General features: G+C 38.3%; 1 protein-coding gene across 1 annotated transcript; it reads left to right on the forward strand.

The window, feature by feature from the left end:
• The first annotated feature begins 1,466 nt into the window (after window positions 1–1,466).
• On the forward strand, window positions 1,467–61,247 carry SH2D4B (SH2 domain containing 4B). Its single transcript, XM_057416384.1, has 8 exons — window positions 1,467–1,681; window positions 13,696–13,855; window positions 14,972–15,119; window positions 20,300–20,444; window positions 27,666–27,873; window positions 29,361–29,488; window positions 57,241–57,461; window positions 60,778–61,247. Exons 1-8 carry the CDS (start codon window positions 1,498–1,500, stop codon window positions 60,868–60,870), a joined length of 1,287 nt encoding a protein of 428 aa, XP_057272367.1. The 5' UTR covers window positions 1,467–1,497; the 3' UTR covers window positions 60,871–61,247.
• Window positions 61,248–124,202: the final 62,955 nt, after the last annotated feature.

Raw genomic sequence — 124,202 nt, forward strand, 5'->3', positions numbered from 1 at the left:
ATAAAAATAAAAAATCATTTTATTATAGGAGACAAAATCTGTACATGAGAGAGATCCTGAATTGCAGAATAGCATGCATGTGAACTGAACTCTGTAAAGCCCAAACATATAATGGGTTATGAAATTCTATTTCAGCTGAAGGCATCACTCAAGTATAACCTTTGAATTCATACTTCTAGGTGATACAGTGTCTTCTTCTGAATTTTAGATCTGATGTAGTTTCTGCCTATATTAAGGTGATAGTCTTTTTCATACCTCAAAAAAATGTTACATGAATACATGCATTAACAGTTTAATTTTTTTGAATATGAGGATCATGGAAGTCACAAAAGAGTTCAACAGATACCCATCTATAAAGCAGGTTTCTTGTGAGGGAGTACAGATCTCCTTTTGCTCTATATTTTTGCATAACATCAAGCAGTGGGATGCAAATGTAAATGTGATCTGTGTTTTGTTATGACTTCAGTTTTTGGTGTGTTGTGGTTCGGTGTTTTCTGGCTTTATGGGATTTATTTGCGTGCGTGTGTGTGTGGTTTGCTTTTTCATAATGAAGTGTCTGTTCACCCTGGTGTCAAAATAGTATTATTTTACTGCTAGAATTTGCTTGAAGAGCAACATTGTAACTTTCTCCAGTCACACAGTTGAAAATGATTTAGCAGCAGGACTGTCATAGTCTGCATGAACTGCTGAGAACTTATTCTTGTTTAATTAATATTTATTTACCATTTATAATGTGATAACAAGATTCTTGTGGCTTTTGTTACATCTGCTTTTAATCTTAGAGACATTTTAATTAGTTTGCATGACAACATTTGTCAACACTAGGTAAATAGGACCTCTATTATGACCTACTCTGTTTAGACTAGTTACTAGGCTAGGCTGGGAAATAATATGCAAACCCGTTTCTCCTCTCTTATCAGATCAGTTCCCAAAGTGACATAGATATTGTTGGTGTAGGTGATACCTTTAACCATGACATCACTTTAAACCCCTGGGCGACACTTATACCCTTGGGAATGAATTGCTGCTGAAGGGAAGCATTTGAGCTGAAAGTGTGAGAGTTTCTCTACATTGGATTTACTTTTGCTCAAGGGAGCTCAGCTGATGGATTCAGTCAAGAATCCCTTATTTTCACCAGTCTGCAGTCAGGAGCACTGAAGTGACTTTTTTTTCCTCTCTGTCCTTTTCATTTTTACTTTCCTTATCTTTGTCTCTTACTCCCCCTTCCTTTCACTTGACACCTGTCTCTGCCTTTGGAGGATGCGGTAAGCAGAGAACTCCATCCCTCTAAGAGACGAGGAGCAGAATATGCCTGCACAAAGAGGGCCACAGCAAGAATCAAACCTCTCCTGGGCAGGCAGGTGTGGGAGAGCTCTATTGCTGCAGGCTGATTTCTGAAGTGCTGTCAGTGGGGTCTTGTCACTCTAGTGAGTGTATAATTGGAAGCAGGTTTCTCTTTTTTGCCCCTTTTTCTTTTTTTTTTTTTTTTGAGTCATCATGCTGCAGCAAATTTTGCGTGATATGTATATTGACCCTGAGCTCCTGGCAGAGTTGAATGAAGAGCAAAAGCAGATCTTGTTCTACAAAATGAGAGAAGAGCAGCTGAGGCGCTGGAAGGAAAGGGAAGAAAAAGCACGAATGGAGGAGGCCATCTTAAGAACGACAGCGAGGCGCAACCAGGGTAAGATTTGTCACTTCCTTCTATACTTAAGAGATGGGGATGGTGGGCATGCAACTGGTTATGATGCAGCATGCTTCTGGAAGAGATTACAAGGAAGAGTATCAGCTGTCCCCATAGGCAAAAAGACAGTCTGGTGCAGCAAAAGCACCACGTTCCTGCTCCTTGCTCCTCAAGGCTGGTTCTTTCTCCGGGGGAGTAGTTTAGCATGGGAGCAAGTGGAATTGTTCTGAAATGCCTCCTTCAGTCAGGAGTCAGTACTCCTATTGTCTTAATGATAGCAGACGTACTGTGACCATGTTTCTCCTTCAGTTCTAAGGCACTTTTCTTCACCTACCATTCCCACTCAACACCCTCAACCAGGCAAAAGGCAATCTTATCTGTGCTGTTGGGTTTTCTTGACTTGGCATTAAATGTAGCCAGGTGGCTAGAATAGGAGATAAATTCATAAATTTGAGTTTGTTATTAAAGGCTGTTTACGAATATGATGTGATGTCAGAACAGCCATACCATATGAGACTAAATTTCCAACTGTACTAGTGAACACTCTTCAAAAGATTATGTCTGGGGAATGGGATAATAGTGGGGCAAGCATGTAAAAACAAGCAAACAAAACAACAACCAAAAGAGAGAGAGAAAAAAAAACCACCAAAAAACAAAACAAAAAACCTCAAAAAAAAACAGAAAAGTGTTTTCATGCAATATGTAGTTAAACTATGGAGCTCCTTCCACAGGCTGCTATGGATGCAAAACACGTGTGTTGACTTAAAAAGGAAGTAAGCAAAACCATGGAAGAAAACACCAAAAAAGTACTTCTCCAGATGTCATTTCCAAGTGTCTGGTCTTGGGTACAAATGGTTTGTGATCAGTGGAAATACTATTTCCTTGCTCTCTTCTCACAACAAGTGTCTTCCGACCCTCTCCATTCAGAGGATTGTTAGTCTGACTCAAGATAGAAAACATTTTCATCTTAGAAATGTTTGTATAGTAATTCCTTACCCAACAAGGAAATGTCACAGCAGTATGTCAAACACTCCTTTCCCTGTGAAATGCCAAAGGTCTTATCCTGTCTTTAAGTCTATTAAAACTTGAATATTCAAAATTTCTAATCATTTTGGGCAGCTGATTTTAAGAAAACACTCTAGTAGCTCTGCAGTAAGTCTTTGAAGCATTGCTCATCTTAACACACCCATAGTAGAAAGCTTAGAGAACCTCAGTGCAAATAAATTATTAGATTCAGTTGTCAGACTTCTTCAAATATTGAGAGCCCTTGAACCCTACAAAGTGCCCATGAGATACTTATTAAATCAAAGGTTATTATTAAACGTGTCTCAAAGCAAATCTAGTTTCCAAGACTCCATTGAAGCATTTTGACCTTTATGAAATTACTCTAGCGTAAGATACAATGGTAGCCTTATAATAAAGGGGGAATGTTCAGACCACCCTGATCAACCCTAACAGGAGTTTAAAATGTCCACTCACAGATGGCAAGGTGTACATTGGAAAACCTTGTTCTGTTTAATTTCTATTTTCTTAATGTCAGTGTTCATACCATGTATGGTGCTCTCCTAAGAGGGATGGTGTCAAAATAACCTCTCTCCTACAGCACAAAACCTTTGTTTATTTTGATTGATTTGTAGCTGAGAGGAAATTAAAAATGCAGTTTGGCTCCACATACTAAAAAACATTATATCTTTGAGATAATCTGTATCATGCCCATTCTTTGAGGAACACAGATGCATAAAAATCTAACTGCAAAAATATTTGTGATGATTTTTCACAGTGTTGACACCTAGATTTCCATATATAAATTATACATTAGACATATTCAGCTTCCTACTACAGGAGACCATTTTCTGGGTAATTAATTTTCTGATTTATAAAGAACAAGAGAAAGGAGAACTGCAGACTAACCTATAGATTATATTTGCTCTGATGAAAGTATTCACAAATATACCTGGAGTTAAATTTCACAATATGCCATTTCCATTTTACTTTCTTAAATTGCCAATTTAAGGTATTGCTTAGTTTGGACTTTTGCCCACTTTTAGGAACTAATTCCTTCATAACTGTACTAAAGAACTGATCTTACTGATTTTTTTTTTGTAGAGAAGTATTTGATTCAGATTTGCAAGTTAGATATTTGGTTCTGTTGAAAATGTATTTTGACGTCCATGAACTGATGTGGGCCAGTTACAAAAGAAAACTTCCATCTTTTAGGCATGCTGGTCATTAACTATGCAGATTACAGATTTCTGCTTACAGTTCCATAGTATGCTCATAAACGGTCTCATAATGGAGCTAGTTTCTTCTTAAAAAGATAAGGCTTACTGTTCAATATTCTTGCCTATATGACTCAAAGGGTAAAAGTAGATGACTGTAGTAATCCTTTCTTTTCTTAAACGAGATTTTTTTTATTATTTTTTTTTTTTCCTTCCCTAAAAGGCTTTTGGCATCAACATTTCTTGGACTTTCAAGCTGCTTAGTTTTTAGTTTCCATTGATGTATAAGTGAATTTCCTTTCTGCCCCTGCTACACAGCATAGAATATAGAGGTTTTTATTACTGTTTAAAATTTAAGGTTTACCACGAATTTCAGGCTACTGCAATTACATGTTCTTTATTCCTTTGAAACTTGAATATTCGACCAGTTTCACCTGCAAGGTTTTGGTTTTGGCCCTCTACTGCATGGCACAGGTTTTATGTTTGGGCTATTTTGTCAAAGCCAAGTGTTACTCTGGCTTTATAGAGATCTTTATAGCCAGTCATATAGCAGAAAGGCGAGACTTTAATATCCCTCATGTTGTGCCAAGTTTTTGAAATTTTCTATCTGACAGAATATATACAAATATAGAGTTGTATATATTTATGAATACAACATAATACTTGTGTAAAATTTTTTTTTTACTAATTGAATCAGAATTATCTTCATAGGATTACCTTTCAAATCCTTCTAGTTTTGTCATAATTTGAATAGCTATGCATGAAAACTTTGCCCCACTCTTCGGGATGGGATAGGATGAGGCAGAACAAAAAGAATTAATGAAAATGAGCACTTCTGTAATTAAAAATGCTCCAAAAAGTGCCTGGGCTTGATCTGGATTCCCTTTCTGCAATAGGTACAATTTTCCATCACTTCAAAAGCTGACCTGCAATGGTACGTGTGAATCCAGCAGCACAGGAAAAATGGTGGGTTTTTCAAAAGAGCAAGGATTGGGAATCAAATTCTGATTTTCTACATTGACTTGAGAATATGGGATTCTTGTGCAAGGTTTAGATGTGTTGTCTTGCAGAAACCACAATTACAGAACTGGGGATGAAAAATCTATTAGAATTTGAGCATCATTTGGGTCTTCTGAAAACTGCAGTGTTTAGTGCTTATTCAAGATTTAAAAAGTGTTTTGTATCTTTAATTAAATCATGACTGCCGGCTTGTACTGAAGTAGCTTGACAAGTGAGTGGAATTCTTGGAGGTCTATCTTCATTTCATTTACAAATTACTCCTGGGCAGATCTTTCAGGAACATACTTTAATTGTAATAAAACAGGTTGCCTTTTCTTACTGTGCTAAAATCATTAAGGGAAGTCTCCTCAAAATTTAAAAATCCCTTCGGGATTTGCTGAAAGTTGACTGATGGGCAGCTTTGCAATTTACAAAGAAACATATCTATTTGATTAGGCAGGAGCCCTTTAAGCACTATAGTTGAGCTGGGAGTAAGCAAAGGACCCTGCCAGTTTGGATTTTGACTTGGATGCAATATCCAGACCTGTCAGCATACCCAAAATGAGATCTCAAAAACAACTGAGCATTAGGTAGCTGAAGGACAGACATGTGGGAGGGAAGACAATGCTAGGCTGCTGCTGCTTATTCTGACATTTATTTATTGTGAACTGCAGCTCATGATGTTCAGACATGAGCTATTTGTAAACACTCTTACTTACCTGTCCTTAACAAGAGTAGCTGGGAGAAAATTAAGTAGGCTTATCACAACGTGGCTAGAAAAGAATTTATTCATCTAAATCACATTTGTGCTAGAAAATCACTAGAGAATAGTTGAAGTTATTTGAAAGTATTTCACATACCACAGGCAGGTGATTGGAGAATACATCAGTGTCACATGTGAAGGCCTGTGAGTGCGTGTGTGTTTTGATGTGTGTATGAACAGTGAGAGGCTGTGCAAGCAGTGACATTTTTTCTGTTTTTGAATTCAGAAATGTGTTCCTTGTTTATACTAAGGCCTCTCCACACGCTGGTAGTGCTTAGCTATGATTTCATCTCTTATGGAGGTATGCTCCTGGCAGTATTCGTTCTCTTTCTCTGTATCATTGGATGTGAGTTTAACCAGAAACATCAGACTTGAGTATTTCAGAAATTTCTGGCTGAATGTGGTCTTGAATTCTGTAGAACTCTCTTTTGTTTCCAATTTAGATACAACTGAAAAAGTAACAGGAGAATGTTAGAATAATTTTTATTAGGGGACTAAACCAACTAATTTGAAGTAATTGGAAAAGTTTTTTAATATAACATTCACAACCTGTATAGCAGCTTGTGATATGATGCAGCTTTGTTAGTGCTGTATACCTTGGGTACAGAATTCAGCTGCTCAGAGCTCATGCTCAGTGTGGCTGTGCACTGAGATACGGTTAAACAGCAGCTTCTAAACTGTCTTTTCACTTCTCCAAACCTGGGGCTAGAAAGAGACCTCCAGCCACCATATGACCTAAATATGTACCAGATGGGACAAATCCAGAGAGACTTCTCTGCCTTCCTAGGATTCGGATCCATAAATCTGTGCTTCTTCCTCTTATATCCTGCAGCTGACTTCTCTGTTTTGCAGAAAGGTGACAGCAGAATTTTGTTGGCTACCTGGGCCTTATTATATTGGATTGATCCTCAACACTCCTGTTGTCTGAAGCATCTGGCATAGGCTGCTTTCTGAGAGAGGCTATTGGGTTAATTGAGCCACTGGCACGAAGAGCTTTCCTGTGTTACTCTGCAGCATTGTGTTCCTCAGCCTGTCTGGCCACAGTGGTGTTAGATGGGCTTTCTTGTACATACGAGTGCTCTGGTAATGATATGAGGTTGTGACTGTCTGCGAGTTCATGAATACTTGATATGGAAAAAGAGCAGTACTGTAGCCAAGGAGAGAATGGGATTCGCCCTAGCTAATTAAATATCTCCTTGCTGATTTCGCTAGCTTTTAGCATAAATGACTAAAATATTCAAGGACAAAAACACTAGGTTTTGATAGCAGGATTTGGAAGACATGGGAAAGTTCAATGGATTCAAGTCAGCAGTGGATTTAGCCAGACACTGGTGGTTGTTCAGTAACATTCAAGTGCACTTTTATGCTGTCGTGCTAGAAAATCTGGCTGTAGTGGTATAGTTCTCCCTGATTTTCTGGTCCTGTGTGCCTGATAAAAGGAGTCAGTGCAAACCTGCCATGCTGCATTAAGTAGTGGAATCTGGTGCAGAAAGCAGGTCTCTGTTCATTCTGTGGCAGAGAACACTTATCCTTCTGAGTTTCCAAGATATCCTGAAGTAGCCTGCAGACTTGGGTTTTGTTTATTCTCCATCAGTGAGAAAACCTGGATGATTTGTGATAGCACTGTGTGAGAAATTAAGCCCTGTACATGATTTTACAACCTCTGACTGATCGGATGTGTACCTGCATGTTTATACTATGAACAGTGAAAGGGTCATCAAAACGGACAGACAAGATACTGCATTTAGATTTTACCTGGAGTTAAACAATGTCTTGAAGAACAAATTCAGAATGTTATCTCCCAGTTGAAAGTGGGAAAATTACAAAATTACTTGTTACAGCGTGCCTTCGCCAGGGAGCCACAAAAATATCTGGCACGTACTAGATAGGGACTGCAGAAATGATATTTTATTTCTGTGTTGTTGTTTTTTTTTCTTCTTTTTATGTTTATAATATGCAAACCTGTATCTAGATCTTGCATACATACATACCATGTGCTAATGCAAACCCACATACCTTTGGGTGTTGCGTACAGTTGTTGCTTCATTTGTTAATTACCATAGTCTTGGGTAATTGTTTCCTCCCTTACTGTTTGCTCTCTTCAGTCACGCTTTCTTTATTTGATCCTGCAGGGGTATATTGCAGCATAATTATTTCCATGGTAACAGGCTGTAATTCCATAAACAGAAGATTGAGTTTGTTATATGATCAGGAAGCAGCTGGAGAGCCATGAAGGCTGATTTTTCAGCAATGCTGAGATCCTGCAGCCCTTATTGATATATTCATATAAATTGGCTGAATTTTTTTCTCCCTCTGCAAATCCTCCTGTAAATAAAAAGGCACACAACACAGTGCTAAAATTGGAGGGTTTGTGAACTGAAATGTTGGGGGGATGCTGTAGAAGTTCAGAATTTTTCTCTATTGTTTTAAGAATCAAAGTGACTGTTTTTTTTTAACATATTCTTGAAGAAGAGGTGTTCATGGTCCAATCAATATTAGCAGGGGCAGATTACAGAATTAATTCTAGCAGATCTTCAGTTTATTGTGGGATTATGTTATTTTCCTTACTTTCATCATCACTAGTTACTCTATATGGGTTTTTTAATGGATTTATGGCAGTTAATGTTTGGAATAGTGCATTCTGTCCTTTTAACAGTATCTCTGAAACATCCACAGTAACTTCCTAGGTTTTCTCCTCAGAAAAAAAGTGAAATTATATGTGTGTGTTTGTATAAAAAAAAATAAATTAAATAGATACTTGTACTGGGCAGGCTCAAGGAACTAAAAATAGCCTAAAACTCACATTCTCATTTTTGTTCTAATCAGTGTGTTTCTAACACATCCTGCAGCTAATGAAACTCTGAATGAAACCTTATCTACCCTGCAGGCTGTCAGAAGCCAGAAAAATAACTTTTTCAGAAAGCCAAGGGTAAAATCACATGTAAAACACGTTGCGCTGAGACCAAAGTATATCACATATCTAAACTCAAAAGAACAAAAAAAAAACCCATCCTTACAAACAAACCAAACTCAGCCATCTGTGGTTTACCTCTTAATGACAAAAGTAGATCGGACTGATTTCTTGATTTCAGCAGTGAATGATTTATGTAGCCTGTTTCAAATGCAGAATAACTTTCAGCAGCCTTTTTCCAGCGCAGTGAGAGAAAAAGAATATTGTCTACAGAGAGAGTCAAAGGATATTTGTTTGACTACAAAGCTTTCCAGCAGGTAAGGAAGGAGAGTCAATTTCTGTTGCAGAGATCTGTAGCTTCCAAGTAGGAAAACTATGGTGGGGAGCCCAACTTCAGAGAAACAAGGCTGTTCATGGAAACAGCAGACTCTTTTGAAAAAGTTCCAGCAGACTTTGAAGGCAATTCCGTATTTCTGCTGTTATAAATCATTGATCTTCTAATTTTTTGAATTTACACTTGACACAGCCTGTAATATTCCGTATGTTAGAAAGGCAGTCAGGGTTACTTGGTGTGCTCTGTCATTTTGCCAGACTAACTGGGCTGACTGGCTAAGTGACAGCACAGCTGGGAGACTTGACACCAAGCTTCTAATGCTCCTTGGAGTAGTTCACTTGTAAACACTGGAGATGCATCACAAGTGGGAATTGTCGGGGATGCTGTAACCATTAAAGCAATGCCAAACAAGCTTAGAGGAAGGAAGCTGACTCCAGCAGTATTCCATTTTCTCTGATTACTGTTATTTTTAAAGCACTTTTAATTAGAGGCATGCATGAAAATGAAGCCAGATATAACCCAAACCCACAAGAAACAGCCCAAAAAAACAAACCCTGTAAAACCCCCAAAGCCAGTCTGTGATTCTACTCTGTCCTGTTTAGCAGAGGCATTGTAAGGCCCAGCTCTCCTTTGTGTAATTATTTGTTTTAAGCCTTAGTCACAATGTAGAAGTCTGAGATGATTGGAATTGGAGCCTGAGTTAGCCTGAGCATTGCATGCAGCCAGGATTTCCCCTCCCATGCGTCTTCACGTGCTGTTTTTGTCTCTTTGCCAAGGTGGCTGGCAGTGTTTGTATTTTCTGCCAGCATTCAGCCATGGCAGAAGTGATACCCTGCTTAAACCAGGGACATCCTGAGGTTAGCACAAAGGGCAAGAGCATCTTGTGGTGCTGTATGCCACAACTCAAGGGTGCACTCCAGCATTGTGTGTGTGTGTATATGAGATTAGTAGTGCTGCTGGTACAGACTAGTAATTCTTACAGGCAAGAGCCTTGAGTTTACTATGGCTCTCCAGGGCATTGTTTTATACTTCCATTGCTGTTTTTTCATTGACTGCATAAATACAAACAAATAGAAAACATGATTTGGTCTTAGTTTTGATGGTGTGTGTTCATATGTGCAAATTTTTGTCACTGTTGGTTCAGGCTGTAGGTTTCCAAAGACAGTTTTTACTGTGATCCCTTTGTGCTGCAAATTGAGATACCTGATTTTGCATTTGTCTGGAGTAAGGAGCAATATACAGAAACCAACTTACTGGTCTCAAATCGGTATAGATGTAGGTTTAGGGGAACTCCATGGGAAATACTAATTCAGGGAGAAGCTACAGGTAAAAAGAATTGCAAGAATTAATATTGCCACCTTTGTGGTGCTACAGAGTTGTTATAGAGAAAAAAAAATCAACCTGTAGAATTCTGCAGCAAATAAATTGTTGGTCTGAACAGTAGAAATGGAAAAGACTTGGTAAATTATTCAGTATAGTTTCCTGATAAAATAGTGGGTTTTTTTGAAACATTTTCATTTCTACTCTCCAATCCAGACTAATTTTGATGTCCTAATGGTAATTATGTGCAGCCTGCCACAGTTTCTCCAGGAAAAGTACTTTTGTGGTCAAGGTCAAGACTGGGGCTCAAGGGATTTGATTTTTATTTCCTGACTCTGCATCAGGCCTTATGACTGGGCTCAGAACCCTGTTTCTAAACAAGAAACATGAGGTTTCCATGTCTCTTTCTCATCTAGATTTCAAATTTGCTTAGGCAGGACCTTTGACATGCATCTTAAATCAGGAATTATTTTTGTTAGAGTCAGACCTTAGCAGAGAACACTAGTTTTCAAAAAATATTAAGGAAAATAATTTACTGCACTTTCAGCCCAGATCTTGCAATTGGTTCTAGTTTAAACGTGCATGCCCAGAGTCATTAGATTAGAAAAGTTGACGCTGCCCGCTATGAATTTGATTCTGCAGGCTGCAAAGACTTCTTATAGGGCAGAAATTAGGTTTTTTACAGTGCCAGATTTTCTCCTTGTGCTGATTATTTTCCTTCACTCTCATTACGGAATGTTGTTCGGTGCTAAGAAACTTCCAAGTTTTATGATCAGATTGTACAGTAAAGCTCCTCTCCAACTTCATGAAAAGTGTAGGTTTAAGGGAAGATTTACATGGGAGCCATTTCTTGAAGTATAAAATAGGTTGGATATGAAAAAAATCTCCTAAAGAAAAACCTGAATAAAGGCATATGTGCTCAACTTGAATTGTTTTAAAATTGTACATGTGGAGATCTGTCTGTTTAATGCTGAAACTTCAAATTGCCAGATTGCTTGATACTGCTATAATCTTTCAACTTGATCTATGGGTACATGTACAGTAGTATACTGTAGTGTAGCATACTGTAGTGTAGCATACAGTAGTTTGTGCTGAACAAGCCATAAGTTATTATGATGTTTTCAAAAGAGTTTATACATCTACTGTCTATAGCTTTAGAAGAGAGATCCATTGTGATTAAAAAAAAAGTGTATATGGGGCTGTGTAGTAATGGATAAGTTGTGTCTCTGAGAAACATATTAATAACCCTTTGGCAAAGAAAACCTAGAAAGAAGCAAAGATAAAATTTGTCTGCTTACCTAAAAAGTTATTTTTTATCCTCTTTCCATCTCATAAGCTGATAAATGAGTAGAAGTTGTCCCAGAACACTAGAAGTATTTGGTATCTACCAGTTATAAGTTAACATGAGGCATGTTGTTTGCAATGTTCTATTTAAATTAATAAATAAGGTGGAGCATCTAAGATATTCAAATTCCTCCCAGGTAAGAAGACACGAGCCACTTTTAAAACAAAAGTTGCCATTGGTTATGTGAGATCAGTATAAAAAAAAATCATTTATAGTTCTCAGGATACTTTGCCATGAAGCGCAGTAGGTGAAAACCTTGCAGGCAAATACTGATATGTATGGCCAATCAGTTCTCAGCAGACACTGTTCAAATGTTATATTGAAAATGTTGTGCTGACAAGAACACAGACACATACAGAATAGTAACTGTAGTAGAATACATTCACATTTATAACCTGAGACATAATCTGATAGGCTGTGAAAAGAGCAAATGCTTTTGAGAGTTATTGAAGGAAAACATTATTAGCTTAGACTTCTACCCCCCCCCCCCCCATGAACTCACTACCATTAGGCCAACACTGGGAATTCTTATAAATCACATTTTTAAATTTATACAGAATATTACCTTTCATTGAGAGTTCTGATATTTTCATTGCCTTCAGTTCACACTGTCAACACTTTCGAGTGTGGGTTGGCATTGGCACTGCCTGCTGTCAACAGCCCCACTTCATCCCCTCCTGCAGTTTTCTCTCTTCAGTCTGGGATGTCAAAAACACATTATTGATTGTGCATCGGGAAACTTAATCTAGTTAAATGGATACTGTCCTATTACAGAACAACAGGTAGTTGAAAGTAAGAATAGCTAAGCTGATGCTAATAGAAGATGATGTAGAAAGAGAGAAAGCAGAGACTGGCCATACAAATAAGACCAGGTTTCTTTTAACTTTTATGGAAATATCAGAGAGAAACTACCTAGGAAAACAGCAGACTATCCACTTCTTCATGTTTTCAAATGAGACAATATTCCTTTTAGAACCTATGTGGTGACACACGATTTATTAACCTCAATATTTAGATACGAGGGGGAAATCTAGTGGACTGCAATATACAGGAAGCAAAATGAACTGCTGAAACTTTACGGCCTTTTAGTCAACATTCTTTAAGATAAATCCACTGTCCATGCCAATGGTCTTTATGGTGAAATCTTCTTTTGTGAAGAACAGTTTCAACTAATTTGCAAGAAATAAAACATAAAAATAGATGGATAAGAAGTGTTTCTACCAGTTCCTTATGATGAACATGTAAAGTGCATAAAATATCTATGAGGTATACATATAAAAGCAGAAAAAAAGTCCAAGCCATATTAAATCAGGTAATCTGTATGATGATTAAAATATATTCAAGTGGGATCTAACCTCGTGCACTCTGTAGTCACCAGAAATCATATAGTTGGTTCTCGGACATGAAGGTACACCAAATGTAGTCTATTTTGTAACAAGAACTCAGGTTTTTTTTGGGGGGGGGGGTTAAAATCACTCTCTACTGTCAACACAGTAACCGTAGATTTTTGCACCGCATCTTTTTATGAAAACTGAGCCAGAAACTTAATCCCTTTCAATTGCCTACCTGAACAGAAAAGCCTCTGCAGTATTGAGTGGTGTGCTCTGAGTATGAAGGCTTTCTGAAACTCCTCCTTCACTCGGTGGGATCAGGAAATTCCTGGCTTTTTTGCCGGAGTTCCAAGGAATTCTCTATATGCTCAACACTCAACATTCTCTGTGTCCTGAAGCATTACTAGTCACACAATGTCACTGGTTATTGTTGTATGTCTTTTTTCATTCTCTTCATTCATCTCTTACTGAATGAAGCAAGAAAATGTACTTATAACAATTAATAAGGGATTATAATACCTAAATTCTGGGAAATACATTTCAGAATTAATAATTTCTTTCTTTTGTGGGATAGCGAGTCCCTTAAGATTGTGATCTGGACTGGACAGGCCCTTTTGTTCCCTTAGCATCATAGATTGTTCAGATATGAAAATTTCATCCAAGTTCTGTTTTATTCAGAATTGTAAATTGCAAGCTTAATGTTTCTAAATTCCATATTTCCCATCTTCTATATCCACATAATATTTTGAGCCAGTATTTATGTTTTTTATTTGTTCTTGGTGGCTGTTGCAGGTAATGGCAAACATGTGCAGTGGCTCCGTGGGAAGGATGGTGAGGTCTGGGTCTGGGTTATGGGAGAAGCCCCAGGTGACAAGCCATATGAACAGATATCAGAGGAGCTAATAGCAGAACGAGCCAGGAAACAAGCACAGAAGGAGGCAGAAGAAATATGGTGAGGATTTAAGAATCTGAATTCGGGGTCCACTTGGCATATTGGGAGACATGGCCTTGTAGAAAGGCAGCAGGTAATGGTGGGTAAAACTGGTAAGTATGTTTTGTGAACATTTGCTTTCACTTATTGTGGCAAGTTTTTTGCAGCACATGAAAAATGTATTTTTATCAAATACTGAAAACCAACAAAACACTCTTTCACAAAAAAAAGTGAAACAAACGTTTTTCTTTTGGGGAATTTTCATAAACCATTGACCAGTTTGTAAATAAATAAAAATGAAACAACCTGTTTTTGAGATGATTAAATTAGAAATGTTTGCTTTATAACACATCTATGCCCACAACGGGGATTTGGTACAGAAAATCCTTTCTGAAAGTGGTTTTATTTGCATATTGCTTATATTAATTCTTATCCCAGCAGTTAAGAAACTGATTACATAAAGCGTTATGCTGTTTTTTCCAGCAGGGCCTCTTCCAGCTCTGCGAGAGATTCAGAAGTGTTTTGGTGCTTGATATTGTCAGGAAATAGGCCACCTGCCTCCTGCACTTCCTTTTGTAGTGCAACACTGAAAAGTGACAGTTTAAATATCAGATTATTCTATATTGTACTTTTAATGTGAGATTCTTCTTGCTTATAGTGATTGCATATTTAAGCAGGGATTAAAAGCTGCAACCTGTGCTCTGCATTCCTTTTACATTGTCAGTACTGATAAAAACCCTAGTGTAAGAATTTGGCAGACATTTGTATTGATATTTGAAGGACAATAAATTCCCAATCATGCTTTGATACACTGACAGAAAAAAAAACTGTTTTTCAGCCAGGGAAGGAAAAACAGAGTATGACTCAAAGATATCCAAGAAGTACTTCTTTAATTTAGAAGGTGCTATTTTAATTAGTCATTTATCAAAAATTGAAAATGTCTGCTTTCTTGATAGTTTCCTCAAATCTGATTTGTGCTGCGTCTCTTGTTAAATATATTTTAATTCTTTCCTTGCATGTTTTCATGAAGTCTTATGCTAAGTATTTGTTGCAGCCAGTTAGCAAATATATATCCTCAATTTAAAAAAAAATAACTGATGTCTTAAATGACTTTTATTTTCAAATCCTTTTCTGTAGGAGACAAAAGGAGGCCGAAATTACAAAGAAATTCCGGGATGCTATGGCTCAAGAAAAAGCCAAAATAGTGGCAGAAAAATGGAAAATAGAAATAGAAGATCGGAAGGCTGCCAAATTGGAGGAGGAAAAAATTCAGGAGGAACTGAAGGTTTGCATAGAGTAATTTAGCATTTTTAATAGTGTTTTTATATAGATTCCAAGTTCTTGTCACCTTCAGTGCATGTTTATTAATAACTTTAAAACCCAGAGTTGTAATTTTTCATCCTGGAATGTACAAATAGCTACATGGTGTTCACCGGAACAGCTGGGTGAGTTATGCGAAAAAATTACATATCTCATTCAAAAGTGTCAGGACAATCAAACTGGTTATTCAGCTCAGACATTAACAGAATTGTTCAGTCAGCTGTGTGGAATGAATCATACTGGGGAAAAATGTACAATTGTGAAATGTCACATTTTAAGTTAGTTTCTTTGGATGTATTTTGTGTATTTTGGCTGGGTTTGTTCACATATTTAACTTGAAAATTCTGTCACTACTTTCTTCAAGGGGTGGATCCTTCTCCTACTCAACATATGGGAAAAGTCCAGTTGGCTTTGCTGAAAGATGTTCATTTGCCTGATTTTTATTCACTTCATACTGAACTTTCTAAGAGCAAAGTTACAGAATTTTACTGTTTGAAATATCTGTTTTCACATTCTCTTGTTGAAAAGAAGATAGCTTCTGTCTCCCTTTTCATATTACTTTATAAAGATAAAAACTTGTTTAAAAAACCCTAAAATATAATTGGTTTGGAGTGCAGAGAAATTGTCAGCCTTCTGAGTCTTGGATATGTGCACTGGGACTGCACAAGATGGTGAAGCTGGGTTTCCATGGAGAAAGTCTGTAGCAAAATATGACTACTAGGAGATCTGCATCCAGTAACTTCCATCTACATGCTTCTCCCCTGCTGATGGCTTGCTATGCCATTTTTCTCTTCCTGGCATAGTGATTAAAAGTGTAGAAAGCGTAGATAGACTCCCACCCTGTCCTTCTGTGAAGGGAGGAATGCTGAAAAACTCAGTGTTAAATTTATGTGGTTTGATTACAGACTAGAGTCAGCATGTTACCTGTCATTCTGTGAACTGTGGGCTTGGAATTTGAGGGTTGTTATATTGATTATAGGGTAGTGCAAAACAAGGGTGGTTCCTGCACAAAGTTGCTGATTTACCTTTGCACAATTAATCTGAATTCATAAGAGAGAACAGGGCCTTTGAAATTTGATGTCAGTAAGTAATGAAACTATACCTTTCAAGTGCTTTATTAATGTATGAATAATGAACAGAGCAACTAATTAAATGCTCTTTTCTCTGCTTCCTGGAAAGTAAAGCCCTCTTGAACAAAGACTGATGTTCACTTAATATCTCTGTGGCTGATTTACAGTGCACAACCTATGGGTTGAGATAAGAACAGTTTAATAACTAAAAAATACAGTATACTATTACTACTAATAAAAATAACAAGGAGATATAAACCTAAAAGGGGGAAGGAAAACAAAAAAACTAAAGTAACAAACAGTGATGCACAATACAATTGCTCATCACTCGCTGACCAATACCCAGCCCGACCAGAGCAGTGATTGGTTCCTTTTGGATAACTCCCCCCAGTTTATACACTTGGCATGACATGCTGTGGTATGGAATACCCCTTTGGCTAGTTTGGGTCAGGTGTCCTGCCTGCTTCCTTCTGGCTTCTTGTGCCCCTCCTCACTGGCAGAGCAAGAGAGACTGAAAAGTCCTTGACCAGAGTAAGCATTACTTAGCAACAACTGAAACATGAATGTGTTATCAGCATTGTTCTCAGACTAAGACAAAATACAGCACGGTGCTAGGAAGAAAATGAATTCTGTCTCAGCTGAAACCAGAACACCAACATCTTTGGAAACAAGATATTATTCAGTGGTTATTTTTTAAATGCCCCTTTACTGAATGTGCTCCCAGCATTTGCTATATTAATACAACATAGTCTAATTACACTTCCAGCCCTGGGTCTTCATTTAGGTCTATAATTTGAGATCTTTTACGAGGGAATTGGACTAACACAGCAGAGATCCAAATACACACTTGATCCCTGGTACTATAGCACCACAACTTTGCTGCTCAAAAAAGCTGCTGATCTATTACTTGGTCTTGAAAGAGCAGGTTTTTGTACATAGGACTGTAGAAATTATTAAAAACAGCAAAGGCATTTCAAAGACAAGTGAACCTCACAAGCTAATATGGGGAACTTAACTTCTCTATCCACTGGCTTATTTAAACTCACTTGGCTTTCCTTCCCCTTCACATTTTACTCTTTTTATAACTATTCTTGTGCAGTGGAAGAAGTACATGAAATATTTACAAGCTGAATGAGTAGAAAGATACCTAAATAGGGAAATGGGAAGATATGTTTCTGGCATCTACTTCCAACTACAAAAATTGAATAGAACTAAGTTGTTGGGAAAAAGATGAATTAAATCTACTCATGTATGACTGCAATCATGGAAATCACAAAAAAAATGTACCTTTCATGAATGATTCAGGGTGTGGAATGAGATACAGATCAGTTAGCAAACCCACTTTAACAGGTTTAAAATATTTAACACACTGATAATCATCCTTCTGTGATGACAAACAGACCATATTTAAAGCAGTTTCAAAAATGAGGTATGAAAACTTCAGTTTCTGCTCATGTTTCATCCTCTTGAAGGATTTCGACTTGGGAGATCTGGGAGATTGAAACTGTCCTTTCTGCTGATGTATTTAATTTCTAAACATATTGTATCTCACACACTCCATTTAAAAGAGATTTTATTCCTCTTAACCTATTGTGGGACTTAGGGCTGTCTGCACTAGATAAATGATGTCTCACATATCAAAGTGAATGACGATACCTATTTCCTTTTCCAACACTATTAGAAAAGTATTACTTTCCTTGGTGTTTCTTAAGCAGAAATGCCTTTAATTTATGATGCTAGAATATAAATGTTGACTGCTCTATTTTTGCAGTTTAAGGACAGCTATTCTTTTGTGAATCTATTGCAAAAGACAAATAGGAGAGCCAATTACTATTGTTAATCTTTATCCTAATTTACAAAGGGTATGAGATCACAGACATAATTTCCTACTGTAATCAGTTGCTGTCACTAGGAATCCTGAACAATATGCAGAGCTAGGACAAATTCAAGGTACCAATGTCAGCCAGCAAGGCATGGGAAGTATCTTTCATCTACGTTTAGAAATACTTTCTCTCAGTTTGCTCTTCATGTGGTCTACATAAAGCAAGAGAATGTTAAAGTACTATCTGTATGACAAGATCAGACACCTGCCAAATTTAATAATATAATCATGGTTCACAGTAAAACTAGATTGCTTCTTAAAAATTCCTTGGGAGATGAAATATTTGTTAACTGAAACTTGCATATGTCAACTTTTATGGGTATTGTTTTTCTTCATGCATCAAAAAATATTTAGTAGGAATTTTAATGAGAGTGGGCACTTAAGAAGAAATAATCCTTATTCTGTTGATAGGCAACAACAGAATAACAGTGCATTATAATTTTCTCCCACAATTTAATTTTTTTTTAATGCAAGGTCGTAGGATATAATATGGTTTGTGTTGGAAGATCATCTAGTTCCAATGTCCCTGCCATGGGCAGGAACACATTCCACAGGACCAGGTTGCTCAAAGCCCAATCTAACCTGGCCTTGAACACTTCCAGGGATGGGGCAGCCACAGCTTCTTGAGACAACCTGTGCCAGTGTCTCACCACCCTCACAATAAAGAACTTCTTCCTTGTATCTAGTCTAAATCTACTCTTTTTCAGTTTAAAGCCATTTCCCCCTGTCTTGTCACTACATGCTCTTGTAAAAAGTCCTCTCCAGATTTCTTGTAGGCCCCTTTTAGGCACTGGAAGGCTGCTATAAAGTCTTGCTGGAGCTTTCTCTTCTCCGGGCTGAACAAGCTGAAATCTCTCAGCCTGTCTTCACAGGAGAGGTGCTCCAGCCCTCTGATCACATCTTTGTGGCTCTCCTCCAGACTTTCTTCACCAGCTCTACAACCTTCTTGTGTTGGGGTCCCCGATCTGAGTGCAGTACTCCAGGTGGGGTCTCACAAGAGCAGAGTCCCTTTACCAAGTCATGTTGGGCTTTTTGTCAACCAACACCCTCAAGTCCTTCTGCTCTGATCTGCTCTCAATCCAGTCTCAGCCTGCTGTGTCAACCTTGCCAAGAGCAGGCTGTCCTGGAACCCAGAACCCAGGATTTCCAGATTCCCTCTTTCAGAGCATGAAGTCTTAAGGACATAGATCTGAAGATGAGCTCTGCTCTCAGCCCTGTGGCAAGTAGCCTGCATGTCTGCCCTGGGTCAGGGGTGGTTCACGCATCAAACATTATTTAGAGCTGGCCATAGCAAAGCTATCAAACATTGTGAAGCAGACATTCACAGTAACAAGTAACAGGTCTGTGGTAAATGTTCAACTGCCAGAGGCTATATAGGATCATTTAGCATGTTCAAATTCTCCAGTGGAGTTAACACTAGAGAGGATTATTGCTGCCTATTGGACTTTCATAGTGATTTGTTGCAGCAGGTTGGTATTACTTGGCAATTTTTGACTATATACTGAATTGTCACCTTTCTAATTATTCTGGAAGAGCTGAAAGGGTCATGGCACAAAGTACAATCTCTCAACTGTCAGGCAGAAGGTGGTGTTTTTAGGTTATTGTTGCTTTTCACCCTCAGCTCTGATGTGCAGGATTGGGTTCACAGGGATAAGCAGAAAAACTGCTTGCCCTGTTCTTCCAATGGAGTAAGCGTGGCAAGTTCAGTTATTAATTTAAATCAAGCATATGGGGTTTACTCATACTTCACAAAAGGAAGTAACATGTTAACAAGAATTGTTTCTCCTCACACACACATTAAGGAGTTGTACAATATACTTACACATGTATCCATGCACTAATTTGAATAAATAGAATTTAATTTTTTCCTTTAATAAGGAGAATTATATGAAATTTTTTTGTGACTTCATAATCAAATGTCAGTGTTAAGTTTCCATGTAGACTTCAAGTCTCAAGTACTTACATGTTTCTTATTCCTGTTAATACCTGTGCATCTCAAACATATCTTTATCAGAAATTCCTAAAAGTTAGGAAACTTCTATTATGCCTGTTTCGATATGTGAGAAACCCAAAGTTAGAAGAGAGCGTGATTTGTCAAAGGGAATGTAGCTACCTGTGGGAGGAAGCAACTGAAGCAGTGTTCTAACTTTTGGCACATTCTTCCTCACTTCTATTTTACTTCATTTTGCCTAGAAAAGAGAAGAAGAGGAAAGACAAAAAGGTGAAGAACAAATAAAACAACAGGAAGAAATCCGAGCAAAAGAGTTGTATCTGAGCCTCATGCAAGCTCAGCAGCACAGTCAACACAGCGATGATGACCAGGAGTGGGAAGAACAGTGTGAGTAAAATTACCTTCACAGAATTAATGTATTTCGGAAGGCAAATAAAAGGAGACTGGTAGAATGGAAAATAGTCTTGCTGAAAGTCTCTTCTACATAGAGGAATGCAAAATGCTGTATTGTTTTTCAGGAAAATACCAGCCTGAGCTCACAAACAGAAGTTACAGTGAGTTTGCCAATTTTACATACCTTTCTGAATGAGAATCGATGTCAATGTCCTATAGACATTTTTTCATGTACAGTGACTGAGGTAATTAATATTTTGTCTAATGTCATTAATTAACAATTTTGGCTTAATAAGAATTCTGGACACAGTTATTTTGCAGCTTGTCCTCAGCTGTTTCTGAAGAGGTAAAATCTGCCTTAATCTGTATTTTAATTATTTCCATATGGCAATGGAGTCAAGCTATGATATGAGCACTGGCACTCACTTAATTGCAAAAAATTGCAGAACATAATATTTAGATTGTTGCCCTGAAAATAATCATGATGATGATCTCTCCACTAAAGGTGCTGTATCTATCACCATTGTGATTAATTTAAAAATAAGTTAGTGATTTTTGAAAGCCTTTAAGGAACAGAATAAATATATTCCTACATATATATGTATACATACATACATACTTTAGGTAAGTAAAGGTCCACATTATGAGTAAATAAGACTTAATAGGATAATATGAATAAAATGTACACCTATATCCATCTGGATGTCTGTTGTATAGGTGGCTTTAGAAGTAGGAAATCTGTTTGCAATGAGAATTATGTATTTTTGTTGGGGGAAGAATATTTTTTATTTCCCATATCTATACTGATTTAATTACTCTGCAGAAAAAAGGAAATGTAACGATTAGAAAGTTTTATCTAATGTGGGGTTATTATATTAGTTATATATAACACAAAGGTTCATTAACTAATACTAAATATGGAGATATATGGAGCTGATAGTATGTGTTGCATGAAATACCTCATGAAGTAGGAAAAAAATATTGCTGTAGTGTTACATATTTCCTGACAAAAGTAAAAGAAATGCCTAAAAAAATGCATTGAGTTTATTTTATGGTTCTAGTCATCACTTTAGGAGTTCCTGAGAACTGATTACTGGAGTCCTATTACCTGGAATTGATGTGATAGTGAATCATTTTGTACAACATGAATTTAATCTGTATAAGATGCACTGCTGCCATTTTCCAAGCTCATAACAGGCTATGCTCATTTTTGATCAAAAAAACCCTCTGTATATAACACTGGCAATAAAAAGAAGGTAATTATTTCCTCGAGAATTATCTAAACCCATGTGTATGTCTTTATTTGGAAATGAAAACTGTAGATTTCTGTATATTGGGTGTTTAAGAGCAGAATGAGTTGGGAATAAAATAGCCTCTTAGTTTTGTAGAAAACTAGCATCAGCTGGTAACATAGCACAGAGAATGATATTATGTGCTTTAGTATTTCTTTGATGGTATATAAGGAAAAAAAAAATTAGCAATCATGTTACTAAGAAAACCACCACCACCAAACACACACAAAGACCCCCAGCCTCCCTTTACACTGAAATTGGCAAGAAAACAAAATACCTTAAGCATTGCTATAACTATATACTGTAACTATAACTTATTTTCTTACTCTTGCACTACAGACGTAACTGAGGTTTTAAACTGTTGCCTCTGTTTTCTTAAGGAATGTTGGTTATATGAAGACAGAGATCAGAAGTACGTTAGAGGAATTATGGGAAAAGGCAGAGAGGAAAGGAATAAGGTCTGAAAGGTTTTGACCACGATTTCTGTAATGGCATTCTTGATCTGTCAAAACACTTTTGGCTGCATTATATGCTGATGAATATAATCTACCATCAGTATTTTGTCTTGTTTAACCTTTAGAGTATTTTGTATGCTCTGAAGGAATTCTATCACCGTCAGTCTGTGTGCCTCAGTACTTGCAGACCTGTCTGCTTGTGGTCAAAAGGGTGACTGACTGCAGTAATTTCAAGCTGTCTAGCTTGGTCACCAGTAATAGTGCTGCCATGGCAAAACAAAAGCTCAGCACCTTCTAGCTGGTGGCACCAAAGTTGGGTTTTGCAGCCTACTATAAATTCTGTGCTGCTAGAGTTTATGCTGTTATCAGTAATTGATTTAGCATTAAACTAAGTGCAGAATAATGACTAGAGTGTATCACATCCTGGTTTATCCTCTTATGTTTATCTTAGTGTCTCAATTTATCCCAGTTGTTTTGACAGCTTAGAACTGCGTTCCATTAGCAAATGGCTGTGACGACTTAAGATATGAAGATGCAGTGTTTAGTGCCTCATCTGAAACCAGTTCCTGGCTGGTTTAGACTATGCTATCAGACTGCATTGAGCTTCCTCGGGAATGTTAACATCTTCCATTTCCTTAACAGGAACTGGAAACCCCAGCAAACAGGCAATAACAAATATTAGGAAGTGGGAACATCTGAAATTGCTATGGAACTAGTCCTTCAGGTTCACCAGATTTTTTACTTCTGATTTCAGTTCCAGGTTTTTTTCCACCCTTTTAATGACGATCCTTTCATTTTGTCTTCAAATATTCCTTTGGGACACTGAGAGGAAATTTAGTGAAGTTAGGCAAAGCTGTCTACTTGTCATCTTTTCTGAGCAATAAACAAATGCATGAATGTATAAGAGAATTACAAGCAGATGTAACATTAACATCTTTTGTCTCTACACACCAGCAATGGAAACTATATTGCCCATTAGGAACAAGGCCAGGCTCCTTTGTGTCTTACCTCCTTGAAGTCAGCCCTTCATATTCAACAGGGCTGGGGGTCAGTACTGAAGAGGAAAAGTAGTGCTAGAGCAGCTATTGTGGAGAGCAAATGTAGCTATGATATTGATGACACTACTAATTTATTTAGTAGATGGAATTTAGAACGTGATGAGGATTCATCTCTCCTCATCACATTATCCCTCAGTTGTTTATTGCCAAGGCAATAAGCAAAGTGTTGGTAAAATTAGCTCCTGTTGCTTGGTTCAGTTTGCTTCTGCTTTTTCCCTGTTTATGCCAAATATCAATAAAAGCCCATAGAACCAACATGTTAATTGAAATATATAATTTTAGTGCTTTCTAATGTACTAAATGACAAACGTAGAATAACTTTAGAAATAGGTACTAAAAGGAAAAAAAAGTGTTGTAAGACCAATTATACACTTCAATTTCATATGATAGATATATGTTGTGCTGTTTTAGATGGCAATTATGAGTTAATATGTGAAGTCAAGTATATTGGCTGGCAAATGAGAAGATGAATAGTGGAAAAGACTGAATCAAAGTGTCCACTGTTCAAAGCTGTTCTTTTGGGTTTTTTTTTTGAAACTGAGAAGTGAGAACTAAGGCTAAGCTTGGATAGAGGAGTGCGTATATTCTGACTAGTTTTGGACCTTTCTACAGGCTGTTCTTTTTTGTAGGTTTCTAGAGTATTCAGTAAACAATACTGTATATCACAGACTCCAAGTGTGACAGCAAGCCCTTTGTGAAAGCAGAAAAGGAATCTGCGAAACATAATAGGAAAAACAGTAGTATAAATATTCATCTGATTGAATATTGCAAACGGCATTCTGTTAATACACTTAGAACCCCCTGCAAACTGCATCAAACAATGAAGTGCTCAGATACCATCTGACCAGCTTTACTCATCTCCAAACAAAAATTATTCCAGTAAAAAAGTAGACAGAGTTGACTGACTTTACCTATTCTTATGCTTTTCCCAAAGCACCCACTTTTGGTCTCTGTTGGAAGTAGGATTCCAGGCTGACTCATTATATCTTCTTTTATATTGTTACATTTTTATGTTCTTCTACAAACTATGTCCATGAATTTATTTTTGTCTTAATTTTAAAGGAATTCATGTTTGTTTGGTTCTTATTTTCCACATAAATGCAAATGAGTGAGTTTACTGGCAGGAGCATTTGATAAAGTGCTGAATTTTGAAGTGAGCAGTCCCCGGCTCAGCTATGCATTGACAAGAAAGTGCTCAACCTTAAGTATGTGCTCACTGAACTTCAGTAGGTCACAGAGTGTGTTGTTGAATAGGGCATGGGATTATTCACATGCTTTTAGATAAGCAGATTGCTGAATTGGAGCATATCGCAGAGTATTTTTGAGAAGTTATTTTCCAATTAGGAAAGGGGAAAACACCATGTGATTTGTATGCACACTCAGAAAATTTAAAGATTGAATTTTATCTATTAAGTACTCATTTGAATTGCTCATAAACAAGCTTTCAAGAATTATTAAGAAGGGTAAAGCTGATACAAAATAATTTAAAAATGAGAATGCATATTCATAGCACATGGGTTTCTTTCTGCTTTCATATAGCTGTGATTGTAACTCACAGTCTTCAAAAGCAAAAACATTGTACAAAATTGAGAGTTCCTAGTCTTTCACAAATTGTGTGATCAAGTTCAGCTGCAGCAAAGCAAATCCTCATCTGTATCAAAGATTTGGCATTAGAACTTTGCCAGGACTGCTAATAGGGATTTCACAATCCTAAGAGAAAAATATAAAAGGAAATCTTGCTTTTTCACTCAAAAGACAACTTAGGTTAGCACAGAAGAATAATAGATTCTCTTGAACTGTTCAAGGAAAACAAGGCAAACTCAGTGAGACCTATAGGATCGTGAAAGGTATTGCACACGCAAGCTGTGTGGTTTCTTTTTTGTTGTTAGAGTATGTTCTACATGACACTGCAGGTCATGTAAACATGTCTAAGCTGGCCTTAAACTATTTTTTCTAGCAATGATAGCCATGTAATCATGACAGCACAAACCTTAGTCTCAATATTTTTACCAATTTTCCAGGAGAGTTTGATAACTCATTTTTGGCCTGCTCTACTGCAGCCACAATCATATTGGCACCTAAAATTCTCTATAAACTATATAAAGGCATTGCTACATAATTACCCTGCCATCAAGGCAGAAGCATGCTTAATTTTGTAAGTGCTGAAAGAGGATGTACCTGTCTTTGGTATCACCAACACCTGAATTAAAAACTAGTAGTGGAGATGGAACAACAGGACTGGGCTGAACTGTAGATTTCCTGCAAACTTGACAAGTCAATCAAATTCTTCATTCCATATGATGTTGATATTTAAAAGTTGCAAACTATGCTACCTCTCCCCATTGTTTTGTCATAAGGAATACTAAAATTCAATAGTTTGGGAAAATGTAGTCCAGGTCACTAGCTTCTGATGGTACAGATTTTATTCGCTAGTAAAAATACAGTAAGAATGTCTCTTGAAAAGAGTGTCTGTTGCTGGGGAAAGTGGGGCATGAAGATACCTTGCCTTTTTTTTACTACCAGGCAGCCTGTACATCAGTAGAATAGAATCCCAGAAAGCTCCAGGCAGTTTGACCTTGATCTGTGACAACCAGTGGCTGGTTTCTAAATGTCTTACCAAGTTGCATTGCACTCATCTTCCTTGCTGTCTCATGTTGTTGCAAATACAAAGTCCACATTTAAAGCAGCCATTACTGAGTAGCTTAACAAATGATAAATCACAGAACTTTTTTTTTTTTTTTTGTAACTAGTATACTTGAGCCATTGAAGTAGCGTATTTAGGTGACATTATCTACACTTAAAAATAACAACCTGTAAGATAAATAGTGAAACCTGTTACTCAAATTTTCTGTGCTGTGCAGTTGTTTGGTATTGTGTTTAGCAAAAACTGCTCTGTATGTAGTTAAGTGAAACTGAAACCTTGCCAGTTATATACACATGAAGAATCTATGACATGTTTATGATGCTATGTTGCTAAGCTTTTAGTCCTGCATATCTTGCTACCTATGATAATATATAACTCTTAGCCTAAAAGTCTTTTTCCCTCATTTAAGGGTTTTATTTTGTGTCATTTTGTTTTGAGCACTTTTATTCCTTGATTCCATGAAGCCTTTTCATGATTTGGAAAAATCCATTTATACTTCTGCTTGCTTTAAATCAGGAGTGTAAACCAGTGGCATGCAAACAGTCTAATGGAATGCATCTATCTGGTTTTATATCATGCATTCCTAGTCACAGGTGCAATCACAGCAGAGTAAGAAATAGTCTGTTCACTTTATGAATTGGGTATGATCTAAGCCAGGATAGTCATGGCAGGATTGATAATTGCTACTGGAGGCAATAGGTTGCTGCTTTAATATGTGCTTCACTGGATGTTAAAGGTTTGTTTTGCACTGGAATAATTTGCTTGCCTGAAGTTATTTCTATCTCAAAAAAAAAAAAACAACACACAAAAAAAAACAATCAAAATGGGGCTTGAGGCACCAAGAAAGAGCTGATAGATAATGAATATTTGCAGTACAATTCTTGGTCCTTTTAAGACATACCCTTTTGAAGAGAGGATTTTTAGGATGTTAGTTTTAAAATGACGAAGGTTTAGTGAAAGATGCCTGACCTGTGAGGGCCAGAGCAGCAGTCTCATTTCAGGTTATGAAAATGTTTATCTCCCTTGTCAATGCCATTGATAGATGTGTATTAAATCTTCCAGTACAGATTCTGTTTCTTTATATGCAATTTGAGAGACTCAAATGTGAGACAACCCCATCCATAGCATCAGCATGCCCTTTCCAAAGACTATTAACTTCTCCATTGTTACCGAAAATATTTTTTGACTGCAATTTTCAAGACGGAGACTTCTGTGACTAAGTACTGTAACAAAGATAGCATAGGCCTTTCAGAAAGAAAGCAACAGTAACAACAAAAAGTGTGACCTACATGCTAGTTTTTATCTAACTGTAATTTTTGAGAATAGCTCCTACAATGCCAGTTATGTGCGTAGCTGCAAAGAATTTCATTAAACACTGACTTAAGTTTAATTGGTAGTTAACATTCTTTCTTGAAACATAAAACTTGCTTCACTGTCACTGGAAAAGATGTCCTGAAGCAGAATTTCTCTTATTACAGCCAAAGCAAGTGTCAGATGTAATTGCACTATGTAGAGGCTCAGTTATTGCCAGCAGTCATCAGATCATTGATAGCTCAAGTCTGGCGTGCTTTTTCTAATGATGGGCCTGTATCTGAAGCATCACAGAAGTCATCCAGTTACCCATCTCTTTGATAGTGCATTGTAATTTGAATGTTCTTAATATCACATTATATAAGGAATAAAAGTAGCTCTATTAGGAAAATGTTAAATGGTTGGTTGTATTTCTGAAGTCTCTCCTCCTCACTCTTTCCATTCATTCCACCCAGTGCGCCGCTCCAAAGCTGCAGATGAGGAAAGGAGCCACAAAGCACGCAGGGCTCGGGATGAATACCGACGACAATCCTTGCGTGCCATTCAGAAGGGAAGAGTGGCTGGCTTGAGTAATTTGTTCCAGGGGACAAGCCTGAATAACGATCAGGAGATAAAACTGAATAATAGTGCAAGTTGTTTGCAGCCTCTCTCTGCAGCATCCAGGTTGGTTTGTACACAAGTCACTTACCTACTTAGAAATAATTTTGTGTTGAATTGATCCTTCTCCAAGGTTCTCCAAAACCAAGCTTTTCTTCAGTTGTTGGAAATTCTCAGTATTGCTCTTTCACTACAACTAAAAAAAGAATGTTTAAAGAAAAATGAAAACAGAGGAATGCTTAATGTAAACTAAATGCCATTAATTTTTCAGACAGATTTCTTAGAGTTCACACAGAGAGATGGATCCTTCAAAAGCCAGTATTTGATTAGTGTGCAGAGCTGTGATATGGAGAAATCAAATAGACAAATTCTTAGGCAGGTCATAAGCCTAACACTGCCTGCTGAATCACAGCTTTTTGAAAAGTTTTACAGACAGCTGCCATACTCCTAAGTTTCAGGGAGTTCAAGTTTTTATTTCAGGAAAAGTCTTGTTTTTTTCTTTACCAGTTATTGTAGCACCAGTGAGAATTGTTTGGAAATGTGTTGTGCTTTAAGAAGTTCTTTGCTCTACTGTGCTGAGACAGAAACTCTCCTGTAACAGCAGCCAAAACTCCCAGTTTGAGGAGCAATCAGAATTTCAGTCTTGGAGAGACCAGGATTTTAAAGTTACCACCAAATCAACTTGTCAAAGGAATTGTCTTCTTATTTGTCCACACTACTTAAAGTCTTATTCAAATTGCAGTAGAAAAAAACACTATTAAAAGTGGCAGATTTTGAAAAGGCAGTCTGTAACTTTGACTTGAAGTTCTGAGCTTGTGAGGTGAGATTATTTACTATAGAGCTTGGTTGTGCTAGATGTGATCCTTTTCAAAAAGGGCATGAAAAAAAGCTGAAAAATATTTTGATCATTCTCCAGCTCATGTTCAGTACTACTTATTTGTTTCTAACCTGCACCTATACTACAAAAAACAGGCAATATTTCTTTTTGTTATCTCTTAAGGCTCCTCTTTGTCTGCCCATGGCTTGATTTGAAGGCATCAAGAAAAATAAAGGTTGCTTTAAACACATACTTTAATAGTGAATATACCTAAATGTCTATAATTCAATTTCTCACACCTAACACTGGTATGGCTGAGCAGGAATAGATGTGTATCTAAAATTTTACTTTGCCAGTGACCTGAGAGGTCAAGGAGGAGATGCACAATATGTTGTTATTTACCAGTAGTGTGGGACGGATTTTTTCCTCGGGGGAATGTGGGTTTGGTGTTATGTCTCTGAAGTTTTTCAGCATGAAGCATAGCCCCTTTAGTTTTTGCCTTGCCTTTTCTTTTAAGTCACTAGAAAATAGTATTCCTTTATGTTTATTTAAAATCTTTCTTTCTTATAATTTCTATACTTTAGAAAGCTTCCATTCACTTTTTTCTTACTTGTCTTACTTTGCTGAGTGTTTTCTAAATATGTAAAAAATACATTAATATTTCTATTGTCCCTTGGTTTTACATACTGCTAATTCTCTGTATGACTCTTCTGTAATTACTTGCCTTTCAATACAGTAATATCTGGGAGCGTCCTTCTAGACCCTTTTCCCAAGATGTCATCATTCGTTGGTTCAAAGAAGAGCAGATTCCTCGACGTGCGGGGTTTGAGAGGAACACCAACAGGATTGCTCAATGGTTTCATGGTAATACACTGATCCTTCATTTCATTTACAATAGAGTTGTAAGCATACACTCAAGAAATGAATCCTGCCAGTTTTCATCACAAAAAGGAAAGTCTACTTGACATTGTGAAACATGGTGCCTGTTAAGATTTTTGCATCATTCCTATTATTTGCATATGATGTTCCAGTTTTCTGTTTTCTGATTAGGTACAGTAGTTTGTGATTCATACCACCAAAATTTTGTTGGTTTTTTTTTTCCCAGCAATATTCTGGCCAAAATATATTTGCTGTTTAATAACAAGCCAAGCCGGAGCATTGATGCGGAGTTTTTTATTTTCCTACAAATGACATTTTGTGCTTTTTTTCTGAGAGACAAACTGATTAAAATTTCATATGTGGACATTTTTCAAAAGTATTTTCAATAATGATCTTTCTGTGTCACCTGTGGTAAATGTTTTTCCTGCTCGTGAGAAGTTCACATCCATATAGATTGGCACAAGTAGTGATGAACATAATTCATGCCTTAAGTTAAGAAGGCATCTGGGCTTGTGCAGTCTAATTTCTGTGGTTTTGAATTAATGTTAATCATGGCAAGAACTGAAGAATCAGTGATCTTTCTTTAGTTTCTCAGGTCATGCTGACTGTATCTTAAGAAACTGACTATCCAATGACATTTATGAAGGTGAGCGAAGTGCCTCATTTGTCCTCCTCCCGCTCATAGCCTGACAAAGTTAATTAAGATAGATCCCAAACATGAAGCTCAGCGGTTTTCTTTGTGGAGATCCACATGAATGCACCTTTTGTACTTATTTGCTGATTGGCTGGTTTAGCTTCTGCAGCCCTGGTCAGATTCATCATAACCTTTAGTGAACAACTCAAGTGCCTTGTAACTCTTCTGGAGTTGTGGAAATTGAACATCAGGTTGTTACAGATGCAGTAAGCAATGATTTGTAGTGTTATGCACTATGTTATATTTTGTAATGTAGACAAATTTGAGGAAAGAAAAATAAATGAAAAATTCAGAGCAAAAACAAACCCAAACCCTCTTGATTGAATTTGCCTCCAGTCTAGTGAGGTGGGAAGGAGAAGGCAAGCAAAGCCATTTTTGATCCAGCCAAAAATCTTTTTTCCTCTATTCTTTATTACTCATTCAAATAAAGATTTTGATGCCTATTGTATAAGCCTATTTAGGATCTTCTGTGTGTTGTTGTTTTGCACTGTATTCAGGCAACCAGGACATTATATATTTTTTTGGCGGTATGAATAAAATACAGCAGACTATATATGACTTGTGTAAGAAATTCTCAATACAAATGAGAGCCATTATTCAAAGCCCAGAATTACAGCTAACCATGCAACCCAATGTAGCAATTATAAAAATCATCATTTGGTCATGTGGATGTTTCTGTGGAAAGAACTGCTGCCTAGTATTTAATGTTTTCTAGTGTTATGATGACAGGTTCTCAGAACCTCAAGCATCTCTCAAACAGGTATAATCAGGTCTTCACATCCTTGAATAACTTCTGTATTTTGTTATATTCCAGTTTTGGACCATAAAATGGGAGTATAATATTCTGCCTCATGTTAAAGGCTTTTTGAATGCAATACAGTGAGAGATCTATGATAGCCATACCAAAAAATTAGATATTAATTTCTTGCAGAGTTACATGGTTTTGCTAAGGTTAATAGACCTTTGCTTACTTGCTTTGACAGTCAGGTGGTTTAGCTTTTTAGCTAAAGTTTAACATTAGCTGATTTGCTGTCTTCAAATTGTACTATGGACATATGATATTTTCTGAGTTTGAAGAGATGAAGGTCTGAGACAGATGTGTTTAGGTAAAATAACAAAGTCCAAATAATAATGCAAAAATGTCTTTAATCTCATATATTTGGCATATTTCCCACATTAAGTCATCAAACTGATCTGATTCTGTTCTGAAATACATATTGTCTAGGGCATTTTCATGGTATGCGAAACAGGGAAACCTATGGCATACTTAAAGTACTTGAAGTTTTCCTTTTGTTTTCATTTGAAGTACCAGTACAAAATGTTTAATTTGAAGTGGTAAAATCCGTAATAAAGAAAATTCTTTTTCAAGTATGCACATTTCCTTCCTTATTCACAAAATGTTACTTCTTGCACCAATATCAGCTTCAACTTCATCCATATCTGTCTCTTGAAATTATAATCAGTTATCTGAACTCCACTGAGAGGTGTTTTTAGCTCATTTTGAATAGGCTTTACTGTTTTCTTGATTAAATAATATGTTAAAGATACAAACTGTACTGTTCAGCTGAATTTTAGGTGTAATGTTGGCTATGTTTGAGTAATAGATCGCTGCCACCAACTGGATTGTTTACCCCTTCAATATAGGATATTTTTTTTTAAGTTGGTAAAGAAGAACATTTTATTTTTAAAGATCTATATTTAAGCGTTATTCATAACTTAAAAGTGCATTTATCCCGTTAGGAAATCATAAAATTAGATGACCCAATGAACCTTTTTTAAAATTAGCTATGCTCACTTAGTGGCTAGAGTGCAATGGTACTTGGTTCCCAAACTGCTAAAATAAAGGAGAATTGGAGGAAGCAATTAAGGTGCCTCTGAGACTATACTGGGATATAAGAAGATCAGTGTCTATCTTTTGTACAAAACTCAGCTGTTTCTTTTATATTACCTAATAGTTGTCTTAGGTTTGATTGGAAAGAATTATGCCTTCAATTTTTGACTATGGAAACTAATAGGTCTGAATTTAGATAAAGGTAAATTCTGAATTCTTACCTGTTAATTGATGAATCTGGGTAGATGAATCTAACTTACAAGGGCGTCCTATATTGTATCAAGATGTATTTTTTTTTTTTTTTTTAAATCTGAATTAAGAAGAGTCTTTTCCAAGATCTCAGTTGCTGGTATGTTTTGAAAGCTGGTAAGTAATTTGATGTTTAGGATGGGAAGGCTAGAAAGGGAGACACTCTTCATTTTCGCCACGTTTAGCTTTGAACTGGAATTTTCAAAGATCTGTGCAACCCATGCCAAGTAAAGGGAAAGTTTCAGCCTTCCCTATATGTTGAAGAGTTTTTCCAAACTCTATCATAGACATTAGCAAATTGTAGTTTTCAGTTTTCTGCAGACATAAAACGTTGGGAATAGAATTCCATATAGCAACAAGACTAGAGGCCTCTTTCTTCCTGAAGTATTTCACAGAAGGATGCTGGTAGCTGAAAGAGGTAATAGTTCCATTTGGTTTTTTTGTCTTTCTTTTGTCCTGTTTTACTTGAAATCTGTTTCAGCATTTTTTTCATTCCCACTGGTTTGTCAGATGTTACTTTTGATATTTTTTTGTTTTGTTTGTTTTGTTTGTTTTACTTCAGGTGTTAGACTTTTCACTCTCACATTTTCTGTCCTGTATTTGGTTATTTTCCATTCAGAACATAGGACAGGGTTGCTGTTTGCAGGGTGGAGTTCTGTCTAAGTATTCCCCCAGCTATAGCTGAGACCAGCGGGTTATGGTTGTTGATTTTATCCACAACGGATCTGTTAGGGTTATTATAATACAGTATGACAAAATGAGGAGTTTATTCATTGCCTGTCAGTGAGGTGGCTCTGTGCATATTTGCTAAGCATCTACTGTAGCACTATCAGATCTCTACTTGCCTTCAGGTTGAAAGGAATGTTCAGAGGCTGATATCATGGATCTGGAAACATGAGGTAGTTGCCCTAAAGGTTGTTCCTTTAAACTGTAATTGCAGTAGCATCTCCTGTTGTGGAGAACTATTTTATCAAGGGAAATCAGTGTGGCAGTGCAGTTACTACCTAAGGGAGTGGCAAGCTGTGAAGAAGCTGATCAGAATATGCTGAAGGATGGATTGAAAAATGCTGAGAGAAATAGAAGCTGAGTGATCCCTGAGGTCAGGGGAGGCCGGAAAGACAATTTTTGGTTTAACGAGATCGTGTTGCAAATGTTTATAGATTGCGGTTTAATTTCAGATGTTTTTAGGAAGAAACTTGTTTTGAGGAGGTAAATCTAGAAGACCTAAATAGTGCCAGTGGTTCTGCAAATCAGATGATCTCAGTAAAGGATTACAAACTTAATATTTCTGAGCATCTACTAATTTTGAGTCCTTGAACAGTAGTGACAACACTAGGCATGTTGGTATAGCTGAATAGTGAGAAATACACCTCATAAAATATAGCTGGTATTGTAGTATTTTTTAAGGGACTCAGAAATGGCAGTGGTTTGGTTTGAAATACATCTAAGAGTGAATACAGTTTGCTGCTTTGAACAGAAAAGAAAACTTTTTCTTCTGCTCTTGAAGAAGAACCTTCCAGTCATTCAGTGGAAGGAAGATGTAAGCAAGTGTCGTAAATCCAGCCAAAGTACAGCCTTTTTGGTATTAATGATCTATTTTCCAACTCACTGCTTTCTCATTATCTAGCTTTTACTTCTATTTGAGAGAGTGCACAGATAGATTCTTTGCTTAAGTAAACTGAGCCCCAGGGTCTGCTTATTTTTCCCCTTCTACAGTTGTCGATGAGATACTTTGTTGGGCAAAAAGACACAAGATCTTGTTAAAAACCTCCTGAATTAATTGAGAGCTTTTACACTGTCCTCCACAGGCCTTGAAAGACACATCCAAAAAATAGCTACATGCAAAGTTTTGTATCTAAAACATCCTGTGATTGGGAAACATCTGAAATGGAATCAGAGAATTCCTGATTCAAACGATAAAACCAGCTAAAATAAAAGTTGTCAATTAGTATGTACCTGTTATCTTGCACACATTTGCAGGACAGTTCTGGGTCTCCAAGTTATTCAAGTACAGGAAGAATGGGAAGTGTAAGATTAAAAGAGTTACAGAATATAAAATTATATTTTGAAGAATTGTCTGGGAAGGATTAAAAAAAGATGACTTTCAAGTTGCTAGATTTAGAACAGACTATGTCTTATTCTGTTTATAGTAAAGGTAGATGTCTCTGTTTTGTACTTTGCCAGCCTGTTCTCAAGAAGAATGCGGGCACAGTTGAGACCAGCAGTTTGAATAACTGAGGCTTTGTGGCTTGTGAGTCCTACAAGGATATACCTAGGTCAACACAGGAGATAGCTATTGCCACCAGGTTTATTTTGTGTAAAACAAGTAATGCCGCAGTCATTTAGCCGTTATTCATCATTCCTAATCTGTGTGGATTTCTCAAAAAAAACCCCACATTGTTAGGAATGAGTGTTACCTTTGTTGGGATACTTAGGAAGAACAGATATGGAACAAATTTGGATGCCAAATTACACCCTCATCACATAACCTTACATTAGAGAATGTGTTGAAGCATACTCTTAGCCCTGATTGGGGAAGCATGTGCTGCTGTCACCCCTATTGTCACTCTTCTGTCTTTAAACAGAGAACATTGGTTTCCAAGGCTGTTTAGTCCTGTGCTTTTCATCACTCTTAAATTCAGACACAGTGATGAATGATAACCATATCACAGTGGTTATGGCAGGATGAATGAGAGCCCTCTATTTTATTATATAAAGGGGTTGCTAAACATTGAAGAGGCAATTCAAGTTGGAAAATCTGTGTCTAGCATTTGAAGGACTGATGATAGGCTCACTCTGGTTTTGCACCATAGCCTTTAAATAGTAATAATTTTGTAATTTTACTTTGAAATAATTATAAAGCTGTAATGTTTATAACCTGCACATACAAGTTTTATTGTATGGGCACGATAGATGAACTAGTTTGACTTTGCAGTTTTATACATATTCCCCATATGGGTGGATTTACACCCATATTATTAGAGCCACGATCATCTGTTTATTTCTTGTGAGATGGAATGCTATATATTTCCATCACATATTCCTATCAAACACCTCCTGGATGTTCTTATAGTATTTTTCAAAGATATTGCAGTATTTGGAATTATGTCTTTAGATCTTATGGTAGATTCTGATAGTTATGGATGTCTCAAGGCAGATCCATAACACAACAAAACCCAAATACTTCCTCAGCTCTAATTCAGTTCTTAGCTTCTTCTTTAAGAAATAAAAGATGTGATGCTGTTTTCTGAGAAATATGATTATCTTTCATATACTAAGTCATTCCACTTGGGTTATACGATTGTATCAGTCTATCAGTTCTTTTGAAGGCTTCAGAATTGTTTTTCTAGTGCCATTGCAAAAGTGGCACTAGAAATGTCTACACAAACAGGGTATTAGCAAACAAAAGTTTTGGACTCTTGGCTCCCCTTGGAATGGAGCAAAGTATCAAAGTGAGGTAACATGAGCTGTAACATGCTGCAAGGAGAAAGGAAGCGCAAAGAACAGCAGGGAAATTGTAGAATGAGGCAACTGAATAATTAATGTAAATAGGCTAATTGCTAATGTGAAATGAGCTTTCTTATGTCTTTACAATACATTGTCCTTCTTGACTGCTTTTTAACTAGAAGCTATATACTAAAGATTAGGCATGTTCTAAAGACAGAAGTCAGCAGTTTTTCTGAACAAGTATTGCAGACACTAAAAATTAGAGGCAATAAAGAGCATATGAGCACAAAGTGGAAACAATTTTGATAAAGTGTTTCATGGATACAAACAGATCAGGTGCAGCGCCCATATAGTGCACTGCTAATTAAAGTTTATTATAAAAAAAAAAGTAAATCAAAATCAAGTTTGTGCCAGACAATTCTTTGCATTTGTGAAAAATAAGCACTGTGTTTTTCATAGAATTTACTTCCAAGTGAATTTACTAATCCCTTAATGAAAAAATATTTTGCTATTGAAAATCAAATTGCTTTACATTCTGAAGGCTTCTGCCCCTTTATTTAAATACTTCTCTTCTCCATGTGCTACTATTAGAGCATGACACAGTGAGAAATTATGTTTTCATTTAGTAAGCCATGGTGGTAGCTTAATGTGTTTACCTGCAATTTTAGGTTACAGTTCTGTGTTCTGTCTCCTTACTGAAGTGGGCTGTGTGTGAGTGCATTTTTCTATTACTGCAGCTCACTCAGTTTTTTTTTACCACATTACATAAAAGGGAGAGGTGTTCCTGAGTGGAAAGCTCTGCTGTTAGCATTTGGAAATGTAGCATCATTTATAAAAGCAAGTGATAGAAAAGCATGAGTTATTTGGAAGAAATTGCATGCAAGACTTAAAAGTGACCCAATTTAAAGAATATAAAGAATGTTAGAGACAGGTAAAGATCCCTGTTATCTACAAGTGTTGTTTATTCTAAGACCGAAAGAAATGATGATGACTGTTTGTGGCAACCAAAGTGCACCCAGAAGGCTTTGCTCATCTGCCTACAGATGAGCTATGGTACCCTTTTATATATATTGTAATCTGTTCCATACATGCTGGATCATGCTTTCTCCTTTCAGTGTCACTTGTGTATGTGTTAATGGTTAGTTTATTCACAAGGTGCACTGAAATGTCAGTTGCTACCAGTACAAAACACTCGGCTCATACTGTGTATCTTTAAATGCTGTATCTGGATGTTACCTGATCACCCCCTTTAGCATACCACAGGTGTCCTGTGTAGAACCCTGTTAGTTTTGGCTGAATTGCTGACATCCTGCTTTTTCTCAGTCCATATCTAACTGTTTATCGCCATGTCTCCAGCTCTTGCGCCTTTGCCTGCATACGTATAATAACATGCTTTCTATTTTACAGGCTTCTGTATTCATCTTATGCTTGACTAAGTTATATTTATTATCTGCAGTATTTTCTGTTTCAAGCACAGCAAGTACTTGCAGACCCAAGGCCAGAAAATTTTACTGGTTTCCCAGCAGATGCTCTTCTTACCGGTCCTTCAGTATTGCCACACAAAATATTGAAACTGCAGTCCTATTGACCCAGCCTCAAGGCAAAAGACTACAAGTTATGACTTTGACAGCTCCTTTGAAATAATGCTGTTTCCCTGTGAAGTAAACACAACTCTCTCAAACAGGGTATCAGCAGGTATGGTGTGTAGTCATGCTGGGGAGAAACGTGATTGTACAAAATTATGTTGCTGGTTTTGCTTCACTTCAGTTCACCCAGTTAGGAGCAGATTGTGCCACTTAAGCTGCTTTCACCACAGGAGATAAACAGTAGGAGATTGTATGAAAATAAAGGGAAAAGATTTCTCTGACTCTGTAGGTGACTAACCTGTATGTGAAACTTCATCATTTGATGCTGGCATGGAGACAGAGTGAGGTGGAGTGTGGGAAACATTTTGCCATTCCCCTGCAAAAGATAAGGGAATGACAGCTCCCTTTTTCCCTCTTGGATTTCAGAAAGGTCAGTTCTTCCTTCTTCTGGCCTTTCAGTGAATGGGACTGTCAAATCACGAACTCATGAATCTTTTTTAGAGGTAAAACTCCAAAATTGCTATGTAGTTTAGCATGCTGGTAGGTATTGGCTCTGACTGGATCACACCCTACCTCTCTATCTGAGGTTAGAATCTGTAATATAATACACAAGAGTTCTTAATCCATGACAGGGAGGACTCAGATCTAAATTATATGTAATTCCATGGAACACTGTGCTGCTGCTATTAGCACTGCTTCTCACAATTAAACACAGCATGGATCTTTCATGAGTGCATGTGGCTATTGTAGATTCATTCCAGTATGCTTGATGAAAATAATCTTTTGTACTTGAAATAAGCAGCAAACATTTATAGATATTTCAATCCAAGATGCAACAAAGCAATAGTATAGTCATTGGATAGAGCTCCCTCTCCTATTTTCTCTCTTAGCCATGCTACTGTTTAGAGGGTGGGGACAGAAGCTTTGAGAGCTAAGATGGTGGTAGCAACAAATGAGTCTGCACACTTGCTGTGTCCAGATCGCCTTATCATGTAAACTGGAATAGTTCTATTGATGAAATTTAGATTAATTCCAGACTTTGTATTAGAAATTAAGTAAAAAAATTCAGTTTGCTTCTGTTTGTAACATTCAGAACCTCAGATGAAGTTGGTCCTTCCATTGAAGCCATTTCTGCTTACTAAACAGTGGCTTCAAAAACCTAATTCAGGTTATTCTGCTGTGAGTTTGAACTAGCTGCTAGCTCACTTAGTTCCAGTGATGGCAGGAAATCAGGCTATTTAATGGCTGTTTTTTTAGTGTCTTAACTGAGAACTGGGTCACTCTAAGAGCTGCATGTGGTTATTATACTGCCACTTATTAGCCATGAAGTTTTAACTATCCCAGTGTTACTCTCATTTGACTTTCAACAGTGCTTCAGTGTCTGGCTTGCTGTATTGAGTGATTAAAGGTAACTTTTCCCCCTGAGGAATAGTACACTAAATCAATATGCAAGAATGTTGCAAGCAGCTTGAAAGCACTGTAATTAACAAAGTTAGCGTAAAGTTCCCAAATCTAGCCAAGTGTCTGAGAAGAAAAATTAGTTATCAATATTATCCCAAGATTTATTTTTCTTTGAGCTGGATAAAGAAGTATAGTTTCTTAAGTTCTTACAGAAAAGACCACCATCCATCTGCTTTGTAGAAATCTATCTGGAACTCTTATTTTTATTCAAATATAAGAAAATACTCCAGATATAGTATGATTTAAATCTGTATCCCCTTTAGCAATACAAGTTCTAATGATATTCTAAAACATGCAGAAGGATTTCTTCTAAGACCACTGGTGTCATTTGGAAGATACTCAAGATTTCAGATTTGACTGCAAATGTACCTAAACAATGTATGTATTCTTAAGCCTTACACAGATGGAATATATGTGAAGCAAAATAATTTTTCTTCACAAATGAAAAAAGCATGAAAAGCAAAGAACACAGTATATTTTCTGCTTAGTTATCTGTTTGTAACACCAGCTGTAAAATTTGAATTCCAGGGCTCCGTGTTAACACTGACTTTTATTTTTTTCCTTTTATTGAGTAGGCTCTGCTGACACTGTGATTTACTATTACAGTTGTCATTTAGGTTCATGGAAAATGTATCTTGACAGTTTATTTGATGCCTATGAGATTACAGTATTCTATGTAAGCTGTATGATATATGTTCTTTTGAAAACCATAATGTATATGTGAATGTATTTGTATACATGTGATGTTTTCCTACGTATTGGATCTGTTATTTTTATTATAAAAATATTATTGCAGAGATAAAAAAAGAATAAAAAAATATTTCAGAGAGGCTGCCTGCTCTAGTAAGTCCCACGGACTATTACCCACTTCTAGTGATCCATGTGGGTGCTGGTGATATAGATAGCAGTAGCCTGGAGAACATAAAAAAGGACTACAGAGCCCTGGGAGATGTGGTTAGGGGCTTTGGAGCTCAGATAGTCTTTTCATCAATTCTCCAGGATACAGGGGAGGACCCTAAAAAGGCTAGGAGGATTGGCCAGGTTAATAAATGGTTAGAAGGGTGGAGCCATAGTGAGGGGTTTGGGTATCTTGAACACAGGACCCAAGCTTTTAGGCCAGGACTACTGGGGGCTGGTGGAGCTCGAGCGGTTTTGGTAGTAGGCTTGCCAGACTGGTCAAGGAGGCTTTAAACTAGATGTGTTGGGGGAGGGGGGCATCATTTCATTCCAACACACCCAGTCAGTTGCCAGCACCTATAATAAATGCTTGGAGCAATGCAGAGATATGTAAAGGGTGAGTGTCAGGATGATGGAGCTAGGTTTTTTTCAGTGATGTCCAGTGATAGGACAAGGGGCAATGGGTGTAAACTGGAGTATAGGAGGTTCCATGTGAACATCAGGAAAAAATTCTTTACTGTAAGAGTGACAGAGCACTGGAACAGGTTGCCCAGGGGGGTTGTGGAGTCTCCTACGTTGGAGATATTCAAGGCCCGCCTGGATAAGTTCCTGTGTGATGTACTCTAGGTTACCCTGCTCTTGCAGGGGGGTTGGACTAGATGATCTTTTGAGGTCCCTTCCAGTCCTTGGGATTCTGTGATATTCCAGCTGCTCCAGCCAATGAGCCGGCTTCAGTTGGAGCTCGGCTCAGATGCCTCTATACAAATGCCCGTAGCATGGGGAACAAACAAGAGGAATTAGAGATGTGTGCACGTCTACGGGGGTATGATATAATAGGCATCACAGAAACGTGGTGGGATGGCTTCTGTGACTGGAGTGTTGGAATGGAAGGTTACAGGCTCTTTAGAAAAAATAGGCCTGGCGGCTGGCGGGCGGGGAGGGGGAGTTTCTATTTATGTTAGGGATAGGCTGGACAGTACAGAACTCTGTCTGGGGACAGGTGATCAGTTAACAGAGAGCTTGTGGGTCAGGGTTAAAGGGAGAACAGCTATGGGGGACATTACTGTGGGGATCTGCTCCAGACCGCCTGATCAAGGAGAACCTGTGGATGAAGCACTCCATAGACAGATAGGAAAAGCCTCACGCTCGCAGGCCCTTGTTCTCATGGGTGACTTCAACCACTCTGACATCTGTTGGAAGGACGGTACGGCCCGGCACAAGCAATCCAGGAGGTTCCTCGATTGTGTGGAAGACAACTTCCTTCTGCAAGTAATAGGGGAGCCAACAAGGAGAGGTGCCATGCTTGACCTCGTGCTCACCAACAGGGAAGGGCTGGTTGGAAATGTGACACTCCAGGGCAGCCTTGGACTCAGCGATCACGAGATGGTCGAATTTGAGATCCTCAGGACAGTGAGAAGAGCGTGCAGCAAGCTCCACTGCCCTGGACTTCAAGAGAGCAGACTTTGGCCTCTTCAGGAACCTGCTTCAGAAGGTTCCATGGGATATAGCCCTAGAGGGCAGGGGGGCCCAAGACTCTTGGTTGATATTCAAGGATCACCTGCTGCAAGCTCAGGAGTGTTGCATCCCAACTAGAAGGAAGTGCAGCAGGAGGGCCAGGAGACCTCCCTGGATAGATGAGGAGCTCCTGAGGAAAATTCGAAGGAAAAAAGAGGCTTATAAAAGGAGGAAGCAAGGACAGGTGGCATGGGAAGAGTACAGGGATGTTGTCCAGGAAGCTAGAGACCAGGGTAGGAAAGCTAAGGCCCAGTTAGAATTAAACTTGGCTAGGGATGTTAAAAGATAACAGGAAGGGATTCCGTAGGTACATAGTGAATAAAAGACAGATTAGGGACAACGTAGGCCCCCTCTGGAAGCTATTAGGGGAACTAGCTACACAGGATTTGGAGAAGGCTGAGGTTCTGAATGACTTCTTCGCCTCTGTCTTCACTGGCAAAGGCTCTGACCACACCACCCAAGTCTTGCAAGGCAGATGCAGGGACTGTGAAAATGAAGACCTTGGGCCCACTGTAGGAGAGGATCTGGTTTGAGACCATGTTAAGAACCTGAATGTGCACAAGTCCATGGGTCCTGATGAGATCCATCTGTGTTTCCTGAAGGAGCTGGCAAATGAAGTTGCTAAGCCATTGTCCACCATATTTGAAAAATCATGGCAGTCAGGTGAAGTTCCCAATGACTGGAAAAAGGGAAATATAATCCCCATTTTCAAGAAGGGGAAAATGGATGACCCGGGGAATTACAGACCAGTCAGTCTCACCTCTGTGCCTGGCAAAATCTTGGAGCAGATTCTCCTGGAAGGCATGCTAAGGCACATGAAAAACAACAAGGTGCTTGGTGACAGCCAGCATGGCTTCGCTAAGGGGAAATTCTGCCTGACCAATTTGGTGGCCTTCTAGGATGGGGCTACAGAACTGATGGACAGGGGTAGAGCAGTTGATGTCATCTACCTGGACTTGTGCAAATCATTCAACACTGTCCCACACGACATCCTTGTCTCTAAATTGGAGAGACATCAATTTGATGGATGGACCACTTGGTGGCTAAAGAACTGGCTGGATGGCCGCACGCAAAGAGTTGTGATCAACGGCTCAGTGTCCATTTGGAGACCAGTAATGAGTGGTGTCCCTCAGGGATCGGTGTTGGGACCGGTCTTGTTCAACATCTTTGTCGCTGACATGGACAGTGGGATTGAGTGTGCCCTCAGCAAGTTTGCTGATGACACCAAGCTGTGTGGTTCGGTTGATATGTTGGAGGGAAGGAATGCCATCCAGAGGGACCTTGACACACTTGTGAGGTGGGCTGATGCCAACCGCATGAGGTTTAACCATGGCAAGTGCAAGGTCCTACACCTGGGTCGGAGTAATCCCAGGCACAGCTACAGGTTGGGCAGAGAAGAGATTCAGAGCAGCCCTGCACAGAAGGACTTGGGGGTGTTGGTCAATGAGAAAATGAACATGAGCCGGCTTCAGTGTGCGCTCGCAGCCCAGAAAGCCAACCATTATCCTGGGCTGCATCAAAAGGAGCGTGACCAGCAGGTCGAAGGAGGTGATCCTGCCCCTCTACTCTGCTCTCGTGAGACCTCACGTGGAGTATTGTGTGCAGTTCTGGTGTCCTCAACATAAAAAGGACATGGAACTGTTGGAACAAGTGCAGAGAAGGGCCACAAGGATGATCAGGGGACTGGAGCACCTCCCGTATGAAGACAGGCTGAGAAAGTTGGGGCTGTTCAGCCTGGAGAACAGAAGGCCGTGTGGAGACTCATAGCAGCCTTCCAGTATCTGAAGGGGGCCTATAGGGATTCTGGGGAGGGACTCTTCACTAGGGACTGTAGTGACAGGACAAGGGGTAACAGGTTCAAACTGAAACAGGGGAAGTTTAGATTGGCTATAAGGAAGAAACTCTTTACTGTGAGGATGGTGAGGCACTGGAGTGGGTTGCCCAAGGAAGTTGTGAATGCTCCATCCCTGGTGGTGTTCAAGGCCAGGTTGGACAGAGCCTTGGTTGGCATGGTTTAGTGGGAAGTGTTCCTGCCTGTGGCGTGGGTGTTGGAACTAGATGATCTTAAGGTCCTTTCCAACCCTAACTATTCCATGATTCTAAAAAAGTGGAAGGGTTGATTTCTTATTTTTGAGTGTGTGACATATTTTGGTTAATAACCAAGGGTGGGAGGTTTTGATATTTAAAAACAAATGGAGAATACATTGAACTGATTTTCTTCTAATTCACAATCAAGAATGTTATTGTTAAAGCCTCCTGAAAAGTTATTATACATTATACTCACAAATTGTTGTGGTGTTTGCAGAGCCAATTGCACTATATAATTACCATTGCCAGCTGATACCTACTTAGTGTATTCATGATAGTGTGTCAAATTAGCTGTAAACTGTCGGGCAAATTTATAACAGTGGTCTAGGTTCTTCCTGAAATTAATGGTTTCATGGTAGGAATGTACATCAACCCTTAGAAAACATTCTAAAAAGCTGATGTAGAATGGACCCCATGCAACAGAAATGGACCCCAGAATCAGAAAGTCAACTCTTGCTGCTTATGGAGCTGGAGGTTGAACTAGAGGTTTAATGATTCTTGTTTGGTGCAACAAAGAATGAAAATCTAACTTCCGTATACTCAGATAAAAAGCACATTGAAATTAAAATAGCGGAATATCAATAGGAAATCAGTAGAAATCAGCATCAATACAAAAAGGCCAGTGGAAAATATCAGCAAGTCTATCAAATTAGCAACTTGTCAGAGGCTGTAATGTGATATTCTGTTTGCTGCCATGTAACTCAATTAACTTCTGAGCATTTCAGTGTCCATCTATTGGGCAAATGCTCTTACAGTGAGCCCACTAAATCAGTGAAGTTGTATTCATAGTACATTCCCAGTGTACTGAATGACAAATCAATACTAGCATAAAGCCATTTAAACTAGCATTATACCAGGAAGACTCCTGAAGAAGGCTCTGAACCTTCTAAATGCTCAAACCCATGATCAGCCTAGATATCACCTCTCTCTTGTTAGCCAGTAGAATTACAAAACCTTTCCCATACAGTTGTGCATTTTGTTTTACACTATTCAAGATGATTGTTCATACAAACTTGACATTTCCATAAAACTAAGTATGGATATATGAAGAGATTTGGTTTTCAGTTTACATACAAGCAAGTTTTGAATACCTAATAGTCCTTACTCATGTCAAAATCTCACTTCTCTGTTTCAGAGTTGTAATTGTGAAACTTCTTTTTTTTTTTGTAGATCTGCATATTAATTTGCTGTATTTATTCAGTAGGTATTTATTAAATATTGTTTTTCTTTCATCATATAGAAAACTGTTTGGACCCATAGAAATACCAGTGACATCTGCTAGCCTAAAGACAAATCAGTTGTCTTCCTTTTTCTACCACTAACATAATCACTGCTTTTCAGGTATTCTTAAGATGTGCTTTGTTTCAGTACATCTCATTTATTTTTTTTTAAGTTTTATTCTAAATATGACTAGGGTATGTTTCCTGATTGCCTGAAGCTTAGTCGATAATTTTGGTTGCTTTATTGCACACAAATAAAATACATCAACCCTCTAATAAAGACAGTAAGTTCAGTTTCTAAGTCCAAATTTGAAATGCTGGGCTTTATTTTAATTCACAAAAAATGTGGGAAACTTAAGTATGAATTGAAGATATTCTTTAATGTGTTTTGGTTTTGTAATGAAGAAAATATACTGCTTTTGTGCGAGACATGTCAATGAGCTTTATGGCAATATAGAGAAGGAAAGAATGCCCAAGAAAATAGCAGGCTTTTTACAATTTAGCTCACGACTGAAAGAGCTGTTTTTCTTTGCTGTATTTTTTTGCATGGGTTTTGGAGATACTCTGATAAAGGCAGAAGTACCCATAAAATGTGGTGATATAGACTGGGCTGTTTTGGTTTTGTTTGTCTTTTTTATAGTCAATTTCTGCATCATGCAGCCTCCAGTGCAACTGACTCATAATTTAAGAATCTTCTTGTTCATTTTGCTGCTTCTCCCTTGCCTTGATGAAATTTGCCTGTAGCTTCCTAGTACCTAAGCAATTTGTTACTTTTTTAGTATATCCAGTGGCTATGCTTCATAGGTACTTACAGATATGGCAATAATGGCACAGGAAAACTGCGTTAGGACTTAATGTTGGTGTCTTACTTGTTTTGAAATAAAATCGTAGCATATTATAATTCTCAGTAATTTCTTACTATTAATTAGAAAGCTTTTTGGCAGACAGTTGTCTTAGTCCAGTCTGTGTAGACAACCTGATTTTTTAATGTTCTGTATTTTCTGTACTCAATTACATGATGCAAAAATTAGTGTAACAGATCACAAAACTATTGCAGAATAAGTGACTGCACAATATACTAGGCAAAAGCAAATCAGGCCCTAACTGTTCTGCCAGAGTTTCTTGATTCGTTATATGGTATATTCAGTAAAATGTAAATCGTAGTCACAGACAACACATCAGGAATTTCACAGGCACTTAATTAAATATCATTTTCCTCTAGAAATGGTATATTCATGACAGGTCATACAAATGGGGGGGGGAATCACAGTGGGCTTTTTTAATGAACATGTATTATTGTTCCCTGTTCTATACACCCTTAAATGTGGCCATATTATGAGAGGAGGGGATGGTTACGCACAGGATCCAGTCTGCATTTGCAAACAAAAATGGTTGTTTGCCTAAGCATTCATATATTCACAGTTCAGAAGCATCGAAAATGATTTATATATCAGTACTGTAAGTGGAACCATATATAATTGGTTTTAGCATATTGTGTTTTTCTTATGTCAAGATTTTTTGAGGACTGAAAGAAACTTCTTGCTCCTAAAGAAGCATCAGTATATTAAAATGTGCTGGTGCTAAAACAAATATATTATCATTTATTTTTTTAAATAGTTCTTATGGGATTGCATGTTTTGTGAAGTATTCCACACTCCAGTCAGAAATGCTTATTTCAGAGCTAGTAAATTATGTATGCTGGTTTAAAGGATTGCATCATTTATCCTTCTAGGTAGAACTTTCGTGCTTGACTTGACTGTCTTGTTGAGATTAAACACGTGTTGATTTGCAAGTACAAGCATTTCTTCCGGCACTGGTTTTTAAAGAAAATTGTTGTGGTTAAATGTTCATATATACACTTGAGTGAAGGGAGAAGCAGCAAGCTGATCAAGATCTGACATGTTTTTTTTCAAAAGCACTCTTTGAAACTGGCAGTAGTTTTAATGCAATTTTTCCTACTTGTCTTCCCCTTGCAGAAAGTGCGAAATGGTAACATTTACACTCACTAAGTTAGCAGGTTCGTAAAGGTTTGAGTTCCAAATGCTGCTTGCATGGCAAATCAGAGAACTTGCACTCAAATCTGATTCTAATGCCAATGCTTTCAGCAGTTGAAGTGTCCAGCAATTGATGAGTTTGAATTGAAAATAATTTCTAATTTTAAATGACTATTTCTTTAAATTCTTTTTTAAAGGAGCCCTTTATTCAAGAAAGAATTCCCTCCAACCTTACAAACTTCTTTCAGTTTCTGTGTGTTCCAAACTATACCTTCCCACTCTCCATCAGCAACTATCCATCAGCCAGTAATGGGCTCTTTGAAAACATGCCTCTGCAGGAATGTCATCCTAGCCACAGCTATTGAGTAGCTGTTCTTGTCTTTGGTTCATGTGTTCCCTCTGGAGTGTCACCTGGCATTGTTGCCTCAGAATGGGTTCTACAAAGTCAGGAAAGGTCTACAAAGAGGCTACCTTTAACCAATTCTTCCAGTTTGCCTTTTCACAGAAATCTAAAGCAAACAAATATCTCACTGTGGGCTTTATTTTGCATTGTGCAGTTGGTTTGGCAAAAGCTCAGACTTCCATGGTTTTTAATGTCCATGCTGCCCTTAGAAGTATTTCGAAGAAACAAGGACTTATGATGGCTGGAGTTACGAAAATACATATAGATCCCAGGAGGGATTTTGCACTCTTATCCTCTTTCTCACAGATCAACTTTCTCATTTTGTTCTTTGATTTAGATCTTATTTGCATACCAGAAGATTTTCTCTCTCATTTTCAAATTCAGCAATATTTGAGGATTTAAATAAGTAACAGGGTGAGTAATGTAAACAAGTGAAGTGGATAAGAAGTGCTTGCAATCGATGCCCACAAGCTAGAATTTCCCTTTCTTTATTCTCTGTTGTTTGCAAGACCAAGACTGACTGAATGCCAATATTTGGTCTGCCTGGAGAAAGGATGGTGAATACTGGCCACTAACATTCAAAAAAACCTGCCATGCTTTTCAATTTTCACACAAAACACAGTATCAGTGACTATTGTACCAGAACTGCTGTGTTTCTCTTTGCCTGGACTAGGATCAGAGCTTACATCGGCTACTTTGCTCTGCAGTAGGTTATGTGTTACACCACTGTACTATTTCTAACCCTGTCAGGCTGCTTTGGAAGGGTATTTCAGCATGCGTTACTGATTAAGCAGATTTTAATGTTTTGGAAGATCCAGTAAGGTTTTAATATCTACTTTGCATGTGTCACGTAACGCATCTATCACAAGAGCTGATTGATAGTCTGTACAGTTGGCTATCTTTTTCACACATAAAAGAAATAAAAATTTGATCTCATCTGTACTGTAAGAATGTGAATGCATCCTACAGGAATAATATTTGTAACAAAATTGACTATTTGGATTAGTGTACTGATATTTTCTCAAAGCATGTTTGTTTCATATTTGGAGTTTGCAGACAATCCTTATGAGTACCTCTCCTTTCCATGCTATTTGCAGGAAATGTCAACTATCTGTAACAGCATTTAGGATGCCTATATAGGCCTGGAAGTATTTACTGATTTTTTTTTTTTTTTTTTAAAGCAATCACTTTCCTATTATCCAGTCATCCTATCATCAAAGTAAAAAACATCATTATCAAGAATATTTGTACTGTTTATGCAAGGCATCCTATTTAGGTGCTTGGAACATCCATGTTAATCTTCAACTGACTTCACTAGGCCATAGAAGCTTCCAATTGTAGTCAGTGAAAACAATACAATATGAAATATTCTTGCCCCTCAATTTCTGTCAATTTACTGATCATGCATGGTATACTACACTCAGAGAAGGCAGTCTGAGAAACCACTGAAAATGGAATGGTTAACTGTTCCATTTTTTAAAATGCTTTTTTCAGAAGCTGTTCAGATGATAAACCTCAGAAAAATTAAAGAGGCTTATTGAGAGATTTCAGGGCAGAAGGATCCATCTTTATAAAAAAAAAATCAAGACATATATACCTGAGATAAAAGGTTAAAGGTCTTTTGTGCCACATTTCTCCCCTCATATGTGACAATTAACAATGTACCAAGAGGAGAGCTAGTCTGAAATCTTTGTTTTCCTCATGGCTAATGCAGTCTAGGCTGATCTTGAAGGAAAGAAAGAAATCAACACTATGCTTTGAGGAGGCATTAGCAGAAAAATTTATAGCTCTATTATACCCATGGTGGATTCAGACCTATCTTTTTGTGCTGCACTGCTCCTTAGTGAATATGGTGTAAATATTTCGACAGTGGGTATAAAGGGTTTTTACAGTACTTGATAGTTTGGATATAGAATGAACTTTAAAAGAGACAATTAAGGGGTATATTTTCTGCAGGGTGCTTAGGGAATTAACTGTAAGCCACACTAGCGACAATGGATGTAGCACATCTGATTTTCTGTAAACCTGAAGAAAAATACTCATTATAGCTGTATTACTCCTTTAGGTAGCATTTTCAAAGATACCCAGGGGAGTAAGGCACCCATTTCCTTCAGAATTTCAGTAGGTTTTTAATTGCTTTAAGGAATCTCAGCCTTAGGGAATTGAGAAACCTTTTGAGGTCTGATTTTTTTTTTTTATTCTTAGAACAGCTTTATGCTGACAGAACAGAGAGATTACTACATATTATTAAAAACAAACCAAAACCACAATAGCAACGAAAGCAAACAAAACACAAAACCCACCAAAATACAAAATACCACCAGAGAGGCCTATATTTTTTTATATATGATGCTTTTCCTTGGTGAATTTCTCCTGTGCATAAGATAGTTCTATGCACCACATAAGTCTTCAAGAAGAGCTTGTTTAGGGCATGGTATATTATCAGTACACCTCATCCTTGCCTGAAGGGATTTCTTGCCACTAGAAAAGCATTATTCCTCTGGGCCTTTGTTTTCTATATATTTCTGTTTGTAGCCCAGAGGATGCTTTCTATACTGAGCAATGCCTGCTGGTGAGATAGCTGAAATTCACTGGTGTGATTTTTCCCAATGTGGCATGTATCTTAAATGTACCAGGATAGTGACAAAGGAGAGGAATGGTGAAGAATGGGTAATGGACTCCTGCTTACCTTTCAAAAGCACAGATCTATCTCTATCTTAGGTATGGAATGCTGCATGCTTTGTTCCTGAGCTTGCACAGAAAGAGGTGAATGTGGAACAAAGAAAGATTTCTCCAGACTCTCTAACCAGTGTCACTTCACTTTGTCTGTGCAGCTCTGGGAGAAGGCCAGCCCTGTACTGACCACTGAGTACTCAGATAACCTTATCTGTGACATGGCCACTGTATTTCAAATATGCATTTTACCTGTTGATTTTTAAATGCATCCAAGCTTTGCTTCCCATTGCACTTACGTGCAGACAGGGAGGTTTTAGTTTATTTACTTGTATTTTAGGTTCTGCTTTTTGTAACCTATTGCACATTTTCTCCCTATTATCAGCACAGAGGCCTATAGTCCCTTAGTAATATTTATGGATACTGTACTATTTACTTGGACTTATATCAGATTACAAACATGCATCACAGCATGAAGTATCTACATTCTCACCATCTGTAAGAAGGAAAAGCATTTCATAGGAATTCAGCTCTTGGGCTCTTGCTGTGACACTTTTGGCCAGGTTTTGGAAAAAATAAAACCCAACCACAAAACCTCAGTCATTGTGCAGCTTCTTTTTTTTTTTTTTTTTTTTTTAAGCATGGCCATTTATTTCAATGCCTAAATGGGAACAGAACTCTTTTGAAGATCTAGTCCCATGGGAGTTTATCCTGCCTTAAAAGCAGATGATAAATAGCTTCAACAGCTTTGTTTCTGTTACCAGCAGTCTTTGATTTACTCCCTTGCTTTGCTTTGCACTCTTTAATGCTTCTATTCTGAAATAGCATAGGCAGAGCTATTGTTATCTCTCTGCCATAGCTTTTCTCACAGAATGCTATTGATCTTCTCTTTTCATTACTTGTTTTGTTGCACCAAAAAAGTATTGTGACTAAAAGGAAGGAGAGAATGAAACCTTTTTAATAGTGGCACACTGAAAAAGCCTACTCCTGCAAATATTTATGCATGTATTCAACTGTGCATGCTACTCCTGCTGTAACACCTGGAAAAATGAGAAGGTGTGACCTAGATATGTACATTATCCTTTAGCTCTAAGTTGCAGATCAGTCCATAAACCACCATAACTGATAGCAGTGATCTATAAATTATACACAGCATTGGTTTTCTCATAATATATTCAGACTAAACATCATAGTTTTGTGAATTAATTGTGTCCTTCCCAATGAACAACCACAAGTATGTTCTCAGCTTAAGAGTCCACGTATAGACTTGCGCCCGTGGAAGAGAACTGAAAAAAAAACAGCCTGAGGAAACTATTGCTTTGAGTGATGTAGAAACTGCTTTTCCTTGAGAGCGTAAACTATAGCTGTTCTAGTTCTTGCACTGCAGGGAAGCAATCACTTCATCTTCCATTCTTTAATGCTTTTGATCTTTCTGAGTGGTTGAAGGAGCTGGATTTTTCACCTTCTCCTAAACCAGAGCTGGTTTCTAGTATCATGCATTCAAAGATTTGTTTCAAGCCTTTATTGTCCCACCTTATGGGATGATAAAAAGGTCAGATTTATTCTGAACCTTAGTTCCCCAGCTTCAGCTTTCATCTTAGTTTGTGTTTATTCCTCATGTATATCTTCCTTTGCTGTGGACTCTGAAATCTATGACCCCCTCCATTAGGTTCACAGACCAGTGTTCTTACAAGCTGCTTTTGTACTTCCTGACAGTGATTTATGTTAATGCTGGCATGCTATCACAGGCTGTCAGCTCTTCTGAAAACACACTGGCTGCAGCTGGATTAATCCCTTCTGAATTTCTGTTTACATTTCTGATTATTTCTTTCAAAACTGATTGCCTTTAATCGTATTTTGGTCCCAAGTGGGTTGGGTCTTTAATTCCAACTACGTGATTTTTATTATTATAGTGATGTATGCAGAAAAACCTGTAATGTGTTTTCTCCTTCTCAAACTGGAACATTTTTCTTTTAATTAAAAGTACCCAAGACAAAATATCTGCTCAATCCATATTTATTTTCAGGCTTTTATAGCCATTGTCTGAAATTTATTTAAGCTTTTTTGCAAGGTAATCCAACTTTTGATTCTCAAAGTAAGTCATAGAGGAAATTTATCTGGAAACTTTTTGAATATTTGCTTGTTTATTTTCTTTTGAGAAACATTCCAAATGGTGTAGTTATAGTAGTATGTCTGTCTAGCTTAGTTTTTCAGTTCCAAAAGTTGGAAGGGATTGGCTAGTGCTTAGAAAACTGATCCTTTTAACCCTTGTGCCATTTTATAACTGTCTTTCAAATTACTACTTAGATCTGCCTGTATAATTGGACAAACATAGTCCTTTACATTATTTGGGAGTTATCTCCTAATTCTTCATAATTCCTTGTATTTACTCATTTATTTATTACTTACACTTGCTCTAGGTGTAATGCATTTGTATGACCTTTAGCATATGAATTATTCATGTAACGATGGCTAGGAATATTTGTATTCACATGGGCTTTGATCTAATTCTGTTGAAAACAGAAGAGATGCTGGTATTGGCTTCTCTGTGTTTTGGATCCTAGTTTTGATTGGTGACCTAAATCACACACTTCCCTGGCTAGATGTCTTAAGTTGTATAAACAGGATGAGTCTCTTTCCTCTTCATTGATTACCTGTGTATATTCATAATTATTCAACAAATCAATTTTGTGAAATAGAAGGCTTTTCATAATGGTCATGAGAACACTTTTGGCATGAATGCTCTCATTACTATTTATTCATGCCAGTATTTGTGATGCTTTTGCTCTGTAAATAAAGCCTCATGCACTAGAGTGTTTGAGATCAGTCTAATGAAAAAATATGAAAAGAGAAAACACTGACTAAACAAATAGCTTCTATTGCAGGAGGGTAAATGAATGCTTCTAGGCTGTGTTTGTACCTGCTGTCCCTCCAGCCTTAGTCGGCCTCTTGGCATACATAAATGCACATATCCATTTAAAAAATATAACAATCATTAAAGGCCAAATTATCTTTATGTATTGACATTGTTATTACATGTGGCACATTAGACCACAGGTAGATGATAACAATGGACATGATGTAATTTTATCTGCATAATAAAAAACCAACTTTAGTCTTCTAATACATAGTCCTGCCTTGCTGGCAAAGTTTATCAGCTTTTCTAGTTTGAATTTGTGCTTGTTATGGCATTCTCTTAGCAAATATTTCTGTATTTCATCTCTGGAGTTTCAGTCAAGGATGTAGGTAGGATAATGCTGAGAGAAGAGTGGGAAGCTGAAGTGTCATCTTATAATATTTCAGAATAGCATTTTCTGCTATTGAGGCTGCTGTAAACTTGGAAGGCAGTATCAAGATTTCTTAGCTGTGCCCACTAAGTTTATAATGGACTCTCTAGTTTCCATGTGGGCTTAACATACCCTAAATGTTAGGATGTTCTTTTTCCTTTTTTGGAGCAGTTAATTGAAGATTGGTAGCAGTAAAAAGACCATAATTACAACAAAATGTTAAGAATTGACTGTCATCCACAAATTGTCATTACAGGCACTGTATTTAAAAACGAAGATGTTAATGAGGAACGTGTCAGTTGATGATGAATGGCCTGTGATTTGAAATAACTGTCTTCCAAAATGTTACTTTCTTGCTAGGAATCCAAAATGTTAATATGCATTATAAAATGTATATTAACATTTAACTTAATATCTTAATGACTTACGTTAATGAACATTGCAAAAGTAGAATGGACAGGTAGACGCATACAACATGATAGATGCATACTGTGAATCTGGGAGGGGGGCCTAAAACTCAAACCAACTGATGGGTTTCCATGCTTTTCAGAGGAGCTAGTTACTCCTTTGATCCTCTCCCAGAGGATCAAAAAAATCCTACTGTCCTTTCACAGTTTGTTATAGACAACAGCAGTTTGTACACTCAGAGAAATTGTTTAGCATGACAGGTAGAAGATGTAAGGGAGTTTCAGTGGGGTTGCTAACTGCTATCCAAATACTCAGTATATGTGTATATGGCCACATGATGGGTTAAAATAATGATACTGATGATAGGTTGATTAATTGTGATGTATTTATTTGAATGACTGGTTTGCAGAGTTGTGCTGACATTACAGGATTACTGCTTTTGTTTAACACAGCATTGCTTCAAGTGAAGATGTTGCCTCTTTTTTTCTTTTCCTTTTTTTTTTTTAAGGGATTAGCAAGGATTAGTGAGAGGGGAAAATTAGCTTTCAAAGCATCAGTGGTTTCTTTTTTGAGATAATATTTCCAATTAATATCCTAACGAGCACAGATAAGAGCATCAGTGATTCTAAACCTCTTACCAGAGCCCTGGGAAACCAAAGTTTCCTGACTTCAGTTCAAAGTTTTCAGTGCTCATGTAGGGCTTTCTCAGATGTTGTGTATTTCCCTACAGCTGTCTCAGGAGTGAACAGTGCCACTCTTTTTCTAGTTGTCTTGAGAACAGCATACCGTTTTCTAAAGGGTGAAGGGAGACTTTCATTGCTACAAACACCACACACTAAAACATTGAACCAGAAATAAAATAACTGGGAGGCAGAGAGAGGGAGGAGGTGGTAGAGAGAGATGGTTTCTCATGAGCTGTTAACAGAATCAGGAGAGAAAAAGGGAAGAAAACAGCTGGCTGATAATTTATTACACCATTTTAGCAGAAAAGAGAATTAAAGCAGAAAAGAACTTAGCTGTGAGCAATGTAGCATTTCTCATCTACTCAATGATATAAAGTGCCCAGAATAAAAATAAGGTCTGGCAAAGCATATAACATCACGTGGAAGCCTGCAGTGGTTTAGTTCTACTGGTGGGAGTTGAAAGCAGGTGAACAGATTGTTTAGCATTGAATTAATTGGTGCTAAATGAATTTTGTATTATATGGCTGATAGTGATGGTCATTCTAACCCGAGAAACATCCTAAGAATAATGTTCACCATATAATACAACCCTTCTTTTTTGCAACTCTGTATTTTTACAAACCCTTTATTTTTTAAGTGACAAATTGTCTATACCACCTCATTCCCTAGCAGGGCTGCATGACAATTCTGACACTGCTTAGAGAAGGGGTAGTTGTAACAGCATCCAATTCCTATCTCAAAATTTAACAGCATGGTTTCAATCTAGAATTACAGTATAAATATTGATTATTGGAATTAATGTCGCATTTGCTGGTAATGGAATTGTTTATCCTTTCCTGTATCATTAAATGCTCTGAGCTTGTTAGTGTGGCTTGTCTACATGTATTTCTAGCAGAGATTTAACAAGGAAGTAGGTATTATAATCACTAATGAAACCTTTCATTGTATATTTAAACTAAGGCAATTTGGGAGAAGAGTGGATTAACAAATAGTCTGATTTCAGAATCAATTTTTGTGTAATTCTTGGTACAGGGCACCTAGTATTGGGATCCTAGTGATACAGCTTCACATAATATGCCGTATCATATGGATTCATATTAGTACTGCCTTTTCATTTGAACAGAGTTCAAGAATTTTAAACAATTAATCTTGGAATGCCTCCAATAAAACTGATTTTAGTTTTGCAAGGTGCAGCAATTGACACTATTGGCTGAGCCATTGCCTGCTGTTTCTAAACAAAAGCTTATGTTTGCATGATTGCTGCCTGTTTTGCATTTCTGGTGCAAAAATGATGCAATATCCTCCAGAAAGTTTACCTTATTCAGCAGAGTATATATGTGTATGTTTCGTCTTAATAATTACTGAAGATATTTCAGGAAGGACCTTTGAGCCCCACTGAGATTGAGCCCTTGTTGTGTTCCTCATTGCACCAAGTAAAACTGTAAAAGGAATTTATTGTCTCAAAGTAGGCAAAAACTGAAAGAAAGAGATGTTTTTCTTTGTTTCTTAACATCACACAGTGCTTGCTTTTAGGACCTAGATCTCCTCAGTTCCTTCCTATGTCTCCCAGAGGCATAATTTTCCTTGTGGGCTTAATTAAAGCATCCCAAACTTTGTTTCTTCAGGTAGGTACTTCTTTGTACAAACTGGTAATCCCTGGGATGTGGTTATTATTATTCTACACCAGTGTGGCTTTTCAGTACCTGGACTCCATGGAACTCTCACTAGGACATGTGTAAGCTTCTACAATAACAAGCAGTATTATATTGTTTCAAGAAAGTTTAGCTTCACAGAGAGTAACTTTGGAACATGTACATGTACTATTTATTGACATTTGTGCCATGTTCACATTCAGGATGGCCTAATTCAACATCTGTTCCTGATTAAAGTGAGCATCTGGTATTTCACAGATAATGATGAGAGACGAGCTTACTGTCCTCTAGGCCTACAAGGCAAATTTGAACCAGGGTCTCTAGGTGGATGGACCTGGTTCAGTACTGCGTGCAATTCTGATCACACCTTTTACATGGAGTGTGATCAGAATAGGGTTTATCTGCTATACCCTGTTTGCAGGCAGAAGTACCAGCAACTTCTGTGCTGCATCCAGGGATCAGGAAGGAAAAGAGAGATGAAGATTCTTCTAACACAGAAGCATAAAATGGGAAAATTCTTGAAAGTTCTACTCCTGTTAAACTTTTTCTCTTGCTTACTCTGAAATTCTAAATTTGTGATCCTTCTTTGCCCTGACAAATGTATTTGTCATACAGTAAAGGAATTAATTCACCTATAAATTAATTCACCTGGACTTGGTGTCCAGGTTATGGGGAAGACTTTGTTCCCTGGTTGATTTGATCAAACTGGTTGAGTTTGTCCAGAGAAATAAGTTGGCTCCTAGAGAAAATTACCACAGGATGATAGTTACAGACTGCAAGGAGCCCCAATTAATTTTGTCTTCTCTTGTCCCAGAGCAAGGTACATAACTCATTATTCATTATGAATTATAAAGAATTTGTTTGAATTTGTCACTTCTGGTTGACAAATACAATATTCAATATTTCTGTTGCTTTAGCTCATGGCTACAGTTTTTAATTAGAGAAGACTCTTTCTCTCATATTAAGCCTGAAAGGTCCCAGAAGGAAAGGGCTATGAGCTTGCTTTGTTTCTTGTTTTCCTCTGTGACAATGTTCCCTAGAAAGGCAAGCTTGTGATTAAGTAATCTAACATGCTCATCTCTCTCAGCAGCTCTGTTAGTTGCAGGATTTTATTTCGTGTTCCAATTTATTTATATGCATCTATGGACACATATGTGTAGGGATGTACAAAAGCAGACAAATGCTTTTTCTCCTGGCACTTGCTTTATGTTCTTTCTCTAGGACCTATAAAACAGTTGTAAGTCAACAAGTCAGATATACGGCAACACAACTGCAAATACCAGCAGTTTACTGCAAATTCAAATTGCAATGCCAAACTATGCTAGTCTGCTAAATGATCCCATGTACAGAATTTGTTAGTCTGATAGGCCGGTTGCATTTATGCACTTCCTTTGTAAAAGCAGTAAGCAATTCTGAATCAGACAATTTAAAAGCATATCCCACCAGACTCCATCAAAACCCTTTTACTATTCTTCAGAAACAAACGGCATAAACATTGTCTTCCATAGCTCTGACTCCTCCTATAAACATTTCAATCTTCAGAAGTTATGCCATTTGAATTTCACTTCTGCTCTGTATTTGTTGCATGTGATTTACTCTGACTGCTATCTGCATAACTGTAGTTTTTGTGCGTTTTTTTTTCTTGCCAGGCATTATCAGCCGCCAGGAGGCAGAAGAGTTGTTGATGAATAAATCTGAAGGAACATTCCTGGTGCGAGTCAGTGAGAAAATCTGGGGCTATGCATTGTCTTATCGCCAGCAAAGTGGGTTCAAACACTTCCTCGTTGATGCTTCGGGGGATTTCTACAGCTTCTTGGGGGTAGATCCAAACCGACATGCAACACTGACAGATCTTATTGATTTTCACAAGGTAACACTTGCTAGGTAGAGATCAATAGCTGAGTGGAACAGATTAATAATTTAGAGAGGAGCCATGTAATTTGAAACCACATTGGAAACCAGTAGCAACCATAGCGGAGGAAAGAATATATGTATATATTCTGCAGTTAGCCTGGCATTTCTAGTAACATTTCTAGTTTGTGTCTTTGTTGCAATGAATCAGAAGGCTTTTACCATTCAGTCAAATGCTTCAACATGTATTTGCGTCCCTTTCTAAGCAGATTCTTCCACAATGTGCGCTCTCCTGGGCTAAAAATGGGCTAATAAGGATTGACACAGCTAACATTTGCAGCGTCTTTGCTGTGCAAAATTGGATTGGAAATACCATACAAAGGTCTTTTGATGAAATTTCAGCATTTTCCCAAACTTTGATGTGATGCACTTTGAATGTGCAAAAGCAAAGGAGTGGGGCCCTGCAGTAAGGAAGGGAACATGGAGGGGTGCTCTTTTGGGGATGTTGTAAAGGTCACTCCATATCACCCAAAACAATCTTGCAAGAGTAGTTTACTACTCATCTTTGACTTTAGATGGGTTTGAATTATTTTGCCTCTGATTTGTGTTTCTTGTTGCCAGACTGTGACTCAGCTTTCTGATAGATTGTTTCCAACATGTTGCATCTCTCCCAGATGCAGTTTTAATTCTGCTTTTTTCTTAGCCACCCTCAGAATTTCTCTTCATCCTCTCTTTTCAAGGTCCCTTTCCTTTTTTATCCTTTTCTCACTCATTTCAAACTAATTCTGTTGAATTTTTTCTCCTCTTTTTCTTCACAGATTTTATTTTTTTTTAGCATTCAGTCTCACAAACACTAAACAGTGGTTATTTTTCTTTCAATTTTGCTTCTCTTTTAAATCTTTCTTTTATTTCAGCTAGTTTGCAACATCTCTTGAGTGTTTTACTGTCCCCTCACAGATTACTATGACATTATATTTCCAAAAATTATATTTCCACATGGGAGGATACTAGGTGTCATATCTGACCAAAAAAATACAACCTCCCCTAATTTGCTGAAATTCTCTCTCAAAGACTATGTTGGAAGCCAATCCCCACTCCTTCTTCTTCCTTTATCCCATTTTTATTACTGAGCATGACATTTTATGATACAGAATATCTTTTTGTGCATTTTGGGTCAAACAGCTGGGCCGTGTCCCCTCACAACTTCTCACTTGTTCCCAGCCTACTCCCTGCCAGCAGAGCCTGAGTGGAAAAAAGAGAAAGCCTGATCAGCAATAGCCAAAACATTAGTGTGTTAACCAACACTGTTTTAGCAACAAATTCAAAACATACCACCATACAGACTGATGTGGAGAAAGTTAACTCCATCCCAGACAGACCCAGTACAACTGGAAAGAGTGTAACCAGAGCCATTCCAGGGAAAGAAAAGCACACATACAACACACCAAATACAGGCTACCAGGCACTGGATGTAGGAGCTCTGGCTAAAGTAGTATGCCATGTACTTCTGGGGAGGGGTGATGGTGACAACAGATCCCAGCCATCTCTGTTCCAGCTCTGTTCCCATATTTTCATCACAGCTCACCCTAGCACTAGAAACACACATATTTGCAGACTGTAACAGAGTATTTGTCAGAATCAGAATGGCTTTTAGTTTCTAACATTTAAAGAAAGCAAAATTTTTCTTAGCTGTCCCCTGACAATAGTTAATAGCTCCCTCTGCAGTAAGCCAATAGGAGAAGCCGGTTCACCTTTAAAGTCCCCACACAATTTTCTTTGAACTGTCTAAGATAACAGCTGTATGAAAACTGGTTTCTTTGGCAATCACTTCAGAAGGTATCTTATCCTGTTTCTTGCATGGTGTTCTTTGAAGCTTTTCTGCCTGCCCTTTCTGGTATAATGTCAAGTGTCCCAAAGCCTTTTTGTAACCAGCTATGAAATCTTTATGTAAATGGCTGCGCTGCAGGCACATTTCCTCTTGTATCTATTGTTGTATTGTTTGGAAAAGTTGCTGCTTCCTCAGGACTATTTTTGGCAAAATTATACTTCCCCACCCCGAAAGTTTCATGGGCTCCTCTCTGAGGGTCCTTCTTGCTTTCAGTGAAAATAAGCATGGCTGACACAGCTGGCATAACTATTTTTTTTAATTGCTTATCATTATTATTCATCTAACACTGCTTCATTTAAAAAAAAAAAAAGAGATCACTTAAGGTGACAGATACAAGGGGGTGTTAACCATTAGCTGGAAGAAAATAAATTCTTACGGAAGAGGGTATAAGTGAGCACTTTCTCTTATTATTTGCATTTAAATACTGTTGGAAAGTAGCAATAACATATCCAAAATCATTGTTAAATCTTTACATTTACTTCCTCATAACCTTCTTGTAAGCACTTAATTTGAGTAGTAACTTTCTGAACTTATTCTCAGTCTGAGGTAGTGATTGGGATGGAACCACACCTGGGAGCATCCACATATTCTGAGGAAAGGAGACCGCAAATTTTTCACTGAATTTCGATAGAAACTGGATAAGTTCTGAAAACGTTAGGTCCATATAGATCCATAAATTGGAGCTAAAGTTTCAGATGAAGGATTGCTATTTTAGTCAGTATAATTCTGGATTCTGGCTCAATTTGGTGCATCTAGAAATCTTAAACTTTACAAAAAAAAAAAAAGTGCATTATCATTACCATAGAAATAAGTACAAAGACCAAGTTCTCTACTTTTCCAGTAAGTTTTTCTTTTTTTATCCATGTTGGTAATCAATTACTGAAATGATAGGCTTGCCATGTGGGTATTTAATAAGAAAAGGTGCTATTTGTAAAGACTGTCTTTACCCTAGCAAGGTTAATATCTTTGACTTCTCTATAATCAGTCAGAAAGCTGTTACTGTTATGTGGGAGCACTCAACATTGAGCTCTCACTCAGTCTGCCTGGGGAAGCTTCTTTCATCGCAATGGCTATGGAAGTAGCATAGTAGGACTGGCATATGTCTGTTAATCCTTGAGAATATCCTTTGTAGGCATCTGTAGCTGTTTCTTTTTAGTGTAGGAACTTACAGGAAGTATATATCACAGCCTTTCTTGTACACCAACTGCTTGATTTCACTGTTTGATACTGTCACAAGTTACTACTGGCATAACTAAGAGATAAAGCATGAAGAATATGGATAGTTGACAGAATCCCTTTGATGGCCTGTACTTATTTTATCTAGCATTTATTCATAATTGGTTACCAGTTACAGTGGAGTGATGGTCTTTGTTCTTAACCGTTGCTTTTTTCAGAAGATAGGAAACAGCTTAGACCTTTGATATTTTAATTGATTTTGTCTTTCTAGGAAGAAATCATCACATCCTCAGGTGGGGAGCTACTACTGGAGCCATGTGGACAGCAGAAGAATCCACCAGACTACATCCCTTTATTTGAATAACTGATTCAGGACTAACAGGAATGCATTCTGGATAGCTGTAGTCATAGATAACTACAAAAAATAACTACTGAAAATTAGTTAATGAACTTCCAACGCCACTGGTCTTGTGGCCAAAATGCATCCTCATTAGAAGGCTCAAAATATTTCTGTTTTGCATCTGAACTATCATTGTTATTCATATTGCTGACATTCTAAATGTGAGAAGTTACTGGCAGATTACAAATGAGGACTATTCCCAGAAATTTTTCAGGGGGTCATGGCCAATTGCTGAATGCTAAGTTCCTATCTTAATTTTTTTAATGTCTGAGACTGAAAAAGCAAAATGCAGCAAGAAGTATGACTGGGAACTACTTACAGAGTATTGAATGAAGTACCAATATTGGTGATTAGATTCTTTTTTCATAAGCAACCTTTGTCGGTTTCTGTTGACAATCTCATTACTTCGCAGTTTTGATAAGAGAAGCAGTCTTAAAACATCTTTCTGAAGTTTGTAATTGCTTAAGTGTTTAGATGTAGCTGGAAACTTGCCATTGAGCTTTTGAATTCAAACCTACAAATTTCACCACAGCAGAGACAGTATAAGGTCATATACATTTTATTTACATTTTCATGCAGTGCAACAGCCTTGGAAAGAATTTCCTGTATAGAAAGCAGTCAGTTTATTCTAATGAAATTTATTCTAATGAAAGCAGTTAGATTTGGAGCAACAACAACTCCTCTCATCACAGTAGTCAATACGATCTCCTGAAATTTTTGTCTTAGCACTTCTTGAAATCTGGCTGTCACATGGTATTGATGTAGTCCTGCATTGTTTCACAGGTAAGCTGGATACTATTGAGGCAGCCAATTCAGGGAATGGAGTGAAAATGCTGCAAAACTGTTACTATCACCTTCCTGTGCTCCTTGCTCTGTTCCCATACATGGCTATGTAAAATCTGCTGGGTATAGAAGTGTTCATTTTAGCTCCAAACATTCATTTTGCAGGGCAATATTCCAAATAACAGGGTTGTGACGGTTTTCTGTGCAACTGATTTGTTTCAAGAGTGAAGTAGGACATGATGGAGGTAGTTGTGAACCTACTGATTAGTCTTATAGCCACGCTTTTAGTAAGCAGTTTATCAGTACTTTTTCATATGTAATGCATATTTTGAGATGTAAAGTGGACCAATCCATATGTGTTACTGTACCTTCACAGTTAATTTTTTCCTGGAAATCTGTGAACATATAGGAAAGGCACACCATGTGTATTTCTATATGCTACTGCTTTGGGCAGTCCCTGAATTTCTGTGTGGTGCTCTTTCAAATCCCACCATAGACTTCTCTCCTGAAACCCAGGTAAATCCATCTCCCCTCAAACAGTCATTTCTCTTGAATCACTGCTCCTTTCTATACTTTGTCAACCTAGGTGGTAAGCTCATCTGGGAAAAGACCCTTGTCTTGTATGAAGTGCTTTATAAGCTTGGACATTTAAGGTGCTACAATAATAATAAAAACTTGTGGTAATAATAGCAACAATTATTTGTAATTCTACAGTTAACCCATATTAAAGTACAGACTTTTGCACACAAACTTCATTGTTGTTCAAGAAAATTTTCTTTTGTTAACATTGTTTTTTGTGTGATTTAATCCATCAATATTTGTGACCCATGAGAAGAAAGTTGTAATGAACTTTCCACAGAGACTTAGCTGGAGAGTTTCTGTATTAACCACTTGAATCACTGGCTCAGGAGGTTTTAAATGGTTACTGTTAGCACCTCATAACAAAGCAAATCAGTACCCTGCAAATAATGCTTATTAGCTGGAGCAAGCTGTCCTTGGTGCACAGAGCTCAGATATGACAGCTGGGCTTTTCATAGGAGGTAGGCTTACAGAGATAGAATCTTTAGCAATGTGTCTGATACCTTAAGAAACAACATGACTTGGCAGCTAGATAAAGGATCAAAATACCCAAGTGGTCTTGAAATTTTTTTAAAGTGTGATCCTTTGCAGGTCACCAGGGTCTGGATTCTAGACATGGAATGCCTAGAATCTGCAATTCCAAACATAGTAACATTTATGTAGGCCTCTTGTAGGATCTATTTTCTCCATTAAATAAGAAGCCTTGTGTGTGTGACCTGAGATCAGAATCCAGCAGGTACAGGGTATATACAGTTGTTGAATCCACCTGCCAGAATGTGGACCTCAGCACAGAGAAATTCTTTTTGCTTCAAATGTGGACGCTCTAAAATAATCACAAAGTTGCTTTTTTCCAGGAGAACATTTGCTAAGTGCAATCTACCTCCTCCAAACAGCTCCAGGATCTACCAGCTGCTTCCTCTGAGAAACTGGCTCTGCGCTTGCTCCCTCTATATAGGCATCTCAAGAACCACCTCAGGTTTTTCACAGCTGCACATGTTCCACCACCTACTTCAGAGGAGAATGGACAGAGACCATTTAAAGCTAAAAAAGATACATGTATCCATAGACCTACCTCTGAGGCCAAAGAGCAGTATATGGCTGCATCGGACTGAGGTTCTAAAGGTGGTACTGAGTAATTAAGGTGGTATTTAGACACGTAGATACCTTTGCAGACTGCTGTTCTGCCTCCATGTACTGTAAAAAAAAAATTAAAAAAAGAGGACATAAAATGCTGCCTTTTCTTTGGAAAAGGTGCTAGGCATGCTAGAAAAGAAGACATGCAATTTCCAAAGGTTTTGGAAGATTACTGCATTGCACACAATTCTTAGAGTGTTTACAGACAGGATATTGAACAACTTGTTCCATCAGGAATTCACATTCAGAGACTGATAATAACACAGCTATTTATTTCTGGTGACACACTTCCCAGCAACTGCTTGCATTTTGTTTAGCTGATAAGAAGGCTTGGGAATATTAGCTTTTGAGTTTCTGTCCTCTTGTGATGTAATTAACATCACAACAGCACCCTCATTTTCACTCCAGAGCACATTTCCTACTTTAAATTTTCTGAATGTTTCTGTCTGAATTCCATCCATTTCTCATTCTAGGTTTTACCTGGCTTTAAAATAAATCCCTTGTAAGTTCCCCTGCAAATGAAATTACTTGGAAAACTGCAATTTCGTCTGAGAGTTTTATTATGCTAATAAATGTCAGAATTCTCAAGTAAAGGAATTGCTTTTTGTTTCTATAGCCCCACAGAAATAATGAAAAATAGCCGGCCAATTCACAGAGTTACAAGGAAAGAAAAACTCAACAATACATAAGTAGCAGCAGCAATAAAATACAGTGCAACTTAACTGAAGATAAATTTTGAAGGAAACAAAAGGAGATCATAGCAAGCAGAAGTTAAGAACAGAAGCTTTCCTTGATAGAGACATGCAGCCGCTGTCAATACACTTGAGAGCTGTGTGCAAAGTACAAGCGTGCAGATATTTTCTAAGCCAGCAAATGCTTCTTGTTGCCTTACATAGGAAATAAATGTAATATGAAAAGGTAACCAAATTGTAAAAAACATAAAAGGGAAAGCAGTAAAGGAGTAAATATGGAAAAATAAGAAGAAAGGGAGAAATGTGCTAATCCCGTTGTTTTGAAGGCATTTTGGATTTTTGCTACTCTGGGAGGAAGACTGGGCACCACTACCTCCCTTTCACTCTGCAAGTCTCCAAGATTTCAGCTTTGTGCTAAATTTACCTTGGAGCTAGACTTTACACTCACAGTCTGTAAGATTTAGGCTGGTCCATACTGTAGCCCTGAATGCTGCATCTGCTTCACGCTGCCTGCCTCTACATTTAGTGCTCTCTGAAGCTGTTCATCACTGTATACAAAATCTTTTTAGGCTGCAGCTTTATTATCCAGAATGGCTGGTTTTATTCTATTACACAGTGACCTTCAGGTCTTGTTTTCTGATCTGTTTTTGTAGTGGTACCTACTGTTGCGTTGTAAGAGGTGTATGTTATGGATTTTCATTATAAGATTTCCTGTCTATATTTCTTGACAATGAGACCACCAGGAATACCTGAGAGGCCTATTACAGTAATTCTAGTTCATAATGAAAAATACTACAGCAATAAAGGAAACTTTAGACTTCTAAATTAATTGAACTTTTCTTCATACCTGTTTCACAGTAATAAAATATGGCACACAAGGTCCCAAGCTTGTTTGCATGTATCTTTGAAAAAAGCAGCTCCTGAGAATTTATTTTTGCTTCTTCATAGATCCACAGATGCATCTGTTCCTTCTAATTTTGTTTTAATCTGTTATTATAGATAGGCATCTCCAGTGTAATACTGCTGTCTTCTCTGAAAGAGAGCTGTTGTGGTTTAACCCCAGCTGGCAACTAAATGTCACTCAGCCTCTTGCTCACTGCCCCTGGGTTGGGACTGGGGAGAGAACTGGAAGAGCAAAAGTGAGAAAATACATGGGTTGAGATAAAGACAGTTTAATGGGTAAAGCAAAAGCTGCACACACATGCAAAGCAAAACAAGGGATTCACTCACGGCTCCCCATCTGCAGGCAGGTGTTCAGCCTTTCCCATGACAGCAGGGTTCCATCACATGTAGTGGTTACTAGGGAAGACAAACACTCTCACTCAAAACATCCTTCCCTTTTTCCTTCTTCCCCTAGCTTTATATGTTGAACATGATCAGCTCTTATCTGTCATATGGTCTAGGATACTACTTGGGTTAGTTGGGGTCATCTGTTTCAGGTGCGTCCCTTCCCAGCTCTTGTGCACCCCCAGCCTACTTGGTGGTGGGGTGAGAAGCAGAAAAGGCCTTGACACTATGTTAACACTGCTCAGCAATAAGGAAAACCTCCCTGTGTTAGCAACATTGCACAAATCCAAAATATAGCCCTATAGCAGCTGCTGTGCAAAAAATGACCTATACCCAAACAAAACCAGCATAAGGACAAAATCTTAAGAAATTGGCAAGCAGTCATGGATGAGATTTTCTAGGCTACTCAAATAATGTAGATGCCAGCCTATTACCTATTATAATTGCTGTAATGAAATAATTATATAGTATGAGTATTTACATATTGTTTTTTATAAAAGACTAATACAGGACAACTATTGAGGACTAAATCCCTACTGTGCTGAACAAGTACTGAGCAAAAGAAAGTAACTCCTGCCTCAAGAAAGACATATCTAAAACCTTTAGATATAACAGAGATTATTTTCAGACTTACTGAGTAGAAACTGTTTCCAAAGACCAGATTCAGAGTGAGAATTTCCATCGGATTTAAATTACTTTGAATCAAATGAATAAAACCTATTTCTTTGCTGAGGTGAGCCAAGATTAATACACTGACTGCAGTAAAACAATTAAGTTTTGATCAAACTAGGAATCTACTTCTGCGCATTCTTCTCCTGTATCCCCACAGACCTGAATATAGAACAATAATGGAGTTACACCACATTTCACTGCAGGCTAAATTCTTCTTCTTACATAATGTCACAACACAAATCTGGTCTCAGGTGAAATGTGGTAGTTCACGGTGGGAGAAATTTGTCTCTTCCTTTGTTTGCATAATTTACAGGTTGGAGTTTCTTTTACAATGGTTTTCAAGGACTGACTTTATTTTCTGTTGTGCTATGCCTTTGCTTTAAGATTCCTTTTTCCTTTCCCAAGAGGACAGTGCTTCTAACCTCTGTGAAGTAATAATGAATCCCTGAATGGGCTATTGATTGCAGATGAGGTGTTTCCATTTGACCAGATGTTTGATTTGTGTTTCCCGAGATGAATCTTCTGGATACTTACTGTCTAATGATAATGATGTGTAATAGATGTTTATAGCTGATTTCTTGCCATGCAAGTGTGTGTGAAATCTTCTCTTCAAATATTTGTTTACTGCTAGTGATTAGTCCTGTAGCTTGCATATTTACACTATGACCCATAGCTAATGTGAATTTTCTGCTAGACTGGAGCCTTCAATGAGTTTGTTTCTTCTTAGAATTTCTTTCAGTAGTTTCAAATGACGATAACATCATTTTATGGTATCTTTATTAAACATCAGTAATTGATTTTTCTTATGGAGGAGAAATAACTTCAAAAGAGATTGGACATCTAGTTTGGTCCAAATCGTGTTCATTTGATCTATGTGTAAAGGAAGCACTTATCATGTGAATGTCTTCTTTAAAGTTTAGCTGCCATTACTTCCCTGTTCTCAGTTTTAGTAAGAACTGTATGTGGGAGAAGGTCATACGCTCATGAGCAATGGAGAGAAAGGAGAGGAGGTAGGACTGTCTTATTTCATGTAATTTTACATGTAAGAGCAGGCAAAATCTTAAATACAGTATTTCCTAGGATGCAGTGTTTTTCCTGCTTAGCATTCAGAGCATCTAAGCTGAGACCTATCATCACTACTTTTCCCTTACACAACGGCAACAGGAGGATATTCATACTGGATGTGAAAAGGGCCCAGGTGGAGTGGAACGACACATTACAGTGCCCCAAGAATGACACAGTAGTGCAGATCAATAACACGGTAAAGACATATTTTGTATATAGGTGTGTAGAACTAGGAGTTACTAGAAATTCATGTTTGTTTGAAGTTAATTCTTTTAATTATACAATTGTCATTAATGGTCAATGCATGTGAAGATGTGGCCGATTTTAATGTCTTTCCTATTCCACAAATTCATGTAACCTATATTGCCTAAAAGGAAAATCAGAAATACTTGTCTTCAAAAAGAGTTAATAAGCATTACTGTATGATATTTTGGGCAGAGAACTTTAAATTGTATTATACATGACTATCAGAATATGAGAATGTAGAAGCTGAACACTGTTTACTGCATAAAGCATAATTAACTTCTCAACAAACAATAAAGCCTATCCCCAGTTATACTCCTCTCCTGTAGGAAATGGACTTAATATTGTAGACAGGAAAACGTCATCTTATCTAGGAGTTTAAGCTTAATAATGGTCTTAAATATTACACCAAATCATTTCAGAGGGCAATATGCTGAAAGCTGCACTCCAGTTAGTAAAACTCCAGTTAGAAAGAGTTGCACTTCTACTTGTTCTTGGTTCTCAAACTCCTCTTGCTTTGATAGCCTGATGCTAATGAGAAATATTGGTTCAGTAAATAAGTAAGTCATTCAAATCCAGCTTTATGGAAGATGTATTAAGGTATATGTTTCATTTTAATTTTTACCATTAACATTTGTCCTTATGGAATCCCAGAAAAAATGGAAATATCTAAGATATGACTAAATGCATACAGTTTTGGTCTGACTGCTAGACAGTATTTTGTTATCATTTATGTGCTGTACTCACAGCACACCGTTCATTTTGAATTTTGAATTTCAGTATGCTATATGCTACATTAGAACCTATCTACATTTTTAAATTAAAAAACAGTAAAGAGCAGTGCTGAGCCCTACAACATCCACTGGAGTTCTTAAATTCTCAAAAAATAACACAGATGTTTTTTGTAAGCATTGCCTGTGAGAATTGCTTTTCACTTCCCCCAGAAAGAAACTGAGCTACTCTAAAATCTCCCATTGACACTTTTTAATGGAGAAACATTCTGTTTCCAAAATGCAAACCCTTGTGAAATTGTTTCTATTTTTTAGCATAAAAAAGATTAGAATTACCTGAAGGCATTTTTAATTGTAGAAAATATCAAAAGTATACTTAAATTTAACATACAACCCCCCTCCCCATTTTTCATTCAGCCCTAAAAGAAAATATGCTGCATTGGGCTCCAAAGTCAACACAGATATGCAATGTTTTTGACATTTCATTAGGTATCCATTCTCTTCATTAATGCTAGTTTCCTTTTAAAGGAGAATGGAAATACCCAGAGAACAGTTATTCAAAATGTCAAGCCCATTAAATATCCAATTTGATGCTTGAAATAAATTTATGAAGTTATAAATAAGACCCCAAGTAATGTTTTCTCAAAAAAAAAAAAAAATCAAGCTAGCAAGTGAGTTCAGAAAAAAAGAACTGATGTATCTTGTTCTCAATTTTGAATATTTTGTGTTACATGGTTGGATCCTTACAGTATGATTTCCATTTATACATTATTAAAAAGTGTAAATGATGAAAAACAATTAAATGGAATAAATAACATAATGGAAACGAAGTCTGCTATTCCAGTTTCTCTGAAAAAGACTAATTCTATCAATCAACCCTATGGTTATGTGAAAAACTAAGCCTATTCATGAACTTTTGCAGGAAGAAGGATCTAATTTTCTAAGGTGTCATTGTGACTGACCACAACAGATATCTCCTCCTGCATGAAGGTCTCTGATTAAGAAAGTTCTGACTACAAATTTGAATACCAAATAGAAATATTTGCAAGGAACCAATTGCATGCAAATGCAAAACATCCCATAGAATAGTCACTGTTGTGTAGCAAAAATGAATGCTTGGCCTCCAGCTGTTCACCTTAGGTTGGACTAGAAACACTGACTTCATCCAGAGTTCCAGATCAGTCTGGTATCAGCTCCTCTGTCAAAGATCACTGGTTATTTGAGGAGACAAGGGGTCAGGAGAAAATGTAAAAACTCTGGAAAACTTGAAATATTTCTATGACAGGAAAAAAAAAAACAACTTCCTCTTCCCCACCCTAGATAAGAGTCAGTTTGCAAAGGAAAAAAAGGAGGCTGTGTGAAACTGTTTTGCTATTGATGAGTAGACATTTAGACAATTTGTTGAAGTCAATGAGAACTAAGTGGGGAATAAGGATTTCACAGTTGGGTCATTTTTTATTCATTCTGTTCTACAGCACTGCACATACAGTTGTGAAGTGCTAACCCATCTGTTCTGGGAAGTTGTTAAAATCCAATGGACTAAAAATACTCTCTCTGCCAAGAAGGCAGTCAAGGTGATTTGAAAAGGCTTGTCTGCATTTACTTTGGACCACAGTCTGCAGATAAATCAAGAGGCACCAAGGCTTTCCTTTTTTTTTTTTTTTTTTATTTATTTTATATTCTCCTCTCCTCCTCCCCCAGACCTATCAATAATGAACCAAATTCACAACAGCCAAGGAGAAACCTGCCTCCTCGCTAATACTCTGTTTGTAAAACTGTGTCTGCACCTGCCCATGGTGCTAAAGTTCAAGTTACACTTTAGTAATTAATGATCACTTGGCAAATCCCTTTGTAAAGCTTTTTTATCAATGTCTTTAGTGGTTCACTTTGTATCAACAGCGAATAAATGAATGGAGTGCTCGAGACTGAATGTTGCTTTACCTGTTTCAAGTAAAGTTTTCAAAGACTAGAAGGATAATATTCAGATTTTTTTCTTTGATAACTTTGCTTCTGTGCAATGGTGGCATCCTTGTGATCAGCTGTAACAAAGATTAAATGCATTAATGAACTTAGTTTAACATTAGAAATGTGTGCTGTGAGAGACAACTGAAAAATGTGGGGCTTCAAGCTGGTAGCTGGATCGTTGTAAATGTAAATGCTGCAGAGATGTAGCAAGGAACACACTGACTCCTAGGATACTAGCTGGGGAGTCAGGCAGGATCTGAAACGGTTTAAAACTCTCCAAGGTAATGCAGTAATTAACCACACAGACAGAAGTACAACGAGGTCATGAGCTGAGTTCCTGTATTTAAAACTTCAGAAGTAGCCTGTATTGTTGTCAGAATAATCCCACAGCACTGCAGGAATAATACCAACCATCGCACCCACCTCAGAACAGCTTATGAAGTACAAATGTCTTGTCTGTCAACACAGAGGAGGTACCTGGGCTGCCACTGCTTAAATCCTGCTAGTCTGTATCTATCACAGATGAAGAAACTTACGATCTTGAGAAGCTCCAACAACCTTTACATCACCTTGGAGCCATCTGTACAGCAAAGCAATTGAACTGTTTCATTGCCTTGTAGAAATGATTTCTTTGTGGTCCTCAAAGCCATGTGAGCTAATTACATGGGATGTCTCATTAATTTTGCTACTACAGATGACTAAAAAGTACATGACAAACGAAAATTACTTCTTCTCAAGCTTAAATAGTCTAGGAGGAAACATAAACCTTTTCCTGACAGTTTAGCTCCAGGTTTATGCTGCAAGTTGCACGCAACTTCATGCATAGGTAGAGCTGAGGCTGCGTGTTGCCTATCATGGCGCGCACCGGTACAGCAGGGTGGCACTGCTGAGGGCAAGCGGATCACAGAAGTGATCGCAGGGCTGGGCACAGGCTCATTGACGGGGAAGACCTAGTGCGTAAAACTTGCAGGCGGCATTAGCCTGCGGCACGATGCGGACAAGCCAGTTGCTCTGGAGAGATCCTTAAAGTTAAACCTCCCCACAAATCGCGTCTTTCTGTTGTTTTTAGATTCCTCCGCGTCTTTCTGAGAACAATTAGGGTTGAGCGCTAAAGCTTATCTACTTGTTGAACGGCCCCGCCTGCGCAGCCGGTCTAACGGCCGCCCCTCAGGGGCCCCTCCCCGCCCTCGCGCGACTGCCAGGTATCTCAGCTGAAAGGCCGGTGTCGCCTTCTTCCTCCTTCCGGACGGGAGCCTCGCGGCACGTGCGTTTTGTGCAAGGCCGCTTCGTTTTGGCCTTTCCCAAATGAAACCGTTAGACTTAACGCTTGAAATCTGTTATTATTTTAACCATTACGAAAACAAACAGCCTTTTTGAAAGGGAGAGAAAAGAAAGGGATAAGTAAAACAATGCTTGTTTTGCATTGTGTAAAGTTAATTGAATTGACCTAAATTCACCTGAATTTGTCTGGATTGACTGCCAGATTTTCTTTGTGTCACCGGTTTTGTCAGACTTGGCTGTTTTTGTCTTCCTGGTCCCTTGGCCCCCTGTGTCTCAGAGAGGCAGCTGCACGGAAGAACTGTGTCCTCTAGCTTAGCCTCGTCACTGTGTGAATTTAGGATGAGGTGCTTTGGCGCTGTCAGGGTGGCTGAAAGAGCTGGTGGCTACAGAAGCAGTGGAGGACAATGAGGGCTGGAGCTGTTGTGGCTTAGTTTGCTCATGAGTGCTCCAAAGTGAAGCTTCAGATGTTGCGGGCTTAGTCTTGTAGGTTTACTGGAGAAGGCTGTCAACAGTAGTTTTCATCTGCCAGAAGCCTCCTATGTACTGAGCCTGAAATGCAGGCCTGATAAAAACTTTTTCTGTGGGTTGATTTCTCCCAGCTGATAATTTACAGACTGACACGATAACACGGGCAGTAGGAAATACATGGAGGAATGCTGAACTATTCTGTTCAAAGAACTCTTTAGCTACTGGAGAAGACTCACTCAGTTGTGCTACTTGTGGCTGCACAATAGAAGTGGGAAGACCATAAAGAAGGAAGCTACTATGTTGCCTCCAAAGGGGAAGGAACCATCTTCTCCAATAATATTAACCTGATGAAGCTGGAGTGGAAGGTAAGATGCATTTTTTGTTTTTGTTTGGCTTAACTTCCCAGAATTGCCAGGGTAATGGTGCTGGAATGCAGGAAAGATATTGGCTAATTTTTGAAAGAGGAAACCCCCTCAGTGGTTGCTGAGGAGGTTAGTGTTCACTGGCCCAAGTGTTAACCAAGTCTGAAGTTCAAGTTTGATCTAGACGGAATCTAAACGAAAAAAAAAATAAATTCCTGCATGTTTGTATCTCCATGAGTCACTAAAACAAAATCAAATAATTAGCTCAGTATTGAGGATAGTTACAAAATGCACGTTTTACAGTGCTTCCAGTGGGCGTTGGATCAGACCTTGAATGCAAAAGAAGATAAATCTGCCTTCTCAACTTCACAGTCACAGCTGGCACACACATTTATAAGGGCAGCTTGTGTTTCCATTAATGGAACTGTTGTTGTTCAACGAAATAAAGTGTACCAGTCTCTGGAAATACAAATTTAAATCTTATCACTAACACCTGTCTCGATACAGCACTAAAACCAGTTTCGTATACAGGAGAGGGAAAACTGTCTAAAGACTTGAAAATGTCAAAATAAGAAATTGCTAAAATAGAATTGTTGTGGTAGAGAAAGTAGAGTGGCAAACAACTATGTTCTGGTTGACTTGACATGCTTTGATACAGTTTATAAACTTACAAAAAACAAGACTATTTAATACATACTGATATAATGCTCAGTAATAAAGCTTGAGCATAACAAGAAATACTGTAAATAGCTACCAAGAATACAGTGATGGCTGTTTTTCACAATGACATTATTCTGTTTTGATTTCTTTTTCTAAAGTGATCTCAATATGCATCTTTTCAGTACGGAAGAACAAGCTAGAGAATATCTAACTGAAGTTGCATTTTCTTAAATAGTTGGATGAAATACTGATGCTTATTTGATATTTTGTGGATTTTTTTTCCATGTTAATTTAATTTTCAACAAAATAAGGAGTACAACAGAGAAAATGAAACATAGACATATGATATTGTAACTGTGGTTGATTAGAAACAGCAGGTAAAAGATGAAGAACCTCCTGCCTTCATTCTGCACAGCACAACACGAGTTAAACAGTCACCCATGACGTGAAAGAAACTCCTTTTAGCTCAGAATGGAAGAATTGTAGAATCACAAAATAATTTAAGGTTTTAGGGTGTCTTTGGAAGTCATGTTTGTACTAAAATTTTAGGATGGCTTCCCTGGATTTGTGTGAAGTTTGCTCAATTTTATTTTAATCTTTCAGCATCTGGGATTATTTTATTTTTTCTTCTGCAGGACTATAGCTAATTTATTGGTATATAACCAACACATTTTCACATCTGTCCTTGTGAATTTCTTTCAGATTTTTATTCTTGGAGCTCATCTTTCAGTAAGGGTTTTGCCATACCGCTTTTATTTTACCACAGATTACACCAGAGCTGCTGGAATTCATTGTGTGTGAATAGGGGCAGAAGTTCTACTTAAAGAGGCTGAAAAGTATTTTACAGAAGCCAGCTTGGCATTCTTGCCATGTTTGCAGTGTTAAAACTCATAATATGTGTGTAATAGAGATACAGAAGTGTTTGTGGTTGGTCTTGTTTTTGTTGTTTTTTTTTTTATTATTTAAAAATATATTTGATGGATAACAGGATTTGTTGAAGGCTTCATTTTAGTGTGGGAAGTGGAGTTTCTTCTTTAAGCTGTGTATTTTACAGTGACTGCTGTTGTTGCACTTCTGATAAAATGCTGTTGCATATGAGTTCTGTAGCAGCTACATATGTGACTGAGGAGGTGCCTGGGGTCTTAGGAGGTAAATAAGAAAAAAAAAAAAGGCAGCCCATTTCTAATCAGAGAATGCAAGGAAGGAATTTGTCGCTATTGACGACAGCGAAATAAATATTACAATAGATTTATGTCTACCCAATGAATTTATATTGGCATCTGAGTGATGTCCTGTCTCAGGAAGACTCGTAGACCAGTGTTACTAGCTTCCTTGATGGTGATCTTTCCTTTCAGGCAGTGAATTTGTGGTGTGAAATTGGCATCTTGTTTATTGTTTTTCTTGTGTTCTTTTACTTCCTAAAGGAACATGCATATTATTACATTGTACTATGGTAAAAAAAAAAAAAAAAAGTCTTAGTTTCATGTCCAGATCTAGGCTCCAAAATTCAAAATTTGGGACCACAATAGAAGTAGCCAAACTGAAGCCTCAGACATTGTACATAACTTTATATGTACATAACTTTATATGTATGTGCATCATATTGGAAAAATTATTGTTTGTATAAATGTAAAATAATAAATTTGGAGCCTATGTTGAGGTACAGAAGGTGCTACAGTTCTTGTCTGTCTGTTTAGACACACATTATGGGAGTTCCTCATCAACAGTAATCATAAGACTATAAAAGGACCTATGCTTTCTGGAACAATAAACAGTTAATTGTAGCACAGCTCAGCCTATTAACTGGTTTAGTGTTTCTACTTGATTATTCTTGTTGCTCAGTTTTCCAGGCCCAGGATCTTCTGCTTTTATTCAGAGATATAGATACCTTCCACTTCTTGATTCTTCTAATGTTTTGGTTTTTTTTTTTTTCCTACAGTCTGGTGTTTGCCAATAAGTTTAGTCACTTGAGTGCACCATTAAAGCGTGCTTGAAGAATTCCTTTGGAAACTGTGCTAGAATAGTAATTACAGAAAAATTACTGTAGAAAAGTAGAGAAAAAAAAAACCTCAGATAAACAATTTAGTTAAACAAAGGAAATCAATTTCAGGCAAACTGAAGTAGTTCTGGTTTTATATATAATACCAGAACTCTTTTGAAGTTTAAGAAAAGCTCAGTGCCTCCAGTTCCAGTCTCCCCTTAGGCTCTCCTAAACTCCTGGTTCTTACTAGCTTTGAACTGAGTGATTATGGAATGCTCCGTTAGTGCCTGCCTAATCCAGAACTCCTGGAAATCCATGCAAGTCTGCTTTTATCTTAATTTTCCAACTTGTTAAATGTCTCATACATGAAAATATATAAAGAATGGGAAGTGTCAAAAGAAGACCTTTCTAGGAATAAATTTGGTGGACCCCAAAGATGTAAGTTCCATGAAACAATTTCAGATTAGTGTCTGAACTTCTGTGTTTCATATAAAAATGGTTGAGCTTTTTGAGAACAGCCAATCTCTTAATGAAAATGTTCTTATGTATTTTTTTATCTATCCTGCTGCTTTAGATGGTAAGTCCTTTAATAACTCTTCGGAATATATTGAAATGCTACGCTGTGCTGAAAGCTTACTTTTTTCCCTCTGGATCTTACCTTAAAAGTGAATGCTGTACAGTAGGAGATCGTTTTGGATTACAGAACAACAGCTCCAAATGTCAGTAGTAAATAATCAGCAAATCCCTCATTATCAATAAAATGGTCCTGATATTCAGTAAAAAGCCATTCGTTAATACTTCAAATCCATATCCTCACAAACCTTTTATCTTTAGCAATCCCACCCGCACCAAACAAAATACAGTTTAATGCAAGAGGAATCTTTGAGGTTTTTTTTCATGCCTAATAAACTGGAGTGAAGGGTTTAGAAACTCCTGCTGGACAAGGGACTTACTTTGATTTTAATAGTGTTTTAAATGAAACTATTTGAAGATGTTTTTAATTCCCCACCTTTCATCACTGTAAAAAAAATACAAAATCCTTTAACATGTGTTCAGGTACCATTTATTTTCTGAATAAGTGTCTGTTATTGTTTATGAAATTGTTTTGCTCTGAATAGTAGTTTGAATGTCACTAAATTAATCATGTGCTTAGTTACCTTATTCATTTACACATATTCCTTAAAAGCTCTCTCCCTTGCATGAAGTGTAAAAACCACCTCTCTATTGTTACTTGTGGAATTTGTAACTCAATAGGTCTAAAGCCAGTATTTCTGTGATGTAGGTCAGCTGTAAAATTCCCATTGCCTCAATTGTCAGAGGAGCTAGACCCATACGAGAAGCAGAGAAAGTCAGTGAAAAAAATGCTATGTGAAAATGTGTTGATATTCCAGACAAAGTGTGAGCAGAGTGGTAGGCATTGGTGTTGGACTGAAGAATGCAAGCTTGTTTAACTGCAGTTTTGGGAGTTCAGCACCACGTTAATGTACAGTTCATCAAGGTTCTGTAGATTTTGTGACTGGGAAGATGATTTTGACTTTATGCTTTTGACTTACCTGCTGAGGTTTTCAGACTGGTGATTAGGTAGCCGTTTACGGGAAATCCTATTAATGTAAGACAGCCCATCTTACATTAGCTTCCACATGTCATCAGCCTGGACTGAACAGTCCTTGAATGAATGACTCACTAGGGCAAGTCTAGGTATCTGGCGCAAGCTGCTAGCCAGTCGATCATATGTAAAGTAATTAAGAGAGCTCATAAAATATAACTGATTTAAAAATAAAAAATAAAAAAGTTTACCAGGAGGTAGGTGGATCTGTAATTTTTTTGCCAAAAGAGTAACAATGAAAGTGATCTTGTAAAATCATCTCCTAACTACACCTTAGGTATTGATGCTTACAAGTAAACACTCAGTAATATGCAAGTTACTGGAAGGTAACTTGCATGTTACGGGGTGTTTACTTCGAATTTGAAGAGGTCTTCAAATACAGGTGATTTTGAAAGGAAATGTGTCTCAAATTTTTCGAATCAAAATTGTCTAAATCTAGATTCGAGAAGAGATTCGGAGCAGCCCTGTGGAGAAGGACTTGGGGGTGTTGGTAGGCGAGAAACTGAACATGAGCCGGAAGTGTGTGCTTGCAGCCCAGAAAGCCAACCACATCCTGGGCTGCATTAAAAGCAGAACAAAGGAGGTGATCCTTCCCTTCTACTCTGCTCTCGTGAGACCTCACTTGGAATATTGCGTGCAGTTCTGGTGTCCTCAACATAAAAAGGACATAGAACTGTTGGAACAAGTGCAGAGGAGGGCCACAAGGATGACCAGGGGACTGGACCACCTCCCGTATGAAGATAGGCTGAGAAAGTTGGGGCTGTTCAGCCTGGAGAAGAGTAGGCTGCGTGGAGACCTCATAGTAGCCTTCCAGTATCTGAAGCAGGGCTATAGGGATGCTGGGGATGGACTGTAGTGACAAGACAAGTGGTAACGGGTTAAAACTTAAACAGGGGAAGTTTAGATTGGATATAAGGAAGAAATTCTTTACTGTGAGGATGGTGAGGCACTGGAATGGGTAACCCAAGGAAGCTGTGAATGCTCCATTCCTGGCGGAGTTCAAGGTGGGGTTGGACAGAGCCTTGGGTGACATGGTTTAGTGTGAGGTGTCCCTGCCCATGGCAGGGGGTTTGGAACTAGATGAACTTAAGGTCCTTTCCAGCCCTAACTATTCTATGATTCCAGAAATGATCCAGTCTGAGTAAAGCAGTGCCACAAACGTCTGTCAAAGTTGTTCTCAAATACCAAAGTATTTCAAAATAAGATTCATGAATAGTAGCTAAGTTTCAGTCATATGCATTCTTTTTTTAATAACATATTCCATGCTCCTGATGGAAGTTAGTAGATCTCTGGTTGACTTCACTAAAGCCTGGACTGTCTGCACAGCTTTTTTTTTGCCAATCTTATGTTTCCTGAAAGTATTTTATGATTCTTTTTCTACTTACTTTTTCCTTCTCAACTTCCAGTCATGGTCTATAATTGAGCAGTCAGTAATATTGACGTGTATTGCATAGTTGAATCTCAAAGCACTTTCTGCTACAAGTACAGGTTAGAAGATTACAGTGGTATGGCTCATTTAGCACTTAAGCAGAGTTGGAAACAGCTAGGGCTGGACTTATTTAAATAACTCCATGAGAGAGTGTGCAAGATGTAGAAAGCAGAGCTTAAGGTGTAAAAAATGGGGCTCTAAGGTTTGATGATCACCATAACAGCTTCTCTAAGATACATAAGTAAATGCATGTCAAGCTATTTCCATAGTCTATGCCTTGCTTATCATGACTCTAAAGAACATAATCCTCAGCTTCAATTAATTCCCTACATAGGGATTTAGATTATTTTCTTCTCTTGACATACTAGAGAAAAATTCAGCCCCATTCAGAAGATGAGCACACAATGTGCAGATCTTACGTACTGTTTTGAGCGCACAATCAGTGCAGAACTTATGTACTGTTTTGGACCTTCTGAGTGGCTGTGCAGGCGAACTTGGTATACTGGCAAAACTGCAATGGCACCTTGCCATGAACACTCTGTTTCCACAACCTGTAGAACAAGGCAGTTGGATGTGGGCTGGAGACAGAATTGAAAAGAGCATGTGCTATGTGATGGTCTTCATTCCAGTGAAGGTCCACTACAGCAATAAGTTAATGACGGCACAATTTTAAGCCAAACACTAAATATTTTAATACAAAATGTTAGGTGCCAAATGTTTGATTTGCTAATGGGGTTTTCCTAATGTTACACAAAACATTAAAATTATTGAGTTTGTAAATTAATTTATTAAAATCAAATTATTGAGTTTGTAAAAAGGTATGCAGTACTCAAAGAAGAGAAGGGTAGTTAAAACTTCATCAAAACTGATGGAAAGAGAAGGGCTTTGAAAAACTAATTCCCTCTGAAGTTTGGCATATCTAACTCCTTTTCAGACTAGTGCGCAGAATCTGAAAATGAGCATATAATATCATCTGAATATCCTTATTATTATGGATGTTAGCAAACTCTTTGCATATTCCTGCTGCAAGCAGACATGAATATATTCCTCCTGTGCTTAGAGATCTGAAGTCAGTGAGCATAGTGCTGAGTTAAGCTCATAAATGCTGAACTGAGAGAGCATGTATTACCTCAGTCTGACACTGGGCATGAATTGTTAAGCCCAGCTCATCGTTTTTGGTGCTCAGCTTGATGATCATATATAACTCATAATGCTGGAGTCAGGAAGCTCCTGGTGGGCCGAAGATGAAGAAAGAGGGAAGAGGTTTTGCCAGAGCTGTTCCACTTTCTCTTCCTTTTTTTTTTTTTTTAAGTGTATCAGCATGCTACTTGGTTTTGTTCAATGTGCATAATTCAACAGTGATAGTTATTCTGAAGTCTTTGTTACTATATTTCATGTAAGCCTTCTTCTAAACCAATTTTTGTGTATGATAGTATTTATTCAAGTTTTCAAGAGATTTAGTCACTGAGACAAGCTTGCTGAATTGGAATTGTCCTGCTCACAAAATCCCAGTACTTTGGCTAGTTACCACTTCTTTAAAAACAGTATTTTACAAAATTAGGCTGGCACATAATTTTTTCCCCCACATTTTTAATGTATATAATAGGAGACTTTTGTGTGACTGTAGCATCCCCTTGTAGCTGACTTTGTTTTGCAAAATACATATATTGGAGTAGAGTCTTCTTATAAGATAGGGAACCCCTGCTGCAATATTCTGCTGAGATTTGACAGAGGTGCGTAACTCATCAAAATACATGATGAGTGTAGTTTTGACAGGCAGGGAGTCAAGTGGGTTGCATTCTGGTTTTGTCTGGATGTTCACAATTAAAACCTTCTCAGGGTTTGGCAGACACAGTGTCGTGGTTTAAACCCAGTCAGGTAATTCGTTCGCTCACTTCCCCCCCTTTCTTGCCCTCCCCCTGCTCTCGGAGGGACGGAGAGGAGAATCAAAAGAATGAAACTCCCACGGGTTAAGATAAGAACAGTTTAGTAACTAAGGTATAACACAAATCACTACTGCTACCACCAATGATAATAATGATAAAGGAAATAACAAGGGAACAGAATACAACACCTCACCACCCGCTGACCGATAACTCGCCCCCCAAGCCCGACCAAGCTCTGACCGATACCTCCTCCAACCCTGCAGTCTCCCAGCCCTTCCGGCTAACTCCCAGTTACATCCTGGGCATGACGTGCTGTGGTATGGAATACCTCTTTGGTCAGTTTGGGTCAGGTGTCCTGTCTCTGCTTCCTCCCGGCTTCCCCTCCTCCCTGGCAGAGCATGAGGCTCACAAAGTCCTTGGCCAAACCAAAACATCTCTATCAGCTCTGTTCCCGAGCCGAAAGTCAAAACACTGCACTGCACCAGCTACCAAGGAGGAGAAACATGACTGCTACTGCTGAACCCAGGACATTATCCACCCCTTATTCCATACCATTCACGTCGTGCTCAGATCCCACATTTTCAATACACCATCGCTCTCCCACATATATACATTCATATACATACAGACCAAGAGGAAAAAATCATTTTCTTAGTGCATGGACCAATCCCTATAATGCTGCCGAGTCCATTCGGTCCATGATGTTCCAAGTTCATTCTCTGTTGGGATGATGGCTGGAGGGAAGTCAGGGCCAGTCGCTGGTGACCTGGAGACAGCTAGTTGATGGGCTATAAAAGCATTACACAGCAGGCAACAGCATACAATTGAGTTCACTGGCTGTTTTCCCCTAAAATCAAATCCCCTTGAGGTATACATCGGACTTCCCCATCTTCCTGCATTACCCACCAAGTATATCCAGGTCCCTGAGCAAAAGCAATCCCACGAGTGGGTTTGCCTTTACCTGAAGCAGGAATAACCCAGACTGTCTTCCCCAGCAAATTCTTCATATGCACCACGGGAACTTTGTCCCCCTCTACAATATGTAAAAGTTCTGACTGGGCTGGGCCAGCCCTGTTGGCAGATCCTCTGGTGTTGACCAACCAGGTGGCCTTTGGTAAATGTGTATCCCAATGCTTGAAAGTTCCCCCACCCATCGCTCTCAGTGTAGTTTTTAACAGCCCATTGTACCGTTCGATTTTCCCAGAGGCTGGTGCATGGTAGGGGATGTGATATACCCACTCAATGCCATGCTCTTTGGCCCAAATATCTATAAGGTTATTCCGGAAATGAGTCCCATTGTCTGACTCAATTCTCTCTGGGGTGCCGTGTCGCCACAAAATCTGTTTCTCAAGGCCCAGGATAGTGTTCCGGGCAGTGGCATGGGGCACAGCGTATGTTTCCAGCCACCCGGTGGTTGCTTCCACCATGGTAAGCACATGGCGCTTGCCTTGGCGGGTTGGTGGCAGGGTGATATAGTCAATCTGCCAGGCCTCCCCATATTTATACTTCAACCATCGTCCTCCATACCAAAGAGGCTTTAACCGCTTGGCTTGTTTAATTGCAGCACATGTTTCACACTCATGAATAACCTGGGCAATAGTGTCCATTGTTAAGTCCACCCCTCAATCATGAGTCCATCTCTGTGTTGCATCTCTGCTCTGATGGCCTGAAGTGCCATGGGCCCACCAGGCTTAAAATAATTCACTGTCCCCTTAAGCAGTTTCTGCAGCTTGTTGCTGGTGACTCCATACAGCTGCCTTCCATCTCCGACGCTTCCAAAGCACTGGAGGGGCCCAGTGGACTAGATACTTGCCCATACTGTCCCACACACCCTGCCACTCATGACTCTCCAGCCTTGGGGAAAATCTCTTGGTCCCCCTATATTGTTGTCTAACCCCAGACAAGACCCAAACCTGACTCTGCTTAACTTTTGAGATCAGACAAAATGGTTGTGGGTAGAACACACTCTGTATGTGTGCCAACATGCTGATCCCCATCACAATCAGCAGGCAGGTCCCAAGGATACCCAAAGGCCATTCAAAACCTTCAGAACTCTCACACGATGCTGCTGTACTTGTCACTGGGGCTGGTGTAGCTGCTGTGCTTGCCGGCTCTCCCACCACCAGCTTCTCTTTTCCTGAGTCCAGCTCTTCCTCCTCTGCCTTGCTGGGAAATGCTGCGTGGTCTCCTGCATCCTCCTGGGGCTCGGCGGGTGGCTGCCGGGGAATGCTCTCGGCCGTCGCGGGGCTCGGCTCGGCCGCGGGGCTGGGCTCCTCCGCGGGGCTCGGCTCTTCCGCGGGGCTCGGCTCCTCCGCCGCCTTCTCCCGCTGCTCGGCAGCCGCTTCCTTCTCCTCCTCGACCGCCCCGGCCTCCTCCACCGGCAGCCGTCCCCTGGCGGCCTCCGGCCCCGCTCCCGCCGCCGCTTGGTCCCCGGGGCCGCTCTCCCGGGCCGCTTCAGCAGCCGCCGGCTCCCGGGACCGCTCCCCCTCAGTTCCCCGCAGCCTCACGAAGATGGAGAGTAGGGTGAGGGCCAGGACGGTGAAGAGCAGCCGGACGGCCAGGTACAAGTCCACGGCCACGTCCGTCCCGCCCTGCTGCTGGAGCCCACCCGTATTACAAGCCATTGCCATAAAGCACAGTGAGACAAGAACCTTAGCCCAGGCCCCACACTTGATAAACACTATCACAGCAAATACCGGCTCTACGTAAGTTACAACGGTCTGAAGCTGTGAGATCAAGAAGAACAACTCTGATACCCAATAAATCAGCATTGTGACGAGTGACTATTAATCCAGTCAAATCTGTCGTTATCTCAACCCTTCGCGCCCCACGTTGGGCGCCAAAAAGAACTGTCGTGGTTTAAACCCAGTCAGGTAATTCGTTCGCTCACTTTCCCCCCTTTCTTGCCCTCCCCCTGCTCTCGGAGGGACGGAGAGGAGAATCAAAAGAATGAAACTCCCACGGGTTGAGATAAGAACAGTTTAGTAACTAAGGTATAACACAAATCACTACTGCTACCACCAATGATAATAATGATAAAGGAAATAACAAGGGAACAGAATACAACACCTCACCACCCGCTGACCGATAACTCGCCCCCCAAGCCCGACCAAGCTCCGACCAATACCTCCTCCAACCCTGCAGTCTCCCAGCCCTTCCGGCTAACTCCCAGTTACATCCTGGGCATGACGTGCTGTGGTATGGAATACCTCTTTGGTCAGTTTGGGTCAGGTGTCCTGTCTCTGCTTCCTCCCGGCTTCCCCTCCTCCCTGGCAGAGCATGAGGCTCACAAAGTCCTTGGCCAAACCAAAACATCTCTATCAGCTCTGTTCCCGAGCCGAAAGTCAAAACACTGCACTGCACCAGCTACCAAGGAGGAGAAACATGACTGCTACTGCTGAACCCAGGACACACAGCTACTTGAAATATTTCTGATCACATTAAAATTGGAACACACACAAAATCCTCCTTAGCTAGTGTGTCACTGGAAAAGGCCTGGTACTGAAATGCAAGTGAATTCACTTTCTCATCACCCTTCTACCTGGGAGACAAGCAGACAGCACACTTTAAATATTCTAATCGCATTTGGCTTGAACGTGGTGTTATGCTTTTGAAATTAAAGCCAGAGGAGAAGGCAAAACTTGTTTTGCAGAAACAGTGGCCATTTATGAGCTAGGATGGTTGTATGTTCTTTCAAGCCATATAACACACAGGACTGATCATCTTGGCAGACAGCACTCTGCACTTCATATATTTGTATCTCAGTGTATATTTCAGGCACAGTCTTGGTTGGGAACATACTACAGCCCAACTTTTCAAATATGATAAGTGGGTTTGCATTGCCTTGTTTTGTTAGTTAGAGACATTTTGTGAGGTTTGAGTGCTTTGCAGAACAAATCCTTTCAAATGACTTCAGGTGAAAAATTGAGGCATCTAAACTCATTAGTCATTTTTGAACAATCCTTTTTTCCTCGTTATTTGATAAAATGCTTCTCAACACTTCTTGATTTGAGTTTCTAAGGAAAGTTAAGTGTCTGGAATACGGTTATCAACAATAATGTTAAATTGATGGTCTCCATTTTGGTGGATAATTTTTACATATGTTAAATATAGTACACAGATGCAGTGCTGTAAGCCAGCCTAATCAAGAGAGAGAATAGAGCTTCTATCTATCTGGCCCACTACCCTCTTTTTGAGAAGATACAGGGATGTGTTGCCAAAACAATAAATGCTGCTTCTGATCCAGTGATGTGTAGAGAAGAGTTTGGTTTTGCAGCAACAGAAGTATGTTTGCCTACAAAAGAGAGGAATGCTAAGAAATGCATCATCCTTTTTGGCTGCTTCACCCTTAAGTGGATGTGGAGTAATTAGAGGATAACAGCTGCTAGAGCCCTGGTACTCAGGTGACATGGCAAAGATGATCCTTATCTCTAAATTGGAGAGACATCAATTTGATAGATGGGCCACTTGGTGGATAAAGAACTGGATGGATGGCCGCACACAAAGAGTTGTGGTCAACAGCTCAGTGTCCAGCTGGAAAACAGTAATGAGTGGTGTCCCTCAGGGGACATATCACAGAATCACAGTATGCTAGAGATTGGAAGGGACCTCAAAAGATCATCTAGTCCAATCCCCCTGCCGGGGCAGGAACACCTATATAAGGTTACACAGGAATGTGTCCAGGCGGGTTTTGAATGTCTCCAGGGAAGGAGACTCCACAACCTCCCTGGGCAGCCTGTTCCAGTGTTCCGTCACCCTCACTGAGAAGAAGTTTCTTCTCAAGTTTAAGTGGAACCTCTTGTGTTCCAGTTTGTACCCATTACCCCTTGTCCTATCATTGTTTGCCACTGAGTAGAGCCTGGCTCCATCCTTGTGACACTCCCCCTTTATATATTTATATAAGGAATGATATAAGGAAGAAGTTCTTTACTGTGAGGGTGGTGAGGCACTGGAATGGGTTACCCAAGGAAGCTGTGAGTGCTCCATTCCTGGCGGTGTTCAAGGCCAGGCTGGACAGAGCCTTGGGTGACATGGTTTAGTGTGAGGTGTCCCTGCCCATGGTGGGGGGGTTGGAACTAGATGAACTTAAGGTCCTTTCCAGCCCTAACTATTCTGTGATACTATGAGTGCCATCTTGTCCCACCAGTCCATTGGTACCTCTATTGGCTGATGTAAATCTAGGACCTCTCCTCATTCTCTCTCCCTTTGATGGGAACACACGGGAAGCTTCTGTGCAAGGTAAAAATCCTCAAAGACTGAAAGGAAAAGAAAAATCAGTCTCTGCTAGCAAGTTCCTAAGCAGTAATTCATCTAGGAGTCAGGCTAAAGTTCTTGTCCCTTTTTCATTTGTTGCTACTGCTTCTTCTCTTCTACATTATTTCTGCGAAGAGTTGTTCTTTCAACAGCATAAGCTTTCAAGGTCTTTAGGTAAGTGCTCTTAGACTTTCAAGGTCTTTAGGTAAGTGCTTTTAGGAAAGCTATTTCTTTTTTCATGACAACTGTGATGGACTAAAAATAATATTTTTCTTTTTGGTATTTCAAATTCATTTCACTATTTGAAAGTTTAATTAAAAATGTGAAAGAAGATTATCCAGGGTTTCACAATTGTAATGACTGTTGAAAATACCAACTCCACGAAGACGACTGAGAGCTGACTTAAAACAAGAACTTGAATTTCGTTCTACTACATCAGGTTGCTGTTTTAATAATTAGCAGGCTGTTGACTGTTTTGAATAAAAGTTTTTTCTCTCTTCCTCCCTTCCTTTACTTCTGTATTCAGAGAAACTGAATTTGTGTAATCAACTAGTTTTTCTAATGTACCTTGTAGCCCTCTGGCCGTGCTGCCAAGAGTGGATGAAGGCAATAAAACCACACAAACAATAGATTTATTTACTAAATCCAAAACACAGCACTGTACCAGCTGCAATAGATTTTTTTGGGTTTTTTTTGTGAAGGGTTTTTTATTATTTGTTTTTGGTATCTTCTCCTGACTTTCTCCCCCAACTTGATCAAGAAATTCCTAACTGAGAAAAACTGGATTTGTTAACTTAAACAAGGGAATAACTGGAGGATGATTGGCAATGGAGCATGATGTGACTCCTTATGTGATCAACAGAATGCAGCTATATATATTTGTTTACTTATTTGCATATCTTCAGTGAATACTTGCAGAGACTGTGTCATGGTTTAACCCCAGCTGGCAACTAAGTACCATGCAGCTGCTTGATCGCTCCCTGCTCCCCAAACCCCAGAGGGGATGGAGAATGACAGGATGGGGAGAACTGGAAAAAAGTAAAACCTATGGGTTGATATAAGAACAGTTTAATAATTGAAATAAATTAAAATATAATAATATATAACAATTGTAATGGAAAGGGGAGGCAGGTGGAAGAGAGAGAGGAATAAAGGGAAAAAAAAAAACAAGTGATGCCCACCCAATACAATTGCTTACCACCCGCTGATGGATACCCATCCTGACCAGAGCAGTGACCGATCCCTTCTGGGCAACTCCCCCCCAGTTTATATACTGGGCATGACATGCTGTGGTATGGAATACCCCTTTGGCTAGTTTGGGTCAGGTGTCCTGTCTCTGCTCCCTCCCAGGTTCTTGTGCCCTGCCCTCACTGGCAGAGCATGAGAGACTGAAAAGTCTTTGATCTGGGTAAGTGCTACTTAGCAACAGCTAGAACATGGGTGTGTTATCAGCACTGCTCTCATACGAAGCCAAAACACAGCACTGCACCAGCAGCTAGGAAGAAAAATAGCTCTATCCCAGCTGAATCCAGGACAGATAGTAAGATTGCTAAACACCCCTGCATTTTGGGAGTATGTTTGTAATACACCACAGCACTGCTAAGACATAATGGCTTGAATAGCATAGCAGTATTAATCATATTTACTAATTAAGAATTAAGAAAATGGCACTGTTCCCCCAAATATCATTTGAAAGAAATTATATGGTATTGAGAAATCAACATTAAAACCAGGTTTTTCCTCATAACACAGGTAATTAAATAGAAAACATTGTCAACATCAGATTCTGTGGGTTTCAGATATGCAATACCAATGGACATTGTGAATCAGGATTTAAAAAAGAACCTGTCTACTGTGAATACATTGTACTTTTTTTTTTTTTTTACAAGATTCACATACAAAACACCAGACATTTAAACTAATTGTTTTGAATAGCAGAAAATGGCCTAGCTGTTATACAAACTCTTTCAAAGACTTAAGAATAAGCCTTAGAAGCAAGCAAATAAGCTTCTTACTGTCAAAATTTCTATTCAGGAGTGGCATATCCATTAACCAAAGATTACTATTACCTGTAATTCTTATTGTAAAGCTTCATGAATGTGTATGGTGTTCACAGTTTAAATGTGCAAAGGAATGTAGTCTGTATGCAGAACAGATCAATACAATTGGAACAATTCATGGACCATGTGGGCTTTCAGTCATTTTAAGATGGAGAAACAACTGCTTGACATGTTAACTGCAAAACTGCAAATACCTGTATTGTACAATATTTTTCAGTATTTAGTTTTGTGTCTTTTAGTGAAAGAACACATACAAATCTTAGAAATGTAACATTAGTAAGGGACCTTTATGTAGCTGATCTTTCAATGAGATGGGAGTAATGACAGCTATTATGTTCTTGTCTGAGCAGTGACAGAAGTTCTCTGGCCACTCTAAACACAAAAAACATTCTGAATTAGAAAACTTCCTTCAGTGTCTATCTGAAATCTCTGCTGCAACCAAAGTTTCTCTCTCTTTCCCTTGTTCCAGTGAGAATACAGAGCAATTTATATACAACATTTTTACCAACTTTGACCTTAGAGAATTGTTGCCATGTTACCTCTAAGATTTCTCTTCTCTAGACTAACCATACTGAATTTTTACAGCTTTTTCTTTTAGTTCACATTTTTAAAACCTTTTATTACTCTTAATGTTCTCTTCAGGACTCAGACAATTTGCTTTTGTCTGCCTTAAGCAGAGTGGCCAAGCTATAGTCAGTGTTCTAGCTGAGCCCATGCCAGGATGAAGAAAAGCAAAGCAATTTGCTCCATTTCACATTTGCAATATTCCTGTTAGTACAGTTCAGAATAAGTGTCACATATGGCTGACATTTTTCAGGTTTAATCTTAACAACCAGACTCTTTCCTGACACAATGATTGTTTCCTTTCTTTGTATTTATGTGCTTCATTTTCCCTTCCTACTAAGGGCAGTGCTTCACACTAATCCTAAAAGAATTTACCTTACCGACTTTAAACCATTTTTCTGATAGACCAGGGCTATTTCAAACTCTGATCATCTCCTCCAAAATGTTTGTAAATTCTCCCAGTACAATGCCATGTGTGAATTTTATATGTTTATTTCATTACTCAAATAGTTTACAGATATTAAGGCTTGTATAGTTAAAAAAAAATAATCTCAGGACAGACCTCTTAGTCTGATAATGACTGTTAGTCATTACATATAAACTATTAGTTTTTGAGATTATTATTTTGCTTACCATTCTGCAAATATTTCCACTTTATTATAATGTCACAGAGTCAAATACCTCACTGAAACTGAGTTGTGGCGAAACTACTGCTTGACTTTGTTCATTAAGCTACCTACAAGGAAATTTAATTGTTCTAGTAAGATGTTTTTGGTGAGACCATACATCATGGAGGGGATTATTTTATCTACTTACCAGTATTCTGAGAATGCTTATCAACTCTTCCAGGATCCTCCTGGGTATCAGATAAGGCTGGGTGATCTATGATTTTCAGGTACTCCTTTACTCTTTTACAAGTGGGTAATATTTTCCCCTTCTGCTTTTGAAATCTCAGGCATACTTTTCCTTAAAAATCAGGATTGGTTTCTGATCCAGAGGTACAAGTGTATACGTCCATGTTTCTAGAGGAGTTCCTTACCGCTGTAATTTTACTCACCTTGCAAGCTTGTTGCGTTTCTCTCCTAGCTGTCACTAGCTACATGTGCATGCCTGCATGTATTCAGGTATTCTCCAAAATCTTTATATGAAGGAAATAACTTCAGAAATAGCAGGGTAGAGCCCACAGAACAATATAGCATTTTCAGAACTATCTCATTAGATCAACATTTTAAAAATATACACAAAGGAATGTTATTAGAGGTGGAAATTTACTTGTATACTGTAAAATGGATGAATCGCTTGCTAAGGTTCCACATTATACATAGATGTAAGTGAATTTGCAAGGTACAGAATATTAATTATTTTCATTTCTACATCCTAAACTTAAGAAGGGAATGAACAGAAGTATCTCAGAAAAATGTGAGCTCTGACTGTGGCTGCCATATAGCCAGAGCTCCTTCTCAGGATAAGAGCATGCAGAAAATACTGCAAACTGTTAGCACAGAAAAGCCAAACTCCCAGCCTGAATTATCTAATTACAGTAATTTAATGATTTTTACTCTTTAAGTAAAGCTAAGACAGTTTGTGTAGTTTGTATAAATTAATTTGGAACTGCAAACACGGCCCACAGTCCCTCAACCATCAACAGACTGTTTGCCTTTTCCATGTTTCAGGGACAGGGGAGCAAGACTACAGGGATGTCTGTATTTCTGTTAGATATCATGCATTTGATGTAGTCTGATTATAGATCACAATCTAGTGGGTAAATTAAGATGGTTTTAGTGAAATACATGTTACAAGAAGTATCCAATTTTATAAGATGGTAGAAAGTGATATCAAAAATAATAAAACATGAGTTAATGAAGTTGAAAAAGCTAAGTTTGTAGTTTTTATTTTAAATTACCAGAGCATCCATGCTGTTGCATGGGTGATTATTTGCTAGTATTTATTTAAGAATTTAAAGAAGTATGCCTGCATTGTTAGAGCCTAGCCATTGTCAGTGGATATGTGCAGGCAGATAAAAGTGAGAGCAAAGGAGTAAGTAAATGTTCAGTATATTTGGCCTGCTGCAAGTATTTGGCGAAAATGATTCAGAGCATATATAAGTCCTCAGGGGTGGTCAGGGAAAACTGTTAAGCACATGATGTTGATATATAAATCAAATCTCTGAATTCCATGCAAGGAAAATTACAGAGGTCTTGGATAAGACCTCAAGGAACCACGGTAGTAGATTAAGATAGTAATTCTGGCTGAGTGGTGTCGAAGCACTGTTCCTGATGTTTTAATGTGCTGATACAGGTCAACTCAAAGATCAGTGAAATATTGGATTTTTTTTTAAATGTGCTGAAATGGTGACTAGTTAATATTTTGTCACAATGAGGGGCAAGTATGCCCTTAAGAAGCTCTGGCAAGAGTCCTGTGGCTTTACTATTGTGGATGAAATGTATCAGTTGCAAGGGAATAAAGCAAATCTTTGTCAATATATTTTTATTTATTTATTTATTTTCTGAGGTATTCTGAGTACTGCTTCATTTTCAGTGAGAGTCTTTGTGGAAGGATGAGATTGCTACAAGGTTAGACAAAACACTCTAAAAGCAGGATTTATTTTCAAACAATCTGAATGACTAAGGAGATGATCAATATACAGCTTGGAGCAAGGCATCTAGAAATAGCCAATACTCTATTCTGAACTGAGAACTCAGTTGGAGTCCTGCAACAGAACAGAGTTTTGCAAATCCTCATAATGACATTTCAGACCTTCACTGCAAGTTGTCCAGCTTCCATAGAATCAGTTGAATTGTGTCAGTGTACACAAGCTGAGGATTTCCCCCATGAACTTGTAACAACAGAAGCATGGACCCTAAGACAAACAAAGTTGGTATGCAAGGTTTCTTTTTCAGGAGCTACAGTTTATCTTGGAATTAAGCTTTAGCATTTTAGACATGAAAATAACTAATGAACATTAAGCAGCAATTAAAAGCAAACTTAAAAATGGATAATTGTGCCTTTCACCAGTAGTTCAGATATAATGTGTTGTTATTTTTCTTTCAGAATGCTCAGTCAAAAGGACTGAATTAAGAAAGGAAAGCAAGATAATAATAGCCTCCTACTTTAATTGTAAATACTGATTTCTACATCAAAGGCTTAATTTCTGCTTTTAATACTAAGCAGAGAATGTTTGGAGAATTCAGTATTTTTTCCCAAACCTGTGTTTTCCAACTCAGCTCCAGAGTTCCAAAACTGATTCCACTCTCCTAATATGTGGTCTTTCATCACACTGTTAATTTTGAGAAAATTCTTTCCAACATTTCAGAAATTCTTCAATAGAACAAATGGCTACAGCTAAAATAACTGGTTCTTCTAGCCCGGGGGGGTTCATATTCCTGATAACTGAGAAGCAAACATCTTTTTATGTGTTGAAAGAGAAGAATGACATTCAAGCTGTGATATGTTTTATTACCTGAGACTTCATCATGTTCATTAGGCCTTGAAATTGAAGTTTATTGTAAAACTGAGTGTGCTTCTACTAAGATGTGCCTAGATAGATGCAAGAGCATAGATATACTGAAGACAAAACACTTTTTTTTGGTAACATCAAATGTTACAAGCCACATGTTCAATTTTTAGGTTAAGTTAAAAGCTACTGTTCTCTGAAACATTAACATGGCTTTATGGATGGTAAATCAATATGATCATTAATTTTCATGTGTTCACTAGAGGACCTTCTTCAAGCTGGAAATGTGAGACAGAAAACCTTCTTTATAGCTCCTAGCAGAAACCTCATGGCTACAGTTTTACAGCATGACTTTTTTCTTCCTCATCATAACAATGTGGAGAACGACAGCTGAAAAGGTATGGTGTGGGAATACTTCAAAACTGGGCACATGCAGGAAGTGCAGTCGTGTCTTTCTTAGGCCTCTCTAAAAGCAAGCAAGATTAGAAATAATAATTGGCTCTTGGCCAGCTGCTATCAGAAATTCAAAAGTACACAGCTGTGTGTGCAAAAGGAGTGTGTGTAGGAACGTGAGAAAGTGTGACTATTGTGCTGACTTGTTCTGTTTCCAGAACACTGGGGCAAAACTGATGACTTTCTGTTCCAAAACAGTAGAACAATGTTTGCACGTTTTTGAGTAGGTGAGATTACTGAGTACGTGAATATCCTGTATGGCTGCATAGTCAAGATCCTAGACTGTACCTATAAAAAAGGACAAGAAAAAAAGAATAAACAACTTGGATCATTCACTGAGTCAGTGTCTTTCAGTCCACTGCAGTCTGGTGCTGTTTTTTTATTCAGTATTTCTGTCTAAATCAACCAGTATCTCAAGATTCCTTCCATTAATTTCAGTGATTCACAATCGGTGCATCTTAGAGGCTGATTTGATAGCCTAGCACTGTAAAAGGACTTCAAAATTCTTCATGCTGTTGTAATTGCTGTTACTATTAAGAAGTTTTTTACTCAGTGATTTTTCATAACTATGAATTTTGACATGCTTGTGTTGGAGATGTGCAAGTGTAATTACTAATTCTGTTTGTTCTCAGTCTGAAATCTCTTATTATATAGAAAGAAGGTACATTATCTAAGCTTCAAATGAAACTAGTGTCTCATTCATAAAATTACTAGGGGAGAATGTTTAACCGAGAGAATAGTGTTAATACAGAAAGGAAACTGTATATGTACAACAGTCCCAGAGCAATATAAAAATAGTTCCATGCTTTAGATTAGTCTAACTAGACTAGATTTTTTTTCTTGCACCCTGCTAAACATTCATTTAGTATGAGCCAAATGGGTAATCATTCAGCATGATACTTACAGACTAATAACATTCAAGAACCCTTTCGTTAATTTTTTGCTTGGTGAATTGATAAACTGTAGAGATGCATCATGAAAATACTGAAAATAAGTAAATTATGCTGGCTTAGCTGACATTAAAGTGAAGAATGAAACATTACTTAGAAGAATACCTTGAGGAGCTCAGTGTATTCTTCTTACATACTGAAGTCATTACAAGTATTATCTTTCTAGGAAGTTCCTAGTCTCATGCAGCTGTTGATACTTGAAGTAGTTGTAGTGGAACTTGGGTATTTGCATTCCTACATTCTTGGAGAACATGCTTACAAGCAACTGTTATGAGGTTCATACTACAGTAGCATAGAATCATAGAATAGTTAGGGTTGGAAGGGACCTTAAGATCATCTAGTTCCAACCCCCCTGCCATGGGGCAGGGACACCTCACACTAAATCATGTCACCCAAGGCTCTGACCAGCCTGGCCTTAAACACCACCAGGGATGGAGCATTCACAACTTCCCTGGGCAACCCATTCCAGTGCCTCACCACTCTTAAGGTAAAGAACTTCCTCCTTATCCAATCTAAACTTCCCCTGTTTAAGTTTTAACCCGTTACCCTTGTCCTATCACTACAGTCTCTAATGAAGAGTCCCTTTCCAGCATCCCTATAGGCCCCCTTCAGATACTGTGGAGACTACAAGGTCTCCACACAGCCTTCTCTTCTCCAGGCTGAACAGCCCCAGCTTTCTCAGTCTGTCTTCATGCAGGAGGTGCTCCAGTTCCCTGATCATCCTCGTGGCCCTCCTCTGGACTTGTTCCAACAGTTCCATGTCCTTTTTATGTTGAGGACACCAGAACTGTACACAATACTCCCAAGTTCCCAAGTGAGGTCTCTTGAGAGCAGAGTAGAGGGGCAGGATCACCTCCTTTGACCTGTTGGTCACACTCCTTTTGATGCAGCCCAGGACAGTTGGCTTTCTGGGTGGCGAGCTCACACTGCCAGCTCATGTTTAGTTCTCATTGACCAACAACCCCAAGTCCTTCTCTGGAGTGTTGCTCTGAATCAATTCTCTGCCCAACCTGTAGGTGTGCCTGAGATAGTTGCTATAATAGAGACATAGCTTCATCCTGCTTCTGCTGGGACTAGAACATGGAGTAATCAAGCTGTTTTCCTCTATTTCATCTGGCTCTAATATCCATGGTTGAGGGTCAAAACCCTTAATCAATTCTCTGGGAGGCCTTTGTATCTGATTTCATGCTGCCCTGAGCCTCTGCATAGAGAATTCTTAACAGTCTTTCATCTGCTGCTATTACCATCAAGAATTTCTGTAGGCAGCCAGCAAAGTGAGGTCAATAGAACTGAAAGTGTATTGGGAAGATCTTGTGTATTCTTTTAGGTAGTCATTGTTATACTTCAGTAGACATCTTGGAGGCACATAGGAAAAAAACTCTGACTGAATAGCAGTTAGACAATGCATATTTAAGCAGGTCAACAAGAACAAAGTTACAGTCTTAAAAAAAAAAAAGGTAAAGCAAACAATTACCATATGTGTATTGCCAAAACAGGGAAAAAACCCTAAGCTTTCATGGTAGTTTGACTTAAGATTTAGAAATAAAAAAATCTTCCCAAAGACGTCTCGCAGACTGATAAATGTCTGTGATGAGGTCAAGAATGGGAAAACTGAAAACAAAGGGAAAGTCCTAAATGTAGTCACTAATAGCTTGCAAAATGAAACCTTGTGCCATATGAGATGTCCCTGATATATTGCAGCTTTTTTCACATCCAGTTATGTGAAAGATAATCAATTTTGTAACACTGACTTTTGATCATTGCATGCCTGCCTTCATAGGCATCACTGTTTGTAGCTGTGATTTCATACTGTTCCAAGTTCCTTTCTAGTATTTGCCAGCGTTCCATAATTTTCTGGCATGGTATGGAAGAGCATAATACTGGTAGGTTGAATGTCTCCTTTACGCAACGCCAAAGCTGTTGTACTATGACTTCTGTTTGCAGATTTGGGGAGATTACAGGTCTGTCAAAATAATAGATTACATAGCTGTGGAAGTAGTGTTGATGGCTAATCACATAACAGAACTATGTTGACTAGGGTTTGTGGAGGGAATGTTGTGTGTTTAATATATGTGAAGTTCCTAGTGGGCGGATGTTCCTCGTCAGGTTCTGCAGAAGACCCTGATTTAGAAAGACTATAAACTAGTAAGTGGGTTATTGCTGTTTTGCCCCCTTAGTGTGAGTGGGTAAATAGAAACACTGAATTTCAAATGAAGTCCTCATGACTACATCTCATGGTGCTCTTATCCTGGCTCATTCAATCTCCACATCTCCACATCTGATAATGCACTTCACTATTGTTCATGCCTCTTACCTGTTGCACAGTGTGTAGGCTCCAGAGACCCATCCTTCTTAATGAGTACCTCTGAGAACATTCTGGCTTCTTCCAGTCAAGTATTCATTTCTTTTATCCACATGGTTTTAAAATCTATATTCTAGTCTAATATTGTTCAGGACATTTTAATATGAGCAGCATCCATTATAATGGAACAAAAATGGCTTTAAACCTAATTTAGAGTAAAGCCTGTCCTTACTGAAGCTGGTGACAAAATCCCAAACACAGCAGTGAGGACAGTGCTTGTGGTCTTAGATAAAATTTAGTACATGAAATTTTTTAGGTTTTACAATCATATAGAATATTTAAGCAAGGACGAATGGTTCAGGTAAAATCCTGAGTACAGGTAAAGCAACATTTAGATAGAATCCTGTTCTCTATTAAGGTTCTGCAGGGAAACCTCACATTTAGAAAGCTCTTATTACCAAACAAAATGAATATTCTCACTATCTTTAAGGTCTGATCACTTTTCTTTGCACATGGTGACTTTGCTGATCAATGGGTATTTAGTGTGTTTCTGCTGTTCACCCCTGAGAATAGGACATGAAATAGAACTTGAATGAGTCCTGTAAGGAGTTTTGGAGTGGATCTGGATATTTTGTGTAAAGTCCTTGTTTTGGCTGAGATAGAGTTGATTTTCTTCTAGTAGTTGGTACAGGGCTGTGTTTGGGCTTTAGTCTGAGAATAATGCTGGTAACACACCTATGCCCTGTGTGGTACTTAGCTGCTGGCTGGTTATAAGCCATGACAAGTAGCTGGCCTTACATGTACATCAAAAAGAGCTGGACTTGCTGTTGTTTTCTAGAGTCTGATAATTCTGTCCCTTCATCCATCCAATTTAAATATTACAGTGTTTTGTTGTTGCCCGTGAAATTACTGTGTGATCAGGAACAGATCAGTGGAAAGTGTTATAGGTGGCTATTCAAAAAGGCAAAGATGTGTTGGTTTATTTGAAAGTTGGTTAGCCCTTATAACCATGATTTGTATCACCTTGGTCTAATTTGGGATAATAGTGAAGGAAAACAGTCCAAAATAATCTTTTGGGAACACTTTATCTCATAGTTGCATTGGGCCTAGAATGAGGAGAAGGGGATGGGAGAATTGTGGGGTGGGAATAGCCATCCTCCAGTAGGTGGTAGGGGCAGCTTTCTGAAAAGTACAGAATTTTGTCAAAAGGTGCATCTTTGCCCATATAGAACTGAAACGCCTAAGATTTGTGGTGATCTAACTGAAATCTAATTTAGTAAGCTCAGCCTTTGTCTGAGCTGTAATCAAAGGTTTGATTCCTCCTGCAAATTACTTGGGTTCTATGGCTTAGTACTGTTTGTAGTGTGGGAATAATACAGGTATTGCACCTGTTGTGAAAGGGCAGCTGCTACTGAGTGCCTCTCAATGTCCAGCTATGTGTGGTCCTTCTGGCTGTTAGCATGATTGGTACTGCTGTTCTGCATTAGAACATCCATCTGCATTTCATGGCAATATGGTTATATAAATAGCCCTGGCATCCACTGACTATGTTTTTTTATGTTCTCTTGGAAATCTAAATATATTAAAGTTGTTAATAAGAACAGATGCTTCCATGATTCTGTTCATCAGGCTGCTTGCATGCTTCACCAATATGGAGAGCGAAAATTTCTCACCAGTATGGAGAGCAAAAATTTCGTTCAGAGAAGCTTTTTATTCCTTCTGCCAGCACCATCCAGAGGCAGAAAAAAGTTATCTTGAAAAATGAGTGAAACTTTTCTTTGCAAAATTTCACATAAATTCCTAATAGCAGAAAAATCCTTTCAAGACCAAAAGGCTTAAAAGATTCACTCTGCCGTTGTTTTGACAACTAATGAGGCCTGAGGTTTAAATGACATTGAACTCAAACGAATTCATATTGTCGCCTTTAGAAGTATAAGGAAAAACCAAGTCATGAATGAAAGAGATGATTTAGGAGTTACTTTATATGATTGTGTCTTCAAGATTATTTCATCTGTCCTCAATTTTTTGTATGTGATTCCCTTTATCCTCTATTCCATTTCTGGCTGAATAGTACTATGCAATTCTGGAGGTCTTATAGAGTGAATAAAAAAGCAAGTTTAGGCAAAATGATGAGGCCACAATTCCACTGTCTTAGGTATGCAGCTGACTTGGAAGAAGCCTACTTAAACAACCTGAAGAAAAATAACACTGACTTGAAGCATAAGCCAGAATTTGAGCTTGCTTATTATTTTTTTTTAGATGTATGTCAGGCTACTTTAACACATAGCAGCCCACTTATGTGATGTTATTACATCTCAGGGAAATGTAGATCTCTGGTTTCTACCTTCACCTTTCCACCACACAATTTATAGGGTACAGAATTTGCTAGTTTGCTATTGATGCCTCTGGCATGGAACTGAATAGATGTGTTGGTTTATTATTTAAGATAACATTTTATATAAATTGTCCCACAGAAATTAGTGGTTACCTGCCTAGCTGGTCACTTCAATGCATATATTCCATGTTTACTTGTACATTCACATTTGCATAAGCAAATCGGAGTAAGCTGACAGTGTCATCCTGATGAAAGCTATAAGAAAATTTCCTCACCGTGTGAAACTAAAGGGGAAATTATATTTTGACAAGAATAGTCATCAAGATAGAATTAGTGCAGATTGAAACGTGTCTTGGAAAATTAGGTGCATGTGCCTGACAAATAAGATTAATGCTTCTCCAAAATAACATTGCATTTGCTTGCATATAGTGAGAGAATTCAGAAGACTCATGGCACAACAGGACTTTTTCTCCTTTGAAATAATTTTCTTGTAATATAGAATATCTTATATGGCATACTAGAGATAATAAAATCCAAATACTTATGAAAACAGTTCTGCATGTCACATTTGGAAGCTTTCACGCACTGTGTATTCCTGTGCGTACCCTGAAAGTTGGAAAGAAGATTAGGAAAATACCGTGAAGATCATTGATAGTCTGCCTGTGTGATTTGATATAAACAGTCAACACACTCTTGGCATCTGCTATTCAGACTGTAATTCATTCATCACATTAGAAATGGAGAAGTCTACTTTTTCAGGAGAATTGTTAGTAAATGAAGGGGGTGGCCAAGTCTAGTGCACCCTCCAATATATAATTCACTTGGTAACTTGCAGGTATCATCAATGTACATGACTGCCACTTAAGAACTTGAATATTTATGGGAAATAACCACTTTTTCTCTCTGAATGGTGTTGTAGACTCTAACAATTTAGAAGTGCCATAGTGAAGGAGGGGATCAAGCAGTTTTGGTTAAGTGATTTTTGGAATGCCGTATTTGAAAGCAAAAAACCACACAGAAACAGGGTGCTTTCTGCAGGTTTCTGTGACATGATAGATCCTGGCAGTTGACTGAATTTACCAGTTTCATTTTCAGATGTGTGGGTTAAGATGCCCTTCCTCATACTTCTAGAAGCTGTGTACTGTGAACTGTTAGAGCTGCACTTGATTTTTCTCTGCAGAACATTTCCTGAGTTAGACTTGCTAACAGGGTATTCATGTAGGCTTCATTCCCACACTAGGAAGCACAGTTTACAAACTGTGAAACAGACCACTCTGTCTGTAGCCTTGTCGTCCTTCTTTATGGTTCCGTTACTTTGAAAAAAAGATAATGTGGTTTGTGGTTTTTCCCCCTTTTGTTTTTACCATGAGAAGATGTTGCAGGGAACAAAAAGCAAAATGTATGTGCTTCAGGATCCTGAATTATCCATCCATTCCAGGGCAATCTCTGTCAAGGGTAATTCTAAGTATATGCATATAGGAACAGCAGGCTATGTCTTACAAAGAGTAGTCCATGTCTTTTGGAGATACGCAATATTTCTGATGCATGGACTCCATTCAGGTGCTTGAAAATATTCTTCCCTGTTTCTGAGTGGCCATGGCACTAGGGTGAAGTAAGTCCAGCCCCAAAGAAGATTTAGATCTTCAGCTCAATATTTGCCCTTTGTGGATGCATGACCTTAACTATAAGAATTTCATTTTGAGCTTTAATAGGAAGGCTATGTTCACTTGTGTAGAAGCTGTGCAGTGTGGACGTAGATTGAGATCTTTTGATGTGAAAACATAAGCATTCACTTACAGAAGGAGATCTAGAGTCCTTTCAATTTTGAGCTTGACAGTGGAAACTGTGTTTTGTGTCTGTTTCCCTTCCTTACCTTCATGCACACTGGCTGTATCCTCTGAAATAATTTGTCTCTTATCAGTAATGAAGGAAAAGAGCTCCTACTGCTTGGGCTGCTAGCATTACTAATATATGATGACAAAAGCCTGATTAAGCTAAGGAAGGAGACCATATTAAGAATAAAGACTGATTTGAAGATAGATACTTTAAACTCCTTGTTGTAGCGTGAGGAAGACACAGATAGCATGTCACCTTCTAAATCTGCAGCTCATTTGCACCTCTGCTGAGACTGTTTTCTAGACAACTGCTAGATAGATGCTGTCCTCGTTTGTGTCTGTTCACCTCTAAAAGAGGATGAAACCCGGCCGCCGAAGGGAGCCTAATTGTGGTATGTTATGCAAAGCAGAACCGTGAAAAAATCGGACTAAGCAGTGTGGACGGCATAAAATGAGACATAACTATCTGAACGAGCCGCTGGTCACAGGGAGATAAATACTTTGAACTTATTCTCAGCAGGTGGCACTATTGAGCTTATTATGTTAGAGCTGGCCCCTCACTCGGTTTCTCACCCCCGTTTTGTTGTTGCTTATTTTTTATTTTTAATTATTTTATTATAATATCATTGTGATCCATTCTGCACGTGCCTCAAACTGCAAGTCATGACAGGCTGCTGTTGTACGACAACCAGTGCCAAGGGCAGCAAAAACACACTATGGGAACAAGGTTTCTCACATTGATCATGCTGGAAGCCATTTCTTTCTGGTACCAGAATAAAAACTGGTCTGATTCTGAGTAGAGCCTGTTTGTATTATGTTTTTAATGACTAATTCTATACCTTAGTGGAAAGAAATTGGTATGCATATTGATAGAATGCATAATGGCACAGCAGCGTTAAAGATGGCTAAAGTCCTCTCAGGATCTTGCCCTGTGCTCCAGATGCAAAATACATCCTGCTGGGGGGACTTACATGCTTTTTGTAAATGTTAGCCCCAACCTTCTAAGTAACCTACTGGCAAGACTTTCAATGTCATTCTGTAGAAGTGCTAATGTATAAAATACTTTTAAGACTGGGGACGTTGTGGGTACTGCAGTTATGTTTTTTAACTTCCCTGCACCTGTCAAACCAGTTTCCTTCAGTGGCTGAATGTTCACATTTCACCCCTGCTGGTTCACAAGCTAGGCGATCTTAGGGTTGTCACTGATGTGAAACTGAACATAATGAAGGTCTAATCTGCTAAAGTTCATTTGTATTGTGGCAAGGTTTTGGTTTAAAGGAGCTAACTATTTCTGATCCATTCTTGTGTGGCTATTGTCTGAGTTAACTGCTTCTGTTTAAAAGAAGTCTAAGCTAATTCAGATATGTGTACTCTTTTTACTTGAAAATCAGGACCAATGACAGATGATGAATAAGAGGAATCAGAATAATTACCCCTGAAACAGTTCCTCAATGTAATTTGTAGGAGATATTCTACATTAAGACTGAAGAGGAAAAAGAAAGAAGAAAAACAGTCACTTGAAAATGCTCACAACTAGAATGTTAGTATTCTTATCAGGTAAATAATAAAATCCTTCATACATCCTCATTTATGTGCATAACACTTCATAAGTAAAATATAGGTTCCACAAGGCAATTAAATGTGTCTGTATTTAGCCAGGTAGGTAACCAGGGGTTCCCTACAGTGGTTTTTATCTAGATTTTATCCACTCTGGGGTAAACTGTGCCCATGACACAACACAGATGTGTCTAAATTATTCCTGTCATAATGCCTTCTTTGCCTCAGTCTCTGCCAGTTGTTCTCTGTATACCCAGCCCCCTGAAAACAGGGACAGGGAGCAGAATGAAGCCTCATAATCCAAGGGCAAATAGTCAGTCACCTGCTACACCACTTAGACAAATACAAGTCTATGGGCCTGGATGGCATCCAGCCAAGGGTACTGAGGCAGCTGGCAGAGGTGCTCACCGAGCTACTTTCAGTCATTTACCAGCAGTCCTGGCTAATGAGGGAGACTCCAGTTAGCAAATGTGATTTTCATCTACAAGAATGACTGAAAGAGGGGTCTAGGGAACTACAGGCCTGCCAGTCTGACCCCCGTGCCAGGACGGTTATGGAGCAGATTATCTTGAGTGCCATCACGTGGCACGTACAGGACAACCAGGTGATCAGGCCCAGTCAGCATGGGTTTGTGAAAGGCAGGTCCTGCTTGACTAACCTGATCTCTTTCTAAGACAAAGTGACCCACTTAGTGGATGAGGGAAAGGCTGTGGGTATTGTCTGTCTACATTTTAGTAAAGCCTTTGGCACTGTTTCCCATAGCATTCTCCGGGAGAAACTGGCTGCTTATGGCTTGGAGGGGTGTACTCTTCACTGGGTAAAAAAACTGACTGGATGGCCAAGCCGAAAGAGTGGTGTTGAATGGAGTTAAATCCAGTTGGTGCCCAGTCACAAGCGGTGTTCCCCAGGGCTTAGTATTGGGGCCAGTTCTGTTTAATATCTTTATCTGTGATCTGGATGAGGGGATTGAGTGCACCTTAAGTAAGTTTGCAGATGACACCAAGTTGGGTGGCAGTGTTGATGTGCTGGAGGGTAGGGAGGTTCTGAAGAGGGATCTGGACAGGCTGGATAGATGAGCTGTGGCCAATGGTATGAGGTTCAACAGGCAAAATGCTGCTATGTGAACTTGGGCCATAGCAACCCCAGTGCAACACTACAGGCTTGGGGAAGAGCGGCTGGAAAGCTGCTTTGCAGGAAAGGCCCTGGGGTGTTTGTTGACAGCCAGCTGAATATGAGCCAGCTTGTGGCCAGGAAGGCCAGTAGTATTCTGGCTTATATTAGAAATAGTGTGCCAGCAGGGATAGGAAAGTGGTTGTCCCTCTATACTCAGTACTGGTGAGGCCACTGCTTGAATATCGTGCTCACTTTTAGTCCCCTCACTACCAGAAAGACACTGAGGTGCTGGAGTGTGTCCAAAGAAGGGCAGCAAAGGTGGTGAAGGATCTAGAGCAGAAGTCTTAGGAGGAGCAGTCGAGGGAGCTGGGGTTGTTTAGTCTGGAGGAAAGGAGACTCCGGGGGAACCTTACCACTCTCTATAGCTACCTGAAGTTGTAGCAAGGTGGGTGTCAGTCTCTTCTTCCAACTAACAAGGGATGTGACAAAAGGAAATAGTCTCAAGTTCCTTCAGGGGAGGTTCAGATTTGCTTGGCTTTATATGGACGAGTAAGAAGTGAAAAATAACTAAGAGGTGTGGCACATGCAATTCTGACTGTGGTATATACTTAGCTGCTTGAAAACATGGTCATGATATATTAAAAATGTATTCTGGAGAGCTGGAATAATGCTGGCAGCTTTTAGCAAGGACCTTGACATTTTGCTCAGAAGCCATCTATTGCTCTATCAGTTCCCGCTTAGGTTTTTCACTTTGTGAAAAAGAGAGTGTGTTTCTTTACTCATCACATCTAAGACACCAGCAGCTTTCCAGGCAGGTATTCCATCTAACTGTAGATTCAAAAGATATAGGTGTTTTAGAGCAGATGGTTCAGCAACGTCTGATGTGACTCATCATGGGTGATTGCTTCAGCAACGAAGAGATGCTACTGGAGTATTAGAACTTATCCTCTCAAGACCAGTAAGAAATAATCAAACTGTAGAGATGGTGCCCAGAGGTATGAAAAATGACATATTTCAAAGATCTGTCTCCAAACCTTTGTTGCTCAAAGGATATGTGAAGCCTCTGGACAAAATTGTTTCCTAACACAGCATAGAATAACATCAGCACTCTCATAATGCACAGCTGTGTATCTTGTACCCTGTGGAGCTTAGTCTCTTCTCTGGAGAATTGCTTACATGACATTGCCATCTGGATGCATACAAATTATTTTGTTCTTAGTTTTACAAAAACATTAGCCTGGCTGCCAAGAGGAGGTCATTCAGGGTGTCTTCTATCAACGGGTACATAAATGCATGTTCCCTGCCCAGACAAGCTTACAGAGTATTGTTGCAAGGACACAAGATTTTTTTTTGACACAAACAGTAGTGATGCTATAGATATGTAAAGAATGTAGTAGTTTGCCTACTTTACTACTCAAGACTGACATTGCAGTCATCTCATAATTTTCTGTCACTTGTGAGCTATGTCTGTTCTGTGGTAAGCCCTCTTTGCTGGATGTGGTATGAAAATTTCTCAGTACGTTTTGCTTGTCCTGTGCTCTTATTTGTCCTATACTGACCTGGCAAGTGCAAGACATCTTCCTCATAAGCACAGTGCTTGATTTACTGCAATTCCCCTTCAGTCAGGCTTCTAGCAGAGTAGCTGCTCTGGTTATGCTTCTTCAGAATTAGAGGACATATTTGTTCTCTGGTCTTGAACAATCCTGAGCAGATTAGACCTCTCATCTTCTTTATATTGGCTGCCTGTAAATTAGCAAACAGACTTTAAGAATTCTGCACCTGGGACAGGGCAATCCCAGGCACACTTACAGGTTGGGCAGAGAAGTTATTCAGAGCAGCCCTGCAGAGGAGGACTTCGGGGTGTTGGTAGGCGAGAAACTGAACATGAGCTGGCTTCAGTGTGTGCTGACAGCCCAGAGAGCCAAATATATCCTGGGCCACATCAAAAGGAGCATGACCAGCAGTTGAAGGAATTGATCCTGCCCCTCTGCTCTTGTGAGACCTCACTTGGAGCACTGTGTACAGTTCTGGTATCCTCAACATAAGAAGGACATTGAGCTATTGGAGCAAGTCCAGAGGAGGGCCACGAGGATGATCAGGGGATTGGAGCACCTCCTGTATGAAGACAGGCTGAGAAGGTTGGGGCTGTTCAGCCTGGAGAAGAGAAGGCTGCGTGGAGACCTCATAGCAGCCTTCCAAAATAACGGAAGGAGGCCTACAAGGATGCCAGAGAGGGAATCTTCATTAGGGACTGTAGTGATAGGACAAGGGATAAGGGGTTTAAACTTCAGCAGGTGAAGTTCCCATTAGGTATAAGTTCTTTATTGTGAGGGTGTGGGGCAGTGGAACAGGTTACCCAGAGAAGTGGTAATTGCTCCATCCCTGGCGGTGTTCAAGTCCAGGTTGGACAGAGCCTTGGGCGACATGGTTTAGTGTGAGGTGTTGCTGCCTGTGGCAGGCAGGTTAGAACTAGATGATCTTAAGGTCCTTTCCAAGTCTAATCATTGTATGATTCTAAGTATAGCAATAATTAAAAAAAAAATTATTGTCCAATTGTTTTTTTCTGTGGTTTATTTTTGGGGGAGGGTGACTTATTTTGTCTTCTTTTAAGAAAAATATTTAACGAAAAAATGTGTTAGGATGTTTTTGTATGTGCACTGAATGCCTCAGGAATTTGGCAGGTTGTGTGGGTATGATAAGATGTTCATCCGTATCTGTAAAGAAATTGTGTTTTCCTGTACTACCAGTGGTCAGTGAAAAGAGAGTGTTTGTCACCTTTAAACCCTTTGTTTTTGTTTTTTTCCCCAAGCAATTGAAATATAATGATGATAGTGCTGTGGCATAGGTGGTTTGAGATTTCAAATTCCTTTTGAAAGAGAGTCTCAAAGCACTTCACACTCTTCAGCTGTGTCATCCTGAGAGCTGCTCTTGGGCAATACATCAATCCCAATGTACACACAGAGAAACTGAGGCACAAATTATAGATTAAATATGCTAACTCTAGGTTGCAGAAAAGAAAAGCTGCTCTACGACTATCTGAGTCAAGATTTGGAAATGTGCCAAAAGGGGAATTTCTGTTGGACCTGCGGTTTGCCTGCAATTACACAGAATCATTTAAATTTTGGCCAGGAATGATCTTTAGTGATCATGAAGTTGAAGTTTCTGCTCAAAATAGGACCTTGGACAGCAGAGGATCAGGCTACTTGAGGCTTTGTCTATCTGAGTCTCATAAAACCTCAAAAGCTGGAAATTCTTCAGTCTCTCTGGTCACTTGTCCAGTGCTGTGCTATACTCCTGTAAAAATGTTTTTCTCTCGTGTCCAGCCTGTACTTTCTGCAGTGCAATTTGCAAATGTACTCAAAAAAAAAAAAAAAAAAGAAAGGAGTGATGTCTGTCAGAGATAAGTGTTGGCCCTCCTACCGCAGAGGAAGATGTTCCATAAAAGCTGCCTTTTCTTTGGCTTCTGAAAAGGACACTTGAAGATCTAGGAGTGTTGAAGCTTAGATGGTTCTTTTGTTTTTCTGTGTCTGATGAAGAAGTAAACAGACATTTAGGCTGTTTGGAGAATAAAAATTAAAAATAACTACCAGGCAGATACATGGAAAAATTGTTTCTCCATTGTCCAGTCACAAAACTGATCCTGCCAAAACAATGAAGTTTTTTAGCTGTGGGCTGTCCTACTTGATTACCCCTCACTTGTAAATAAGATGAATGTAGAATCATTGCTGTTTATTTTTTCATGACCACATAACTTGTTAAACATCAAAGAATGAGTCCACTCTATACCGTTGAATTTATTGTGCCATCAACCATATAAAGAACTTGAAGGGAATAAAAAGTTGACAAGTTCAAACACGACATTACTTATTTATCTGTTCAGCAGCTGAGGGAAGAATGCTGTGTTAATAGAGCAGCTGAAAAACTATTTGATTGAAAAACAGCAGGTAAGATGTGGAAATGATACTTATGCATACTACATACCACACAGTCTGTCCATGCTACTGAAGAAGGAAACAAGTAGCAGATCTGGACAATTAGCTGCAGCAGTAGAATTAATACGAATGGCTATGAATTTTCAGCAAGAGGTGCTACTTGAATAAGTACTTTTAGAGAGAATAAAAACAACTATTTCTCAGGTTGATGTCATGCTTCAGTCATTTTAACCTTTAACAGCACTGTGCATGAAGTATATTTCCCTATTAGTTCCTCTGGTTCATGGTACTTAACTGCTGAGGTCTACTTAAACATGAAATGATTCCATCTTGAGCTCAAATTGAGGCTTAAATTCTGGAAACTGACGCAAGCATGTGACAGGTTATAAAATGGAACTAACCTATGCTTCTTTAGTTAGAAGACATAAAGTAAGAGAGGTGATGGATTTGGGAGACCTGTTTGACCTTTTAGAGGCAGGAACACTGAAACGTTCTTGCTGTTCTAATTTTTGTCAAAAGCAAATAGAACAAGAGAAATACATAAAAAAAGATAGTTGATGTTTCTTCATCTCTTATAGAGTCATTTTCTGGATGGTTTCAAAGTTTTTATATAGAGCTAAGACTAGTGATGGTGTCTCTTAATTAAACAAGCCACTATCACTGATGGTATTCAAGACTCCCTCTTACCCTTGGTCTCTCCAAGTTATACGATGTCGTGTCGTGTCAGAAAGAGGTAGTAGGCAAATACGGTACTCATTTTTTCTCCTTTAATTTATTTTTCCTTGTTCTACAGGGAAATAAATAAGCTATCCAGACTGTTTTCTTGACCCATGTGAATTCACCTCTTTACTGGCATAGCTTTTCTGCCAGGTGCAACCCAGTTCTCTTGAAAGAAACCCCTTAATTCTGTTTTGGCCAGATACTATGAAAAAAAAAAATTAAATTGGTTGCCTAAGCAGAGATTTAGGTAGGAAAACTTTCTTTTGACAGCCTTGTGACAGAGCCTGTCCTTCTTTCCTCCTTTCCTCCTCTTTCCATCCCTCCCTGGCTTATTAACATGTTGACTTTTACAAGACATGGCTGCCGAGGGTATTGTATGGTGCTAAACAGAAATTATGGGATAATATTAAGAGCTCTCAACTTCTGTCTTTTTGATCAGTAATTACCTAAGCTACATTGTATTACTCTGTCTCTGATCAGAAAAACAATTTGATCATCTTATTAGGTGTGGATGGTGAATATTAATTCCATATGAGTCTTTCTATCTTCTCTAAAAGGGTGAATTGTGTAAGAAATACAGATGTCAAAGTGGATAAACAAAAATGAGCTTTCAAGACAAAGCTATGGAAAGAGGTTTAAGGGGGTCCTTGGCTGTTTACAGTGGAGATTGAGAAGGGAAGGACTTTCATCTCTTTTTTTTGCTACAGGTAAGAGTGATACTGAAATTCTGTGTGAAGTTCCAGTACTCATGTTCTTCAAAAGAATGCTGAAAATCTTCTGACAGTGCAAAACCAGAAACAAAACTTCTGTGAATATGAATTGGAGATTATTACTTAATAGAGAGACACAGAAGAGGTTAGCCAAATTAGCTTATCACCAGGGAAGATGGAGAGGTGGCATTTCTCACAATGTATGAGTATTTTCAAAGTAAAAAAGTACTTTGTAGGAAAAGGCTGTTTAGTGGAGAATGACTTAATGAAATGTCTGGAAAGTGAAGCTTGAATGAAAATAAAGTAACTCTAAAATACAGATTTGTAATTTTGAGGTTATATTTTGCTGTCCTTCTATTAGGACCCAGTATATTTTGCTAACCATTTAATAACCTGGAATGGAGGGAAATATAGTATAGCCATCTTGGAAAAAGAGGGAGCATGCAAGAAGATAGGTCAGGGTTTTCTGTATTGAGCTGTATAATTTATGTGTTGCATAATTGTAGGTGCTTGTTATGGGGCATCTACAGTTTCCATCAGTTTAATTTCATAGTTAACTTTTCTTTATATAATTGAGAAAATTATATTTTTCTATGTGACCTTAATCAGCAGTGGCTTTGTACAGCTGTTCTCATTTCAGCCTACATTGTAATTCAATAAAGTTAAAATACTGGTGGGTTGAGATTTGGAGGGAATTATTACTGAATTCCTGCCTTGTTTTTCCATGGAAACTGAGGCAAGATTTTTCTGGGTCTAAACTAGAGGACAATGAAGGACATCCCTTAGCAGTTTGAAGACAGTATGGGATCATCAGATCTTACTATGTCACTGGGTAACATCTTGTGAAGAAGAAAAATACACACTTACATAGCATTGTAACATGATAAAATAGTTCTGTTTGCATGACTATCTTCAGCGACTACCAGTAGTCTATAATAAGTAACTAAATTATATCTAGAGAGTCTTTCTGTTCTGTAATTGCTGCAATAGGGTGTTTTGTATGTTGTGATTATTTTCTACTAAGCTTGTTTCACTTGGAAGACATTGAACCTCTTACCCAACAAATTTTCACCCTATACTATGTTTTCTAGGCTGCACTATAGACAATACTTGTAAAAGAGTGGGAGTCAGGAGAGGGAAGCAGAGTGAAAAAGTGAATACTGAGAAGCATCTAAATATGCTGTCTCACCAACAGTAAAACAGTAAATCTGAACAACAGCTAAGGTTTCTTATTATGATTTCTTTCCTGTTCTTTCCATGAATTCTAGACTAGCATGCAAGGTGAAAGCTTAACTACAGTGTTTTACTTCAGAGATGCTCATAGGCAGTCGAGCGTGCTAGGCTTTGTTGGAATTTGAAACTGCAGTCAATGGCATTTTCTGCCATTTTGATGCTCATCCTATTCAAACTAAATTTACTATATAATCACAAGTTGCCTTGTCAGTCTAAACAGAGTAATGCAGAGCTTCACTATGTAAGATAATCCAACAAGAATGACAGCTGATAAAATTGCTCCTGTGTTTGCTTCTCCATTACGGAGTGAGTGTTTGAACTTTTGGAATTAGCAGCCTTATATTCTTTGGGGCTTCCTAGGTGTGTGAGTTCAAGTTACACATGCCCATCAGTAAAATGGTTAGCTACCACTTTCCAAGATTTAATAGTGGAATCAGACATTGATGGAAAGCAAAATAAAATATTGTGACCATTCTGTAATTGCCTCATCAGAAGCAATAGGCCTCATTCTTTGTTCCCGTTCACTATGGGTAGTTGCGTGAAGAGATTCTGTAATTCACCTGGGCAGAGAGTTTGTGGTCCATGACCCAGTGAGTATTCTCTACTCACTGATGCCCATTGTAACATTTTATATGCTCTTGACACAAGTTTAAGTAGATGTAGAAGATTAACAGCCCTGGAGAATCAGGCTGATGGTGTTGCTGCAAGTCATTATCGACCTTTTGATTGTGTGCATTATGTACTCAGAGGGACACCCTCAGGCTAATGGTATTTTAAAACAGCACCAATATTTTGACATAAAAACCTAACAAGGACAATAATACAAAGTTCAATCAGAGGTGTTACAAACAATTCATGTATAGCCAGACTCAGAAAAGATATGCTCAATCCTGGACAGCATGCACTTTTCTGTTGTGCATATTAGTCCTTTTGGATGGTTGCCCTCCAATTTAACATTACTGAAGTAATTTATAAAGTGCATTTTTGAGGATTTACATGTGTATTTAGGGAGAACAGTAAACACAGTAAGAATTAATTCTGCTGAGAAATGCAACTTTGACTTTGTCTATTCCTCATACATGCTATCTATAATATTACTTACTCAGGATAAGGTATGCTTATCTAGATTTTGAATAAGATAGCCTAGCATGCTGGACACCTGATCCTTTAATAATCTAGAAATATATTCAGTTAACTGGGAACCAGGAAGTTGACATTATTTTCCTATTTCTGACACAGCCTTGCCAGGTAACTTGACGTAAATCGCTTAATCTTGTATAATATTTTTGTATTACAGATGTAAGACTTTCAGCAGCAAGAAATAAATACTGTGGAATAGGAAGGACCAGAGACAATGTTTTACATGTTTTCATAGAATCATAGAATAGTTAGGGTTGGAAAGGACCTTAAAATCATCTAGTTCCAGCCCCCCTGTTTTGTCCATTTTTCTTTTTTTTTTTTTTATATATATATATATCCAAAGCAAATACATTTATAGAAGATCATTGATCTCATGCCTTAAGGGTGCACATTCCCTGACAGAATGCCATGCAGAAGTAGTTATCTGAACCCTTGCAAAAATTACCAAGTCAGAGCAGCTGACACTGCATAAGGTATTGGACTAAGAATATTAGACTTACATAACCAAGATTCTCCATGGTTACATTCCAAGCAGAGCTCATTTATGGAGCATATATTTCCAGTGTATATGCTACACCTGTCCTGAGATGTATGAGAAATTCATGTCCTAGAGCTGTTCATCTGGCAGTTTTCATTCAGAAACAGATTCATCTGTCCTGAAACCATTCCTAGCCAGAAGGAAGGAAGCAGCTGTCTGAATTAGAACATTACTTTTGGAAATGAAACAGCAATGTTACCACTGTCTGTTTTGCCTACATCCGGTCCTTGAGAAGTGGGCCTTGCTGTTGTTTCTGTTAAGCTGCTACTACTGCCATGGGGTAAGCAAGGTTTCAGACCAACTACAGCTGCTGACTGCTACTGGCAGTGTCAGCAATAACAGTCACAAACAAGCTTGGCTCTTCAGATCTTTTTCTGCTGCCACCCAGCACTCAGTGGAACCCTGCCTTTTCTCTCTTAGTCCTTCATGTCTGTGCTAGCTAAATGCAGTGTCACCTTCAAGTTTCCTTCCAACCATTCATTGTAGGTTAATCTAAGCTCTTCTGCACAGTACTGCAGAATGTGTGAAATTAACATTTTAATTAATGGAGAATATAATTATATATATTTAAAGATGCTAATGCAATACATGCTGGGATTATTTGGGACCTTATTGGCTCAAATTCTGGAAACTTGCATAACAGAGAGTCCATTAACTTCTAATGCTATGACAAGTTACTTTCTCTTACAAGAAATAAATCAAGGCTATAACAAAGGCTGACACATCCTACAAGACTAATGTTTGCATGACAAGAATCAGGAAGAAAGACAAAAGTAAACCCCACTGGAGAACTGATTTATGAGACCTGTTTTTAAATCTATCCAGGTTGTATTAGCATAGTGTCCTGGGTTCAGCAGTAGCAGTTATGTTTCTCCTCCTTGGTAGCTGGTGCAGTGCAGTGTTTTGACTTTCGGCCTGGGAACAGAGCTGATAGCGATGTTTTGGTTTGGCCAAGGACTTTGTGAGCCTCATGCTCTGCCAGGGAGGAGGGGAAGCCAGGAGGAAGCAGAGACAGGACACCTGACCCAAACTGATCAAAGAGGTATTCCATACCACAGCACGTCATGCCCAGGATGTAACTGGGAGTTACTCGGAAGGGCTGGGAGACTGCAGGGTTGGAGGAGGTATGGGTCGGTACTTGGTCTGGCTTGGGGGCGAGTTATCGGTCAGCTGGTGCTGAGGTGTTGTATTCTCTTCCCTTGTTGTTTCCTTTATCATTATTATTATTGGTGGTAGCAGTAGTGATTTGTGTTATACCTTAGTTACTAAACTGTTCTTATCTCAACCTGTGGGAGTTGCATTCTTTTCGATTCTCCTCTCCGTCCCTCCTGGAGTAGGGGGAGGGAAAGAAGGGGGGGAGTGAGTGAACGAATTGCCTGACTGGGTTTAAACCGCGACACATAGATCTTTTACTCAAAAGCTAATACCTGAGTCTGTTTCACTAAACCTAACTGGAGAGAAGGATGTTTCAGTACTAGCCTGTAGCCATTTATACTGATGTGCTTAAGTACAGCAAGAGAGTTTTGATTTATCTGACAGAAAAATAAGGTCATTATCTAGAAAGAGGGGTCTAGTGGTTAAGACCTAAAGAACAATTTTATATTATCCATAATTGATCAGTTAACACTCTAAAGAAATAATCAATTCTATAGATAACTGATATGAAAGATATAAGTTTAAACCAAAACAAGCCAAGCAATCTACACTTATGGCATTATGAGAAGAATACCATCTAGCAGTATAAGTCACTTCACAATTTTATTCTTGTCTCTGAATTTCTTTTAATTTTAAAAATTAAATGTAAGTTGAAATCATTGTCTTTTGTGCCATTAATGCTCAGAAAAACACCTTCAAGGAAGAGATGAAAGAGTCCATTTGGTAGCCTAGGAGAACTGGCATAGTTGAATGTAGAACCTTGTTTGGGTCCATTATAATCTGGTTTGCAAATAAGTAATTATGGACTTTTAGCAATTTATAGTATTTATGTGTGACTTTTCTACCTAGTAACGGAATTGCAGGGTTATTTAAACCATGTGCTATTCAGTAATTGAAAAGAGCCTTGAAAGAGTTACTAGTTTGCACCACTGTGTAATTCACAAGTTGGTTTATGCGGAATAAGTATTTTTCAACTCCAGGAGTGGTCACACACTGCTGGATGAAGGTCTAACCTATTCTGGCCATGATTTCTTTCTAGACTAGCAACTTCACAGTCCATACAATCTTTTATATTTCTTCTCTACACTAATTTACGAGTGAAAGGTGTGATTCTTTCCGTAAGTAGCATATATATTAAATGAGGTCAAGGTATGGGTTCACATTCAGGCAAAACCACAACAATCTTCATTGAGCAAAATGTATTAAAAAATGTAAATTTTTTTTCAATTTTGCTGAGTATCTACTGCTTCTATGCAGAATCTATATTTCCATGCGTCCATGTGTGGAGGGAGCCATCTACCCTTGTGTAATTTCCTGATTCATAAGAAAACTACTTACTTAGAGAAATGAGAACCTTGTATGTGCAAGGAGTTCTAAGCCTAGGCTTGGTCTGAACAGTTCAGAGTTGTAACACATGACTACATAGGGCTTTATCACTTTCTGCATCCAGAGGAAGACTAATGCTTGGCCAGTTTACTGTTATGATGCTTTGAACATCTCTCATTCAAGATTCTTTGAAGAGTTTGTGTTGATGAAACCAGCTGTGCTGTGCATACCTTGGGAGCAAAGTTTGTGTAGATAAATAATGTTCATATGAATTTTAGTGATGACTAAAGGTATACAATGTAAGCTATCATCAACTTTAACTTTTTTTTCACTGAAAAGGTAAACCATATTATGAAAAATTGTATTTTGTACAGGGTGATGTAAGGCTTATTGCTTGCAGAATCATTGCATTGTAAGTCTTGTTGGAAAAACAGACACCTTCATAAAGTCTGCTATTCTAGACTGTGTTATATCTCTGGTAATCAACTACAGCTGCTTAGATTGAATGGAAGGATACTTTGCAAGAGTCACTGATTTATCTCAAATTTGTGATTTCTTGATTTATTTATTCATGTGACAGAAATGTAGCTCTGTTGGAACATAACTTGAGGTGCAGAGTTTTAAGTGATTACACAAAGGTTCTAGTGCTAATCTACTGATACAGGTGTGAATGAAGACTACATTTTCGTTACAGATAATACTGACTGACAGCTGAAGTAGTTTATAAGAAATACACAAATATTAAGCTCCTCAGTTAGAATCACTGTGACAGGATCCAGTTAAATTGTCTACTTAACATATTAACTATTTCAAATTTTTGTGTGGTTTTTATTCATCTAATAGCATCAATTATATGGGTAAAAAAGCCATACTTTGAGTATGCGTGGGAAGCCTGTGTCTCAAACGTTCCTGTATGATTTGTTGTCATTGTTCCAGTTTTATAGGATATTCAGTATAGGAGAATCAAAGAAACCATGCAGTTTTTCATAGTTTAGAATGAGTGACTGGCTTCTACTTGCTAGCTACTGTTTAGTATTTTTTGTCACTGTCTGTTAAATTCATATAGATTGGCACAGCATGATTCTTTTTCCATACTCCACTTGCTTAAGGATCAAAATAACTCCTTTAATCACAGAACATTAAAATGTCTCACTATAATTCATTGTGCCTAAATATCCTGCCCTGTGCTTTTTACAGTTCATCTGAGTGGCCAAAACTGTAATGCATGACAAATTGACCACCTGCCAGTTTCTTTTTGCTTTGTAGTGCAGGACATAATCATAGAATCATAGAATCCACTAGGTTGGAAAAGACCTTTAAGACCATTAAGGCCAGCCTTTACCCCATGACTGTCAAGTCTGTCACTAAACCGTGTCACTAGGGGCCTCGTCTACACTTTTTTTGAATACTTCCAGGAATGGTGATTCTACTAATAATGTCTAATATTGTCAAACTCTAACGCCTCTCTCCAAACATTTTTGCCCTTTTTATTGCAGCAAAAAGGAGCATACTTTGAATGCTCATCCCTTCTCTGAGTGATCTAGGTAGGAGTGGAAGTTCAGCAAAACCAGCTGCTAAATGGGGTGATGACGCAGGTTAATTATTTATAGATTAATTGTGTGGAAAGTAAGGTGTTATCACTGTTAAAAAGCAGTATGTCTCAACCTCCCATCCTACTCAGGTTAAATAGCAGTGATGTTTGCAAATAGAGCCATTGAGCTAAATCATATGAGGCTTTGGGATTTAACCATTATCTAGCATTCAGAAATGTTCAGTTCAGTTCACTGAGTGGGGGCAGTCTAAAAGATCTCTCTTCATAACAACTGCTTTTTACTTTTAGTCAAGGATCTAGAAAAAAAAAAAAATAAAAAAACCCTCCAGGTGAAGGAACATATATGACATCATGACCGTTCATAAAATTTCAGGAGATAGTGATATGCTTTCACCTATCAGGTGCTGTCTGGTTCTCCTTGACTTTACTGGTACAAGTCAGCTTGACATACTTATGTACTAGAAGACCAGATCACTGTTTCTTATGGAATCACTGCAGTCATTTCAAAAATAGCAAACTCTTCAGGTATTCAAGTAAAACCATACATAGTTCCACTGCAATCCCTTAGAGATCGGTGTTGGGACCGGTCTTGTTCAACATCTTCGTCAGTGACATGGACAGTGGGATTGAGTGCGCCCTCAGCAAGTTTGCCAATGACACCAAGATGTGTGGAGTGAAGGAATGCCATCCAGAGGGACCTTAATATGCTTATAAGGTGGGCTGATGCCAACCTTATGAAGTTTAACCATAACAAGTGCAAGGTCCTACACTTTGGTTGGAGCAAACCCAGGCACACCTGCAGGTTGAGCAAAGAAGAGATTCAGAACAGCCCTGCGGATAAGGACTTGGAGGTGTTGGTCAATGAGAAAATGAACATGAGCCAGCAATGTCCACTCACAGCTCAGAAACCCAACCATATCCTGGGCTGCATCAAAAGGAGCGTGACCAGCAGGTCAAAGGAGGTGATCCTGCCCCTCTACTCTCCTCTTGTGAGACCTCACCTGGAGTACTGTGTACAGTTCTGGTGTCCTCAACATAAAAAGGACATGGAACAGTTGGAACAAGCGCAGAGGAGGGCCACGAGGATGATCAGGGGACTGGAGCACCTCCCGTATGAAGACAGGCTGAGAAGATTGGGGCTGTTCAGCCTGGAGAAGAGAAGGCTGCGTGGAGACCTCATAGCAGCTTCCCAGTATCTGAAGGGGGCCTATAAAGATGCTGGGGAGGGACTCTTCATTAGAGACTGTAGTGATAGGACAAGAGGTAACAGGTGAAAACTTAAACAGAGGAAGTTTACATTGGATATAAGGAAGAAGTTCTTTACTGTGAGGGTGGTGAGGCACTGGAATGGGTTGCCCAGGGAAGTTGTGAATGCTCCATCCTGGCAGTGTTCAAGGCTGGGTTGGTCAGAGCCTTGGGTGACATGGTTTAGTGTGAGGTGTCCCTGCCCATGGTGGGGGGGTCGGAACTTGATGATCTTAAGATACTTTCCAACTCTAACTATTCTATGATTCTGTGATTCTATGATTCTAATTATATGATCATTATAAATCAAATCTTGTTCTTTTTGACCACCCATAAGTCAGTCAAGAAAGACTTGAAAGATAGAACAAACCAGACTTGTTATGACTTCAGGATTGATTTTGTCGAGCTGCACACTGTTACCAGAATATGGCTTCCTAATCTGTTTAAGATGATTTTTTGTTTCATTACAGGTTTTTTCTTTGCTTCATTATGTTTCAGTTTAGCATAAAAATGCTCCTTGCTAGTAGAAATAACACTTCTTGCATAATAATCAACATATTTACTTACATGAGGAATGAGTGGCAAGTATTGACTTTCTTACATTATACTTTCAGACAATTACCTTCCTATATTCTTTCCAGTTATATCTGCCCTAATAAAGCTTCACAGGAAGAAAAGAATTTTATTGCTCTAGTTCATGTTTATTCATATTTTGCCAATTGCTCTGGCAGGCCATTGAAAATGTTTCCTCTCAGAATGATATCAGCCGAACATTTCAAACAAGCCCTTTTACAAAATGTGTCAATAACAGATTAAGGATAGCAGCTGTTAGCTAACATGATTATTCCTATTAGTGGTATAAACAGTATTCCTGTCACTTTTGGTTTTTTGATATTAGAATACTGGAGTCTTAACTATAGATATTAAGAAGAAAGCTTGAATACAGAAGGAAAGCTATGTTGGACTGAGGAACTGGAGACCATCTAAAATTGATGTATCTATACGATAATGCTTATTTAGATATTATTGGTTTAATTGATTTTTTTTTTTACTGTTGTAGCACAATAACTATAAAGCACATTATAGATATTGTCACAGTTGTCACTTCCCCAGAGAAATGTTCCATTGTAAACATAAAACATCCACATTGAAGATAAATGCAGAAAACTATATTGTGTGTTATACTGTGCAGTATCTGGGAAAAGCAAGAATTGTTTGTTGTCGTGGTTTAAACCATCCTGGGAGTGAGTCATGTCATCCCTGCCCAGGAGAAAAAGAATTGGGGGCCTTAATGCTTCTGTCTGAATGAAACTGTGCACTTCTGTTTTTTTTTCTGCTGTCTGACCATTATACAGTTTTAGTGGTGTGTCCATCATGACTTACCTGCATTTGTGGATGTTACAGAGGGTTACTTCATAACCTCCCTTGGTTTGTGGTCTAGAGCTGCCAATTAACCAAAATTGACCTGTCGTATATCATCCAATATTCTAATTAAGTCATAAAGAAACTTTTAAGTTAATTCTTTGCATTTTAGTCTGTTTTCTTAAAACCCTTGGTCTGGGAGGGGTTATGAATTTTCTATTTGAGACAGCTTAGGAAATGCAAAAGATTTCCACCCTCGCCCAAGCATATTCCACTCTACTAGTATTTGTGTGGAAATAATTAATTTGGATTTAATCACTGTAAATTTTGCCTATACAGCGATAAAAAGTGTAGCGGTTAATTACAACACTCAAGTAATTGTTACTGAAAGAGTATAATATGGAGGAAGAGTATTAACCTAACAAACAAAACTTAAAAGAGCCAACAGGAAGAAAAATATTGCAAAACCCCTCCCTGAAAAACCCTTTCACTTTTTCAGGAATTTATTCTTTCCATTCCCACTCTTCCAAAAGTACTGTCAAAAAGTTGGCTAGAAAACACTTTCTTTCCAGAAATGTAATTGAAAAGGGCATCTCATTTGCAGATGAATTATGTCACTGAATACATTAGTGAAATATACAGCAGCCAAATCACCAAAGGAACATGTAAAATGAGGAGATCGTGAGCAAGTTCTAGAGTGATATCTGTTTGTAAATTCATGTGTAGCAAACTTTAAAGTCTCCATCTCATTGAAACCTATGGTACCTGTTTGACTTCAAATGTATTCTTGAGGCCCACTGAGACCAAAAAGATTTTACCACGTTGCTAGTCATTTCCCAGTCAGGGTCAGAAAGATAAAGGTGGCAAAGGTTTGAACATGTTGACATGGTTTTCATTATGCAAAATTTAATAATAAATAAATGAAAGGACATTGCTATTGTTCAACAAACACCAATACCAACCCTTTTTTTTTTAAATTTTATTTATTTATTGATTTATTTTAAAGCCCTATTAAAAATACATCAAATGTCCTCTACTGCTGTAGTGCTGTAGCTTGCCCAGTTTTTAAAACATGGTATGAAACATATATATATATACAGGATTTTCATACCTCTATAAACCTCTTTTGAAACTCTGTTTGATGGGGCTATGACGAGGAGGACTGTTAGATTCTGCTGCTATGTATAGCCTTTCATTTCTCTATTTGTGTTTGGGGAAATGCTGAGTTTTGGAAGAACAAGCTGTGATGTTCTTAATTTTTGTAATACTCCTGTGCTGAGCAGAGGATGTATTTTGTAGAAAGAAGTAACAAAATAATTTAATCACCCACTGGAGCATTAACTCAACTAAGCTCTTAGGGAAGAGTTATATCAGAATCTTTGGCTGGAATCTCCCCAGACACATTGGTTTAGAATTACGTTTGTTCTTTTCCTTTCCTGGTGTATAAGTGGACTTTAGTCATATTACATGTCACTCAGACTTCTTCCAGAGCTGACACGAAAGGTCTCAACTACAGGTCATGAGAGAAAATGGAATGCTAGATGAGAAGACAATAGTTGGTAACAGAAAAGAGATTACAAGAGAGTAGAATGGCCATTCAAAATGTCATATTCTCCAAGTTAGTTTGTAGGATGATTGGTTCTGCTGTGCAGCAGTTTCACTTTGAGGTGACTGCCTCAACCCTCAAGATGCTGGTGATGATTGGGATATTCAAGAGCAAGAGGCAGTTTCAAAAGGTAAATGATAGTACGCTACATATTGCTTTTCCTTCCTTATAGGAAAATTTCCAACAGATCCTAAATTACAGAGTGAGTTTATGGCATTTCTACATTTCATAGAACGTTTACAGTAATAGTTAATGTTGTTCATTGATCTGGGAATCTGGATGCTTTATGTGTGTGTTTAAATTAAGTTCTTTAGCGATAAACCATTATTAAACCACGATCTTTGTTTCACAGCCACAATTACATTCCTTGAACAAATAGAAAGTCAGAGAAGTCATAAATAAATAAATAGACTGACTATTGCCAACTTAAGCTTTGAGATCTGAAGATTCTCTTAAAAAAAAGGGAAAGCCACTTTTGGTATAAGCTATTTACATTAGCACAAAGTCAACCCAGCAGACTGAGGACTGGTGGAGGATATTGCCATGACACTGACAAATACCTCTATAGCCAACAGGAAGCATGCGTTATTACTATCAAATTAATAATAATAACATAGCATTCTTTTTTTATTATTTTTATATCTGTGCCAAAAAAAAGCAGACAGTATAATGTAAATTGCAATCTAATTAGAGAGGTAAACAAAGTACAGTTAATTGTTATTTCAGCTCCTAGAAAGAGTGAGCAGGAAAAGTAAAGATCCTAGTAATATGTATATATTATTCCCACAAGATGTCACGAGATGTTCGAAACTTAATGAACGCTGACAGAAACTCCCCTTATATCTTTTAACAAATTCATTTAAGTTGTGAAATAATGCATATTACTTGGGTTAAAGTGGGAAAAGAATTCTAGCAGCTTCAAAAATACCACTACCAGAAGGTTAAAGAAATATAAAGAAGGCTAAAAAGGACAAAACCACAATAGACCAGTAAAATCAGTCTCCACAGCTGCAAACAAACCATTAATCTCATTCTTCAAGAAACTTCAAGGATATATTGTATTAATATTCTGCAGAGTCTCAAATAAAGCAACATATGTTAGTATTTAAAGAGATTGTTACCTTAGCTGTACATAAAGGTAAGAAAAATGGATACTTGATTCAAAATGGCTTTTAATTAAGTGTTATCAGTGTTTTTCCCTTTTATTGATGAATATGTTTCAAATATTTTATTAGCCTTTTAATTTAAAAATTTTCATCTTTGTCTTTTTCATATTGCTTCCTAACACATAATTATTTCTGACATACCGTGAAACAGTGAAGAAAAATGTTCACAGTAACACTGCTGTAGTTAACTGGTTGAAAATTAAATATTTCACAAATATTTTACTATTTTGTTGATGGTTTTTGTCCTTTATAAAACAATTGAAACATCTTTCAAGAAAAACAACAAAACAACAGATAACGTAGTCATCTCGGTTCAAATCCGAAGTAAGTGAAATCAACAACCTCTTCACCTTTTTTCCATTGATGGCATGTTCAGTGGAAGCATTTTGAGTCATAGGCTTGAATATGCAACTCATTTGAATATTTTTATTGAAATAACTGCATGACGTATTTTTAGCTGCCCATCATTCTTAAATAACTCCTTAGCAAGATCTGTGCTCTTTCTTCTTCTGTGTACATTTTGCTTCTCGTCTCTGTCTACCCATTTTATAATGGGTTATGTCTGTCGTGGGTTATGAGCAGATGGAAGTATTTCATTTTAGAACATATTAAAATAAATTGACACATTCATATCTTATCAAAATGCACTGTTTCCTCTGGGCTTAGATGTTAGAATATGTGATGAATAGTGTTTCTTTGTTCACATTTGAGTTAACGCTCTTTTAAGAAGTCTGGGAGGAGGGATGGGAGATTGCTTCATACTTGACAACTTCTGAGCCCGCTCAGGGCAGAAGAGTCTCCAAACCTACATGTGGGAATATGGAATTACAACAGGGAGCTGAGAGCTTGCAGCTCTTGGAGATAGTGTCAGACTTGAATGAGAAGTAGAGGCAAGACATCCAGGCCTAACTGGTGACAGAAGGTGAAACTTTCTTGGAAAGAGGAGATGGTGATTTCATGATTTTTTTCAGTAAGCCTGGGATTTCATATCAAGTTTTGTTTCATCAGAGTATCCTAAAGTGTGGATATAGATGCATGAATATACCAAATTTAATTGATCCTTCTAACTCTGATTCTTCGGAGTCTTTTTGTATCCAAATAGAAAAGAAAAATTGTTTGCAGAACTGAAAGAAAAAATAAAAACCAATATAGACAAAGTGAAAGGGTGTAATTTTCTTAATTTTCTTTTAAGGAATCAGATTTCATTGCAGAGAAGGAGAAAAAAGACTGCTGAGATAATTTAGTGTAAAGTAAGAGAATGTGGCAAATAGCATAAAGGAAAATAATATTTTTCTTTGCATTCATTGTAACATGCTGTCATGGTTTAAGCCCAGCTGGCAACCCAGACCCACACAACCGCTCGCTCACTCCTCCCTTCCTCCACCCTACTCCTGGAGGGATTGGGAGGAAAATTGAAAGAATGTAACTCCCACGGGTTGAGATAAGAACAGTCCAGTAACAAAGGTATAACACAAATCACTACTGCTACCACCAGTAATAATAATGATAAGGGAAATAACAAGGGAAGAGAATACAACACCTCACCACTCGCAGACAGGTACCCAGCCCAACCAGGCAGTGATCTAACCCTTCTGGGTAACTGCCTCCAGTTTATATAGTGGGCATGACGCGCTGTGGTATGGAATACCTCTTTGGCTAATTTGGGTCAGGTGTCCTGTCTCTACTTCCTCTCGGCTTCCCCTCCTTCCTGGCACAGCATGAGACTCAGAAAGTCCTTGGTCAGAGTAAACATTACTGAGCAACGACTGAAAACATGGTGTTATCAGTGCTGTTTTCAGGCTGAAAATCAAAACCAGCACTGCACCAGCTACTAAGAAGGAGAAAATGACTGCTACTGCTGAACCCAGGACACATGCAAAGGAAAGCACTGATTCTAATTTGTCACACCACTTAAGAAGGGGCATTCTTCAGCTCAAAGTTTGCATTTTTAGTAACTGGCTAGTCACAAGTCTATCCTAGAGTGCTAACATATGCTTACTTGTGGGGAAATAACTTCTCACTTCTCAAATGGCTGACACTGAGACTCACTAACACAACTGCCCTGGTAACCTCCTTCATGTTTTTAGCAGCAGCAGCTAAGGCCAAGGACAGACCTCGTTTTGGCGCCTTCAGGTCAGTGTGGCTACATATTGTTACAGGCTGCCAAGTACTTCCTCCTAGCACTTTTTTATCCATTTTGTGGATGAATAAAAAGCAGGATGAATATTTCACAGGAATGAGTTATGAATGGACTATAATTTAATTTAAATTAATTTTTTATTTACTTTGATATCCTGAGTTGGAAGGGGCCCACAAGTTTCATCAAGTCCAACTCCTGACTTCTCACAGGGTAACCTAAAATTTAGACCATATGTCTAAGAATATTGTCCAAATTCTTCTTGAACACTGAAAGGCCTGGGGCCATGACCCCTCTGCTGGAACCCAGCACTTGAACACCACCTCAGTGAAGAACTTTTTTCCAATATCCAGTCTGAACTTTTGTGCAGCTGTAAGCTATTCCCTCAGGTTCCTATCACCAGACACAAAGAGATCATCAGCTCTCTCTCCGCTCCCCCTCAAGTTGTAGAGAGCAATAAGGGTCACCTCTCAGTCTCCTCTTTGTTAAACTGAACAAACCTCAGCAGCTGTTCATAAATCATGCCCTCTAGGCCTTGCATCATCTTTATTGCTTTTAATAATTTTATGTACAGCATTTGAGGGGGGATAAGGAAGTAAGTCTATCTATTGATATGATATCCAACAAAGAAATAGTGTCTTTTTTTGCATCAGTTTAGGCCTTGCTTCCTACATCTATATGGGGGATCATATATGTAATATATGATTTTCAGTGGTAAAGGTATTGGTAAGAAAAGTCTTTTGTTTTGTATTAGCTATGAATGATATGTAGAAAAAAACCCCAAAGCTTCACACTTTTAAAATCCTACTATGATTAAAGCAATTTATTGTTTATTGTCCCAGATTAGAACAGATTATTTCTTAAATAAAATTATTATTCTTATCATTCTTACATGATAAAATTTCTGTAAGAAGAGGAAATACTTCAGATGAGGAGGAAAACCATTAAAATAATTTCTGACAATATTTGTAGCTGCAGTGAGACTTATGTGCAGTGGAAATGATCAGGGTACTGTGTTTTTTACAGATAAACCATAATGATTAAAAGAAGTCTGTGGTGTTTGGTAATCCTTTTGGTAATCCACTGGATAAAGTGTGAAGGTGAATACATGGAAATTCCATAAATGGAATTAATGTTTAAAAAATGCATTTATTACCTATGTGTGACAAAATCTTATTTCTCTCTTTTCTTTTTACCTTGGTCTGCGTTGATAGAGCCCCAACATAGCAGAAGCATATTTCAAATTTGTGTAGCTACGGTTTACAATGCAGTGAGCTGGTGCAAAGTGTCAGGATGATGAAGCAGCATTGCACAGTGCTTCATTTGCAGAGTAGGAAGAAAGGAGGAAAGTTGGTATGAGCTGTAAGTGGGGGCAAAGGATCCCTATCATCATAGATCATCTGCCAAATGCAGTCATGGGATGAATAGCACCTTGAGTAATTAGCAGTATCTCTCATGTTCCAATAGCTGTCCTTTCTGTTCTGTGGAACCATTCCACTACCTTCAGTAACCTTGTAAAAAAAAACATTTAACTGAAGTTTTCAGAAGGGAACACTAAGTTAATATATGCCTGAAAATACAGATGGTAAAAGTAGCTATGACACTATTATTAGGTGGCAGTCTGTGTACTGTTGAGGGTGCTTCTTGATATCATTATGTCTTTCATTGCCATAATTATTACATATATAAAAGGAAGGGAGAAAGGTTTCATTTTTCTTTCTCTGCCAGTAAGGAAGTCAATTACAAGTTTTAACAGATTAGGTTTAAATCATTTATTGTCCTTTTTATAGTAGAAACATTGAGTCAATAAATATAGAGTGACCAGAGTAACATCTAATGTTTCTTCTCTGAAACATAATTTGCCAAAGTGCTGGATGTTGAATTGCAAATAGACTTACCTCGTTCTGTGTTATTTACGTACTATTTCAAAATCTGCATTTATTGAGTAGCTTTGATATTGTCTTTAGGAAATCAGTGTGATGAGGTATTAATTTCCTTCCTTCCAGTTTTCCACCAGAGATTACTCTGCTTTGCAAAGCTAATCATAATCAGTTCAATGAAACAGTTCTTATAATTGAGACTTATTTTATATTACTTTATGGTATTCTAATATTGAACAAATTTTACACCTGAAAACTTTCTTCTGCAAAGATACTAGATTTTGGAGAATCTTGAGTTTTCAGATGCGTAATCTGTAATCCATTTCACTTTTTGGTTTGAACGGTAAAGCAGCATGTGTAGCTGATACTTATAACAAACTGCAGTGTGTAGAATGGAGTAGAATTAGGACCAGTGGGATCTACAAAATGATGCTATAAACATCAACAATTTCTGTCACTTCCTGTGTTAAAAAAAAACCAAAACAACCCAAAACAGGTAATAATTTAGAACTCACATTTGGTTTTCACCAGGAACACTGCAACATTCAATTTGTAACAATGCTGGTCTCTCTCTCTGCTGGTTGAACCCAGAAGTATCAAGTCACAGGTATTTAGAACTTGCTCTTTGAGAGAAAATTGTTGTGTTGAACATCTTACTAGAACGAGCTGGAGCCAGAGTAAAGGAAATTCTAGCTTTTGTCATCAAAACTTGCTTGGGGAAGTTCAGCTACGGGTATTATTTAAACCTGTTGTTGTACTATCAATGTAGCTGTCAAGCTCAGGGAATCACAATTCTTCTGAGAAAGTACCTCATTGCAGAGATATGAGGATAAATACTTGTTGATGGTGATTTGCAGGCGCTATTAACTGGATCTTTTCTACACTGTACTGTTT

This window comes from Pezoporus wallicus, unplaced genomic scaffold (genome assembly GCF_028554395.1).
Source record: "Pezoporus wallicus isolate ANWC-B61680 ecotype Strahan unplaced genomic scaffold, APGP_CSIRO_Pwel_v1 contig_2012, whole genome shotgun sequence".
In the NCBI taxonomy this organism is placed as follows: Eukaryota; Metazoa; Chordata; class Aves; order Psittaciformes; family Psittacidae; genus Pezoporus; species Pezoporus wallicus.

Excerpts from the sequence above, each read along its gene's own strand:
- SH2D4B (XM_057416384.1), top strand. The coding sequence starts at position 1,498 with ATGCTGCAGCAAATTTTGCGTGATATGTATATTGACCCTGAGCTCCTG. Across the intron at positions 27,874-29,360 it reads CCTCTCTCTGCAGCATCCAG|TAATATCTGGGAGCGTCCTT; the intron begins GTTGGTTTGTAC and ends CTTTCAATACAG. Across the intron at positions 29,489-57,240 it reads GATTGCTCAATGGTTTCATG|GCATTATCAGCCGCCAGGAG; the intron begins GTAATACACTGA and ends TTTTCTTGCCAG.